Genomic DNA, 144,179 nt, shown 5'->3' with positions numbered 1-144,179 from the left:
ATAGACTCGGAACGGTACCAAATTTGGTATGAATATACTACCATATAAGGGCCACTCCCTTGCCAAATTTCATAGAAAAATATGAATGGGAAGTCGGTTAACAAAACCGTTGAAATCGCAAGAAGTTCTAAGGCTAAGCTGCCTTTGAGCTTCCGGTTTGCCGTTTTCCAAACATTTGGCCAAGAAATGACTCAAAGATGATTCATTCCAGTAGGTAATGTCTAAAATATGTCCAAGGTACATTTCATAGGTGATTTACACCAAGAAATTTTGGATAACAAGTCCCAAATCATTGCTAGTTCAAATCTGTCCAAATGTAAGGTATTCCTTCACCAGACCAGATTCTAGTTTTGATCATAAATCACTCAATTCAACTCGGAATTTAGCGTGGTTGGTGGCGTTGGAAAATAGACTCATAAGACTACATTTTCTCAGAAGAAACCATTTTCAAAATCTGTCCATAACCAGCTTTTCGTGAGCATTAAGTTGCAGCTCATGAGCTGCCTTCCAGGAAGTAACGAAACAGGACAGTGGATTTCAAATGAATGGTTTGGCTAGCTCAAGTGGAACCAGGACATGAATTTTACACCAACGGAAAGATAGGATTGTCTAGTTTCCAGTACCACAAACGGCACTCGATTCTGATATCGGAGCAATGAGTTATGGCTGAAACAAGAAGACTGCCTGGGCAGTGACGGGATTAAAATTCCAGTTTTTTAACCTTTCGAAAGTCTAACATTTGAGTGACCAAATCAAGTTATTTTTCAATGAAACTTTTTACACAACCAATATAACATGTAAACAACATAGACAAGCCATTAGAACTTCAAAATTTTGCACAAAAGTGGTCGGACAAGGCAGGGGTAAAATGGTCACTTTTGGCCATTGCACCATCTTGGAGTTTCTAACAATAACCCAACATTATACCACTAATTTAAGCACTAAACCAACATAATTATCATCATCAACCACCAAATCAGTCCATCAACCAAAGTGAGAGTTCATAGAACCCACACAACCAAATTTCCATCATAGACAACCTACCCATAAGCATGCAAGGATTTATAAATGCTATATTACTTCCATAAGCCAAGAATTGAGAGATTGATCATCACCTACTTGTGTGATGAATCAAAGGCAGAATTTCAGCCCTCTCCTTGTCCAAGAAAACCGTGGATTGCAGCTCTCCTTTGTAGCTTAATGTGATCTCCAAGTGCTAAGCTATGTGTGTGTAAAATTTGAAGCGAATTAGAGGAGATTTGAGTGAGATTTTGGTGATAAAAATTAAAGAACTCTTGGGTGTTCTTCCTTGTGGGTTGCACACTGGAAATGAAGCTGAAAGAAGGAGTTTTTGCTGCTAATAAAGCTTCTCAAGGAAGCTTAAATGTATGGTGCAAAATGAAGCAAAAGTCAACTCTCCAATAGTGCGCGTATGCGCGGGTTTCGTGCTCGATTCCTCTCGAGTTTATTTCGCTAGTGCACTAAACCTCCAATATACTTATATTCATATAAATATTATTCACTCTTAATTATCCCAAAATAATGGTGTAAAGTCCCTCAATTAATCGCGCGCGTGAAAACGCGTATTTTCAATTCAAGCGCGATAAAGTGAAACCTCCAAGAATTTCTTATAACGATATTACTAATAACTATCATTTGAATATTTAAACATAAAATTACCTATTTTGAGGACCATTATACAAGTCTCCAAATTTTCAAACTTATTGTACTCTCAATCGGTTAAAATTTCCAAACGCGTTTTCACTTTTTCACTAAACGAGCCTCCAAAAAAAATTAATTTTTGAAACAAGTCACTTTAAAAATATAATAAAGCTATAATTCCATATATTTAAGTCTAATAAAGTTGAAAAATAATATTCGGGGCAAATATCCAAATAAATAATTAATTGAGCCAAAATTGGGGTTTAAAATAAGAATTTTACGAGTCCTCACACAAGGGTCATCTAATGGCTCAAAAAATCATCAAGAAAAATGCAGCTCCAATCTCCTCCCTTAGTGCTAGTTTTTCGGGGGATTTTGTAGCTATAAAAAGTCCTAAACGCAACCTTGAAGCGAGAGGAAGAGTAGAGGCACGGCAGAGCAGGAAAGAAAAGAAAGGAAAAGAGAGAAAACTGAGAGGAAAAAGAAAGAAAGAAAAAGGGCAGAAATAGTGAGTCAGGGTTGATTGTTGGGGGGTTTTGGTGGCCATCTTTCGATCTATGTAGAGCCCCTTTAGAGAAGATATTAGTTTCTAGGTATTCTATGATGCTTGAAGAGGAAATTTCGTGTTGAAAATTTCTGGAAAAAACGGTTTTAACATCATCAAATTTGGACTTGAACTTGCTGTGTTGGTGGCCTTGAACCTGTGCATAATCTGTCAACTTTATCTCCTATCATTTGAAGGCAATTTCTTTGAGATTTTCCTCATTCATCTCACTTCACAGAGCACCCAAGGTAATTTATTTCATCTCTTACCTTCCTAAGGGTCGAAATCCGCACCAGATTTGTCAAACCTTTTTCTGCATTTGTCAGTTTTTCTTCTTCTCTGCTGTTTTCTTCTTTGCTTTTCTTACTGTAGCATATGGGTTAGATTTCTGCCATTTCAGACCTATGTTGAAACTTGCATTTTGGGTGACAAGATTTATTTTTAAGTTTTGGGCTACATGATCTTGTTTCGGTCCGAATTTTTTATGTTTGTTGGTAATGTATTTGGTTGATAATGAAACCCAGCATGTTGCAGAGGAAGCTACGAACAAGAAGCATGCAAACCTTTAAAAATTACATTTTGACTCCCCAACTTTTGCTTAATTCTACTATGGCCCAAATTTTGGGAAGATTTAACCAATTTTGCCTTTTTTTTTTACTTTATTCCTCTTTCCATGTTTTTAGTGGTTCATTGGGTGGATTAATGCTGGAATTTAGGATATAATTAAGGTTAAATTTTTTTAGTTGATTTTTTGGCTTGTTGGGTTTTGTAAGAATAATTTAGATTTTGGGTTAATGTTATTTGATTGGGTTTGGTAAATGGGTTTTAGCTATTTCTGATAGAGTTTTGACCTGGACTTGGTAGGTTAAATCCCATTTATTTGGTTGGGTTTTGTTTGCTGAAAAATGAGGGCCAGTCCACCTGTGACCTCTGGGTTTTGTGTCGGGTTTAGGGAGCTTCTGGCCGAAATAAAATGCAAAAATGGCTCAAGTGGCCTGTTAGGTTAGGAATACCAGAAACGAATTTGCAGTATGGTCCCTTTACTTTTAATTAATTTCACTATAGCCCTAAAAACTTTTAATTTCTTTCACTTTGGTTCCTAATTTAATTACAAATAGATCCCTAAACTTTATTTTTCTTTCATTTTGATCCCTAAATTTTGTAATAATTACAATTTGACCGCTAAAAATTTCTTAATTTTTACAATTAGGTCCCTACAGATTTGATTTCTTAAATAGAAGTTGTTTTTCCTCTTTAATTATGAATTATATTCCATTTGAAAGCTTCAATTGATTGATTTCTTGCTTATTTCCGTTTTTTTATGATTTATTTGTTAATTAAATTGATGCCTTGATGATTTTTGTTAATTTTGGAGTTAAATAGGGCAAATTCAATTCCCTATTATTTACTACTTCAAAGGAGGTATCTTTTTGTTTTATTTTAAATGCTCTTATGTGCTCTTATATGTTTTTATGTATGAATTTGCTTGTTTTGAGTGATTTTCTTTTAGTTATTCGTTTTATTCGTTAAGTTTCATATATTTAATTTAATTTTGATGATTATTTGAGAGGCAATCAAATGCCAAATTGTAATAGTTAGGTTATTGTTTTATTTCATTCTTTCCCCCCTTAGATTATAGTTAGGGTCCCGAATGTAATAGTTAGGTCTCTATTTGCTTTTATTTGCTTGGGTGTTTACATGTTTACTCGTTTTCTTAGGGTCTTTGCATCTAGATATCATGCTCATGTATTATGTGCTTTATCTGATTTATGTGTTTATTTGCTTTTGTTATGTTTATATGATTTATTTGATTATAATAAATACATGACGTCACCACTCTAGTCCAACGCTAGTTGTAACCCTTTTTCCTTATTACATCACCACACTAGTCCAACGCTAGTTGTGACCCTTTTTTCCAATTTCTCACTAGTCCAACGCTAGTAAGAACTTATAGACATTGACTAATCCAACGCTAGACCCTTATGGACCGTCCATGCGTTAGATCATGTTTGTGTGATCAATCACTACATTTCATGCATATTTTCTACTTTTTAGGATCCTTACCATTTTGCATGATATTTCCTCTATATGTATATCCCTACCCCTATGTACGAAACATGACATTTAGACTCGCATTTCATTTAAGAAAAATTAGACATCTGTTAATTCATTTGCTTGACTAGGATAGGGGAGTTACCCCTCAAATATGAGATATGGACGAGTATGGCTTTTTAGCCTTAGCACGCTCGTATCTCCTTTATAAAAGGAAAAATTGAGTCGCGAATCTTAGTACCCCCCGTACCCGTTATGTTGCATTCCTTTTTTTAGGTCACGTATACTTATATATTATAATTTTTTCTTTTCTTTGACTCTCACTCTTTCCATATTCGTGACCTCTTCTAAGAGTTACTTTTGGGCATCATAAATAATGTGATTTGCACCAACTAAATTTCGAAGAGACATATTGACCTTTCCGATAGCCATTAGGTCTAGGTTTGCATTCATATAGTAATATCCAAGTGTAATAAGTTTTTAGGTTAAATTAAGTAAATTTTTTGACTAAATCACGCAATTAGTATTGGTTAGATTGAAAGAATGTCTTGGATTTTATTCTTGACTTTCCTTTCTTCAACCGTGACTCCCGAACCTTTGTCTCTTAATTTTCGAAAATTTGGAGTCATTTAAAAAGGGTTTTCTCTATTTTTTTATTTAAAATTCATTTTTAGGTGACTTGGTACACCTTAACTCGATACCAAGTGGCGACTCCTATTATTTATTAAAAATCCTTTTTAAACTATTATTTTGGGGTAAAATCGTCGCACTTTTAAATCCCATTTTAGACCCTTTTTCCTTTATTTATTCTCTATAACTCAAAAACTCATTTTTACTCAAAATTAATCAAAAATTCATTTTTATAAACTCGTAATTTTATTTTTCATAAAAAATAGGACGTGATACTTACTCCCTAAATTTGTTTCAGTCCTACTTTCATATGAAGGTTAGTAGGCACGTTCCAGGCTGGTTCTACTTCGCTTATTAGAGTGGGTGAAGCATCAGACTCGTGAACTGTTCACTGGTGCTCCTTCCTCTATCAGGGGTTGGAATGTTTGGTTCTTCTATGTGAAGAATATAGGCTTTCCTCCGCTGACTTGGAGGGAGGAGACCCAAGTCTTCGATGCCTTTCCCTCGCCCTTTTCGAGTCCGAGTTGAGCCACTTACTCAGTTCGGACATCAAGTTAAATGTGAAAGAATTCTCTTCTGCCCAACTCTTGGCTGCTGGCCTGATCCGAGCAGATCCTTCTGATCCTTCCAACGAGACTCAAACTCTTTCGCCAGCCGAGTTGGAAACTTGTACTCATTTTTCTACATTGTTCAAATTTTTGTTAGGCGTTCGTTAGTTATTGTCTTACTGACTTTTGCTATTTTGTAATGAAAAGATTTTTTCAAATGCTTTCTTTGAGAAGGGCCTCCAGCTCGGCTCCTACGCCTCCGCCTGTTACGGCTCCTGCCAACTCGACTCCTTTACCTTCCCCCGCTTCCATTCCATCTATCCCCGCCGAGGAGAAAGGAAAAAGGAAACGGAAGAAATCGACAACCAAGAAGGCCCGAACTGAGGCGAGCCCCTCTCCTATTCGGGAGAATGTTCTAGTCTCTGACGCCATACAGTTCGGACACTATGGCCTCAATACTGCCGAAGAGCAAGCACGAACAGAGACTCCTCGTCATAAGTGGCAACATCTGAGCACGGTCCCGTACGACCCCTAGACCAGGCTGATCACGCATTTTCATCCCATACACTTCTATCCGACGTGGGGGCTGTCTATCAACAATCAAGCTCAGTATCTGCAAGTAGCTTGAGAGCTGCTCCAAGGTGCCATTCTTCCCCGCGACTATGACTTCATCAAGGTGGCACCCAATTCTGATTTGCTGCAATACTACTACCTGGGGACTACTCAGGTCGGCTTTAACTCCCTGTTCGGTTCGTCCTTTGCGTTTAGCGGGAATGGGTCCCTTCTCACGTTTCTTTCTTTTTATCTTTTCATTGGTTAAGTGAACGTGGCCAGTGCCGAACTGGCGAGAAGGTTTGAGAACATAACTGAAGTGCTGTCCCAGAACAGGGAGACCAAGAACAAACTGACGCCCCAACTCGACACCGCTTCCTCGGTGATAGAGGCTTTGAAAAAGCAGCTATCCTAAGTTCATATAAACTTTGAGCTTGGGATTCAAAAGAAGTCCTCTCTCTCCACTCAGTTGGAGGCCGAACAGAAGAAATCTACCGAACTGGCAGATCAATATGCGGCAACCCAAGAAGAAGGTCGAAGTTGGGCATTAGAGACTTCCTGAAGTCCGACAACTTCATGGCCGATCTAGCTATCTTGAACACCCCAGTCCTCCAGCATGGCTATGCCTAAGCGCTGAACGAAGTGTAGGCATTAAACCTTCTTGGATTCGACATTGAAAAATTTTCCAATTATAACCCCAAAGCGGTAGAGCAGCTCGATCGCCTCGTGGAAGGGTACTCTCACAGACGCAAGCTCGCCGATCTGGTTATCGACCCTTCTCTGCCCGTGACCACTCCAAAGGAAGAGTAGGAAGGCGAAGGGAAGAGTCGAACTGGAGATGAGTAGAATAGAGACAGTTCGATTAGGTTGTAGGGTAGGGTGTAGAGCTGAATAGGGTCAGTTCATGCTTTGTACATTTCCTCTTTTGTAACTTGAATCCGATTGAATGAAATTTTCCTTTGCAATACTCAATCAATTTTGATATCACATTTTATTCAATCTGAGCTAGCTCTGAGCAAATAAGAATAGATCTGAAAGAGTCTATTCGAACTTCCATTGGAAACGATCAGGATCATATGGGTGAATAAACAAAGTAAATGGGATCCTATAATAACCGAATAGAGGGATAATCATGACCTTCTAACGGAACATTTTTAAATTCGAATTATGCCACATGCGTGGGACTTCGACTCCATCGAGGTGGGCTAGCTTGCAATACCTTGCTCGGTTTGCCTCCTTTACAATATAGGGGTCTTCCCAATTCGAATCCAGTTTGTTCGTGCCCATGACCCAACTCACTGAGTTTTTCCTCGAAACCAGATCTCCTGACTTGAAATAAAGATGCCTCACCTTGGCATTATAGTGTCGAGCGATCTATCTTTTATACTTGGCCATCCTGATGGCTGCATCCTCCCTCCTGTACTCGAGCAGGTCTAGGTTAAACCTGAACTCATCATTATTGTTTCAAGTTATGAAGTTCTGCACCCTACTCGACAGTAAACTGATCTCCGTCAGAATCACCGCTTCTGCTCCATAAGTTAAAGGCGAATGGAGTTTCTTGAGTGGCAGTTCGGGTGTGGTCCGGTAAACCCATAGTATGCTGGCAGTTCATTTAACCACCCTGTTCGAGCAAATTCAATTCGAGTCTTCAAATCATGCAAAATAGTTCTGTTGACTTTCTCTACCTGTCCGTTGGCCTAAGAGTGTCCTACCAAGGTGAAGTGCTACTGAATTCCGAACTCCTTACACCAATCTCGGAAAGGGTTTTCAGTGAACTGTCGACCATTGTCCAAGACCAGAACTCAGGGTATACCGAATCTGCATACTGTGTCCAGAAGAATTTTCGTACTGACCTCCCGTTGATAGTATTAAGCGGTTCAACTTCTACCCACTTCGTGAAGTAGTCTATAGTTATCACCAAGTGTTCGTATCCTCCCGGAGCTAGCGGGAATGGGCTTAGCAGGTCGATCCCCCATTAGACAAATGACCATGGGTTTTGTAGAGGAATCATCTCTTGAATTGGGGAGTGATGAACTGGCACATGGAATTGACAGACCCTACATTTTTTCGCCAATTCGACCGAATCCCTGAAGATGGTGAGCCAATAATAACCCATCAGCATTCCCTTTTTTGCTAGTACCCTTGGTCCCATGTGATTTCCACAAATGCCTTCTTGTATTTTTCGTAGGATAAACTTCCCTTCTTTGGGTGTCACACACTTCAACCATGAATTTAGGTATGACTTTCTATACAACACTCCGTTTACCAGCACATATCTTTGTAACTTAAGCAAGAGTTTGCGAGCCTCTCCTCTGTTCGAGGAGAGTTCTCTCCTGAATAAGTACTTCACGATGGGGTTCATCACCTGAATCACAGCTGACTCCAGCTGTTCGTACGTTCTCTTCCTTACGATTTCTACCAGAACTTCATTATTCAAAGGCCCGAATAAGGTAGAGGCTAGTTTGGACAGGGCATCAGCACTCTTGTTTCGATTTCTTCGTATCTGTTCAATATTCAACTTGCCCAAATAGACTTTTTATCTCGCGCACCCTATTAGCGTATTTCTGCATTGGTTCTTTCTTGGCCTCATAGATCCCCAAAACTTGATTTACTACCAACTGTGAGTCGCTGTAGACTCTCAGCGACTCGGCCCCCATCTTTCGAGCAACCTCCATTCCTGTGATCAGTGTTTCATACTCGGATTCGTTATTAGTCGCTCGGAAGTCAAATCTCAGGGCGTATGCCAACTTATCCCCTGTGGGGCTGATGAGAAGCAACCCAGCTCTGCACCTTTCTTTGCTAGACGCTCCATCGACGTATAACGTCTACACCGAGAGGGCCTGTTCGTTTTTTTCTCCAGTTTGTTCGGCTTCTTCGATCGCGCCTTTCTGGAATCCAAGCCAACCCCTTCTGCTATGAAATCGGCTAGTGTCTGGGCTTTCATAGCTGTCCGGGGTTAGAAATCGGGATCGTATTTGGACATTTCCACTTGACCATCCTTCCCGATGCATCGGGTTTTGGTAGAATCCGTTTAAGTGGCTAGTCGGTTACCACCACTATAGGATGAGTCTGGAAGTATGACTTGAGCTTTTGAACTGTGTGGATAAGCGTCAGGACATATTTCTCTACCGATGAGTATCAGACTTCAGCTCCCTACAGAGCCCTGCTGACGTAGTACATTGGCTTTTGGACTCTTTCTTCCTCCCTAATAAGTACTGCACTAATTGCCTCCTCTCTCATGGCAAGTAAACGAACAGAGTCTTGCCCTGTTTGGGAGAGGTTAATATCAGCAATTTGGTGACATGTGCCTTCAGTTCATCAAATGCCTTCTGACACTTCATGGTCCACTCGAAATTTAATCCTTTCTTCAGAGCTTGAAAGAAGGGAGACCCCTGAATTGCCAATTTTGACAAGAACCTATCCAAGACTGTCATCTTCCCGACTAGTCGCTACACCTTCTTGATACTCTTTAGAGGTTCCATATCTATAATGGCTCTTACCTTATCAGGGTTGGCTCTTATCCTATTTTTGAATATCATGTATTCTAGGAATTTGCCCGACCTGATCCCGATGGTATACTTCCTAGGGTTCAGGCTCATTCGCGATTTTCAGAGTATATTGAAGATCTCCCCAAGGTCCGAGATGAACTGCTCCTGGGTCCTGCTTTTGATTAATATGTCGTCTACATAGACCTTCATATTGCGGCGTATTTGGTCTTGGAACAGCCTGTTAACCAGCCTCTGGTACATTGCTCTTGCGTTTTTTAGCCTGAAAGGCATGGTGACGTAGCAGTACGTTCCATATTCAATGATGAACAAAGTCTTTTCCTGATCTTTCTCAGCCATAGCTATCTGGTGATATCTCTTGAAAGCATCCAGGAAGCAAAAGACTTCATACCCCTGTAGTCGAATCTACGAGTAAGTCTATTCAGGACAAAGGGTAACAGTTTTTTGGGCAAACTCTGTTCAGGTCGGTGAAGTCTAAATACATTCTTCAGGCCTTATCATCCCCTTTGACCAATACGGGATTGGCCAGCCAGATCGGATAGTAAATCTCTTTCACGAACTTAGCTTCCAACAGTTTGTTCACCTCTTGTTTAACGATTTCAATTCGTTCCGGAGTAAAATTTCTTTTTTTCTATTTTATCGGTCGAATGTTTGGATCCTCGTGTAGTCTATAAACAGCCAATTTGGATGAAATCCCAAGCATATCTTCCATACTCCATGCAAAGATTTTGGCATACTCTATTAATAAGGATTCCAATGTCTTCCTGTTCAGTTCACTTAAGCATAAACTGACTCTTATCACTCAATCTGGATGTTCTTTGCTAATGGGGATCTCCAGCAATTCTTCGTCTGTCCCCAACTTTTCTTTCTTCTTCGCTGGCTCTAAAGGTTCTAAACAAGCTGTTCGGGCCACCAACTTTTCCTTTTTTTTAAGAGTTGCAATGTAGCAGACCCAAGCCACTTCAGGATCTCCTAACACCTCGGCCACTCCCTCTGATGTGAGAAACTTCATGCTCAGGTGCAAGATTGAACAGACAGCTCGGAGTGCGTTCAAAGTAGATCGCCCCAAGATCATATTATACGACGACGGCTCCTTTACCACCACAAAATTTACGGGGACAGTTCGACATCTCGGTGATGTTCCTACCATGACCATGAGAATTATCATTCCCTCAAGCTTGATCGGCGAGCCCGCAAGCCCGATCAAAGGAGTTCAGATTGGAGTGAGCTGCTTATCTTCTAACTGTAGTTCCTTGAATGTCCTATAGTACAGCACATCAATGGCACTTCCATTGTCTATGTATATATTCTTCACCTTATAATTGCAAGTTATCACCTCTATTACAATAGCCTCATGATTATTAGAGGTAAGGGGCATCGCATATTCCGATCCATGTACTATTTTCTCATATATTTTCAACCGCTTACTCGGGTTATCCCTATTGGGAAGAGGACGATTGCTCTGTCGAGCTGCGTGACTGTCCTCTCCAACGGGTCCTCCAGCTATGGTGTCGATTATCCTTGCTCTCCAACGGATCCTCCCACTATGGTGTTGATTGTCCCTGCTAAGTTCTGTACTTCAGGTTCGGGAGTTTGGTCCCTATTGCCTCGAAGCCGGTCTCGCAGGTAGTTCTTGCCCTCCCGTTTATATTCTCTCCTCCTCTGTTCAGCTTGGCTATTACGGATAAACTGCCTCAAGTGTCCCTGCCTTATCAATTCATCAATATTTTTCTTCAGATTTCGACAATCCTCTGTATCATGCCCCACATCTCTATGATACGCACAATACAAATTTTGGTCCCTTCTATTTTTATTGCTGGATAATTTTCTGAGAGGTCGTGAAAGGCCTTCGGCCTCCATGATGGCGAGGATCTGATCTCTTAGTGTAGTGAGAGGAGTCCACCCCCTATCTCCTTCGAGAGCTCTGTCCCTTGACAACTAGTCGAATATGTTTCTTCGCGACTGGCCGCCTCGTGTATCAATCGGGTCCACATTCTTTTTCCTCCTCTCGTCTCTTTGCTTCTCCTGTTCACTCTTTAGGCGGTTAGCCTCTTCAATATTAGCTCTCTCGTGAGCTTGATCTAGCATTTTCCGAACAGTCTTAGGAGGCTTTTCCACGAACTCTGTATACAACTTCTGTACACGTAATTCGTTAATGAAGGTGGCCATAACTACCTTGTCATCCCGGTCCCGAACCTGAAGGACTCGTTGTTGAACTGTACCATGTACTCCCACAACGACTCTTCAGGTTTTTGATGAACTGCCATCAAATGAGCAGTGTTCTTGGAAAATACCCAGGAGGAGATGAATTGAGTTGCGAACAAACGGGCAATCTGACCAAAAGATCGTATCGATCTAGGGGGCAACCCTTGAAACCACTGGCGCGCCTTTTCTTCCAGGAACATTGGGAAAGTTTTGCACCAAGCTGCATCCAACTATCTGTAGGTGCCTGTGAGTCAAGAAGGCAAACAGGTGATCCTCCGGTTCCGTGGTTGCATCATAAGGTCTCATACTTGGTATCTTGAACTTAGTGGGCAAGGGGTAATTTTCGATGTCAGGTATAAAAGGAGAGAAAGAGTACCGGTCCTCCTCCGAATCTAGCAATAGATCCAGTTCATCCCGTATAGGATACTTTTCACGCTTCGGAGAGTATTCCCTCCGAGGGACCCCCTGAAAAGACCCGAAGTGGTCTGTTCGGAAGTTCTTACGAGAAGATCCAAGGGTTTCCATCTGGTCATGAGAAGGTTCTCTTCGTACTCGTTTCCGTCGGGGGGCAGGGACTCCCTGTCCCAGACTCCGACAACTCTTCTTCACCCTTCTTCCCGGTTTTAGTTTCCTGATCATGGCGGTCTTCAACCTTATCCCTCAGATAGTTCACGATCGCTTCGAAGGTGGGCAAATTCTCCGCCACTATTTCCACCAACTGTTCATTTGGGATCCGAGAGAGCTCCGTCCCCTCCTCACCTTGAGTTGGCCCATGGTGAGGATTTTGTGGACCACTTTGCTCGTTTCCCCTAGACTTCTCGGTGTTCTTCTGAGATTGGATTTTTGGCATGGTTTGCAAAGAAAAACAAGCGGTTCCCACAAACGGCGCCAGTTGATGTGTATGCCGAGATTACGATCGGAACATAGCACATATGTGTGTTTCTGAATTGACCTGCAACAAGCCGAGCAGCGGGACTAGCTCCCCGTTGTGACTCCAAAGATCAAGTCAGTTGAGAAGTAAGAGAGAATAGAGAAAGTAATTGTATGGTGTAGTGTTGTGTGTACTTTGTTAGGTTCCCTCCATTCCTTATTTATAGAGCTGCTAGGGATAGCCTTTATGGAGTCCAAAGTTATCCTTCTACCCACAGTAGTTATCCCATTAGAATATGAGTTCTACTGGGTCACTAGAAGCGGAGTCCCTCTTGGACTCTAACCCTGGCCTTATCCCGAAGAGTGGGGAGCTCCGCATCTGTTTGGCCAATGATCGAGTAGGCTCGTATATTGTACCTAGCTGGCCTGGAAGAATTGACACGTGTCAATGGTCAGTTGGCTCCTCTACACCAAGCATTGACAAAATAGAAAACTTTTTTTTTTCAAGGAACAAAATAGAAAACTACTGCCCAAAGGACCAAAACTACAATAATGTTTCCACTCTTCCGTAACGCTCCAGTAAAGAATAACCTGGGTGGCTGGTGGTTTACTCGTTTGCTGTTTGCACGACTTCGCTCCAACTACTCTCCGCGTGAGCAAAGGCCTGCACTTTCTTCACCCTCTTTTCCTATCCCGTTGTGCCAGCCTGCCTGCTCTTTTTTGGAATAAAAATCAACCCTCAGATCAGCACTTCCTCCTTCAATCTCAATCTTCCACCTTCATTTTACTGTACTCCGGTCGAAATCCGTTCTGGGTTTTGGCATTTTCATCCTTTCTGGTATATTCACGGATCTGTTCTTTCCCCATTCACTTCTTCACTCGTGACTTCAATATTCATCAAAATAAAGGTTTTTTTGTGGGGAAAAGTCAACTCCTTTTTAGTTGGCATTCTGATGATTGCAGGCGCAAGTTCTCAATGTGCACTGGTGAATTCAGTTAGATCACCAACTACTATACGAGTTCTTGCTGGTAAGAATTTATTTTGTGGGTTGACCCAAGGAAACATTTTTATTCGGGGAATTTAGACTCTAATATAGGTTAGTGCTGTTGGTACGAAATTTTTTTGTGGGTTGATCCCGGGAACCCTTTTAGTTTGCATATTTTGGCCGTTTAACTTAGATTACTTTGTGGGTTGATACCGGGAGCATTTTGGTTTGGAAATTTTAGCTCTAATATAGGTTAGAGCTGTTGTTGTTGGGAAATTAATTATGTGGAATTTTTTGTTATAATAGAGTTTAAAGCTGTTGCTGGTGGGAAACTATTTTGTGGGTTAATTTAGGCTAGAGCTGTTGCTGTTGGGAACTTATTTTCTGGGTCATTCAAAAGTATTGTTTTAGTTTGGAAATTTACCCTTTTTATTATTCTTTTTGGGAATTTTAGCTGCAATATTGGGAAAGATGATTGGAAGGAAAAATATGGGGCGAGTTTCGCCACTACTTTTAGTACTATTGGCATTGGGATTTGGTTTTGCAACATATAACTTGGTGACAATGGTAATGCACAATAGAGGGCTTAGTTCAGGGAAATTTTGGGTAACAAATGAGGCTTCAGAATGGTATGATCCCGTGATTAATATGCCTGATGAGGTGAAGGGGTTAGGAAGTTCGAATGTGAAGTTTCATGTTGCTTTAACTGCAACTGATGCGCCTTACAGTAAATGGCAATGTCGTATTATGTATTATTGGTATAAGAAGATGAAGGATATGCCTGGATCCGATATGGGAGGTTTTACTCGGGTTTTGCATTCAGGCATGCCTGATAATTTGATGGAGGAGATTCCTACTTTTCTTGTTGATCCTCTTCCGGAAGGGCTTGATCGGGTGAGAAATGTTTTTTTATTTAATGTAGTTCTTCTTTTTCCTATTAAATGTGGAAACTTGATCACCGGATTGTGGGATGCTGAATATGTTGTGTTGTTCATTGCTTGGTTGTTGCATCTTTGGTGACTGCATTATTCTTTTTGTCTTTTAAAAGATAGAATATGCTCGTTGTGAAGTGCTAAAAATAATCTCATCTGAGATTTGAGTTTCATAAGTAATGGTTGTTTTCTACTAAATGAAGAGACGATACTGCATTTATAAGATACTGTAATTTAAGAAGAATGATACTCAATTTAGTTTCTGGATAACCATTGTAAACCAATGATGTCAAAATATTTAACTGCCAATCTATGCATAGATAAGTAAGTCAAGTGCCACGGCTACATTGATTGATTGTTTCATCTGTTGCCCGCTTTTTCTATTTTTTCTTTTTTTATTTATTGTCAAAGATAAGAAACTTTTGGCTTATGAATGCATATATGTATCTCTGCATGTATATGGTCATCAACAGAACCAGAACCCTTTGGTTTGGAGGGAGCAGTGTCTCTGTGCCTCAGACACTGCATTATGGTTCGCACGTGATTAAAATTTATATTGTGAATGCATTTGCATTTTTAACAGTCTATGAGTAAAAGAATTTTGAACTCAACATTCAGGACAAAAACTATGATAATTTCTCTGTAGTTATAACTAGTAGATAATTTCCTAAATATCCTTGTCTTTTTTATGTTAAATCAGGGTTACATTGTGTTGAATAGACCATGGGCTTTCGTGCAATGGCTAGAGAAAGCAATTATTGAAGAAGAGTAAGCTGCTATACTAGATCATTCAGAGCCTTGTGTGCTTGTTATATTCTGTTCTGAGTCCTAGCCCATGCTTGTCTGGTGCAGATATATTCTAATGGCAGAACCTGATCACATATTTGCAAATCCTTTGCCAAATTTGGCCCATGGTGGCCATCCTGCTGCATTCCCTTTCTTCTACATCAAACCAGCAGATAATGAGAAAATCATTAGGAAGTATTATCCACAGGAAAAGGGTCCTGTGACTAATGTTGATCCGATTGGAAATTCTCCTGTGATAATTAATAAGGTTTGATCTGTCTTTACACTGTATATTATGAAGATTCAATTTTCTGCTGAAAATGATGTGCTAGCAACTTATGCATTTACGTGCTCAGGAACTCCTAGATAGACTACGTATATCTTGGATGTTTCAATGCAACCACTTTCTTGGTTTCGCTACTCTATTCATAAAAGAACCTGACACATCATGGTTTCAAAAAAGATGGATGCTTGACAACCCATTAAGCTTTTTAAGTCGATCAATTTTGGTGACTAGAAGTGTTAAGAGTATGTGATAACGCATACAAGCAAGCACTGAGCCTTATGTGGGAGTTAAATACAGCTGGAGTAGAGTTAAAAATTTAAGTTTAGTTAAAGTTTTGGAAGATGAATCTACTATGCTAATAACCCTTCTTTCTTTTGCTTGACCAATTTGCTAATCCTTTGGGATTTTGGCTCTACACTGGGTTTTTTTATCATAGTAATTCTGGCAGACATTTTTTGACACCTCATGGTAGACTCCTTTTTGTTTTTCTCATCACACTATGTGACCATTTTTGGTCAACAAACTCAAACTGTGATCTTGTTTTTCTTTTCTTGGGAGACATCAACTGAATTCCATTTTTGTTTTACGAGATTTTAAGACTCTTTATCTCATTTTTTCTTAACTTACTTTAGTATTAATGTGTAGCATGAATTTATTACACCTCATGGCAGATATATCTCTTTCGCCTCACTGCGGTTTTTTTATTCTCTTTTGCCCTGTCATCACACTAAATACATAAGATGGACTCAGACTTCAATCTAGTGTTTATTTTCTTAAATTTTTGTACAGTTCAATTCTCGGTTATATCTTTTCTTTTATGGGATCTGATGACTCTTTTTCTTAATTTTGTATTAAGTATGGTATAAATTTATTGCCCCTCATTAATTGTAGTCAGTGGAGATGTCTTGAATCCTTTTCTTCCCCCATTTTGTTGGCATTAATTGTGGTACTTAATAAAATGATGATCATTTGACTTTTCATAGGTGTAAAAATTTTTGATAAGATAATGTTTAGATAGAGATGTTGTGTTTACATTTTACAGAAATTTTCTTGTCTAGTCAAAAAATTCATTTTTAATTTGATCTGGGTGGATTTCAGTGGAAGTGGGTTGATTAGTGGCTCTCAATTTTTTTTCCTAGTTTTTGGGATGGGAGGTGCTTAGCATGTTGACTTTATCTGTGATGAAAATGTTTGTGCTAGTGACAAAATTGTAAGTTTGTGATAGCATTAACTGCACATATGCTAATTATTACTTGTTATATTGAGAAGATTCAGACAAAGTGAAGCATTTTTTTTTACCACATTTAGTTACGGTATCCTAAGTGTTTTGAGACTAAATTCAGACCGGATTTCTTTATGACATGTTTTGAGATTAAATTCAGACCAGATTTCTTTATGACATGCCCCCATGGTTTATATTGCAATACGAGTGGTGTCTTGCATCCTCTTGGTTTCTACCACTGACTCTGTAGTAAGAAAAAGCTAACATGCCATAGCTTGATATATTGATCTTGTGGAAGCAACGGATGAAATAATGTATCATCATATCTAATTTCATACTATGTTTTTGAGCTGAAAAGCTTATATTGCCTCGTTTGGATAGGCTTTTTCCAAGCCTTAACTAATATCTTGTGACAGTTACTTCTGGAGAAAATTGCTCCTACTTGGATGAATATGTCTTTGCGGATGAAAGATGACCCAGAGACTGATAAAGCTTTTGGCTGGGTTTTAGAAATGTAAGTTGTGCCTAGGGAGTTGTAGAATTTGTTATACGCAATTGCTGAGTGGTTATTAATTATCTGGTTGCTAGTATGGCTTTTAAAATGTTTGCCTTTATTTTCTTTAGGTATGCCTATGCAGTAGCGTCTGCTTTACATGATGTGCGACACATTCTGCGTAAAGACTTTATGTTGCAGGTCCAAAAACCTTTTAGAGATGCTATACTATCTATTTCTCCTTACTTGTCTTAACATGTGACTAAAACACTCACAGCCTCCATGGGATTTGGAAGTTGGCAAGAAGTTCATAATACATTATACATATGGATGTGATTATAACATGAAGGTAAATTGCAGTCTGTTTGTGCAGTACCTCGTTATTCTTGAAGTTGTATCAGCTTGAAAGTCATAGTCTCTAGAGTTCATCGTGCTTCTCTCTCCATTTGTGTTACCCAAAGAATCTAAATTTGTATGATTTACTGACTTGTTGTTTGTCGTAAAACAGGGAGAACTGACATATGGAAAGATTGGGGAATGGAGATTTGACAAGAGGTCTTATCTTCGTGGTCCACCACCTAGAAATCTTCCTTTACCCCCACCTGGGGTTCCTGATAGTGTGGTATGTACAACTTCTGACACCAGTTTATTGTAGGCCAACAATGATTTTAAGTAGCTCCTCTGAAATCAATAGGAATTTAATTATGTGTCCTTTTTGGTCTCTATTCAACATATGCTGTGATGAAGAAAGCGGAAGGGCACCTTTTTATTGCTGCTTTGCTACGTATAAGGTTACTTAAAAAGTTATGAACCCATATGAGTTCCTTAAATTGCTCTCAATGTCATTATCTCTGTAAATGTGCTCCTTCTATTCCTCCATTTCTTCAGATATTCTCTTACTCTTTTCCTCTCTTTCATTCTGAACTCTTCATGCTCCTTGTAAACTGAATGGAGATGTAGCCAAAGATTGAGTCAATTGATCTGCCAAACTTGAGGTTCATGAAACCCATCCGGAAATCAGACTGAATGATTAGACTTCAATATGCAGCTAAAATTTCTTGAATTCCTGTACATGCTGGTTAAGAGAGTAAATATTGATTCCACTATTGAAGCTTATATTATACCTACTTGGATATCAAATTAGGTGAAATTACAAGAAGATGCCTAGGGGCCCCTTCATAGAACTTATAAGTACCTCTCCAACAAAAGCACAGAATAAAAACACAAAGACCAATTTTTTATGCTCTCTCTCTCTCTCTCTCACGTGTGTACATGTTTGTGTACACTTAGGTATCGAGCGGCAAAATAAATTAAAAAATACAAGTATTTTTGCTGCAAAGTTAGATGCTCTCCATAGCCATTCAAGAGTTCATGCACTGATGAGCAAATTGATTAATTTGCACCTCATCATTTTTTTGTATTTCTACAGGTAAGACTTGTGAAAATGGTGAATGAAGCAACTGACAATATTCCAGGATGGGATGTGGAGTAGATATTTGACAGACTGTTGTAGAAGGCTTAAACAGTCTCTTGTATACAGTCAAGATCCACACGAAGTAGAGTGCCACACTGTCGGCTGTCCTCAAGACTCCTACTGAGGACAAACAAGAAGAGGTGAACAGGAAAGAATACACTATAAGGAGAAAAATGTAACGATGTCTCATTTAAGATCCTTTTATAATTCTTCTTCAACTTTTTTGGACTGGATTTTAATTCCAAGGCCAGGAAACCACATTTTCTAGTAAAAATGTTGTGATTTGTCCTTTACTAATTTGAAAGCCCCGGATCCTCCATGCTACCACAGGAACTAGGAGTAGATTTGATTCTTCTGAAGAAGGAATTATGCTGGGCCAGTGTGTTTGAGATTTTCTTGAACATGGCATGTAAGATAAAGCTTGAAACTTATAATTGGACAGATGAAAGAATTGCAGGAACTGAGGACTAGATTGTGCTTTCCCGCGGGCCGGGGGGGGGGGGGGCATGCAAGAAGGAAGTTTGAGCTTGATGGAAATGGCTAAAATTTCGTCTGCTTTAGATGTGTTTGGACAGCCAATTATTTGGCCAAATATATTTGCTGACATCACCATTACAATTTTCAATACACCTTTTTATCTTCTCAATTACTTTTTTATCTCACATACATCATATCACAAAAAGTGCTACAGTAAAAATATTTCAAATAACTTACAATCCAAACACACCAAAATCAAATAAAAAGTTATTTTATGTCTCAATCCTTACATCTCTTACTACTGGCGGAGTAACAGCCAGTTTTGTTATGTTGGGTGATATCATTATTGCCGAATCCAACGCCTATATTGCATTTGCAGGTAAAAGAGTAATTGAACAAACATTGAATACAACAGTACCTGTTATGTTGGGTGATATCATTATTGCCGAATCCAACGCCTATATTGCATTTGCAGGTAAAAGAGTAATTGAACAAACATTGAATACAACAGTACCTGAAGGTTCACAAGCCGCTGAATATTTATTCCAGAAGGGTTTATTCGATCTAATCGTATCGCGTAATCTTTTAAAAAGCGTTCTTAGTGAGTTATTTCAATTCCATGCTTTTGGCATACATAAAATAAAGCGTGAAAGTTGTAATTGGACAGATGAATGTTAGAAAATTGCAGCTAACCTCAGAAAATTTTAGAATGAGGCATAATAAAACATAGCACGCATAAATATAAATTTGATTATTGGAAAGAGAGTAAAGTTTATACAATTGGAAACACTGAAAACAAAAAAAAAAAAAAGTAAAGGGTAAAAAATGCCTTAATGGTAGATAACTTTTTACTCTCCTCAAACTAATAGTATTACTATTAATTTGATTAAAGCAAGTCAAATCCCATTTAACTGAATGACAGAACAAAAGGTCCATCAAGCATAAAAGCTTCTCTTGTACTCGAGGAAGGTGAAACTGAGGCTTAATAGTAGTGATCATTTCATTGATGATGGTTTTTTTTTTTCTTTTTTTTTTGGGGATTTTGCAGTATAATATTTGCTCTAAGCTATAAAGATGCAGTTGTAACAAACCCAAATTTGATTTGGTCATGATGACTTTTGTATATAATTCAGTGGCCCAAATTGTAATAGCCAGAAATTATTAATCAGAGCAACTCTAATTACTTTTTTTGACATATTGTGAATACTTTTAGCACATACACAGAACTTGGTATATAAATATTGCTGTATTTACATTATAACCAGCCAATAATTCTATGCTTGATTAATGGTGGTTTTGACTTGAAGGCTTGGATTTTCTTGTTGTAAGAGATGGCCTCATTTTCACAATTTGGTCCTCGTGAACGCCCATTCTTTTGGCAGAAAATCCAGCCTCAAAGAAGCTCTTTACTGCATCTTTCATGTATTGTTTCCCTTCCTTAACAGTCATTTCTTTCCCAATCTGTTGTGGGTAAGTTGCCAAAATGTCTTCTCCTTTGAGGACTGCGGCAAGTTGCACTAGCTCTTGCTGAAATTCAGTAAGCTTGGCATCTTCTTTCGCCTCCCCTTGCCTTATCCTTACCGGAGTTGGAAGTTGTTCTGCACAAAAGCCTCCACGATTTAGTGGGTTTTTTTCTTTTTTGAGAAATATTACTGGAGCACTTTCTTGATAAAAGGTGCATGGGATTGGGCAAGTATGGTTGGTTTTGATATGTGGGATATGGGTTCGATTACTGTTTAGTGTATGCTTTACAGATACAGTTGTTTTTATATATTAAGTTAGTATTCACGAATAAAGTCCATGAGTAGCAACAAAATTATATAAATATACACCATAGTAAAAAGTACAACAACCCAATCCAACAAATCTATGAAAATCCCAATCGTTGGCCCTTCATCAGTGATCTGATAATCGAATCGGACCAACTGGTTTGATCGGTTGAACTGCGAACCAATCATGACTCCAGTCCGATTCTATATTTAACTCAAGAAGTCAAATAAATCGGCCAAACCTAATCAAAATTGGTAAAAAAAGGCCTTTGAACTGATCTTCATTAAATATTTCTTTTATATTTTTATATATTAATTTAATCTAAGTAATTTAATATTAAAATAATTATAAAATAATTGAACCGAAGTTAAATTAGTCGAACCAACTGAATCGTAAACTGAAAGCTCATTCGATTCAGTTGCCGGTCTAAACTTCAAAACATTGCCCTTAATTAATGGTGCAGTAGGACTCCATACGACCCAGAAAGGTGTATGTATATACCATTTTGTTTGGAACATATTTTATGAATTCATTTATCTGAATGGAATCAAGTATACATCAAAAAGATAAAATAACTCAAAGGAATCAAGCAATTATTCGCTGAAAGTTTAAAAATTGAGGCAACTAACCTGGGCAATCAGTTCTAGGTTCTTTCCTGGTTTGGAGAATGGATTCAAAGGTGCCAGCCCACTCATCCCTCTTAGTTAGAAAAGATGGCAGGTTGAATGTCTTCTTGACTGTTGCTGAAATGGAAGAGTGCTCATATTCTGATGTCTTATATGGTGAACCTTTGGGACTATGGACGACTGCATCATCACAAATATCCCAATCAACATCTCCTGTGTAAACAAAATCATTTGTCTACTCCTAGTGGATTACCCACCTTTAGTAGTTTTTTTTTTTCTTTTGAAATTCGTATATCAAATTTTATACTTTCTGATTTAGTTGTGAGTTTCCTTTTTTTTAATTTTTTGTTTTTAGTCGTGAGTTTTTTTGGCTACAATGCATATTTGGTCATATGCATTGGATAATCCTTTATTTATTCTAGATTTGGTAAAATGCATCAAGATAAGCATTTTCTTATCACAATGAATGAAAACAATTTGAATAAGATGATGAATAATTGACAAGTACCATCAGAGTATTTGTACACATGATGTATACATGCAATGGCAAGAAAAAAACTCTTACCACTTTCTTTTTGATGAAAAATTAATATTTTATACTTCAGATCCTTTCTGTGATAATTGATTTTAAAAAAATGTCAAACTGTCGTGCTATGAAGGTTTTATTGTTCACCACAATATTAAAATCCTCATTAATGAGGGCATATTGACATTGTTCTGCAATAACGTTTAGGTGTCTAATAAGAACTAAGAACTTGTTTTTTTAAAAAAAAAAAAAAATCCGAACTCATTAATTTGCTGCAAAAATTCAAATGCTATATTCAACATTGACAACTAGAGTATTTCCATCTATCTTGAAAAATCTATGTCTAATAACAAAGTCAGTGAGATGTCCCAAACCAAGCTTAATTTTTATATAATCCATAAATAATTTTCTCTCCGTTAATCTATTCACTAAATTGAAGTATAATACAAATTTTTATTTTATTTTTGTGAGTTAAACATAAAGAAAATCTTTAAAAATATAAATCAACATATCTTTTTCTTTCCCCCAATGATTTTTTTTCATTTTTCACTTTTAAAATGATAACTTTGCGTTCCTTACAAAATCAAGTCAGTAAAATTTGATCCAAACCTAAGTTTTCAACCACTTCAACCACTTGCCCAATCCCATTAGATGTAAAAGTTTAGATCTCATTTGTAGTTAAATAAATGACCCGATCTCTGCTCATTTTTTCCTTAAAAAAAGTAGAATTTTACCTTGAACCATATTCATTTTTTCCTAAAAAAAAGTAAGATATGGCTCAATTCATATTATTTTTTGCCACTAAAATGTGGGATATGAGTTTTCTGTACATAAAAACTAATGGCATATGGGTAACATGATGCTTTCAAACTAAAAAGTGATCGACCCCTTATTTTTTTCAAAAAAATTTTACATTTTCCATGAACAGATTTTTCAATCACTTCTTCACTTCACATCAAAGAGTTACAGTATATTTTTCTACAAAAATTCAAGCAAATGGTAATCCAAATGGACTCTTAATTTGGGACCAAATTTTGCTAATTTGAATTTGTAAGGAACATAAAGTTAATATTTTAAATGTGAAGAACGAAAAAATTCATTTAGCAAAAATGTAAATAACATTTTGAATTATTTTTTCACAAAATATCCTCACCGTTTGCCCTCACATTCGAGCAAATGAATTTTAATCACAATTGAAGAAGATGTGGGTTGGATGATTTTGAGGGAAGAAGTGTAAGTGAGAGATACCGAATTAGGGTCCTCTCATTTAGACTAGGAAAAAGAAAATTGATCAGAATCTTTAAAGTCATAAAATACTACTCAAAGCAAAAAAATGGAGGAGATGATGAAATTGAAAGTGAACATACCAGTGCCCTTTTCAATCCATGGTGACGCCATAATTGTGGGGACCCTAACGCCCAATCTATCAAACTTGAAAAAGAAAGGATCGGGCCCCACAATCCCATCAGGACTAGGGACCCCACTGACAGGGGTAGCCACATGATCAAAAAACCCACCATGCTCATCATACGTAATAATCAACAGAGTTCGGTTCCACTGCGGGCTGGCTCTCAGCGTCTCGTACACCCCCTTAACGAACATCTGTCCCTGATAAACATCATGTGATGGATGATCATCATTGGCCGGCTCCAACTTAGAGTCCATGTACCGCTGCTCCACCACAACATAGTTCGGCAGCTTTCCATTTTTGGCGTCATTTTTGAAGGATAAATCATAAGGGTGGAAATTACCTAAGTATTTGATTTTTCTCAGGTTACGATAAAATAAGGTGGCCGGAATATTTTGGAAGTAGATTCCGAAGGACAATCCGGCGTCGCTTAGGTTGTCGAAGATTGTCCGCTGTGGATAACCTTTGGCTAGTAGGGCGGCTATGTTTGACGTGGCACCATGAGAAGTTGCCGAGTGGACATATAACCGGTTTGGCTGGGTTGATGCCGGCACCGACGCAAACCACCGGTCAAAAACGGCAAATTCGGAGACTAAACTTTTATAAACTCCGACCTGATAGGGGAACCAAAAAAAAGAAAAGATAAATAATAATTAAGAAATAAAAAATCATAAGTTAAAAATATGTAATAATTACATTAATAAAATAGGTTAATCAATTATGTGTTCTTAGAGTACATGAAAAATGTAAGTATTATGTTAGGTGATAAATTATTTTTTGCGAGAAAGTAGGCAATTTTTGGGATGGGTTTGGAATGTTCAAAGTGATCCACCATTTTTTTTTCAGTGCAATTATGGTGTGCTCTAAAGTCACAAAATAAGAAAACCAAAAAACTTCGTAAATTTCTGCTTTTACCTTGCACCATAAAATTGCATGCACCCTTAAGGCACATAATAGAAAAACCTAGTAAACACGATTGAATTGCATAGTAACTGATATTTGTCCTTTAAATACAGCTCAAATTTTTTTTTCTTTTACTTTTTCACTTTTGCTCACGTCATTCCCTCCCCTAATTGTTATAGACAGAATTTGAATTCTGAACCTTGCAGCAAAGAAGTCTCTAACAGCTTTCCCTCTCCCCTAGACAATAATTGGTAATATATTGTCTCCTAAATATAATTTAGCTATAACAGCATTTACTACACAACTCAGTTGGCCACTTGGGCTCAAGTCAAGGGGTCGAATTTTCTGGAGAATGACAGAAGGTTATTTAGCTCCATTCGAATCTTCCAATAGATTAACTTCTTTTCCAATAGGTCCATTCCCCTCCCCTTTTCATAGCATAGAATCAATTGTAATACTACACAATGGTTGTAACTTCTTTTGAACCAACCAAAACAAAAGAAAAAACATTTACTACACAACCGTGAAGTCCAGACTTTTGACTCGTGATCCTTTTCTCCTTATAAGGCTCAGGATCTACATGAACCTCATAAAGCTAAAGCTACTCCGTACATGAGTAGTGGACCCATATTGCACTGGTAAACTGAAATCACAAACTGAAATTATCAGAATGTGACTCAATAATTTGTAGATGACATAATCTTTCTATTGCTTTTTAAAATTTTTCCCAGGTAAGCAGCCTGGCAAGTTCATTCCATACTTCTTGTTTCAGGTATGGATTAAATCCCAAATTCCCATTCTAAGCCACGACTTTTGGCATAAAATCAATCTCATCTTGCAACAAGTTCAATTGAACTTGTCGGGCTGTGAATCCCTTTTTTTTCCTCATTTCATGTAAGGTTTACTAGGAATTTTCATTTTCTCAAGAAATGGATTTCTTATTCACATTTTTCCTGAACTTTGAGAATTTTCTGTAAAATATTTTAATCTGCACGAGCTCTTTTTATTAGCCAAATTAGACAGTACATAAATATACAGCTAGCAAAGAATTTTTATACATTAATTTAAACATCAAAATGGAAAGTTTGGGTTATGTTAAGAAATCTTCAATCAATAAGTGTTGAATTAAAAGAAATAGATAACTAAATTAAAAAACTTTGATGACCTCATGCTCTTAGGGTGTTTACTTAACGTTTGTTATGTCTAACACGTAAAATGTGGAGTGTTAGAATGAAACCAGAAAGCTGACGCATTCACTCTGTTTTGGATAGGGTATATTGTGCTTATGTCACATGAATATATTCCTATACCGGTAACATTGAGAGTTAATAAACGGCTATAAAATATTGATAGTGTTCTAATATAAATCAATCCCTTAATCTCATTTAACATCATCTGTAAAATTTTAGATGTAGCCATCGAAGTGAACAGCCTCCCAATTTCTTTAAAATCGTTTGTAATGTTGTGGTTTCATAAAGTGTCTGTCATGCAACTATTGTCTTATAGATGAATTCTCTTGTATATAAAGACTAATCTTATGTACTTTTTGGTAGCATATGTCACATTGAACTGCTAAGGAGAAGTCAGTATTTTGTGTTTAGAGTACCTTTATATGGTGTCTGAAACATGCTATAAAGATTTTCTCATGAATGGAACTCTATAAGAACAATATATAAATCAAAGAAATAATCGAAGGTATTTTCTATTTGGTAGTCTAATGAGTTGCCATAAATACACCACAAAATAGGGTCGACCCATTACTAACCTTTGATTCATAGAAGGAAACTTGCTTTTTTGTTGAAAGAGTAATTACGGTTCAAATTCTTAGGTTTACTCCTAGACGACCAAATAGTAGAATCCTTAATCTATTAAGTTCATGTACACGAAGCAACTTCAAACTTTTGATATGCCTAATCGATGAATACAAATTTTTGTATTGTGAATTATTAAAATAAATGTGATTTGATTGTCAATTCATACTATTATACCCCTATAGAGTATAATCTATAGTAAGAGATATTATGATGAGAGAGAGTGAGAGATAGTATAATGAAAGAGGGAATGTGGCATATGGATTACACTGTATTAAATGTAATCCATTGCGGATATCCTAAGTTGTACAAGTATACTCCACCTACGCTTTATTGCAAAACTTAGAATAAAATTCTTTGAATCACATAAACAAATATGGGTCTTTTCGCCGTCAAGTTCAGGATTCGAATCGTGTATGTGATTGAGGATAGATTGGAGAAAGGGTGTGGAGAGAGATGAGATGTTAATACATTATATATATGGTTCTTACAAGTGGAAAGACATAAGCATTGATCGAAGTTGATACCATGTAGGCATTATTCTATACCAGGAACTTAAATTACATAAAAATTTGGGTTAACCTAGTTGCAATATAATGATATCCAATGGCTCACACTTGAGTAAATCCGACCTTCAAAAATCTAATGATCCAAATTATGCCACATCATCTCACCAAGTGATGTGACACAATCTGGACCATTAGATTTATGAAAACCAGGTCTATCCAAGTTTTGGCCCTTAATAAAAGAATTAATTTTTATGAGGTACTAATCTTCAAATCATTAAAAGCAAAAAATCTTTTTTGTAAAGAACTAGTCTATCAAATTTCTTTTAATGAAATTAATATTCTATTTAATTGATAGATTTATATTTGTGTCTTTATCGAAGATATTATTCTTGGTAGGACCATACAACAGACTATATGTCTTCAGCAGTTTTGAGTTGTAATTGTCTTCACACTAGAGGTCGACCCATTTTATTAAATCTACCCTCTATAAATATCCCAGAGAATCATCACAACCGAAGACACAAAAATAAATAAAAAACAGGTGTTTGTGACTTTATTTTAGGAATTTATTTTTCCATACTTCAGTATCCTATCTAGCACTCACAATTACATATTTAGCTATCAAAAAAAAAGTGGATTCAATAATTCACAATTCATAATAATTGAGTAGATATAAGCAAACTTGTGTAGGTTGCTATTTTTTAGAGTTTTTGTAGAAAAAAATACGGTAACATTTTGATATATATGAAGTAAAAAGGTAATCAAGAAATGTGTTTGCGGAAAAAAGTGTTTAAAAAAATATGTTTACTGAAAACATAAAAAAAAATTTTAGTGGAAAATAGCTCTGGAGGACAATAACGTAGACATCGAAAGCATTTTTTTAATTTGAAAGAAAAAGACTGAAAAGCCAACATACCATGTCTGGTACGAAGCCATTCATGACACTCTGAGTCATGTTGGGATCCATAGAACGAGCTTGCTGGGCGAAGCCATCCATGGGCGGAGGATTGGCGGAGGTGTCGTTGGAGCCGAAAATCTGTTCACGGATGGCCTGGAAAGAGTGGCCGGGGTCAGGGTCTACAAAGTGGGATTGATTACCGAAGGAAATGCGAGGAGAGTTTGGATCAGTTGTCGAGATTGGATTCGATTCTGAGCCATCCACTCCATTGATTTCTCGATTCAGCTTCTTCATCCACCCTAACATATGGTCGAATGATCTGTTCTCCATTACTAGCACCACCACCGTCTTTATTGGACTGGTGGCCGTGGCCACACAATATAGGTGGTGGTAGTTTGATAACATGACAATCATAATCAGAATCCTAGCCATATTGGCCTTGGCTGTTGTCGCGGTGGCGTTCATTGATGATATTTCCACTTTTCGGATAATAACATTGGAAACAAAAAAGAGTAACTATAAATTGTGGGCTTTTGTTTTCTACTGTTTTTGGAGTGAATTTGTGTGTGTGTGTGTGTGTTTGTGGGGTTGGGGGTGGGGAGGAGGGAGAGTGAGGTAGCAGAATTCCGTGGAGATGAGCGAGTCTTTATATGCAACTTTGTGTGATGGGAGCTAGGCTAGCTTGCAAAGCCGCAGGTTTCGGTACTTCCACGTTTTGTTGAGTTGTTTGTCACCTTAGTACACTTGACAAAATCTTAGCAAATGGCACAAAAAATAAGGAGATTTATAATTCTATTGAATATCATATTTTAAGTCAAATTTAAGGGATTTAATGTTAAACGGTGAAATAGGTGTTTTTGACGAATTATTTAAGGACTAATTTTTTTCTATATTATTAGTGCGTACACTAACGGATCTAAACGTATGGCATCTCATCTTAACTTGAATTGGAACACCAAATTTTGTACATGTGACATACATTTAGATTCATTAGCATATCTATTGATAGTGCATAAAAAAATTGAGAAAATAATTTCTTAAAGAAATCAAGAGAATTTTCCGAATATATTTATGATTATTATCTATAAAACAAACAACTTGGCGAAACAGGATGATCCGGCAATTCTGTTCAAATAGATCTTGGTCAGAGTTGGTTAATCGTACAAGCTGATCTGAAAGAATGACACATGAATAAATTAAATGGAAACAATAAGTAGAAAAGTTAAAGAGTACAAAATAAATTATGAGTTTTATGTTTTAATGACAGATTAAAATACATTCCTCTGGAAAAGAGCACATGAGCCTCCATGCATGTGATGTGCGTTTGGACCAAAATTATTTCGAGTTCATACCTTGTACATGGATACATTAAAAAGGATTTGTAATTGGTGAAATAAGGTTATAACTGGTTGCAGAAATATTTCAAAGAACGTCTTTATAGCTCATAAAGGTATTTAACCTACGATTAAAACCCAATCAATTCAATATAGGCATAATTTTCAAATTTTAATCAATCCCCATGACTTCAAGATTCTTGAGCGGAAACTGTTATCAATGAATTTTATCTTTCTAAGAGTCTGTTTGGGAGTACGGTGCTTTTGCTGGAAAAGCACTTTTGGGGAATAAAAATACTTTTAAGCTATTTGGTAAAAATTATTTCATAAATTTAAGAGTTGTGCACCTTATCCAACAAAATAAACATTTGTCCAAATATGCATCTAAATGACACATTTAAGCATTTAATAAATATTTTTATTAAAAATTTTATTAGGTGAAATACTTTTAATAAGTCCCTACAACCCAAACGAACGCTAAATGTGAACGAAAAATGCGTCATTTCCATAGAAGGAACATTGTTATTATATATTATCGTCAAAATGAGGATTTAAATCGATAGTTTGGTCAGGTTTTAGTTCACTGTATTTATACTGAGTTTGTCTATTTGGTGGGCACAGGGCACGCAATAAGAAGTTCGCCATGTGTTATTTTTTTCCCTCGAAAATATAGATATCTTTCACAAAAGTATTACAATTCAGGCATTTAATGGTAATTCTAAAGCATTAATAGTAAATCTACTATCCTTTTGTAATGTGTTCATCGTATGCTCTTCTGCATCCAATTGGAAAATAAAAACATTGTATAAATCAACATTAAAATAACGTTACTGTTGTCGTATTGAAATATTATTAGGGGTAAAAATGACTCTAATCAAATCGAACACCCTAGTATTCATACTTGTTTAATTATTTTAACGAATTTGAAATTTTGTTTAAGATTGATTGATTTATTTTATCGAACTGAGTTTGAATAATCTTTTTATCGAATTTGAAAATTATTGAATATAAAATGCTGTTTAGGATTAGCTTAACTAGTGGCAAACCAAGGTCGAGTGCGCTCTAATCAAACTAAACTCAATTTGAATATTGAGTAGTTTGATTCAACTTTCAGTCCTAAATATTATTCCACTCTTTTCCTTACTTAAATGTTTGAAGTATGATCTTTAATTACTCAAAAATTAATGAAGAAAGGTAAGGGTCCTTTGAAAACTATAACTATCCCAAAAAAGAAAAAGACAGAATGCCCCATCATGTCGACCTAAAAATAGCAGGTAGATAGAATTTACTAGTACGTTAATAGGTATCTTCTTTCGGAAAATGGAATGGGGCCAGAACACAGATATAACAGGTAAGAACCCTACTACAGGGCAAAAAAAAAAAAAAAAAAAAAAATATATATATATATATATATATGTTTGCTACGCAAAGTAGTTATACACTTTTAGTAATTCTGGTAAAAGATAGTACCAAGATCCAAATACAAATTTACAATATTATCAAATGACTTCTTAACCAAAAATTTTCGCTCTTTTTCATGATTATTTTCAGGTCTTTTTATCAAAGTTTTCCAGTCGTGCCATTTTTTAGAATATGCTTGTAAAGTAAACAAGTAAATTGGAGAACACTTTTGGAGCTTTCAGAAACATATTTGAGAAAAACTTCGCTATATAAAAAGAGCTGAATTGTAAAAATAAAATAAAATAAAATCCTACCATATGAAATTTGATTTCTTTCAAGAGACTTCATAAATTCTTTTTATCCGTTTAAAATTCACAATCTTCCAATTTCTTCTAATATTTTTTTTTATTTTTTTTACTTTCTAAATGTTGTTAAATGACCAACCAACTATTTTCCAAAAAAAGAAAAGAAAGAAAGAAAGAAAATAAAATAAAGTAAAGAAGCTCAGCATCCTTCAGTAGGGTTCATACTACTTTCGGTTGTAGAAGAATATGCTACGCAACACTCATCGTAATTGGGCTGGCATCCACAACCTATTCAAGACATACAAAGACGTCCACGAATGGACCTCAATGAAAAGAAATAGGAGACTCCTTTCAAGGCATGATGAACTTGATAGCCATATAATCGATAAAGACGTTTAAAGTATGACTTCTGGCAATTATTATTATTGTTATTTGTATAGATCCGAATAGCAAAAGACTCCACTATTTAGAAGAGATGAGATTGAGGTCCACCCCTTTTAATTCCGACCATGTGTCATTTCGGATGAAACTTGGGGTGTTGGCTTGAAAAAGCATGTAATGAAAGTTTTTCTAGAATTCTACATCCAATGATGAATGGTGTTTGTGCAAACTACAGCCCACTATATGCTGAAAAGGGTTTATTTTCAACTCTACTAGTGTGACTGTAAAGTTCCATAACATGGTATAGGGGGAGCATCGACCCAATCGGAAAAGGCAACGAGCTGTATTGCACACGCGATTACTTATGTATCACGAAGGAAAATTCTGCATTAAATGATATATAACTTATACGATAGTTACAAACTGAAAATTAACAAACACCTTTACTTGTAAGACTTCTCATATATATATTTATTATCTAGTTATATAATATTTTTACAATCACATTTTATAGGTGAATTCGTGTAATAAAATCTTTACAGATGGTAGGCATTAAAAGAGATAAATATGGGTCCAACCAAAATACTGCAATCTTCAAGCTTATTGATCACTTAATCATTTGCTACAACTTTAAGTTTGTTTTGAAATTCACAACAAAGATGAAAGGTTAGGATCTAGTGCTCAGTTGGTTGGACCAATAGCGCTTAACTGGAAGATGCCAATAATATATGTACATAAACGCGACCCCACACGCACACATATATATATATATATATATAAACACACATCGGCGAATTTCTGTAAATATTACGAAAATAAGAGATCGTGCCAAAATTGGTTTTGTAGGGAAAGTGGGGATGTTTCGGGGCTGATTAAATTTGCGGTGTAGAGATAAATTTAATTTGTTTTCGAATTTTTTAAACTAACAATCCAAAGCATAGCAGAAATTAAAAAAAAAAAAAAAAAGGGACCCCGCAATATCCATTGTTGGATGCGGCTACTCTTGAGCTACTATTGAGCACATGGACGGTGCAAAGCTTTATCATGGACAATGCAAAGCTTTATTAAAAAAAAAATTTCAATCGCGGCATCCAATAATGGATGCGGCTATATTTGAGCACCGTTGATCAACTTGTGATCAATAGTGCAACGCCTTTTAAAATTTTTTTTTCAAATGCCGCATCCATTGTTTTAAACGATTTAGGGTTTATAAATTAGGGTTCAAGTTTTATGAATTAGGATTTCAACTTTATGAATTAGTATTTAAGATTTATTAATTTGGATTTAGGGTTTATAAATTAGGATTTTGACTTTATAAATTAGAGTTTAAGATTTATAAATTTGGATTTAGGGTTTATAAATTAGGGTTCAAGTCTCTATAAATTAGGGTTTTTGATTGATAAATTTGGATTAAGAGTTTTTAAATTACAATTTAGGGTTTATACATTAGGGTTCAAGTTTTATGAATTAGGATTTCAGCTTTATAAATTAGTATTTAAAATTTATTAATTTGGATTTAGGGTTTATAAATTAGGATTTAGACTTTATAAATTAGATTTAAGATTTATAAATTTGGATTTAGGGTTTATAAATTAGGGTTTTCAATTCATCAATTTGGATTAAAGGTTTATAAATTACGATTAGGGTTTATAAATTAAGGTTCAAGTTTTATGAATTAGGATTTCAGCTTTATAAATTAGTATTTAAAATTTATGAATTTGGATTTAGGATTTATAAATTAGAGTTTAAGATTTATAACTTGGATTTAGGGTTTATAAATTAGGGTTTAGGTTTTATAAAGTAGGATTTACGATTTATAAATTTAGAATTAGGCTCTGGGGTTTAGTTATTTTACTTCAGGGTTTCATAAAAAAAAAAAAAAATTGGTCTTAAAGGTCTTAGCCGCATGCACTATGGCATACGGCTATGTAGAAAAGTATCGCCGCAGGCACTTTATGCAAAAGTGCATGCGGCGTAGCATATTAAAAAAAATGAGAACAAAATTTTTCTTCTCAATTGCAAAAGAAAAATGGAGAAATTGATTTTTTCAATAGTCGATAATGACATTTGCGGTGACCCTTCAATTATCAAACATTCCCATACAACACCACTTCTCGGACTTTTTCTCTCAATTGCATTATTTGTGGAAATTCGCCACACACATCCATACAATAAAATCCCCTACCTTTTTGCACTCGATCTACCACTTTTCATTTTGCTCATCTAGTTCTTTTACCTAGTTTGGATGAGTCAATGATTGCTCAATTTTTTCGGTTAATTTGGAGAGGATAGCCATTTGGTTCCCTTCAATTGGTCAAATCAACTGATCTAGTAAAAGTTTATAAACGCTGCTTATAATGTGAATCATAGGTGTGTATATATGTCTCTACTTCAATAAAATGGGGGATTGAGGCCCAAACCTATTCAGCATAGATATTAACCCTCCATTTTTAAATTTCACATCTAAAACCTAAGGGTGCACATAGGCAAGTACTTGCCAACACTTCAAATATGCAAATCACCAATTTTATGACCCTAACTTATTCATAATACTACCAGGTACTTAGAGAGTTTCAATTTTGCAATATGCATGGATAGGTGTTTGATATGGAACTTGTGACGATCTGAAAATTATTTTTATTTTATCTTATTTTTTTGAGTACATTTCTTTACTTTACTTTATTTCCTTAATTTCTCATATATTTTTATAAGAGACTCAAGATTTTAATCATTTTTCTGCTATAAGTTAGTGCATGATAAGTTCGTAGTGCATTACCCCTAGTGAGGCCTGTGTGATAAATTTTTGAAGATTAAGAGGAGTTTTGTGCAAAGGGATATTATTTTATAAGGTGCTAAAGGATAATTGGGGGTTGGCAAGATATTTTAGCATTTGGGAGAGAATAGGATGAGGATTAACCGTAGAAAGTCAAGTGTCACAAAAGCTATAGAGCTTTGACTTGGACTTAAACTATTCTTAGCCTTTAATAAACATAAAATTTGACCAAGCAAACCTTTTATTCTTCTTCTTCTTGGCCGGCCATATTGAGAGAAAAAAAAAAGAGAGGAAACTTCATCTTCAACCTCTAAATCTAGCTTGAATCCTTGAGTTTTTACCATAAACTTGCAATCTACTCCATAAAAGTTGACCTTTAGGAAGGATTAAGGGCTTTAGTGAAAAGATTTTGGGGAAAGAAACTTTTGGCTTCCATTTCTTCTTAGCGTTTCAAGGTAACTATATCAAGAATCCATCTTCTCTTTTATTACTTACATATATGAGTTGATTTAAAGCTTGATTTTGGTAGTTTACATGGAAAATTTCATGGTTTAAGTGGTGGTTCAAAAATTTCAGTTTTAAGTGAGAAATTTCAGCCTTGACATGATGGTTTGAGTTTGGCTATGATCTAGTAGCTTTGTCATGTGAATTTTCTAGTTTTTATATGTTATTTTGGCTTGATTATAGGAAATTTCAACTTGTAGTTGAAAATTTCAGCTTAGGGTTTCAAATTTCAGCTTTGTTGTGGTTGATTTTGAGCTAGATAAATTGGCTATTTGGATGGTTTTGCAGCCTTAAATAAGTGTATTTTATAGCCTATAACTTGTGGTTGTAATAGAGGTTGGATTGAAATGAATATAGGTGTTGAGTTTGGATGGAAAAATTAAGAAAATAAGGGGAAGTGCTGCTGAAATTTTATTTACTTCCTTTCTTGTGAAATAAGTGATTTAGAGAGGTGATTTTGGGTTGGTTTGGACTTAGGTTACATGTGATTGCTTGAGTTCACTCTGATGGTGGTGTATAAGCTGAAATTTTGACAGAATCATCTGTAAAGCAAGAGAAAAAGTAATGATTCTTCTATCATGCTCTTTAGTTTCGTTTGCCCAAATTTAGACTCAAGGTTGGCTGTTTCTTCTAATAATGGTGTGTATGTCTTACGTATGTCTTGCTAAACTTCATAAGTCATATATGTATATATATATATATATATATATATATATATATATATATATATAATTTTCCTCTTTTGGTTTCTTTCACCTTTTGAATCAAATTGTTTTCTTTTCATATTAATAATTTACTTGAATTATAGCCTAGATTGCACTTGGATATTCTTCGATTGGCACTTTCAAGTTGTCTTTGAATGTTATGTTTTAAGAGGCCAAGTCTTGTTCCAAACACTAGTTAAGACTTTTGTATGTTGAACTTGAGTAAAAACTGTGAATTTTGGAAGGTGAAAACCTCATGATTGTGCTTGTTTCATTGCTGAAATTTCTGGTAGGCAAGGCAGCAGTATACCCTTTATCTTTTAGCCTTAAAGTCCTTTGGTTTGGTGGTCTTTTGGACTCAATCTTACTCATTTTACTTGCTAAAACTTTGAACTACAATGTTGTGTTGAATTGGAGTAAATATCATAATTTAAGGAGGTGAACTACCTTGATTTCTTCACTGTTTTGCTATTGAAAATTTCCGGCAATGAAATGAAATGTGGAAATCTTTGGCTGCTCACGTTTTTGGGTCCAAATACTTTCCTTTCATTTCAAAACTATACTTGAATCATTGCCCTAGTATGTACTTGAATTTTCCTTGAATGGCACTTCCAAATTTATCTTTGAACCCTTGTGTTTTGAGAGGCCAACTTGGATAGGTGTATGGCCCATGGTTGAGTCTAAAATGTGAACTTTGTTCACCTAAGTTTTGGATAGTTGGACCATAAATATCTTTTACCTTGGTTGCTCTTAGGGTTTGGCGGTATTCGAGAGCCATCCAGAGATGAATGTTATCGCTGCTCTGCTTTGAACTGGTGAGTGTTTCAATTGCATGTTCCATACTACTTGTGGTTCAAAAATGACTTGTTACTTGAACTGGCTTATTACTGCTTAGACAAGTGTGTACTTTATCGCACTTAACCTAACTTAATCGAGTTCTTGATATATTGTTTACAAGTGTATTGATGTGAATGTGCATGACTTGATATCTGCCTGGGATCCTAAACCCCTATTGGTTTGTTGGTCGAATCGAGTTAGCACGGGCTTGGTCAAGAAAATTGGCGAACCATAGATACTGATCACTATTTACTGTTTCTCCTCTGTTTACTGCCTAATCCATTAGATGCGTCCTTTGAAATCGGTATATTCGAATATTACCACCTCTGTTATCTTGGTGTTTGAATCCGGTAAGGGGTTGATCAGTGGACGGAGATTGGAGATAAGCGGTGTTCTACTGGACTTGTTACTATATTTCAAATGTTGACAGAGTGTCAACGGATTTGGAAAATATTACTGCGAAACTGGCTGCAAGTGAAACACTGTACGGGACTAAGTGCTACGCTTGAAATCTAGCAGGAGCACCATATCAGCTGTATCAATGTTTGAATCTTGGGTGCTCTGTCGATATTTTGGCAGGAGCCACCATATCAACTATATCAATGTTTGAATCCTGGGTGCTCTGTCTAGAGTCTGGCGGAAGCCACCGTATCAGTACCGTATCCTTTCTTGCTGGTGTTAAATTACTTATTTGAATGTTTGAACTGTTAATGACTCTACTTGTAATTGTTTACTATTTTCGTTCTAAGATATTGAGATATGTAAAAGATATTTTGCCAATTTGACTGCATGTTTTCTTGGAACCTCGTTGGGCTTTTAACTCATCTCTTTATTTGATTTCCTTAATAGGGTGCGATATGAGAGAGACAAGAATAGTACTAGTTGTATTAGGTATTTTAAATTGGTATTTGGCCGGTACTGTATTATAGTACTAGTTATTCAAATTCTTATCTTTTAGCTTGTACTTTGGCTGGTATATTCGGATGATTTGTAACATGTTCATGTTATTTGAAGAATTATAGTGCTATTGGTTTGGCATCCAAAGAATAGTGAGCTTGAAATTTGTAGCCCTCATTTTAAGTAATTACCATCCTATTTATATTTGGTAAGGTGATTGTTTATTTGTATTTTGATTCATTTCATTGTGCACCTAAGTATGAATGTTTTGTGAAGTTGGATAGATGTAATATTTCTTGGGGAATTTTATGCTTACTTTGCAGTTAATGTTATTTCTGAAGTTAATGTGAGTGAATGAGTTCTGACGAGAGTCGGGCAGGCGGTCCGCTAACCTTTGGGGTACGTCCTAGGGGAAGGTATGACTATCATAGAGCCCTCCCAAAAAAAAGAATAAAAAAAAAAAGAATTGTTTGATATGGAATATCAGACTTGGATTTTGGGCCTAGCAACATTCACTCAATAAAGGTGTTTATAAAACCATTTAGAGGTCACATTAGTTTTTTTATTACCACAACTGAGAGTATCATTTCCCTTAATCTAATATCTAATATACAAGCATATAAGTTAAAACTAATGTTGGGGAAGGAATGGGTTGAGTAGTTCGGAAGGAAGGAATGTAAGTGAGAGGTCTCGAATTCGAACTCTCCTACTTACAAAAAGAAAATGTAAAAAAAAAAAGAGTTAAAACTAATATCAATATAGTATAAAATCTGCAAAAATATACTAAATGACCTGTAGTTTCATTTTCATAATTTATAAACATATTCGTATTATTCACGCACAATTTTTCATCTATATTTTTAGCTAAACTTTTAATCGTACTTGTGAATAGAAATTCATAGAATGGGCACATATATGATATATCACATTATTCACGTAACATATGATAGACACTTTCTATCCAAGGATATCATACCTTGTACAACAAAAGAAAGGAAAATACTGAGTAGTTGATTACTTCAAAGACTGTCAAGCTTTGGAGTATAAGAATATCATTTTATTTTATTAGGAGATGCGTTTTGAAGTGCAATCTGTAAATAAGAGGATAAAAGCTCAAACGGCATTGTTAGAATAATTCCAACAATTAGTTAGCTATTTTAATTCTGTTATGCCTACGTGTAAAAATAGGCCAATTGTAACAGATTTTGGATATGAGAATAAACTACTACAATTTTCTCTCTCTTCTTTCTTCTTCTTTTCTTTCTATTTTCTTATTCGATTCTTACTTTCGCATCCTCCTAATTCTTTCTTTATTGAATTTTAGTCCGAGGGCCTGACATCTGGTATCAGAGCAGTCGATCCTCGGCTGCAAATGATACTTGACATGGAAAATACTAGATCCCGTTCCTTAGAAGATCATATCAAGAAACAAGAAAGTCATTTCCAAGAAGTGGTCGAATCCATAGCCACTATCTAGAATTCTTGCCAGAATCACTTACAACATAAGTTTTACAAAGAAATAGAGCAGAACAACGCAAGACTGGAGGCTATGGTTGGAAGTTTAGACCAGAGGTGAGCAAAAGTTCAACACATTACTAAAGACGATGATGAAGGAGAGAGGCGCTCAAGAACAGAAATCTGGAGCATCCAAACCTTTTCTGCCAACTCCATCTACGTATTTGAAACTGGTGACTCGGAATGAAGTTCTAGGTGCACAATTTGAGTCCAAGGGTAAGAATTTTGTCCCCACTTTACCCAAATTGGAACTACCCGTGTTCTTTAATGGTAACCCTAGAGAGTGGCTATGCAAATTTCAAAAATACTTTTTGAATTATCAAGTTCCTGAGAATCAGAAGATAGACTTGGTGGAAATGGTCTTGGAAGGAAAAGCTGATAATTGGTTCCAAGCGGTGAAGTTAGAGAAACCCAAGCTATCATGGCTGGAATTTAGTGAGTTGCTGTGTGATAGGTTTCTTGGAAAGGGATCAAGAGATGTGGTAGAGCAGTTTAACAAACTGTAGCAAAAAGGGATAGTAGAAGAGTATAAAGAAAGATTTGAAGAATTGAAGACACTTATGCTAATCAAGAATCCTAAACTGTATGAACTTTACTTTGTTTGAAGTTTCATTAGTGGTCTAAAAGAAGAGATCAAGCCAATTGTGAAAATGGTTAAAACATAGACCTTGACTAAAGCTTTTGAGGTTGCTGAGCTGCAAGAGTGCTCTTTAGAAATCCAGTCTAGACATTCAAGAAACAATGGGAGAACTATCCTCGATTCCATATTTGGAATGTACAAGAATTCTGCCCATGGACAGAATCATACTAGCTTCTATAAGGTACCGACAACAGCCCCAAATAACCAGAGAAAAGAAACAATATCCAAGGAGTTCCACAAGATTTCAGCTGAGGAAATGCAATACAGATGTCAACATAACCTGTGCTATAGATCTGGAGATAAGTTTGGGGTTGGCCATCAATGTAAACTTGGAAATTTGAATTGTTTAGAACTTGAAGAGGAAGATGAAGTAGAATTTGAGGATGCTATGGGGGAACAGAATGAACGTACAGGATAGGTGGGAGAATTGGCTGAAGTATCCCTAAATGCTTTATCTGGTGCCTTGAAGAAGAAGTCTATCCTACTCCTAGGCAACTTTGGAGGACTACCAATTAAAATCCTAGTTCATATAGGGAGTTCAGATAACTTTATTCATGTTGAACTTGCCAAATTCCTACATCTACCCTATCAAAATGTTCACCCTTTTTACTATGACATTAGCAAATAGTATGGAAATCACTAGTGGAGCAATTTGTCCAAGAGTGTCTTGGATGATTCAAGATTATCTATTCCAATTCGATTTGAAGGTAATGGATCTAGGAGGATGGGACATTATTTTAGGGGTAGATTGAATGTGCCATTGTAGCCCGATTACATTTGATTTCCATGCACTTAACATCATCCTTGGTAGTCAAGGTGACTTATTACATCTCCAAGGTTTTATCAACCAACTAGTGATGGAATTAGTGAGAGGAAAAGATCTTAGGACCTTCATACAGGAAAAACAAGGAGGATGTTCTATTCTTTATTTGGAATTGGTGAACAAGAAGGAGGAAAATGGACTAGAACAAGTAGAGCAGGTGCTACAACAGTTCTCTAAGATGCTTGAAACCCCCAAGGGACTACCTCCAGAAAGGAAATTAGATAATCAAATCAACCTCAAGCCCGGTGTTGAACCGTTCAAACTGAAACCCTACAGGTGCCCTTACTCTCTCAAAACATAAATTGAAAAGCGGGTAGATGAAATGCTCTCCAATGGCATCATTACATACAGTAGTAGTCATTTTGCTTCCCCTGTTCTGTTAGTCAAGAAGAAAAACAATTCTTAGAGGTTGTGTGTAGATTATAGAAAGTTAAATGATTTAACTATTGAGGATAGATTTCTTATTCCAAACATAGATGACCTCTTGAATGAATTGCATGATACCGCCTATATGTCCAAATTAGATCTTAGAGCTGGCTATCACCAACTGAGAGTTAAAGCAGTAGATGTCCCTAAAACAACTTTTCAGACACACCATGTTCACTTTGAATTTCTAGTAATGCCATTTGGCTTGACGAATGCACCAACTATTTTTCAAGCCCTAATGAACAGCATATTTCAATCATATTTGAGGAAATTTATATTGGTTTTCTTCGATGATATCTTGATTTACACCCCCTCTTTGGAGTTGTACATACAACACCTGAGCATTGTGCTAGGGATTTTGGTTGATAACCTACTCTACTGCAAAAAGTCTAAATGTTCATTTGCACAAACTTTAGTAGAATGCTTGGCGCATGTAATTTTTGAGGCTGGAGTAAGTATGGATGCATCCAAAGTGGAGTGCATGTTATCTTGGCCTATTCCTAGAACAATTAAGGAACTAACGGGTTTTTTGGGGTTGACTAGCTAATACAGAAGATTTATCAAGGGATATGGAGTAATCTATAAGCCATTAACATAACTATTAAAGGAAGATGGATTCACCTAGAACCAAAATGCTTAGTTGGCTTTTGAAGATTTAAAGAAAGCTATGACAACTGTACTAGTACTCAACATGTCAAATTTTGAAATTCCCTTTGTTATTGAAACTGATGCATATGGAGTTAGAATTGGGGTAGTCCTAATGCAGAATAGCCATCCTATAGTCTTTATTAGCAAGGCTTTATCTAGTCAGAAACTAGGAATGTCTGTATATGAAAAGGAGTTGTTTGCTTTGGCATTAGTAGTATCCAAATGGAAGCACTACCTAGTTGGCCATCATTTTATCATTAGAACAGATCATTAGGCACTCAAATATCTTTTGGAATAGAGGCTCACACAACCATTGCAGCACAAATGGCTTATTCAGCCACTAGGATTAGACTATGAGATACAATATAAGAAAGGTACTGAAAATGGTGTGGCTGATGCACGATCAAGAAGGAGAATAGAGAGTACCAGTAGGGACCTAGATGCTACAGGTAACCATCTCAATGCCATTGCTTCAGTACAACCAGCTTTGGGTACAGGAGTTACTTGAGAGCTATGAAAGGGATACATTGGCTCAAAATCTCATTCCCCAACTCTTACTAGACCCAAATTCTTACCTAGATTACCAGTTGGAGAATGGTTTATTGAAATTCAAAGGGAAACGGTATGTGAGAACTACCACAGGTATTAGAGATAAACTCATCACGGTATTACATGCCTCTACTGTTAGGGGACATTCGGGTCAGCGAGGATGCTTAAAAAGAGTGCAATCACTATTCCATTGGCCTGGTATGAAGAAGGATGTCCTGCAGGTTTGTGAGATCCTGTGATATGTGCTAAAGGAATAAACATGAGAATGTCCCTTACCCAACATTACTACAACCCATTCCATTTCCTCAGCAAGCATGGTCCCATATAACCATGGATTTTATTGAACAATTACCTCCATCACATGGTTTTGATACAGTATTAGTAGTAATGGATCGTTTCACCAAATTCAATCATTTCCTAAAGCTCACTCACCCTTACTCTGTTCAACAAGTGGCCCTGGTTTTCCTTGATACCGTGTATAAACTCCATGGTTTATCTGAGTCTATAATCTCGGATAGAGATAGGGTGTTCATCAGTAGATTCTGGCAGGAGTTGTTTACATTGATGGGAACAAATCTCCACTACACTTCTTCTTACCATCCTCAATCTGATGGTCAAAGTGAGAGGGTAAATAACTGTCTGGAAACCTACCTTAGATGTATGTGCAATGAGTACCCAACAGATTGGAGTACATGGTTATCTATAGCTGAATTCTAGTACAATACCAACTTCCACACCAGCTTACAACTCTCTCCCTTTGAGGCATTATATGTTTACAAGTCAGCTCATATTCCCCTAGGCCCTTTCCCGCTGCTACTGATATGGCACAGGAAAGACTTCAAGTCATGTCTAGCATCAGAGAACATTTGGGTAAGGCTCGGAATCGTGTAAAACACTATGCTGATAAACACAATACAGAAAGAACTTTCCAAGTAAGAGATTGGGTTTTCCTCAAGTTGCTACCATATAGGTAGCAAACAGTAGCTATCAGGAAGAGCCTCAAGCTGTCTACTAAATATTTTGGGCCTTTCCAAATCATTGAGAAAATCTGCTAAAATTCACTCAGTGCTCCATGTTTCGTTGCTGAAAAAGAAGATTGGGGACAATGGAAATGTTGAACCAACTTTACCAGAAGTGGATGCATCGGATCAATGTCCAATCAAACCTGAGAAGGTTCTTAAGTGAAGAGCTTGTAGAGCTATATGTTAGCTTCAAAATGGCACAGAATCACTTCAATCTGATAATTGTAGCTTAAGATATAGCTGAAATACCAACATGTGTCAAAGCTATCAAACTTTTCCTCTTGTATTCTTGATTGCATTTCATCTCTTGAACATTTTGCACTTCATATTCTCTTTAAAATCACTTCAACTCATCAACAATCATTCAAATATCTTCTCAATTCACTCCATTTGATGATTGAATCATTAAACCTATAAAAACATGAAGTTTTCACCATTAAAATCCATAGAAATGCAATTTTTTACACTTAAACCATAAAATGCATAACTTCACTAGAAACTTAGTTAATTAGGTATAAAAGTAAAAAAAAAAACCAAAACTAAATAATAAAACATACCTAAAATACTCAAAATACACACTTATCAAAGCTATCCTACAAAATTCTCAGCCAATTATCCAATACCTTGTCAAATGGAATTGTCTGCATGAATCAGAGTCTTCCTGGGAAGACAAAAGCTATATTGAAAAGCAGTTCCCAGAATTCCAAGCTTGAGGACAAGCTTGGTTTTATGGGGAGGAGCATGTCAAGTTTTGGAGTATAAGAATGTCATTTTATTCATTAGGAGATGCGTTTTGAAATGTTATATGCAAATAAAAGGATAAAAGTTTAAACGGCGTTGTTAGAATAATTCTAACAGTGAGTTAGCTATTTTCTTGTTGTTATGCCTACGTGTATAAATAGGCTAATTGTAACAGATTTTGGATATGAGAATAAACTACCGAAATTCTCTCTTTTCTTCTTTCTTCTTTTCTTTTTGCTTTCTCCTCTGATTCTTACTTTTCTTCCTCCTAATTCTTTCTTTATTGAATTTTAGTTCGAGGGCCTGACAAAGACACGACAAAGCCAAAGGCTCTCTTAAGAAATCAAATCCAAAAGCTCACAATCATTGAACTTCCTGTCAAAAAATAAAAAATGGAAAATTAGAAAAAAGGCGTGCTATGTGAATATTTAAATAAAGAAAGTATTAATTTTACAAAAATATTAGCATGAATCATGAAAATGTTCCAATGTATGTCTTTCTGCCATTACCGTAAATAGTAAAAAACTTAGCTCTTTTGATTAAATTGCTCACCTGGTGCCCCCTGTCAATAATTCATCGTTGACACTCTCAAGTCTAATAACTTTCCTAATTATAACTTCGTTGGAAACTAGGGTGCATTCATCAGTATCTTAGCAGTCTTAGATTCGATTGGTGATTGGAAATCTTTAGGCTTCAAGAAGCTTGCAACTTTTACAAGAATTTTAAAAAGGAAAAAAAATTACTATAGCACTTCTTGGATAATTACTCATGTAACAAAAGATATGATTGGGGAAAGTGTTTTGAAAATTGTTGCGTGTCAAACTAGCAAATATAAAAGTTCCTACTTTGAAATTATAATTCTGAGTACAATGAGGAGTAGGATCGTATACTCAGGAATTGAGTGATTTATTTTCTTATAAAATGACGGTAAATAAAATGGAGGATTGTAAAAAATTTACCTATATACTCACTTAAAAAAAGACAATCAGACAAAATAAATAAAACCAAATTAACAAAAACAAATATCCAGTCCAATGATTAATCTCCATTTTGGTTTATTTAACTAATCCTTGATGCAAAGATCAATATCATTTACTTATAAGTAAACTGGTCATGATTGTCAATAAACTCTGACAACCTGCCTTTTCTTATGATAATCATAACAAGTTCTGTATTTATTTCATTTACCAATTAAACAACTCTAAATAGTCTCTTAGGATTTAATTTATTGATAGCATTAATTACTAGAAAGTTTATTAGTACTAACCAACAAACTCACAAGTTCGATTCATTTAGAATAGATTATATATTCCTGTGATATACATTTGAAAGTTTCATTTACAATCAAATTCTATCACTTGTCAAAAACACTAAAACTACCAAATAATTACGGATTTTATATTTTAGACGACAGTAGATTATTCAAATAACTAAATAGTGATCAATTATTTAATTGAACAAAATAATCATCTCAAGAATGAATAGAGAATATATAAATATTTATAAATAAATGAAACAAATAAACCAAATTAGTTCTCACAATATTCGATGAACCAAAACTTTGATTATCCTTTGAATAGAACAAAAATTTAGCCACTCATGGTAAAATTACAGCTAAAAGTAATATTAGGTTTTATTGTTGAAGAGGAAATGAGAGAAAAAAAATAAAAGAAAATTTGTTTTGATGAATGAAAGAAGAGAAACAAAAGCCAAGGCCAAAGAATAATTCGTTGCTCTGGCCTTTTTCATTTTTTCTTAATTGTAGGTGTGAAGAAACATATCATCAAAATCTAATGTATTAGCACTCCCGTACTTCCTACCACAAAAAGGATAAGAATCCCTTTTGGAATATAATACTAACAAGTGCTAGACCTGATAAAAAGGAAACTAAATAAATTATTCCTAAAACAAATAATCAGGTCAACTCCAAAAAGGAAATCAAATTCCTTTCTAAATATTGAGCCCGGCCCACTTCAAATCCTGCAACATTCGGACTTTATAGCACGTTAAGACATGGTCACACATTGTATAGTGTAGTCTTCTAGAAATTTCCCCTTTAATGTACTTTTTGCTCCCTTTTAACCACAAATTTCTAGAAACAATATCAAACATCAAATATGAGTAGAATCTGGTAATTAACACCATATCTTGGCCAAAATTAAAGAAGGATTATTCATAAATAAAATGCACAATTAACTCTATAACAAATTCCCCCCACACCAAGGCAATGTTTCCCCTCAAGTGTTTATTAATCCCAAAATCACAATCAATATGACAAATACTTCATAGCACAATATATGAACACGAGTATTATATTTTCTCAATAATCTCATTAAAATCAGGAAGCAAAAGGTTCAATATCCCTCACTAGAATTTTAGTGTATGCACTCAACACTCAAAAGATTTAAGGGAATATTTAAGACTCAAATAAATACAATGCAATGCAATTATTATAAGTTTATAAATATATCACATCTCCACCACTAAATATGAACTTAATGCAAAATTCCAAGGGTCTTGACCTCTGTTTTCAAACTCGGACCGGACCGGCCGGTCGAACCGGGAATCGGCTAGGTAGCCGGTCCGAGTCACATTTAAAAACCGGAAATTTAAGACCCGGTCAAAGCCGGTCAAAAACCGGGTTTGACCGGGAAAAAACCGGTTTTTCCGGTTCAACAGTAATTTTTTTAAAAAAAAATTCAAACTTTTTAATATTATGTTTTGGCCCCCTAAATTGTTAAAACTTATTGATATACCTCAAATATTTGATACTTTATAAATATTGTCCTAAAATTTGATGTTATTTTTCAATTAAATTCATAATTTTAATTCTAAACTTGTTAATATTTATTAAATAATATAAATTGCTACTTGATTGTTCTAATTTCTTTGTATTTTCTTGTTAAATATATTTGAAACATCAAATATATATGAATATACCTTTATTAATATCAATATATTATTAGATATTATATATATAATATTTTAATTTTTAAATAATTTTTATTTATGACGTCATCCGGTTCGACCCCTATCGACCCCCGGTCGAACCCATTGACCCCTGACCCCTGACCTCGGCCGAGTCGCTATCCGGTCCGGTTCTGAAAACATAGGTCTTGACAAAGGTTGTAACTGGGCTTGGATAAAGGGTCGGATAAAAGGAAATTTTAGGCCAACATATCAAAGGAAATACTAACAGTTCATTGCATGATTTCAAACGCCATCTTCACTCACATGTGTAGCTTCAAGTTTAAGGCATGTCAATAACTTTCTCAAGCTCAGTAAGTGTAAACATAACAAAAATCATTGCCCAACTACCATAACATAACGCATATTTACAAAAGCACTACATAACATTTTTTGTGCTTTTTGTGTTTTTGTTTTCATTTTCTTCTCTTCATTTTTTTCATTTTTTAATTTTTTTCAAATAAAGCCTAGACAACATTGAAACGCAAACACTTGTTAGCTCCAATCATAACCTTGCAATAATACTTTGAGTTTTCATACAATGAGTTTAAGATATCCCTTCAATACAAGGCCTAAACAAGAAGATACAAACAAAAAAACTTAAGCTAACAATTATGGAATTAAACAACAGGTCAAGATTCAAACATGGTTAATTAAGAGAAAATAAAATCAGGATAGGCATTTAGAAAGTCAAAAGATTTAAACCTAATTGTCCTTATCTTTTCAATGTATCAAATTCAAATATGGTCTCAGCATGCATAACAAAACAAGTTCTAGAATAACATATCTATGTGTGATAACCACTTAACAAAGAAGATAGAGCAAATATAAATGAAGTGCTCATTAGGTTCAAAAATTCGCAAATTGGTTAAAGATGTGTCAAATCTTGGACATCTATCATTTAAATCAAATGCAGAAAAATAAAATACTCATGCTAACAAATTACACTAATCATACTTGCATTTTGACTGTATTTATAAAAAATGAAAATTTAAAAATTTCACATAAATATCCCCTCCCCCACACTAAAATCAGACATTGTCCTCAATGGATGAAGATAAAGGACAAAAAGGAAAAAAGAATAAGAGGACTTCCCTAATTAGAGAACTAAGCATATCATGGGGGAATATAGGAGGTTGAAAATCAATGTGAACAAAGCATGTAGTGAGGTTCAATTCTAGATAGCGGAGGTGATGAAGTGTGATCACAACAATGGGAAGATGTCACCGGTGATAATGGTGAAGTCACAATGTTTGAGGGTGGTAGGGAAAAGAAACAAAGAAGAAAAATTAAATTAGGGTAAAAGAAATAAAAGAAATAAGAACATGGTATAAGGTGTGGGCACATCCTATAAATTATGTTTTCTTACAATAGATTTGTGATGTAAGGCATGGTCACACTGTATAAGTAAGAGCTTTTTGTCCATCCAAAATTTAAAATCACGAATTCACACTAAGCATAGAGCATGGGCATGTCTTATAAGATAAAAGTGTTAGATTCTTGAATAAAGGATTATGTCCCATATTGGTCCAAGAGATGGAGAAAAAATGATTAATATGTAACTAAGGGCTAGAGACCTAATACCTTAAGTTTTTGGGTCAGAGTTGAATTCTTGACCTACATATTGGACTCTTTGATGGACTCTCCCGAGAGCTACTCATAGGCAAATGGATTATTATCAGAGTTGGACTGGTGAAAAATTCTCTTTTTAGTGGTGGATTGAAATGTTAAGGGGTTCGGCTGGTATTGGATCAGATGCATCATGGAGTTGGCGAGGAATTCAAGGAATTCGATTGGTTCGGAATCTAGTTTGGATGTTGAAAAAGTCCATGATTGGAAGAAAATGTGACCTTAAGTGTTAAAGTGGATTTGCATTGAGTATTAAGGTGGACTAGTAAAAGAGTTTGTAAATTTGGATTCAATGTGAGGGGTTACTCATGAAAGGAAAAATTTGTTAGGTTCATGAGTAAAGAATTATATCCCACATTGGTCAGAGAGAAGATGGAAAAAGAGTGGTTAATAATATAAGTAAGGGTCCGAGACCTAATAGCTTAAACTTTTGGGTCAAAATTGGGTTCCTGACTTATATATTGGACTCTTTGATGGACTATCTCAGGTTTTTTGCTCCCTAACAAAAAGACTTCTATCCAAGAAATTGCCTCTAATTAAAATGAAAGCTTTACAGAGCACTCGTAGCCCACAACAAAATGTCTTATGCCAAAAGGAAATTAACAAAAAACTTAATTTACACATAAAACATGAAATAGAAATACAAAATGACTAAAAATTAAAACTCGTAGATTGCCTCCCAAGTAATGTCTTTAACGTCTTTGACTAGATATTGTCATGTGCTTAATCAGGATGCAACTCAAATTTCTTTGTAACTCTTGGCATTTCTTTGGATCCAAACTACTATGGAGTGCAACTTTCAACACATCTTCATCATTGAATTCAAACTTTTGCTGCATGAAAGGATCAACGACATCTATAACAACAATGGAATATGCCTCGCTAGGATATTTTATGGCATCATGGATATTGAATTTTGGTCAATGTTACTAAATAAACATCAATTTTTGTTCTAGATATCATAAAAATGGTCTGGCTAACAAAATTGTGGATGAAACAGAAGAATTATCATCCATATCTAACACACAGAAATCTATAGGAAAAATTGATTTATCAACTTGAACTAAAATATCCTTCTAAACTCCATCAGGATATGCATTAGACTTATCAGCAAATTGAAATATTATATCTGTTTATTTTAAATGTTCTAGATTCAGAGAATTATAAATAGAACGGGGCATAATATTTATGGAAGCACCCAAATCCAACACTGCTTTCTTAATCCTAACATTTCATATTTTGCAAGGAACAGTGAACATACTTGGATCTTTCAGTTTAGAACATAACTTTTTCTGTAGTAGTGAAACATTTTCCTCCATCTGCACTTTCTCATTTCTCTTCAATTTTTTCTTAGTGGTGCACAATTCTTTAAGAAATTTCAGGTATTGGAATATTTGCTTAATTGCATCCAATGGAGGAATATTTACCTTGACTTTGCAAAAAGTTTCCAAATTTTCTTGCTCCAATTCCTTTTTCTTAGATTTTGCAAATCGATTAGGATATAGAGGAGGAGGTGCCACTACTACTGGGGGTTCATCCACTACAAGAAATTTGGCCTTTTGTGACAACAAAATGTTGTCACTAAAAATCAAAAAGTCGTCATTATACGAGTACAGTGACGACTTTTTCCATTGTCACATGGTTGTCACTGATTCTATGTCACAAATAGATCCATGTGACAACCCTTTGAAAGTCATCACAAAATCTTGTTATTCAATGACGAGGACAAAGTTGTCACTAATTGTTATCATTCTATGACGACTTTTCTTGTCACTGTTTCACATGTTTTTTTGTCATAAATGTAGCAAAAGTCGTCACAAATTTGTAGTGTACAATGACGACTTGGGCTCGTCACTACCAGTCCTAGTATTCAGTGACAAGAATAGTCGTCACTTAATGAACTTCCATGTTAGTGACAACCTTCACTGAGCTTTGTCTTAAAGAGCTGCAATTGATCATTAGAGAAAAGGACATCAATAGTACATTTGTATTTCATATTAACTCTTCCTACACAGACCCATTTACACCGACTTTCGCCACATCGACCAATGTAAGATACAAAACACAAAATCTGCTATAAGTCCAATATATTACATAAAAATGAATCAGAACGTTGGAAGTTCTAATACTACAACTTGTCTCTTATATTGCATCTCCTGTAACAGGAAGCAGGAATTTTACGGCAAGGATCCATCAAAGTAGTTGACAGTTTCTCTCATACAATCTCATACTTTCCATCTGCAGTACCACGACAAGAATTAGAATAACCTCATTGATGGTGCATTTACTAGTCAATTTAAGTAAATTGTAAGGCTCGAAGACAACCAATGAGACAGTTGATAAGAAAGCACAAGTGCTTGTGAGTAGAAGAGATAAACAAATTAAAGATCATAAACGTAACAATAAGTAAATAAAAAGGAAAGAGTTGCAAACCAATTAACTACCCAACTCCTCTTGAGCTTGTAGATTAATTGAGACAAGCTACTTCAAGTTGATGAATTATAATCACTCTTGTGTACAAAGGAAGGTTCACCTCCTCCTTGCCCCGAACTCCACTCGGTCAAGCCAGGACGTTTTACTATCCCTCAGGACAACCCTCACAGAGCTACACTCATGAAAGATTCACTCACAAATGAAAAGCTTACAATGAACCTCACACCACTAAGACTACAAATCTAGCTTTGGAGACTATTTTCTAGCTAAAATATCTCTTGAGATCTTGTAAACAAAGTGTGCAAAAGTTATCTGAAGTATCTGACCAACCACTATTTATATAGGACCAAGAAAGTGCCTCATTAAAGCATCCAACGGATAGAAAGTAACTGAATAGTCAACTAGCCGTTGGGGACGTCGGACGTCCGACAGATTAATCACCGTCCGATCCCATCGTCCGAAAATCAGACAAGTTGTCGTTCGGACGTCCGATGGTATTTTATCGTCCGAGCTTCTGTGTCCGAACGTCGTCCAGAGATTTATCAAATCTTCGTGGAATTTTTAAGACGTCCGATGAGATTGATGTGCGTCCGAAGCATGCGTCCGATCCTTCAGGACGTCCGATACTTCCTTACGAGCGTCCGACAGAGTTTCCTTCTTGATGTTCTTCATCCTTTCGGACGTCCGATCCTGACTATTTGAGCATCCGACAGCTTCAGCATACTTAGTCCCCTTTCAATTGCACTTGTTCATGGAATCAAACAACTTCAAAACTGAAAGTATATCTTGAAGAAATATTAGTATCATCCATTTGTTTTGTAAACATCAAAAGATAGGGATCAAGATCAACATTCTCCCCCTTTTTGATGATGACAAAACAATGGATGGAAGGAAGGAAAAAGATTGAGCATATGAGCATAGACTCCCCCTCACTCATTGCAACCAAACTTATAATTTCAGAATAACTCCCCCTAACACATAGCATCCATTTCTCCCCCTTTTTGTCATCATACAAATTCAGTAGTATTCAAAAATATCAGCGAAAACACAGATCAAAGTATCGAAAATATTAAAAAAAAATATTGTGAACAAGAATCACTGCAATGATTAACAAAATCTCCTATTTGTTAAAGTTAGCATCATGTCTAACTATCCACATGCATTTCATGCCTCTTCTCATATTCTTTCTCACATAACAATCACTTTTCATGTGGCCTTTTTGACAACAAAAATTACACATAACCAAAGACTTATCTACATGAACAGGTTTAATAAATCTTGTCTTCTCCTATGGATAGCAAATTCGTTGGAATTAGAATTCAACCTATTCTTTTGAAAACAGACTTGTTTCTTGTGTTTAAGCAACTCATTTAGACCATCCATTCTTCTTTTCAAATCACCTTGTTCCTTTTTGAACAAATCACAAAGTTTTGTTTTTCTATCAAGTTCAAAATGTAAAGCAGTCTCACTCTTTTTGAAGTAATCATTTTCAGCTTTCAACTTTTTATTTTGTTGAAAAAGATTTGCATTATCTCGAAGCAAAAAACCAATTTTCTGTTTTAACCCCTTGTTTCTCGCATAGGACTGTTTCAAACTATCATGCAATTTTATAATGAAAGATTCAATATTATCATCAGTTTCTTCATCACTTTCAACTTGAGAGTTATAAGATGTTACCTCATCATCTCCAATGGCCATTAGTGCCATTTGGGCCAACTCTTCTTTTTCTCCTTTTGAATTGCATTCATCCCATGTAATTTTGCAATCTCCTCTTGAACTTCTCTTGTTGAAGATCTTCTTGAAACATTTGATGTGAGGAGTTATATCATTGTCCGCTTCCATGTTTTCATTACCCATGAAGGATGGGTTATCCCCCACTTGAGATGCTTTAAAAGCTATGCCTCTCTTATACATTCTTGCATTTTCTTCCTCTTGCACTTTGAATTTCAGCTTTAATTCATAAGAGATTAGGGAATTCACAAGAGATTCAATGGACATAGAATTTAAATCCTTTGCCTCTTCTATAGCATTTATTTTGTTTTCCCATTCTTTTGGCAAGGCATTCAAAATCTTTCTATTTTTCTCACCCAAAGAATATTCTTTTCCAAGCAATTTAAGATCTTGAATAATGTCACAAAATCTAGTACACATCTTATCAACATTTTCAAGAGGATGCATTTTGAAAAATTCATATTGAGAGACAAACAAAGATTTCTTTTGTTCTTTCATATCTTGGTTACCTTCATGAAATTCACACAATTTATCCCAAATATCTTTAGCTGATTTACAACCTTTAATCCTACTAGATTCATTTACATCTAATGCATTGTACAATATATACATGGCGTTGGCATTCAAAGAAAGGTATCTCTTGTCTTTTTCATTCAATTCTTGTCTAATCTTTAATCTACTCAAATTAGTGGTAGAGTCAACTATTCTAGCTTCATAAGGACCATCTTCTACCACATACCATAATTCAATATAAACGGATTGTAAGAAAATCATCATTCTTTGTTTTCACATGCTAAAATGAGAACCATTAAACATAGGTGGTCTATCAATAGATTGCCCTTCTAAAAAAGAAACATTTATGGTTGCCATGATCTTTACTCTAAGCGGTTAAGCTTAATCTCTAGGAGACCAAGCTCTGATACCAATTGTAAGGCCCGAAGACAACCAATGAGACAGTTGATAAGAAAGCACAAGTGCTTGTGAGTAGAAGAGATAAACAAATTAAAGATCATAAACGTAACAATAAGTAAATAAAAAGGAAAGAGTTGCAAACCAATTAACTACCCAACTCCTCTTGAGCTTGTAGATTAATTGAGACAAGCTACTTCAAATTGATGAATTATAATCACTCTTGTGTACAAAGGAAGGTTCACCTCCTCCTTGCCCCGAACTCCACTCGATCAAGCCAGGACGTTTTACTATCCCTCAGGACAACCCTCACAGAGCTACACTCATGAAAGATTCACTCACAAATGAAAAGCTTACAATGAACCTCACACCACTAAGACTACAAATCTAGCTTTGGAGACTATTTTCTAGCTAAAATATCTCTTGAGATCTTGTAAACAAAGTGTGCAAAAGTTATCTGAAGTATCTGACCAACCACTATTTATATAGGACCAAGAAAGTGCCTCATTAAAGCATCAAACGGATAGAAAGTAGCTGAATAGTCAACTAGCCGTTGGGGACGTCAGACGTCCGACAGATTAATCACCGTCCGATCCCATCGTCCGAAAATCAGCCAAGTTGTCGTTCGGACGTCCGATGGTATTTTATCGTCCGAGCTTCTGTGTCCGAACGTCGTCCAGATAGATTATCAAATCTTCGTGGAATTTTTAGGACGTCCGATGAGATTGATGTGCGTCCGAAGCATGCGTCCGATCCTTCAGGACGTCCGATGCTTCCTTACGAGCGTCCGACAGAGTTTCCTTCTTGATGTTCTTCATCCTTTCGGACGTCCGATCCTGACTATTTGAGCGTCCGACAGCTTCAGCATACTTAGTCCCCTTTCAATTGCACTTGTTCATGGAATCAAACAATTTCAAAACTGAAAGTATATCTTGAAGAAATATTAGTATCATCCATTTGTTTTGTAAACATCAAAAGATAGGGATCAAGATCAACATAAATCTATTTCTTGCAAGCTGAAAGGGCTGGTAGCAAATTCCAAAAACTACAGTAATTCAGTTAGTAGCACCAAATTATCAATTTCTGGCCATACTAGTGTAGTTCCATGCTTTGAGAAGGTGATTACACATTTTGATATTGTCTACTCCATATCTTAGTACTTAAAAAGGGTCTAAAAATTCTTTGTAACTTCATAAACAGTTACATCCAATACAACGAAGCCACCAAAGAAAATTGCGCTACTGACAATTTTATTGACAAATAAGAAAAGGCTTTCAAGAGAGCCCGTTAATTATCTAGACAGCATGAAAGCACTGAACAAACATATAACTGATACTCGGATGAACGAAAATTAAATCAGAAGTTATGCTTTGAGATAGAACTCGCCATTTACAGCATGAACATATCCCACTTGAACAGTTAAACAGCATATAGGCGTACAACTTGATCTATCTTCGCACGACAAACAGGGCAACCCCATTTTTTTGCTTTAATTTCACTTAGACAAGACATGCAGCCAGTCATATGTCCACAAGGTATACATGCTCCTTCAATAGGCGCATCCAAGCATATCACGCAAGAGGAAGAAGCACCTATATCTGTTCTTTCCTCTAGTTTAGCATCTACCCTCTCCACAGGAGGTGAAGAGAAATCAAGAGGACTAGTGTCAATTGATGGATAATGAATTGGGCCATCATCTACAGCTGAATCTGCAACAGGTGGAGCTGATGGAATAGAGGCTGGCACAGAGTTCTGTACCGTTGATTGGACACCAAAGGAGTCACTCTATATCTGCCTGTGATGAATCACAACTCCATTAGCACTGGTTTCTTGGTGTTTATGTCCAAGCTTTTCTTCCTTCTGCAGAGGAGCTGTCCCAGAAATGAAGCTTCTGCAATTAGCCATGATGCATTCAGAATTAGTCCTACTTGTGGATACATCTGCTCCAGATACTAGGTGAGGACCCAGATGTGGATGCATAGCAGACTGTAGGAAGGCATCAATTGCCATAGCTAATTGCACATTTTCCGGAGGGGCAGTTGCTGGAGCAACATTAACTTGATATTGAAGGAAATGCTGGATGAATAACCTGAAATTTCAATTTCCAATCCACTGGACAAAGGCAAGAAGCTAAGAACTATTAAAAAGAAAGTCACTTTCTGCATACAATGCAAAAGCATTAATGTGCAGTTGATGGGTAGAATTTATCTATTGGTCGGAAATGAAGATCAGAATTGGAACAAGTTTCTAATTAGATTATGTGTTTGTTAACAGTAACTAATTGACTTTTTCATAATCAACAAGGGAAAAAGCAGAAGCCATCTAGAAAAAGCTCACATTTAATAATGAAAAACAATATATTAAAGTATAGTTTAAAAAAAGTTACCTAACAAGTAATGAAAAATCAGAAGAACAGAGGTATAAATGCCCCTAATTGTCTCGAGTCTAGTGTAAAGCAGCTGCAACAAAGGCAATGTTGGTTCTTAGAGACACGTCAATGAATCAAAACAAAAACCAAAGAAATCATTCAAGAAACTAGTATAGAACCTACAAGTATACTTGGAAATAGTGCAATGAGACCGTATGAATTAAAACATATAGCAAAGACAATAGTCAGTCCAGCAACCTGCACCAAAAGCAGAGACAATAGCCAGTTCATCAAAAGTAACCATTAACAAATAAAAACTTTAGAAGCAGCCATTCACGGTTTGAAGACATAATTTTGATACTTACCACAGGAAAAGAAGCAGAGATGAGAGCAATATATCACTTCAGCTCAGCTGTTCTGCACACTTTAACATCAACTGTGGCAGATTTTCACCCAACATCGTGCGTTGCTATTCTGGGGATGCATTTGCAAGCGCAGATGCCAGAGTAGTAGTTGGCATTGGCTGACCAATGGTACCTTCTTGGGGAAGCGTCCCACCCATGTCATATGGAGAAAGAATGCCTCCTGCTACACCAGGCATTCGTACATCAGGAACACTGCGGCCAGGTGGATACCTAAACATCCATCCCCTTGGTAGCATCTGCTGCTGCAGTCTGAGCAGATTCTTCATTATCAAATTGAACAAAACCATAACCCTTAGATTGGCCATTGCCGTCAGTAGCTATCTTGCATGAAAGAATGTTGCCAAAGGTTGAAAATGTATCATGCAAAGCTTTGTTGTCAATTGACTTGTCCAGATTCTTGATTAAGATATTTGCAGTCCCACTCTTACGGATGCTAGGGTCTCGATGAGAGTACATGATCCTGATCGACTTGCCATTGATAGGAGCTAAGTTTAACACATCCATTGCCCTTGTGGCATCCTGAGGATTGCTATAGCTGACGTAGCCATAGCAGAGTGAGCGGCGAATGCTGAGGTCCCTACAGACCTTAACCGAAACCACTTGTCCCACCTGGTTGAACAGATCGTACAATTGGGAGTCCGCCACGTTGACGTCCAGGTCACCCACATAAAGCGAGGTTGACAAAAACTGATTCCCTCCACCAATGGGAGCCGCTGCCGCTGCCACAGTAGCACCACTAGCCGGAGCCGCCACTCTATTTGGCCCAGTTGTCACTCCCGCACTCTGCACCTGAATCTGCGCCATTTTTGCCTTTTCTCAAAAATAAAACTTATTTAATTTCCCTCACCTGAAGCCGCTGCTGTCGTCACAATGCAAACCTAAATTGCAAAAAATAAGGTGTCTGGTAGAGTTAATGAGATTAGTTACCACAAACGGGGTTCAATTTTAAAAGTTAGGATGTCATAGTAGAATTAAAAAATTTATTTACAACATGTGGCTCATATTGAAAAAATTAGGGTGACATAGTAGAATCAGTGAAAGTGTGTTAGAAACAAACACTTTGAACAGTGACAACTAGTTGTTGTCATTAATTCTGAGCAGGCAACCATGTTGTGATGACATTTTAAGTTGTCACTATAGGACCTATTTCAAGTGACAACCTATTTACCAGTCGTCACAATGGTGATCTCCCGCCACACCGGCTAGTTGCGCACCATCCATATTGTGATGACTTATCCGATGTTGTCACTGTTGACGAGTGTACCCACAGTCAACTATGACGACATCAAAAGTCGCCACGGAATCTTCTCAATTGTGACTAGTTTCTCTGTTGTCACTGAGAATGTTGTCACAAAAGGCCAAATTTCTTGTAGTGATCTATGCCCTTTTCACTGTTGCGAAGCTTGAGGTTGGGGCACCATTCCTTTTTTTTTTTCAATTTCTTTCTTAATTGCTTACTCGAATACTCTCTTGCTATGCTCATACAATTCTTTGTCACTTCTCAATGTAATAGCACTAGCATTTTGTTTCGGATTAACAATAGTCTATAAAGGTAGTTTTCTCAAAACTTGAGACTCTAATCGATTCACTGTAGATGCCAGTTGGCTTATTTGATTCTCTAGATTTTGAAATTGTTCCATGTTAGTAGCTAATGATTTAACAATATTTTCAAGGGACATACCTTGTTTAGAAGATGTTTGCTGCTATTGAATTGGTGGCCTAGGTTGATATTGCTATTGTTGAAAATCTGATAGCCTTGCTGCATAACTAAAATTCAAATGATTCTTCTACCTTGAATTGTAGGTGTTTGAATAAGGATCATAGCACCTTTGATGTGGGCTTGAAAATTCTCTAAATGCACTTGTGTATTCCTTAGAATCATCTTGGAGTATGGGGCACATATTAGTTGGATGACTCGAAACAAAGCAAATTCCATATGTTTTAGCTTGTTGTACTTGCCCTATCACCAACTTTTCCACAACAGATCTCAGAGAATCTAATGTTTGTTCAATTGAAGAAGCACTTATCTCATTTACTTTCTAGAGATGAAATTCTGTCTATCACCAAATTGTTGAGCATTGGCTGTCATACTTGAAATCGCTCTTCTTGTTTTTGTGGACGTTTTATTTGCTAACGCTCATCCACTAGTAGCATCAATTATTTTTCTATTTGTTGATGCTAATCCCTCGTAAAAGTACTAGATAAGAAACTGGTTTGGATTTGATGATGAGAAGAAATTGCACATAATTGTTTCAATCTTTCCCAATATCATGCAAGGTCTCTCCATTGAATCGTCTAATTCCACATATATCTTTCCTAATATTTTTTGCAGCTCGGGAGGTGGGGAAAATTTCTCAAGAAACTACGCATGTATTTTAGTCTAAGTGGTGATTGGTCCAGAAGGCAAATAATAAAGCCACTCCTTAGCTTTATCAGCAAAAGGAAAATGGAAAAGCTCTTAATTTAATTTGTTCTTTAGTGATACCTTGAGGCTTCATACTCAAACACGTGCATGAAATTCTTTGAGGTGGTTGTAAGGATCTTCACTTGGAAACCCATGAAAAGAAGGAAGTAAATGAATAGGACTAGATTTTAATTCAAATGGTACATCTAGAGAAAGATATGTTATGCAAAGAGGTTGTTGATTTAAATCTGGTGCAACTAATTCTCCCAAAGTTTTCTCGTTCGCCATGATTTCAATCTCTTCTTTAGATTCACTAGAAGTATTGATCAAGTCAGTTGCTAGTTTCAATCCATGAGAAGAAGATGATTGACTTGCGTATTGCTTAGATTCTTTTCTCAATCTGTGAGTTGTCTTCTTTATATCAAGATTGTATTACAACTCACATATACGAGATCAATGAGGAATAAACTAGCAACCAAATAAAAAGAAAATAAATCAATAAAAGCACCTATTCCCGACAACGGTACCAAAATTTGTTGGATGTGAAACCATTAAATACAAAAATTCCTATTCTGAAAATATAATTCTGAGTATAGCGATGAGTAGAGTCACATTTTCAAGGATTGGGTGATTTATTTTCTTATAAAATGAATTATTTTCTTGCAAAAAATTTACCTATGCAATTCACTTAAATAAACACAATCACGCAAAACTAAATAAAACTAAATCAACAAACGACAAATCTCTAGTCAAAGGATTAATCTTCACTTTGATTCATTTAACTGATTCTTGATGCAAAAATAAAATTTATTTACTTATAAATAAATTAGTTATGGTAGTCAACAAACTCTGACAACTGCCTCTCCTTACTGCCTAGATAACTACAACAAGTTCTATGATTGTTTTCCTTACCAATTGAACAATTCTAAACAAGCAGTTAGGAATTTATTTATTGACAGCATTAATTATTAGAAGGACTACCAATTTTAACCAGCAAACTCACAACCTTGATCCATTCAGTTTAGATTATATATTCCCATGATATATATATATATATATATATATATATATATATATATATATATTCGAAAGTCTTATTTACAACCAAATTATATCACTTGTCATAAACACTAAAACTACCAAACAATTACGGATTTAATATTTTAAATGACAGTAGACTATTCCACCAAATAAATACTGATCACTTATTTAATCGAATAAAATAAACATCTCAATAATGAACAAAGAATATATAAATATTTATACATATATGAAACAAATTAACCAAATTGGATCTCACAGTATTCGATGAACTAAAGTTTTGATTATCCTTCAATTAGAACAAGAATTTAGCCACTCCTCGTAATGGAATTGCAGCCAAAAGTAGTATTAAGTTTTATTGTTAAAGAGAAAATGAGAGAAAAGGAATAAAAGAAAAATTGTTTTGGTGAATGAACCAAGAAGAACAAATGCCAAGGCCACCATTGCTGGGCACTGGACACCAGCTCCTACGGAGGCTTACTGAGACCAACCGAATTACCCATGAGGGACAGACAATTTGGTGGAAGGCAAGGGTTGAACCCCTGACCTCCCACCCCACCAGCAGAGGCGGTGGCCACTGAGCTATAGCTCAGGCTTGCTCTGGCCTTCTTCGCTTTCTCTAAATTGTATGTAATGGAACATATCATCAACCTAATGCATTAGCACTCATGTACTTCCTACCACAAAAAGGATAAGAATTCTTTTTGGAATATAATATAATAAAATTCTTTCCAGAAGACTTTCGTGAAAACAGCCATCAAATTTGCTTGCTTCTCCTAGTAGGTTTTAAGCTTTTGAGTCCTATAAGAAGTTTCTGAGTTGATATCAATTTGCTTGCTTCTCCTAGTAGGTTTGAAGCTTTTGAGTCCTATAAGAAGTTTTTGAGTTGCTATCAAAAAATCGAACCCGAGGGTTTAAGTGTAAAAATCTGGTGAAGATGCTAGGGTTTAGTGCACCTTCCCCTGTCTCGACCAACGCCGGTCCTTGCGCTCCACGCGCCATCGTTGCTCTTCTCCTCTTCGTTCGAATAACAAATACCAGCTCTCCTTCCAACCTGGAGTATCTGTATTCGTCGACGACGTCGTTAAGGTCCAGTAGTTGTTCTTCAGTTAAAGCCATGGTTGAAGCTGGGGCTCTTTCAGCGCCCACGACACCCACGCGTGGGAGGAAGCACGCTTTGATTTCGTTAACAGATAAAACGGATGTGACTGTTCTTGGCAGTGGACTTCAGGAACTCGGGTACACAATTATTTCAACTGGAGGAACAGCATCTGCTTTGGAAAGTGATGGTCTATCTGTGACTAAAGTGGAAGATCTCACTGGTTTTCCTGAAATGCTTGATGGTCGTGTAAAAACTCTGCATCCTAGCATACATGGGGGTATCCTTGCTAGGAGAGATTTGGAGCATCACATGGGAGCCCTTGACAAGCACAAGATTGGTACAATTGAGGTAGTGGTGGTCAATTTATATCCATTTTATGAAAAAGTTTCCTCTTCAAGTGGAATATCTTTTGAAGATGCAATTGAGAATATTGATATTGGTGGCCCAACCATGATAGAAGCTGCCGCAAAGAATCACAAGGATGTTTTGGTGGTGGTTGATCCAGAAGACTACCCTGCACTTCTAGAGTTTCTTCGCGGAAAGCAAGACAACCAACAGTTTAGGAGAAAACTGGCTCAGAAGGCTTTCCAGCATATTGCCTCTTACGAGACTGCAGTTTCAGAGTGGTTGTGGAAGCAAACATCAGAAGATAAGTTTCCTCCCAATATGACTGTGTCTCTCTCACTCAAAAGTCGACTTCGGTATGGTGAAAATCCTCACCAGAAGGCTGCATTTTATGTTGACAAGTCTCTCGCTGAGGTTAATGGTGGTGGTATTGCAACTGCTATTCAACACCATGGAAAGGAGATGTCATATAATAACTATTTAGATGCAGATGCAGCGTGGAATTGCGTGTGTGAATTTAATAGACCTACTTGTGTCATTGTGAAACACACAAATCCTTGTGGAGTTGCTTCACGTGATGATATTGTTGAAGCATATAGACTGGCGGTGAAAGCAGATCCAGTGAGTGCTTTTGGTGGTATTGTAGCCTTTAATGTGGAAGTTGATGAGGTGCTGGCTAAGGACATTCGAGAATTTAGAAGCCCAACTGACAATGAAACTCGAATGTTTTATGAGATTGTTGTTGCACCCAAGTATACGAAAAAGGGGCTAGAGGTTCTTCGTGGAAAATCTAAGACTTTGAGAATACTTGAGGCAAGTAAAAATAGTAAAGGAAAACTCTCGCTCAGACAAGTTGGTGGGGGTTGGTTAGCTCAGGATTCAGATGACTTAGTTCCTGAAGATATCGAATTCAAATCAGTCGCTGATAAGGCTCCACAAGAAAGTGAGCTTTCTGATGCACGGTTTGCATGGCTCTGTGTGAAGCATGTCAAGAGTAATGCCATTGTCATTGCAAAGGACAATTGCATGTTAGGTATGGGAAGTGGGCAACCAAACAGGTTGGAAAGTTTCAGGATAGCTTTAAGAAAAGCTGGGGATGAAGTCAAGGGAGCTGCTTTGGCTAGTGATGCTTTCTTTCCATTTGCCTGGAACGATGCTGTTGAAGAAGCATGTCAAAGTGGGATAAGCGTCATTGCCGAGCCTGGAGGTAGCATCAGAGATGTCGATGCTATCGATTGCTGTAAGAAATATGGAGTATCCCTGCTTTTCACCAATGTGAGGCACTTTAGGCATTAAAAAAGGAATTTTGAGTTTTAGAAGTGTTGCATGCCTTGATGAGCAATTTCCAAGCTCGCAGCCAAGATTAAGGCCTGAAAGCTTTGGTAGTTAACCAAGTAGATGATATATCGACAATCTTGAATCCTCTTATATTTAATTTGACTGGTTTTCAAAATGCATTATGAGCTAATTCTGTGTACATCTAGGAGCCAGAGTGCCTTTCCCAATGTAACCTCTATATTTCTAATATTGAACTTTAGGAATTGCTTAATTTGACTTGTTTAATATATTGCTCAAAAAAAAAAAAAATTCGAATGCTGTTCGAACGAACTACCAGTGCCACAATTTGTGTGGAAGGATGCTGAACTCATTTTGAAGCTGTCACCTAATATTGTGGTTTAAAGACCAAAAACGTCGTAAAAAAAGGTTTCTGGATTGGCAAAAACTCTATACAACCAATCCAGATGGTCAAGTGATGGAATTCCGTGTCTAGTGTACCAGCCGCTTCTGAGTTAGTATGGGACGCTACTTTGCAATTACCTGCTTAGTACAAGGTTAAACATTTCTAATGGCAGCGCTTGAGAGGCAAATATTGTTGGGTAGGTCCGTGGATTAGCTGTTTTTGGGGTGTTTTTGAAAAACTTTGCTGTAGCAGAGTTTTTAGAGTGTATTTTGAAATATTTTTAGAAAGTATTTTGAAATATTTTTTATTGGCACTTTATTATGAGATATTTGGTAAAATTTTAAAAAAATTTAAACTAATTTTTAGATTATCTTTTAGAGTATTTTGTTGTAACTTTTATTGTATTTGAAAAACTAGTTTTTAAAAAACACTCCAAAAACAGGAGATCCAAACACAGGTAATCAGAAGGTCCTTTGATTTTGGTGAGCTGGAGAAATCTTGTCCATCTGTTTCCTGAGTGCAGAGTTGCACAGTTAACTTGGAAGATAGCATCTGTAAGTGGGATTATCTTATCCTGCACTTCAAATTTTTGTCGTGCCAGACCAATTTGTTACTCTTAGGAAGAAAATTTGTTTATGGCATCAAGTATCTTCAGTTGTTCTGTGTAATGGGAGCTGTGGAAAGGTTAAAAAGCTGGAACCCTAAAAAATGTTGAAGATAAGGAAGTGCGAGTTGTTCATCAAGCACATGAAGAATAGGTTGAATCTCATGACATTATAAGATTTCACTGAAAATAAAAGGAAAGAGGAAGAGGAAAGGAGGAGACAAGAAAGAAGTGTGGGATACTATTGTCCACTATAGGGGTCAAGTGGCACATAAAACTGCTATTAACGCAAAGTGTTAAACACTTCATACCATAGAGGTGTACTGGAATTAATAAAAAAGATAAGAGGGATGCCAATGTTTCCCCTCCAGAGAAATTCAGTCGTGTCATTAAACTAGCTACCGAGTCTTTGGACTCTTATATACAGTCTTTGGACCCCACTAGCTACCGAGGGTCAAAGCATCACTATTACTCTAAGCACACTTCTTTTTCCAAGAAAAATAAGCTAAGATTTTCGTTTGATCTGGGGAGAGTCCGTCTTTTCAGAAGGAAGCATTAGCCATAGCCACCAGCTCTACACCTGTTAAAGAGTCCAAAGACAGAAGTAGGAAGTCATAAGCATTGTGACCAAGTAACACTAAACCGTGACCATTTCAGCAACAATTATTTTATCTGTCATTGGTTCAGAAAGGCAAAATTCACATGAAAGTATAAACTTCAAGATAAAAGCTTTTTCTGAAGGTGGCAAATGGCACTGCAGGTTGAGGGTCATGGAAGAATATCTTGGCAATCTTCTACATGAAATGATGCACTACTATCTCAAGATAGAACCTATCCTTCCTGGCTCAATAAATGCTTTACAAAAATATTTTACTACACCCTGTAATGTTGTAAAATAAACTTACATCATCTTCTTCTCCATGAGGAAAAACAATCTAGAAATGAACTTCATCTACAAAGTAAATCTTTCTGTCTGTAAGTATGGGATAACTAATGAGTATGTATCTTCATGTTTGTGTCACTGAATTTAATTGGAAACTTTTTGAGTTGGCCACTTTTGTTCGTCTCACTTCTACAAGCAGCCATTCTTATACGTCTTGATTAAAACATCTATTAAAAATCAATAATTTTTTGTGCAATTTTATATTCGTCGACTTGTAATTGAATAGTCAAATCAGGTGAACTCAGCTTGGTCTCATAATATGATGTTCAACCAACTCATAAAACCAAGAAATCGTTATGTATCATCCTTCACGTTACCAAGTCAAAAACATATGACAACCTTCAACAGGCAAAACAGTGCCAAATCACGTGGTGGAATAAATCTTGAGGGCACTAAGATAAAATATGTCATCAAAAATCAACTTCTAATGCAAATTAGGAAAACGAGATTCAAAATCCAGGAAAATCCTAGAGAGGATATATAAGTCAAAAGAACCTGGAAAATCACACAGTAAATCCTTCCTATTTCAACTGGTCATAATCACAGTTACAACTATATCAGACATACACGATGTAATGAATGTACAGCCTTCAAATTGCTAAACCATATAAAGTTACAGATTTCAAATATCTTTACAACCAATTTAAACCACTTATATCAACTTAACACCCCATTGATTCCTTAAATTTTGCACATCAACACATCTTAACATTGGCAATTGGTCGGTCACACTTAATAAAATATCTTAAAATATTTTAGACTCAATATATAAGAAAAGAAGCTCGTATAAACACAAAATCAAGTAAAACACATTAAAATCTTCTAGAAGGAGTTGACTACTTCACTTGATATCAACATATTTTAAGATTTGCAATTTGATCCATACTACTCAATCTAGCATCTTAAATTCTTCTAAACTCAAAATATACAAAGGAAAGATCAGCTGCAGCAAAGATCAAGTAAAACACACTTATGAAGATCTTTATTATTTTACAATACCAGTCAGTGGTGTGCTAATCAGCGGATCTTAGACAATTTGGTGTTTGAGTGTCAAAATATTACCAACTCAAAAACAACGTTTGCATAAAATTGAACTGATAGCCACTCTCTAAAAGCAACTGATGCTAGCAAGATGAGATTGATTGAGAAAACCACAACACTTACCTTCAGACTTTGTCCAGGTTCCAGCCTTTCCATTTCATATTTCTTAACCATCCTTTTGAAAACAAAGACAAATCTCTCATCAAATCTTTCTGCAAGTTCCATCCTCTCAATTTCAAATCATCTAGCCATCCAAAATTAACAGTTAACTGTCCTGCTTGGAGCTTCAAAAGGTGCTGTCTGTAAGGTATCAGTACACTCCTAAGACCTGCAATTTATACCAGTAATATGTTAGACAAGGAAAAAGAGAAGAAATCAACAGAATAAAATGCTGAATCACAGCTAAATCCAAAAGTTCCTTATGTGATACCTGAAATGCACATTGTCCTATAAAGGTTAGCAATGCACGGATCTCCCCTATTACTCATGTTAGGCTTCTCCACACACTCGAGGAATGCTAAATCTGCCTTCAGAAGCTCAGCTTGGTTGTGAGTGTCGTATCCAATGTCATGACAGTAGCAGCAAAAATCTAACCAATCAATCGGCCGTTTATCCCAAATAGGTGACCCTCCATTTTTCCCACTTGACCAATTTGGTCCACAATAATGCCCATAGCGTGGAAAAAGCTGAGAAAGAATAGCTCTTATACCTGTATGCCACGGGACTTTGGAAACATATGGTCTGAAGCGTATAGCTGAATATTGGTTTAAGGATTTAGCACCATAGTTTGGTTTTGCATGCTTTTTCAACTCCTTATTGACGGTAGTTGGCATTTGAATTTTCTGTTTGCTATTGATAGTCCAAGGGATAAGTGAAAGTAGAGACCAACCAAAGAACTTTATATCAAAAGAAGCCATTTGTTTGTTAGGCTTCACACCTACACCACTTGAAAGGACAGTTGATGCCATATTTTCACTAGATTGGGAGTTGAACCAGGGGATATTCATATTGCTCAGAAATCCAAAATTCATTGTTGAGTAGTTGTATCAGCCCCCATTGCAATCAAATGATGCAAATTGATAACCCCTGTTGCAGTCCCATTGCTGAGTTTAGAACATAACCAAATTGAAGTTTAGCGAAGTTTATCGGGAACTCAAAAGCACAAGCATTTTAGGCATTTGAAACAGATTAACAACATACATGACAACATTGAGCTCTAACAATAACTCAAAAGTGAAAAGAAGTCACCACAAGTGTTAAAATTTCATCTAAAACGTAGGGGAAATTTTTGTGAAAGGTACTGTCTTGAAGAGAGGGCACAGTTTTTTCTGTTTATGTTAAAAGGGTAGTTGTACTGATTCTTTTATGAAATGTACCAACAAGTTTACACCAAAATGTGTACATTTTGTAGAAAATTCAGTACAATTACCCATTTTGTAGTTTATACTGTGTACTGATTAAAATCAAGCCTGGATATCATCTTAAAAATGTCCTGTTTCAGAAATTTCCCTAAAACAAACAATATACTATCCTCTGCCATCCCCCTTCCATTTGTAGTACAGTTCTTACCTATTATTGGTAGAGATCATTTTCAACGAATGATCATGAATAAGCACAGTTGATAAATAGCACTCCTAAGTAGGGTTGGCTTCATAAAATTGAAAATGCAAGCACGAAAACTAACTTCTACTGGTACTAAATATCATTCAGAAAAGGGCACTAGGTGGACAAGTTAATAAAAAAGAAGCATTTTTCGTCTATTTATCGCTAAGGCATCAATCATGCATCATTTAAGTACATTCTACAGACCAAATTGTGCATTTTGTACATGAATCAGTACAGTCATCCGTTAATGTTACCCTTTCAATCCCCCAACAATAAATAGGTAAAAATTGCGCCCTCTTTTTTTTTTTTTTTAAAAACCCACATGAATTAATATGTCCATCCTAATAAACTCAAGCATATAGCCGTAAACGTAACCTTCAATTTCAGAAAAACCCCAATTCAAACCAAAAGGGAAAAAAAATCCCCACTAAGATACAGTATAAAGGCATTGCTCCCCTCTTCCTTAACCCCTTATGGGTAGGACTCTTAAGAACCGCCTAATATTTCTCAAGAAGCACAAAAACCCAGAAACAAGACCAGACCGAACAAAACAATAAACAAATAAACTAACGACCGAAGAATAAAGAAAACAAAAGTAGAGAACTAAAATTATTAGCCGCTAACAGAACCAATGTAAAGCTTACAAGTAAGAGAACTGGGAGCGTTTCCGTCTTCTTCATTTTCGATCAATAACAATAATTCTAATAAAAACCCAGAAATGGGATACAAAAAAGAAGTGAAAAGAAAAAAGAAAAGCAGAGAGATATTGAAATCGTTAACCTTTCAAGAACAGAAGTAAAGCTTAGAAGTAATAGAATTGAGGGTTTTTTCCACCAATCTCCAACTCTGATCAATCTTTCTTCAACTCTGCAAACATGGCCTCCCCGTTTTCTTGGGGCAGTCCTGTCACCAGTTGAAGAGAGAGGGGAGAACTGGGTAGAGCTGCTTCGCCTTTGGTCCTCTTGTTTTTGTGCCGTAGGGGTTATGGCCGTTTGAGGTCGGTGCTTTTGGTAAAAAATGCTTTTAAGTGTTAAAAGTAATTTTAAAATATTTGATGAACATAGGAGTAGAATTTTTGGTATTAAAAATACTTTTAACAAAAGTTCAAGTTTGATGCTTTTTAAAGTAGTTTTGGTGATTTAAAAAATAAAACATCAAATTTAATCAATTTATTCTATATTATAAATTAAATAAAAAAATAAATACTTTAAAATTTTTCAAATTACACATTATCCATTACAATAAATACTCATTGAATTATGTTTTCAAAACCTTTTGACTTAAAAAAAAACTATGTCTCCAAATAATATATTTAAAAGCATTTAAACACTTAATAAATAGTTTATTATTAAAGGCTCTGCTAAGAAGTACTTTTCAATAAGTTATCGCAATCCAAACGTTGGGATTTGAAAGAATTTGGGGGAAAAGTAGAAAAGAGAGAGAAGGGAAGGGGGGGGGGGGAAGGAAAGAGCTAAAACCATGGAAAATGAATTTAGGAAGTTTTTGTATTTGTATAAATTCATTTTTTTTAATTTTTGGTTAAGTTAAAAGACGATAAAGTCCTTATTCATTGGATCATTGTGTTGTTAAGTGGTATTCAAATTGAATTTCACAACTTATGGGAAATTTCGTCTTTACATGATTAACAAACAAATTTCTACCAAACGAAGGAAAGGGCTAAAATTATGGACAGTGAATTTAGGGGTTTAGTTTTGTGTTTGTATAATTCATTTTGGAATTGGTAATGGCATTCCACTTTTTATTAATGACATTCTTACTATCATTTTTATCATATGATTTTCATTTATTAGAGTCTATACTATATGACAAAACAGAAAGCGAAAGTGATATTCAAAAAATGGAGTGCCATTAACATTTCCCTTCTTTTCTTGTATTTTTGGTTAAGCTAAAAAGATGGTAAAGCCCTTATTCAATGGATCACTGTGTTGTTTAGGCCCCGTTTGAGGTTGCAATATTTTTTGGAAAAAAGCATTTTTAGATGTTAAAAGTACTTTTAAGACATTTGGTATAAAATTAAGAGTAGAGTTTTTGGTGTTAAAAGCACTTTTAGTAAAAGGCCAAATTTGGAGTTTTTAAAGTAGCTTTTGTGATTTAAAAAATAAAATATTACATTTAATCATTTTATCCTATATTATAAAATAAATAAAGAGATAAATACATTTAAAAAATTTTAAATCACATATTATTTAATACAATAAGTACTTATTAACTATGTATCCAAACAATATACCTAAAAGTTCTTAAGCACTTATTAGTACTTTTATTAAAGAACTATTGAGAAAGTACTGAGATAAGTTATCACAATCCCAAACGGACCTTAAGTAGTATATGAAACAGAATGTTACTACTTATGGGTACTTTTCCCTCTAATAATTGACAAACAAATTTCTACCCAAAGAAAAGGAACAAGAAAAATTTATCTACCATTTTGTTTTAATTAATGGAAATACGATTGCTCGGTAGAGTCTAAAAAATTACAAGTATTTCATCATAATGCACGGAAAATTTTTCTCTTTTGAATGATATTCATAATGTCTTGAAAACTTAAATAAAACTATAGGTTTCTTGACGTTGGCAGACTGAAATTGCCACAGTTACATGTTTTAGGATTATGATTAATCAAAAATCGTTTCTGTGCATAAAGATTTAGGAATATGAAATACTTGAAAAAATTTAGTCCCAAAAAAAAAAAACAATAGAAGGAGGGAAGTGTTATTTGCATTCCATTTTTTATTTTTTGCACTCCCACCATTTCTTTTATCATATAGTCTAATAAATAAAAACTATATGATTAAAATGAGAGTAGGAGTTTGATTAAAAAAATTAGAGTACAAATAACATTTTCCAAAAATAATTCTCCTACCAAAAAAATTCTAACGGAATAAAATAGCTGCAAGTATCAACATTTTCATTGTTCGAAATGATTTGAGGCGAAAACAATAATACGTAAAAGAGATTTGCTTTGTTGTTTTTAAAATCAAGTCAGGTACCATACAAAGAATAAAGTTATAGAGGAAATAAAGATCATAAACAATTGCATTGAACAACTTGGCCATAAATTTGACTAAACTTAAGTGGTAGAGAAAGTTTTTGCAAAGAACAAGCATAACGCATAGAGGTATGATAAAGGCAATGATAGGAAAGCAATATCAAGAATAAAGTAGCTGGAATTGCCACTTAATATGGTTTCTTTTAGATCCATATAGGTGTATGGTTTCTTTTAGATCCATATAGGTGTCTCTTGCACCCGTATGACCTGATGGTAGTTTAGTACCCGTCGATTCCCAGTGATCTTGTTGGATCACCTCCTTAGTATAGGTTAGAGTAGGAGTAGGTGTAGATGGTGACAATAGACAAAAAAAAAAAAAAAAACCTATAGGATATTGCTAATGCACAAAAAGACTCCTATAGGATATTGTTAAGACTCCTATAGGCTAATCTTGAGGGATGTAGAAAGGGCTAGAATTTATGCATAAGAGACTTTAAGTACTAGAGTTGTTTAAGACATTCTAAAGGTCAAGAATTGTATAGCTAGGTTGGCAGAAAACTTCAGAATTCTCTAGGCTTGATGACTTGCCTATAAATAAACTAAACTTCTTTTGTGTATAGCCAATTCGAGATCCAAGTTTCTAAGTTGCAATACAAGACTTCCAAGTTCTCTAACACTTTCCTTCTTTGAAATTAAAGATTTGCAGTTCCCAAAATTCACAAAAACCAATTATGCAACTGTAATGGCCCTTGTTTGCAATAGCTGAAACTATAATGGCCTTGTTCACAAAATATGGATATACAAAGAATGGAGTGTTTTTCTATTCGATCAGCGTATGAAGTAGCTATTGGGTTTTTGAAAAGATACAAAGAAACTTCAAAATGTTCAACCCAAGAGGAAGAAAGTTCGAGCTGAGAGGAAGGAAGTACTTTCTGGAGGCAGGAATGAAATTTGCAAGTTCCTCCTAAAGTTTTGATATTTTATTTGGCGAATGTGTTGGAATAAATATTAAATATTTATTGTAAGCTTTGTGGATGGTATGGGGTTAGGGAAGAAGATGATCAGCATGTTTTCTTTGCTCAAGAATTTTGGAATCACCTGGAATATGGGATGGATTAAGCAAGTTCGGGAATCTATTTTAAAGAATTTTAAGGGGATTTTAAAGGAGAATGATTCTCAATGGCTAGCATTATTTGCTATTGTTGTTTGGATGATATAATATTCCTGTAATAATAACTTGATATTTGAGAATAAAGTGATGAAAGCAAAAGAGGTTGCAGATTTTGCTTATTCTTATTTCTTGGAATTCACTCGATTACAAGAAGAGGCTAGTAGGGATCAGATGCCGAATAGATTGATTAGAGCATAGGTAAAGCCACATGACGAAGGTTGAAACTGTTGATGGGTCAAGAAAGGTGGGGAGTTGGTGTAGTAGTGTGTGATGAGAAAAGGGAAGTTTTGGCTGCCATATCAGAGAGGTTTAGCAATGTTGTTGATGCAGATTTTGGCAATAATTATGGCTTTACCATGGGATTCTGATAGGCATTGATGTGTTTGACTTTAGAATGATTCTTATGGATGAATGGAGTTGTCACACGGTTGCTTTAGTGGAACAAGCTCGATTGCTATTTTTTTTTGTTGACAAAGGAATTCACAGCCGCTATCCGAGAGTTCGCATTGGGTAAACCCCGCCCCATGCAAGTTTGATTGCTATTGCATCAACATCGACATGTAGGATACTACATGTGTGTAGAATAGAAAATGCTGATGTACATGTTCTTGATCATTTTGGGCTTAGCTTGAAATCTAGACTTGTTTGGTGGGATAATTTTCCAAACTGTCTTTTATGTATTGTTATTGATGAAATGTTTCTGTGATGTAAATGTTTATGTTGATTCATTGGAATGAAAGTTAGTTTTTGTTTCGAAGAAAAAAAACCTAAATGCTAAATACCAGTGCAAACTAAACATATTGGTATATAGTATAACGATATATTTGTTTGCTTTTAGAGTTTTTGAACCATCTAAACACTTCCATTTTTTGCTTTCGTTATTGTATTTTATTACGGTGGACAAATCAAGTTGGTATATTGTGAATTAGATGTCGTCACATGTCCTCTATTAGAGTTTTTGAACCATCTAAATACTTCCATTATCTCTATTGTGTTATGTCAAATGCTTATCTTTTAGGCTTAGTTTGGGAGTTTAGGATAGAAAAGAGAACAAAGGAAAACTTAAGTTATGAGAGAAGAGAAGAGAAGAGATTGTTATGTTATTTGGGAGTTTTGAGAATTAGTAGAATGATTTTAGATATGAAAGTCATTAAATATTTGTTCAAAACCTTTTTAAGGATAAAATAGGTATTTTAAAAAAATTTCACAAGTTTCCTCCAACTTTCTCTCCAATTTGGGAGGAAAAATTTTGTCTACTATTTATCCTCCCATTTCCTTTGTTTTCTTTCTTACTAAAAACTCACAAACAAAAGAAAATCAAACTTTCTCTTCTTTTCCTTTTTTTTTCTGTCCAAATCCTCAACTCCCAAATGAAGCCTAAGAGTTTTCGAAACATCTAAACGCTTCCATCCCTACTGAATAGCCCAAAAATCCCTTCCTCGTTGAACGAAAAATTTTTTTATAATAAACACCAAAATTTGCCCTCCCAAAGCCTAATGTCAATGCTACTACCATATTGAGAATTTTGTAGAGATTGTAATCCATTGTTCTTTCTTTAATTTATGTTCTCTGGTATTTTTTTGTTATTATTCTTGTCTATTAATTTTCGCAAGCTTGGAATTTGTTGCATGAACAAATACTACAATGGTCTATTAATTAAGACTAGTAATAATTCACGTACTTTGTACGTGATTACATTAACCAAAATATAACATCTCTTAGATATAATTTCTTTTCTGAAATTTGATTCTTACTTCACAATAAAATATTATTTTTAATTTCTTTAATCATTGTCATTACAAAGACTATAACTTTTTGATCTATTAGTTTTTGAATTTATCTTGAGTTTCTTTTTTTAATTTATTTTGAGCTTTTTGGTAAATTATGGATTCAACTTTGATAAACAATTCTTAATACAGTCAAGTTTCACCGAAATTGTTGTATACTCGCAATATTTTTACTATTAAAAATCACAACTATTGTATTTTTTTAATGTAGTACAAAAAATGTTGTTAAATAGGAAATATATGTACCCATGTCAAGTGTGAGCCTAGCAAATAGCATTTATAATTATTAGTCAAGTAAAGACTTAAACCATAAAATAAATGTTTGGAAGAGTATCAGGGTAAATGAATTGGCTTGTTAGATTTTGTCATTCTAATTGTTTTCACCACACTTGCACCTCCCTTTAGCCCTTGGCAAGTTACTAGCCAAGGTTTAGATGTGCCTTTTTTTTATTTGAAAATAAAACCCTTGATTAAATGAAATTTTAACAAATAAAAAAAAATTTGTATCACCATTTTGAATGTTATTTGCCATAACATTCTGAATCTTATTTTTTTTCTTGGTATGAGGAACGAAATGCAATTACACAATTAGAATGAATTAATTATTTAAGAACAAAATACATGATCCATGCTCATATCCAACTTCAGATGAACATTTAATTATTCTACATTATATCTTTCCGATTGAAATTTTCAATTTTTTATGAATTTGAATTGAATAATGTATGGTGCATTGTTGAATTTGGATTATTTACATTTTCTCTAAGTGTTATTGACGTTAATAAAGAATGTAAATGATTTATACTGCTCGATCATCTTAGATTGGCTATTCATTTGTCAATTGAAATTCAACTAATAGAAATAGTTTGATTCTTTTATTTTTGAGTAATGCTATTTGCACTTCCCATATGTTATTTGCACTTTCACTATCCCATTTTTATTTTGATGAGACCATACTTTCCCTTCCCTAAATTCTTCTTCTTGCCTATGAGTTAACTTTACTAGATTTTTTCTTACATTCTAAAACCAATTAATTATTCTATTACACATTAAATGGTTAATTTAAAATTGTCAATAATATGTATTATGTATTTTTCTACAAAACTTCACAAAATTATATGATGCCAAAGATCAATCTAGCAATTTAAGACGAACAGATTTCAAACTTCAAGCCAAAAAAATAAAAATAAATAAATAAAAATTCCAAGCTTCAAAGATGACCAAAAACTGAGGATAACTATAATGTCTCATAAATAGGATACTAATACTTCAAAAAGTCTACTAAAAATAGCTCATATAGCCACCATAAAGGGAGTGAAACTTTTTAGTATATTTCAACAAAAGTATAACAACATCTAGTATCCAAATAATGCAATGGAACCTTGATTGTGCTCATCAAAATCTGCAAAATTGAAATTAAAATAAGAATATGAAAAATAAATTAAAAGTAGTTATGTAGATTTAGAAAAAGAGAAGTAAAAGTTAAATTTTTTTAACCTTTTGGACACTTACAACAATTGTGCCTAACTTCCTTGCATGTGAACACAAGATAGAGTAGGAGATGAAATTAGAGAAGGGATAATATAGTCTCATCAAAATGAAAATGAGATAATGGAAGTGCAAATAACATTACCCTTATTTTTTCTTTTGTTTTGTCATTTCTTCATATTGATAAAAAAACACATAATTATGCATCTGTCTCATATATTCATAACAAGATTCTCCGAATAAATATGGACTCTTTTCTTTTTATATCTTTCTCTTTTGCTCTAAAAACATCTATTTTTTTGATACTGATATATATATAAGCAACAAATCGGGAGAGTGGTACACTCACCAGTTCAAACAAATATAACTTCAAAAGTTTCCTCCCAAAGGATGGCTTTGGTCACCGTCACGTTCTAATAACAACCAAGGTAAAACAATTATGCTTTCCCCATCCACGAACCCAGGAAACGGAATGCACAAATGAGACTCGACTACAAGTCGTAGGCCGAGTCAAGTTAACTACTAGGGCAAAGAAATAACAATGTGACTTTGGAGTAAAAAATAGCGCTTGGCCTTAAAATCATGAACAACCTTAAAACCTTTCGCTCAAGTCGCGAGTACATCCGACTAGCCCTCGAGTGAAAATTTGAGCAGCACGCCTTTTGTATTTACTTATTTTCCAGTCATTTATGGCTTCTTTATTTTTCTCAATTCAGCCCCAAAAATCATACACAAATAATCTTACCACAATAGCCTTTCACTAGACTCAATGTCATTCAATTACAAAACAATGCTAGCAAGGCAACCGGAACTAATGTTGAAGATAAATAACAAAATAACAGATTTGACATCTCTTGGCGTTTCGGTCACAACCGAAGCTACGCTTATCGGATTGGGGTACAATTTATATCGTTCGAAGCTAAGTCAGAGAAATACATTTCTTATGAAGACATCGACATCCAATTCATGCATTTTCAATATCAAAAGGTGACATCTCAGAGGAAAACAAAAAACTGTCCGCAAAACAATACATTTGGCAGTCAAGGGTATTTTTGTCATTTTACATCCTACAGTACTCTGATTGAGCTAAAATTTTGTAGGAAGCTAGTTAACACCATTTTCTACAACTTTTATGTTTTGACCTAAGCCTAATTCGGCCTCTAACATGAACAAATTAAACAGGTCAGAACAGGGCAGTGTCAACCTTGAAGCTGAAAATTTTCTTTAGGCAAGTCCATCTAGCACATAATACACTAATTTATCACATAACAAAACTATCAAACCATGGTCAATCATTAATTATCACATGAGGGCAGAAAATTCACCATAAAAACTGAAATTTATCATAACACTATTTCAATCCATGAAATTTCTCGCAAAATTACATATTTAACAACTCTAATCCATTTACGATTATTAAGAGCAAAGAGGGATTTCTAGAGAAGTTACCTTGGAACCTTAAGAAAGATGGTAGTTTAGGGTTTCTTCCTCCAAAATCACTCCGCCAAAAGCTCTAAACCTTCTTAGTGAGTAACTTTTATGGAGTAGTTTGCAATTTTAACGATTGAAACTCAAGATTTGAGGAAGAAATTGAAGATGTAAGATGAAGTTTTCTCTCTTTTTTCCTCTCCCTATTTTCGGCCAAGAAGACAAGAAAGTGAAGGAAATTTTGGTCAAATTTTGAGTTTTAGTAAAGGTAAGAAACTTGGGTCAAAATTGGGTAGATTTTCGACAAGTGTCGCTGTAGGATCAAAACTCAATTTTTTCTTTTTTTTTTTCCTTTTTCTTTGGTCAAACATTGTGGCTGGTTTAAGAGATATTTTAGAGTTAATTAGCTGAAATAAAAGCAAGGATATTAAGGTAATAAAGTAGTGTTCAAGTGGTGTACTCACTTGATAACAAACGGTATACGTCGGTTCACACCATTTTTCCTTATCTCGTGCGTACTAGGGTTTTCACTTATAATTCACTAACTTATTATTATTACTTCTAATCACATACTTTTTCTTATCTAAAACTTACTCTTAACTACTAAATTTAGTACACACACGTCCACAATTAATCATACTACCAAAATACGCGAAAACCCCAATTTACCCGAACTATAAAACTAAGGGTAAAACTCTTAAATCTCTTATTCATTACAACTATTGAGGGAGTAAATGAGTAGTAAAACTATCATAAGGTAATTGAGTCAAAATAAAAGGGAATTTTAGTCAAATTTTTATATTTAGTAGAAGTAAGAAGGTCTTGATCAAAAGCCACTATCCATTGGTTTCGCGACAAATGGCGCACTAGGGTTTGTTCTCATCTTTTTGGTTACCAATGGTTAATTTACCTAATTAACCTCTAATGATTTTCGAGCACCTTGTAAAAATAATATTCTCTAATACAACGTCACCTAATCGTCAAAATTTTATCGCACTAGCAGGTCGCGCATCCAATATACACTACTAACGTCACATAGACTAACTTGTACCGGAAAAATGTCTTAACAACTGAATTCCCTTATAAAAATCTCTCAAAAAATAATATAATAAAGAAAGGGATAGAAATTGTATGCAAGAAAATAAAATAGTGACAAAAAAGTAAAGAAATTTTTGGGTTCTCACACTCTCTCTCCCTTAAAGAAATTTTGTCCTCGAAATTTTCGTACCACCAGGATCTATCCAAATCTTAATTAAACAGTGAAATATGGGAATCATATCTTCTACATCCGTAAACGAGTCAAGGACACGATGTTGCTCTAGGGAATACACCCAAGCCGGTACTTTCGATTCAGTTCCTTCCCTTTCGACTGTCGAATGTTAGTCTTGGTTGGTTGATGGGTCCATTTCCCTTCTCACAATCGAATTGGGCAGTCAGCAATCCGATGATCGGCGCTCTCACAGCGCAAGCATTTTCCCTCTTTCTTCCAGCAATTGTTCCCAGTGTGACTTGGCCCCCCGCAAAATTTGCAGGGACCACGAGATGTAGAAGACGAGCCTCCCCGTGAGGCACCACTTTGTTCTCGCCCAACCTGACCACCTCTGGTCTGGGCTCCCCTTGACTCCCTGGAAAGTTTTACTCCTCCAGTTCTCCTTCCAAACTTAGGAGGGGTACTTTCATTCTCTTGTCCCGAAATACTTCCAGGCCATCCCCGTTTCTTCGCTTGGAAGGTTCTAACTTGAAATCTCGCATTTTCAACTCGTAGGGCTTTTTCTACAGCATCACTAAATGTATTGATTTGGGCTACGGCTAAATTCTTTTGAATCTCAACGTTCAACCCCTGAATAAATCACCGTATCCTCCTCTGCTCAGGCACAATAAGTTCGGGAGCGAACTTAGACAATCTAGTAAAGTGGTTCTCGTATTCTGCCACGATTTGAGCTCCCTCACGAACCCTAATGAACTCATCCTCCTTTTGCTTTTGAACTAGAAGAGAAAAATATTTGGCATTGAATTCTCTCATGAAATTGACCCAAGTCCTTGGTGTTTGCTCTCTCTCCCACTTCATCCTGATCACATTCCACCAAGAACGGACTGCTCCCTCCAACTAGAAGACAGCAAATGTTACCTGTCTCTCTTCAGTATAATGCAGAACAACGAAAATGTCAATCATCTTCTCCAACCACTTCTCGGTCACATCCGGGTCTGGTCCTCAAATAAATTGTGGTGGAAAGAACTTTTGAAATCGTTCGAGGGCCCTATCCTGACCCTCTACATGGTTTCCCAGGTTTCCAGGTTGAGGAATAGGGTTTTGGCCCTGACGCTCCACTACATGGGCCAACAGATCGGTCATACGCTGAATAGCGGCAGCTACCTGAACATTAGGGTCAACCCCCGGTCCATGATTCTGTTCAGGGACCGGTTCACGGTTACCCTCTTCATTCACAGGTTGCCTAGATCCGCACCCACGGCCTCGTCCACTACGAGTACCCTCCATTCGATTTAACCAATTTAAGGTCGAAGCACGAAGGTAATATGAAAGAGAGATAAATGCATGGACAAGTTACAACAATACACACAAGTCAAAAATCAAATAGTTAACACAGTTTTAACATATATATCACACAGTAACAGTCAGATACAAATAAAAGTAATCCCATGAAAGTAGAGGGTCATTCAAAAATACAATATACAAATTAGGTCAGAAGTACAAAAGCATCTGAGCTGTCCTAACTGCCCCTCACATGGAATAAAACTTGGCTTACAAGAGGTCTAACCTAGTTCCCAATCGAGTTAACGAACACTCCGTCATGGGTAGAACTAAATGCGTCTCCCTCTCTAGGAGCACCGTCCGTAACCAACAAGAATAATGCAGTTTATATCGTGGATAGGGTTAATCATACTTAATGATATCTTAACACATCACACGAAGTTCTGTAGAATCAAAGTTCTAGCTCGCCCAAGTTATTTCTAACCTAGGCTCTCATCTTTAGTATTCGGGTACAAGAATCCAAAATAAGATAATCCACAACTTAAACTGGCCAGTCCCAAGAGTAAATCATCTACATCTGAGATTTCTACTTGACGTACATATCTATTATCTTCAAGTACCATGATAAAGGTTTGAAACCTATAACATTTCACGATCCATAGCTTATGCTCAAAAGAGCACTTAGTCATTTACACTTATTCACCACTTGGCCCAAACTCACTTCGCGCAGAGACCATGCGAAGCAGCTCTGATACCATCTGTGATTGTCCCACATTCCCCTAAGGTGAATCAAAGGATCGACGGACCGCCTGCCCAACTCTCGCCAGGACTACGGATCAAATCATTCATAAATCTTATCAAATGGTCCAAAGAACTTTGGGAAAATGAATCATTGGAAAGCGCGAAGGACCGCAGCCACGTCAAAATCCGACCAAATTTTTGTTCGTCGTTCAAACTTCACACTCGCTCGATTTTCCCAATGGATATAAGAAAGTTCACATAACCATAGAAACCCCAACCCCTCACTTATCTTGTAGATATTGTGGGAAGACCAATCATACTGCGAATAATTGTTGGCAAAAGGCACGAAAATATTTATGGTGTGATAGTGCTGAGAACCAGCTTGCAACTTGCCCCCGTAGATCACATCTAAGCCTTGAACAAGCCAATGTAGGAGAGACTAGACCAAGTGTGTCAGCTAGAGTGTACGCCTTGGACCAACAGGCAGTACCTGAACCATCGGAGGTAGTAGAAGGTACGATTCGTGTTTTCTATTGTTTAGCAAAATTTTGGCTATGGTGAGACCTGAGAGTTAGAAACGGACATGCAAGGAAAATATCCAGAGTTATTTATGACTACATGTATGAATTTCGAGGTCGAAATTCTTTTAAGGAGGAGAGAGTGTGACGACTAGAAAATTCGCTTCTATTTTCTTAAAATGCCTTCTTATTTTGATTAAATTACTTTATAACATATTTACTACTTATTTACTCTCTCAATAGTTGGAATAAAGAATAGAATGAAGAGTTTCCCGTTTACTTTCATCGTTAGGGTAAACTAGGGTTTTTACGTCTTTCGGTAGTGTGATTACTCGATATGGAGTGTGTACTAAATTTGGTAATTAAGAGTGAGTTTTAGATTAGAAAAAGTGTATGATTAGAAGTAATAATAATAAATTAGTGAATTATAAGTGAAAACACTAGTACGTGCGAATTAAGGAAAAACGGTGTAAACCGAAGTGTACCGTGTGAGGACCCGAAAAATTTCTTAGTTTTATCGAATATTAATGGTTTAATTAAGTATTTATCCACCTGTTTTCCCCAAATAATTTATTACGACCATTTTAAATCCATTCGTATGGAATAATCTCTTCATTATGCTTTTAAAACGTCCCGTTAACAACTTCAATTTTTGGAGGATTGTTTAAGTGAGAAATAATGAACACGAGTGTTTCAAGGTGATATTATATTCGAGAGTATGATTATCCTGGGAAAATTAAGAACGGACAATAGCAGATTAAGAAAAGTTAATCGAGAATTAAAGGTGAATAAGTTCTAAGTGAGCATATACTACTCACGCGTGGATAGTTTTCCAAAAGACGCATGGATACAAATTTATTGGAGATTTGAGGAGTTAATACTCGACTCATGTGAGGACTCGTAAAACTCCTATTAAAACCCTATTTTGAGCTTATTTAATTATTTACTTGTTCATTTATTCCGAGTATTATTTTCTAGACCTATTGAACCTAATTACGTGGAAATATAGTTTCGTTATATTTTTAAAATGACTTGTTTCAAGAATTAATTTTCGGGAGCGCGTTTAGTGGGAACAGTGAATAGTGCTTAGAAATTTTACCCGATTGAGAGTACAATAAGCTCGGAAAATTGGAGACATGTACAATGGTCTTAAAATAGGTAATTTTAGGTTTAAGTACTCAAGTGATAGTTAGTGGTACGATCGTTGTAAGAATTTCTTGAAAGTTTCATTATATCGCGCCTAAATTGGAAATACGCGTTTTCACGCGTGCACTTAATTGAGGAACTTTAGACCATTATTTTGGGACAATTAAGAGTGAATAATATTTATATGAATATAAGTGTATTAGAGGTTTAGTGCACTAGTGAAACAAATGCGAGAGAAAATCGAGCCCAAACGCGCCCTACGCGCACTATTGAGAGTTGACTTTGGGGAGATTTTTGCACCACACATTGTATCTTCTTTAGGAAGCTAAAATTGGACCAAACACTCGCTCTCCTAGTCTCTCTCTTGGCCGAACCATCAGCTGGAAATACAACACAAAGTTGCCATTTTTCATCTTCAATTCTTGCACCAAACCTTCATGGATTCACGCCAAAATTGAAGACCACCTAGCTTGTCACTTGGAGAGTTCATCTAGCTAACAAAAGGAGGAGTTTTCCACGGTTTTCTTGGGGCTTCTAAGGACCGAAAATTCTGCCTTGGTCTTCAACTAAAGTAGGTAACGATCCAACACTCTAATCTTGGTTTATAGAGGTTGTTTAACACCTTTAACCTCTTGTATTCATATGGGTTGTTGTTGTTGTTTGAAAATTTGGAAGGTGGGCTCTATGAACTCCCATCCTTGTCTTGATGGCTGATGTGATGATTGATGATGAATTTAATGTTGGTTTAGTGCTCAAAATGGTAGATTAAGGGTGTATTATTAGTATAAACTTCAAGAAGAGCAAGGGGTGAAAAGTTCCAATTCTGCCCCTGCTTTGAACGTATCTATTTCTGCGGAATTTTGAGGTTGTAATGACTCATATATGATGTTTATATGTTGTATAGTTGGTGTATAAAATTTCAATGAAAAATATTGAGGTTTGGTTGGTCAAATAAATCGATTTCACAAAGCTAGTAAATCTGGAACTGTTTCCGTAATGCTCTGACCAGTTTTCGTGTTTCGGCCATAACTTTGTGCTCCGATGTCAACATCGAGTGCCGTCAGTGGCATTTGAAACTAGACATTCCCACCTTTCCGACGGTATAAAATGCACATTCTGTTTCCATGTGTCTGAGCCGAACCGACCATTTAAAGTCGGCTGTTCTGTTTCTCTGTTTTCCTGGAGCGAAATGCTGAGGCTGCAACTTGTGGCTCGAATTCGAGCTAGTTGTGTGCCGAAATTCAAAATTATTTCTTCTGTGAAATTATAACTCTATGAATGTATTTTCCAACTCCATAAACCATGTCCAATTCCGAGTTAATTTGAGTGATTTATGATCAAAATACGGAACCTACCCTGCTCTTGAAAACCCTCACTTTTGGACAGATTTGATGCAAGGCTTGGTGTAGACTTGCTAATTGAATTTTTGGGTGTTAAACACTTACCAAATGTACCATGAATGTTCCTTAGGCTTTGCCTACACTAATGAACTATGTTTGGAGGATTTTCCTTGACCAAATGTTTGGAATGGAAAACAAAAGGCTCAAGGCAGTTTTGTCTTAGGATTTTCGAAACTTTGGTTGTTTGAGTGACTACCTTCCCGAAGGTATTTTTTCATGAAATTTGATAGGGAGATACTCTTTATATAGCAGTATTATACTGCAAAATTTTGTAGCAATCCAAGTCCATTTCGATACCTAACTAAAGTGCCAAAGTTGGAAGCTCAAATCTGGAAATTTGTTCACCAGTTTTGAATTTTTCCTTAACTTTGAGCTACCGTATCTCGGTGCTCGAAACTCTGATTCTTGATCCACTTTTTCTGTTAAAAACATTACTTGCAAATCTAATTGAGTTACAGATTTCAGAGGCTAGCTCGTAACGTATGAATTTTGCCGAATTTTCAAATTTAGCGAAAAACCAACCCCAACACAACCTTAAGTACCCTGAAACAGTAACTTTGAGCCCATTTTTGAATGTCTTCCATTTAGATTCATGGAAAAGTGTCTTCTAAGAACTTTTATTACTTTCAAAGAGGTTTTGAACGGTACCAAGTTTTCCAATTTTTGACATGTAGAATGTGAGATACGATTTTTCAAAATATCGTATCAAAACTGAAAATTTTCCGAATTCCAAAGGAAGGGAGTTTTCAAGCACTCCTTATTCCTTCGATATTACTTGAACATTTTATACTTGATTTTCCGAAATGAAAACTCGATCGCTCTTGTACTTTAAGAAACTCTAATTGAACCTCGATTTACGAATAACTGAGGTTCGTTTTCATGAAATTTCCTTAGATTGTACTGACATACAATCTTCCTTGATAATTGGGGCACATGAATGATAATACATTATATTTTGCTCAGGTGCACTCGAGGACCTTCAAGAGGATCCTACAGTGAACACTTGAACTTCCAGAAAATATTTTCTTCTTGATTTGCTCGGTGAGTGTCAAGTGTACGACTACTTGAACTCTATGGACTTGATTCATGCTTGGCTTACCTGATTAAATGCTTAACCTACTTGGTTTTGAAAAATGAAGTCGAGTGTGTACTTTATCGTACTCGTTCTCATTTGAAATAAATGACTCATGCTTAACATGGTTTGCCTGGTTTACATGACCTAAAATACATGCTTAAACCTGTCGAATGCTTTATTACATGACATGGTATGCTATGACTGCATACGTCGTTGGAGTGAATCTCCTCGACACTTACATGATACATGGGGGACGCTCAAACTCATAGGCTGACCTTGGAACTCGAGCCGGCATGGGTTTGGTCGGGAACCTTGGTGAGCCATGAGAATCACATGATAAGCTTGATCTATTTGAGAGATCTTGCTTGGCATACTCGTGGAGTATAGCCTTATAAATGTCGTGCGGGCCCGAAATGGTGTAGGGTGGACGGATGAGAAGTAAGTGGTGATCTGCGGTTTGGAAATATCAACCCGGTTGACGGAGAGTCATCGCAGAAATATATACGAATGAACTGGCAAAACAAGTGGAACTTAACTCCTGAGAGTTACTATATCCTTGAATTGTTTCTGCTTACTTTCACTGGCTTTATTAATTACTTGTAATTATCTCTTGGACTGTTATTTGGGACTGTTATGTGGACTACGTGTTTGCATGTGTGTTCTTGGACTCACGAGCGTTTTGCTCACCCTGTAGATTTGTTTTCCTTAACAGGATTGGACTTGGAGAAATGTTGGAGAAACCCCTCTTGGCGTACTCTTGTTTTAGGGTTTCCGTTGCACTTTGGGGCTAGACTTGTGATTGATTTATATTTTGAATATTGATGTATTTCGAGATCCCGATGTAATGATTGGGCAGAGGTTGAATATTGATAAGCTTGAATGCTTACGCACTGATTGTATTTATGATATTTAATCATAACGTCTAGTATTGTATTAAGCTTGGACGGAAATTGCTTGAGTCCTGACGAGAGTTGGGCAGGCGTCCCGCGGATACCCTTTGATTCGCCTTAGGGAGAAGTGGGGGCGTCACAGTTGGTATCAGAGTTTAGGCTTTAGATCTCTGTAGTGTATCCTAGACTTAAACGTTTAGGATGCCGGACTGTGGAATTGAATTGAAAGTTAAGTGACTGCTTGTGAAAATGAACATTAGAACCTAGGTTCGAATTAGTGGATGACAAGGAGTCTTGATATGGTGTGATACATGTGGGATAGTATGAAGTGATCAAATCTTGTTTATTTAGTGTATCTGGACCTACCTGACCTTTTACTCTTAAGTGTAAACTATAGAAGGTAATGGTGATATTAAATTGTCTCGGGAGCGCCTTCCGGTGGTCCACTATCGAGAGAGAGTGACCTAAGAGAGCATTGGAGAAATGGTCCAATTTGCTGGACTAGGACTTCATGTGAATTTCAAAGGACTTGCTCGAGCCCAAATAGTGGGGTGTTAATAGTGGTCGATCATTGGAAGTGGCTATCCGAGGAAACTAGAGTGATTCGAATGGATGATCGAGAACTGAGGACAATTGTGGATGCCTAGACTATTAGAATTCCTGAAATGGAAATTGAAATACTTAAGGAGCGAGGGAGACAAAGGCTCCTAGTGAGAAGGTTCAAAAGCTAAGAACTAACTTGTTAGGGTAGTGCCCGAAATTAAAGACAGGATGGATGAGTCGGTGGCTGGGTATGTTACCTTGGTTGAATGAGTGGAGAATGACAAGATATTCGATAAGGGACATGAGATCTAAAACTCCTAGTGCTGGAAATGAAATTGATCCTACGGACGTAGTGAAGACTTTTGGATTCCGCCAATCACTAATTTAGTGATTTAAACTATTTTAATAGTTTTTGCCAAAGATAGACAGGGTGACGCTCGCTTAAAGGCCGTTGTATTTTGTATCTTGTTGCAATATGTTTCCTACCTTTTGAGGCAATTAAACATTTCTCATGACATGTTTGACCTTACTGCTTTATGATTTCAAATCCATGATTGGGGTTATACTATTTGCGATTATATCAGCGTCTTCCCTTTTATTCTCATATTTGTTTAGCGTGATCAAAGTCTCACTTTTCAAACTTTGTTTAGGTGCATTCATTTCATGCTATGTTTATATGACTGTTAAAGTTATGAATGGCCAAATAAGTAAAAAGGGACCGAGGGCGAGGGGTTAGGCCACAACAAGCTCCAGGGGATAATTAGGGAACGATTGCTGGATTGAACCGAAACCCTAGAAATGAAGGAAAACATCTACATAGCTCCCACTATTGACCATATGTGAGGACCCGAAAATTTTCTTATTTTTATAGAATATTACTGGAATATTTAAATGATTATTCACTCATTTTCTCCGAATTATTTATTTCGACCATTTTAAATCCATTTATATGGAACGATGCCTCTTTATATTTTTAAAGCGTTTTGTTGGAAAATTCGCTTTTCAAAAATTTGTTTCGTCCGGAACGACGGGTGCACGTTTTTCTAGGCTATACTTGAATCGGGAGTGTATTAATATTGGAGAATTAAGAACGATCGATAATAGATTAAGAAAGGTTAATTGAGGAATTAATACTCAATTCACGTGAGGACTCGTAAAAGTATTATTTTTAAACCCCTAATTTTGGCTCAATTAATTATCTATTTGGATTTTTGCCCCGAATATTATTTTCTACCCTTATTAGACCTAAGTACATGGTTTTATAGCTTCGTTATATTTTTAAAGTATCTCGTTTCAAAAATTATTTTCTTAGAAGCTTGTTTAGTGAAAAAGTGAAAACGTGTCTGAAAACTTTAGCCAATTGGGAGTACAATAAACTCGGAAAATTGGAGACATATACAATGGTCTTAAAATGGGTAAATTTAGGTTTAAGTACTCAAGTGATAGTTGGTGGTACGATCGTTACAAGAATTTCTCGAAGGTTTAATTTTATCGCGCCTAAATTGGAAATACGTGTTTTCACGCGCGCGCTTAATTGAGGGACTTTGGACCATTATTTTGGGACAATTAAGAATGAATAATATTTATATGAATGTAAGTGCCTTAGAGGTTTAGTGCACTAGTGCAACAAACTTAAGAGAAATCGAGCACAAAACGCGCGCGTATGCGCACTATTTGCAATTGACTTTTGCGCACCTAAACTATTAGACGTTAACCGTTCTTTGTACGCCAAAGGGTCAGACCAAACATTTCATTTCTCCAAGCTTCCATGGCCGGCTAGCAGACAGCAAAGGAACAACCGAAAACTCTCCAACATTTCCTCTACAAAACTCACTCAAATTACCACCAAATCTTCTCAAATTTTAGCACTACTTAGCCTAAGCCTTGGAGTTCATATCTAGCTAAAAAGGGGAGGCTTTTCACGGCTCACTTAGGAGCAAGGAGGGACTGAATTTCTGACTTGAACATCAACTAGAGTAAGTCATGATCAAGCCTTCTAACTTCAATTTTTGGAAGTTCTAGTATATCTTTTAGCTCTTAATTTCTTATGGGTTGTTGTTGTTGTTGAAAAAATGGAAGGTGGGCTCTATGAACTCCCATCTCTGTCTTGATGGCTGATATGGTGATTGATGCTGTTTATAGTGTTGGTTTAGTGTTTGAAATGGTGTATTAATGGAGTATAATTAGTAGAAACCTCAAGAAACTCATGGGATAGAAAAATTCCGATTCTGCCCCTGCCTTGTTCGGTTATTTTAAGGCCAAATTTTGATGATCTAATGGCTTGAATATGATGTTTATATGTTGTATTAGTTGTGTAAAAATTTTCATTGGAAAATATTGAGGTTTGGTTGGGCAAATGAATTTCTTTGTGAAGCTAGTCAAGCTGGAAAACTGTTTTCGTGTAGCTTTGTCCAGCGATAGTGTTTTGGCCGTAACTTTGTCCTCTGATGTCGAAATCAAGTGCCGTTGGTGGTATTTAAAACTAGACATCCACATATTTCCAACGGTATAAAATGCACGTTTTGGTTCCATGTGTGTGAGCCAAACCAATCGTTTTAAGAAGGCTGCCTGTTTCTCTGTTCTACTGGAATGATTTGATGATGCTGTAACTTTAGGCTTAATTTTGAGCCAGTTGCATGCTGAATCTTAAATCGATTTCTTCTGTGAAATTATAGCCCTATGAATTTATTTTCTAACAGTATCAACCATGCTCAAATCCAAGTTAAATTGAGTGAGTTATGATCAAAATACGGTGACTGCCTTGTTCTTGAAAACCTTAGATTTGGACAGATTAGATGTGAGACTTGTTGTGGTCTTACTAAATGAATTTCTTGGTGCTAAATACCTACCAAATGTACCATGTATGCTCCTTAGACTTTTCTTACACAAATGAACCATGTTTGGAGGTTTTCCTTAGCCGAATGTTTGGAAACGGGGAGAAAGGGAGCTAAAGGCAGTTTTGCCTTAGTAATTTCAAAACTTTGGTTGATTGGTTAACCACCTTCCCGAAGGTATTTTTCCACGAAATTTGATAGAGAGATACCCTTCATGTAGGAGTACTACACTGCAAAATTTGGTACCAATCCAAGTCCGTTTCGACACTTAACTAAAGGTCCAAAATCGGAAACCCAAATCTGGAAATCGTTCAACAGTCTTGAATTTTCCCTAACTTTGAGCCACCATATCTTGGTGCTCGAAACTCCGAGTCTCGATCCGCTTGTTCTGTCCTAAACCTTACTTGCACCTCTAATTGAGTTATAAATTTCAAGGGCTGATTTGCAACGAGTGAATTCTGCCGAATTTCCAAAGTTAGCGAAAAACCAACCCCGACTCAATCCTGGGTGATCTGGAACAGCAACTGTAAGCTCATTTTTGAATACCTTCCACTTAGATTCGTGGAAAAGTGTCTTCTAAGAACTTTTTGTACTTTCCGAGAGGTTTCTAACGGTATAAGGTTTTCCAATTTTAGACTTGTATCGAGTGAGATACGATTTTTCAAAGATCCATAACAAAACTGAAATTTTCCAACTTTCAAGGAAATAGAGTTTTCCAAGAACTCTTTATTCTTTCGACATTATGCAAACGTTTTAACCTCGATTTCCAAGATAAAAATCCAAATGCTCCTGTACTTTATGAAACGCCACTCGAACCTCGATTTACAAGTAATTAAGGTTCCTTTTCACGAAATTCCCCAGATTGTTATAGTGCACGAATTATTTCTCGATAATTGGGTTGTGTGAATAATAATTCACTATTATTTGCTCAGGCGCACACGAGAACTTTCAAGAGGATCCTACGGTGGACGCTTGAACTTTCCTTAACCCTACTTGCACTTAATACTCGGTGAGTGTCAAGTGTTTGACTACTTGAACTCTATGGACTTGATTACATGCTTAGCCTACTTGGTTTTGAAAATGGAGTCGAGTGTATACTTTATCGCACTCGTTCTCATTTGAAACAAATGACTCATGCTTAACATGATTTGCCTGGTTTACATGACCTGGAATACATGCTTAAACCTGTCAAATGCTTGAATACATGACATGGTATGCTATGATTGCATACGTCGTTGGAGTGAATCTCCTCGACACTTACATGATACATGGGGAACGCCCAAACTCATAGGCCGACCTTGGAACTCGAGCCTGCATGGGCTTGGTTGGGAACCTCGGTGAGCCATGAGATTCACATGATAAGCTTGATCTATTGGAGAGATCTTGCTTGGCATACTCGTGGAGTATAGCCTTTTAAATGTCGTGCGGGCGCGAAGCGGTGTATGGTGGACAGATGAGAAGTAAGTGGAGATCTACGGTTTGGAAATATCAACCCGGTTGACGGAGAGTCATCGCGGGAAGATATACGAATGAACTGGCAAAACAAGTGAAATTTAGCTCCTGAGAGCTACCATATCTTTGAACTGTTTCTGTTTACATTTTTGTTGGCATTATTAATTACTTGCAAGCTATCACTTGAATTGTTACTTGGGCTTGTTACCTGAACTATGTGCTTGCATGTGTGTTCTTGGCCTCACGAGCGTTTTGCTCACCCTGTAGATTTGTTTTCTTTAACAGGACTGGAATGGAGTAAACGCGGAGAAATCTCCTTTTGGATATATTTTGTTTTAGGGTTTCAAGTGTATTTTGGCTTGACCCCTTTATGATTGTACTTTTGGAAGTTTAATGTATCATTCGGATATATGTGATGTATATTTTGGAATTTAAGTTGTATTATGAACACCCGACGTGCGGGTTGGATAATGGATGGATATTGTTAAGCATGAACGCTTCGGCACTATATGTATTTGTACTAATTTGATTGTGGTATCTAGTATCGCTTTAAGCTTGAACGTTTATTGCTTGAGTCCTGGCGAGAGTTAGGCAGGCGTCCCGCGGATATCCTTTTGTTCGCCTTAGGGAGAAGTGGGGGCGTCACACCATACGACTGATATCCTAGAACGGTTGGTTGAGTACCAAAGCTCTGGACTAATAAGCCAACCTAAGAACCAGGAGAGGTGTGAAAATGAAATGATTCTTGAAGGTCGTCTATCTAGGTTTCACAGGGGACCTAACCTTGAAACAGTAAGATTGATTTGAAAGGATACAATAAGGCACTAATGGGACTACGAGATTTTGATGTCTTTTCGAACAACTTCATAGACAAGTATCGAAGATTGAAGTAAGACATGAAAAACTTTATATCAAGGAATAGAGTCCCCGTATCTGGTTGTAATTGGAATTAATGGTAGTGATTTTATGGAGACTTAAGAACTCATCCATGTTCGGCAGAGAATAGCTAAGATTTATATTTCGGGGTGACCTATAAACAAAAGAATAAAAGAGTAATCTGGCTCGAACTTCCATTATGCATAGCTACTCTTTTGATCCTTTGATTTGCCTGGTAGGTTAGCATTTGACTTAAGCCAACTAGTAAAATGACAACTTTGGAAGAAATGCGTAAGGAATTGGACCTTCTTTGAAATGAGGTAGAATTTCAAAAGAAATTGGCTGACTACTGGGAAGGACGGTGGAAACCAGAATATGCAGAGAAAATTGAATTACTACGCTAGAATGTAGAATTAGAGAAGAAATGCAAAGAAAATCCTCGAACTGGCCAAGTCGCCACTTCTCATGCAAATTGTGGATACTGCAGCAAGGTTAACCACGTTGAGGCCGAGTGCTGGATGAAGCAAGGAAAGTGTCTGGGGTGCGGTAGTACCAAGCATAAGATTTCGGATTGCCCTAGAGCTTTTAAAAAGAGGAAGTACTCAATAGCCAACTAGATCCACCGCAAAGCGATCAAGTGCCAGATGGGAGTAATTAGTACTAATGGCTATGAACGGGGTCCTAGTAGTGAAGGTTTCACATATTGAGATGGTTTGACTTCACTCAAGGAATAGAGGTTGTAGTTTTACCCTAGACTAGGCTAGCACCTTTGGGGGTTGTGATCTTTTGAAAAAGAGAAAAGTCTTTTGTTGTTTTGTATCCTGGCAACTTGACATGTTTTGCTACAATCCTGTCGTTTCTCCTTTTCCTTTTGAGAGGATTTGATAAACCTCTTCCAATTGGATGTAATTATTATGATTTTTATGACTCATGAAAATTTACTTCGCTTTTAATTGTTTTTATGACTTACACGTATATTTAAATCCTGCCCCACACCCTTAGAATTATTATAAGACACGAATGGTATTGGATGTGATCGAGATTTTGCTTGAGAATATAGACCACCTGAGGTCTTGATAGTGACTAGAGATTGGGACCGAAGTGAGGACTTAGCGTTGAAATGGGATTCAATGTTTGAAATGCCAATTTGAGATATTAAAATCGGTGGATTTGAGTTAGTGAAAGGAAATAATTAATGGATTCAATGTGCCTAACGATTAAGGACTAGATATCGTATTTGGAATGAAGGCTAGAAGCTATGCATTTATAGATTATGGAGTCTGGAGCGATGTGACCATTAAGAACAACTACCCTTTTGTCTTACATGGATAAGAATTCGATAATTTGTAAGGAGCCGTGATCCTATTTAAGTTGGATTTAAAGTAAAGATATTACCCATTTGGGAACCCTAGGAACTAATGTGGTTAATACCGCTTTCAAATTAAGACATGGACACTCTAAAATTTTCGGTACACCCTTCGAGTTGACAGATGCACTAGAAGCATTTATGGACCCAAGGTATCGGAGTTAAACCGTATTTGGACAAATCGGTGGAGGCATTTATTGATGATATATCGATATACTCTAGTGTTTGAGAAGGTCATGAAAGACACTTGATGGTAGTTTTACGAATCTCGAGAGAACGCCAACTTTTGTTAAGTTCAATAACTGTGAGTTCGATTGGAAGAAATAGCCTTTCTAGGTTATATAGTATCTAAGGAAGGAATTATTATTGACTCAGCTAAAATGAAAGATTGTATAAGAGGAAACAACCAGAAAAACATATTGAAATTTGGAATTCTCGGAGTTAGCCGAATACTACCTTTGGTTTATCAAGGATTTTTGTAAGAGTGCAAGACTTGGCAAACCATTTGAGGTTCTATATGTAAGGGAAAATCTTGAGATGAAGAATGTTAATCGGTGTACATATGTAGGAGGTAATTTTGTGATTTACACAGATGATTCAAAGGATGGTTTAGAATGTATATTAATAAAACATGATAAGGTGATTGTATATGCCTCTAGGAAGTTAAAATATTACGAGAGGAAGTAGCTAACTCCTGATTGGGAGTAAATAACTACAATATTTGCCTTAAAGAAGTGAAGATATTGCCTATATGAGGTAGACATGAGGCCGATTAAGTTGCTCTATGACTTGGAAGTTAAAATGCCTATTGAAGAAAAAAATCAAGATTTGATTGCTAGTCGAATGAATGGAAATTGTCAAGTGTAAGTTGGAAAAACGTAAGTTGGTGATCGATCAGATAGGCTTAACCATGAAGGGAATGATATTTTCTCAGTTGTGAATTTCGAGGACGAAATTTTGTTAAGGAGGGGAGGATATGAGGACCCGAAAAATTTCTTATTTTTATCGAATATTAATGGTTTAATTAAGTATTTATCCACCTGTTTTCCCCAAATAATTTATTACGACCATTTTAAATCCATTCGTATGGAATAATGTCTTCATTATGCTTTTAAAACGTCCCGTTAACAACTTCAATTTTCGGAGGATTGTTTAAGTGAGAAATAATGAACACGAGTGTTTCAAGGTGATATTATATTCGAGAGTATGATTATCCTGGGAAAATTAAGAACGGACAATAGCAGATTAAGAAAAGTTAATCGAGAATTAAAGGTGAATAAGTTCTAAGTGAGCATATACTACTCACGCGTGGATAGTTTTCCAAAAGACGCATGGATACAAATTTATTGGAGATTTGAGGAGTTAATACTCGACTCATGTGAGGACTCGTAAAACTCCTATTAAAACCCTATTTTGAGTTTATTTAATTATTTACTTGTTCATTTATTCCGAGTATTATTTTCTAGACCTATTGAACCTAATTACGTGGAAATATAGTTTCGTTATATTTTTAAAGTGACTTGTTTCGAGAATTAATTTTCGGGAGCGCGTTTAGTGAGAACAGTGAATAGTGCTTGAAAATTTTACCCAATTGAGAGTACAATAAGCTCGAAAAATTGGAGACATGTACAATGGTCTTAAAATAGGTAATTTTAGGTTTAAGTACTCAAGTGATAGTTAGTGGTACGATCGTTATAAGAATTTCTTGAAGGTTTCATTATATCGCGCCTAAATTGGAAATACGCGTTTTCACGCGTGCACTTAATTGAGGAACTTTAGACCATTATTTTGGGACAATTAAGAGTGAATAATATTTATATGAATATAAGTGCATTAGAGGTTTAGTGCACTAGTGAAACAAATGCGAGAGAAAATCGAGCCCAAACGCGCCCTACGCGCACTATTGAGAGTTGACTTTGGGGAGATTTTTGCACCACACATTGTATCTTCTTTAGGAAGCTAAAATTGGACCAAACACTCGCTCTCCTAGTCTCTCTCTTGGCCGAACCATCAGCTGGAAATACAACACAAAGTTGCCATTTTTCATCTTCAATTCTTGCACCAAACCTTCATGGATTCACGCCAAAATTGAAGACCACCTAGCTTGTCACTTGGAGAGTTCATCTAGCTAACAAAAGGAGGAGTTTTCCACGGTTTTCTTGGGGCTTCTAAGGACCGAAAATTCTGCCTTGGTCTTCAACTAAAGTAGGTAACGATCCAACACTCTAATCTTGGTTTATAGAGGTTGTTTAACACCTTTAAGCTCTTGTATTCATATGGGTTGTTATTGTTGTTGGAAAATTTGGAAGGTGGGCTCTATGAACTCCCACCCTTGTCTTGATGGCTGATGTGATGATTGATGATGAATTTAATGTTGGTTTAGTGCTCAAAATGGTAGATTAAGGGTGTATTATTAGTATAAACTTCAAGAAGAGCAAGGGGTGAAAAGTTCCAATTCTGCCCCTACTTTGAACGTATCTATTTCTGCGGAATTTTGAGGTTGTAATGACTCATATATGATGTTTATATGTTGTATAGTTGGTGTATAAAATTTCATTGAAAAATATTGAGGTTTGGTTGGTCAAATAAATCGATTTCACAAAGCTAGTAAATCAGGAACTGTTTCCGTAATGCTCTGACCAGTTTTCATGTTTCGGCCATAACTTTGTGCTCCGATGTCAACATCGAGTGCCGTCAGTGGCATTTGAAACTAGACATTCCCACCTTTTCGACGGTATAAAATGGACATTCTGGTTCCATGTGTTTGAGCCGAACCGACCATTTAAAGTCGGCTATTCTGTTTCTCTGTTTTCCTGGAGCGAAATGTTGAGGCTGCAACTTGTGGCTCGAATTTGAGCTAGTTGTGTGCCGAAATTCAAAATGATTTCTTCTGTGAAATTATAACTCTATGAATTTATTTTCCAACGCCATAAACCATGTCCAATTTCGAGTTAAATTGAGTGATTTATGATCAAAATACGGAACCTACCCAACTCTTGAAAACCCTCACTTTTGGACAGATTTGATGCAAGGCTTGGTGTAGACTTGCTAATTGAATTTTTGGGTGTTAAACACTTACCAAATGTACCATGAATGTTCCTTAGGCTTTGCCTACACTAATGAACTATGTTTGGAGGATTTTCCTTGACCAAATGTTTGGAATGGAAAACAAAAGGCTCAAGGCAGTTTTGTCTTAGGATTTTCGAAACTTTGGTTGTTTGAGTGACTACCTTCCCGAAGGTATTTTTTCATGAAATTTGATAGGGAGATACTCTTTATATAGGAGTATTATACTGCCAAATTTTGTACCAATCCAAGTCCATTTAGATACCTAACTAAAGTGCCAAAGTTGGAAGCTCAAATCTGGAAATTTGTTCACCAGTTTTGAATTTTTCCCTAATTTTGAGCTACCGTATCTCGGTGTTCGAAACTCCGATTCTTGATCCACTTTTTCTGTTAAAAACATTTCTTGTAACTCTAATTGAGTTACAGATTTCAGAGGCTAGCTCGTAACGTGTGAATTTTGCCGAATTTTCAAAGTTAGCGAAAAACCAACCCCAACACAACCTTAAGTACCCTGAAACAGTAACTTTGAGCCCATTTTTGAATGTCTTCCATTTAGATTCATGGAAAAGTGTCTTCTAAGAACTTTTAGTACTTTCAAAGAGGTTTCCAACGGTACCAAGTTTTCCAATTTTTGACATGTAGAATGTGAGATACGATTTTTCAAAATATCGTATCAAAACTGAAAATTTTCCGAATTCCAAAGGAAGGGAGTTTTCAAGCACTCCTTATTCCTTCGATATTACTTGAACATTTTATACTTGATTTTCCGAAATGAAAACTCGATCGCTCTTGTACTTTAAGAAACTCTAATTGAACCTCGATTTACGAGTAACTGAGGTTCGTTTTCATGAAATTTCCTTAGATTGTACTAACATACAATCTTCCTTGATAAATGGGGCACATGAATGATAATACATTATATTTTGCTCAGGTGCACTCGAGGACCTTCAAGAGGATCCTACAGTGAACACTTGAACTTCCAGAAAATATTTTCTTCTTGATTTGCTCGGTGAGTGTCAAGTGTATGACTACTTGAACTCTATGGACTTGATTCATGCTTGGGTTACCTGATTAAATGCTTAGCCTACTTGGTTTAAAAAAATGGAGTCGAGTGTGTACTTTATCGCACTCGTTCTCATTTGAAACAAATGACTCATGCTTAACATGGTTTGCCTGGTTTACATGACCTAAAATACATGCTTAAACCTGTCGAATGCTTTATTACATGACATGTGCTATGACTGCATACGTCGTTGGAGTGAATCTCCTCGACACTTACATGATACATGGGGGAAGCTCAAACTCATAGGCCGACCTTGGAACTCGAGCCGGCATGGGCTTGGTCGGGAATCTTGGTGAGCCATGAGAATCACATGATAAGCTTGATCTATTTGAGAGATCTTGCTTGGCATACTCGTGGAGTATAGCCTTATAAATGTCGTGCGGGCTCGAAGTGGTGTAGGGTGGACGGATGAGAAGTAAGTGGTGATCTGCGGTTTGGAAATATCAACCTGGTTGACGGAGAGTCATCGCGGGAAGATATACGAATGAACTGGCAAAGCAAGTGGAACTTAGCTCCTGAGAGCTACTATATCCTTGAATTGTTTCTGCTTACTTTCACTGGCTTTATTAATTACTTTTAATTATCTTTTGGACTGTTATTTGGGACTGTTATGTGGACTACGTGTTTGCATGTGTGTTCTTGGACTCACGAGCGTTTTGCTCACCCTGTAGATTTGTTTTCCTTAACAGGATTGGACTTGGAGAAATGTTGGAGAAACCCCTCTTGGCGTACTCTTGTTTTAGGGTTTCCGTTGCACTTTGGGGCTAGACTTGTGATTGATGTATATTTTGAATATTGATGTATTTCGAGGTCCCAATGTAATGATTGGGCAGAGGTTGAATATTGATAAGCTTGAATGCTTACGCACTGATTGTATTTATGATATTTAATCGTAACGTCTAGTATTGTATTAAGCTTGGACGGAAATTGCTTGAGTCCTGGCGAGAGTTGGGCAGGCGTCCCGCGGATATCCTTTGGTTCGCCTTAGGGAGAAGTGGGGGCGTCACACACCGTTTGTTACCGAGTGAGTACATCATTTGACCATTACTTTATTACCTTAATCTTCTCACTTTATTTCAGCTAATTAACCCTACAAATATCTCTTAAATCAGCCACAATATTTGACCAAAAGAAATGAGTGAAAAGTCTAGAAAAAAAAAAAAACAAGTGTCATGATACCTATGGAAGTTGGACTTTGACCAACTTGTTTTAACTTTCCTAAAACAATAATTTGACCCAATTTTCTTCATTTCTTTCCTTGCTTGGCCGAATGCTTGAGGAAGAGAGAAGAGAGGAAAGACTTCATCTTGTACCATCCTTTCTTACTTCAATCTTGAACTCCAACCACAAATCTTGCAAACCACTCCATATAAGTTGCTCTTCAGGGAAGATTAAAGCTTTGTGTGGCAAAGTTTTAGAAGGAAAGGGTGTAGATTTCTCTTGCAAGCATCTTGGTGAGGTATTATGGCTGTCTTTTCTATTTCTCTCCCTTAATCTTGTTTAAGTTTGGCTAGCAACTCAAACTCTAGGCTAAGGATGGTTATTTAAGTAGTTTGATGGATGTGGTGGATTTTTGAGCTAGGGTTTAAGTTGTTTAGTTGTATTTCTTGTTTTTTATAGAGCATATGATGTTTATAAGCTTGGATAGGGAGTTGGGATGTGACACCCCCACCTCACCCTAAGGCGAACCAAAGGGTTCGGCGGACCGCCTGCCCAACTCTTGCCGGGACTATAGATCCGGAACAAACGTAAACCCTACCAAACGCTCAAAAGAACGTCGAGAAGAAAGCATTCACCGTCCGAAAATCCAAACAAGCATAACAACTTTCTACAACCCTAGAACAGAACATTTCCAAACCAAAAGAACTCATGAACATGGTTAAACACTTTTGTATACACATGTTTGCAAATTTACAATTCAAAAGGAAAACGTTGGACCAAGATACATTTAAGGTTTTCCATGCATCGAGGAGCTACACAAAAGAAGATTAAAACTAGCTCAACTCATGCTTCAAAATATCAGAGTCTCCAAAAGGTGGTTTCCTGTAAGGAAAACAAGGATAACGGAACGGGGTGAGCTAAAAACTCAATGAGGTACCAACAGTATAAACAGTAGAATCAGTAGAATTCATGAGAAAGCACTTTGGAGGCACATATTCACATCAAATACGAGAAATGAATGAATGTCATAATGTAAAGGATACAGGTGACTCTCAATAGCCAAATCCCCGTTGCTATATTTGATCCAGTCTCGTTGACCCTCCGTCAACGTTCAATAAAGAAACCAGTCCAGTAGAACACCACTTTAACGCCAAAACCCCGTTCACCAAACATACCCCTTACCGGGCCCGAATGCCAAACAGGAACAGGAATGGTAATACTCGAGTATACTGGAATCAAGAGTCTCAATACCCAAAGATTTCCCAGGAACAGGTACCCATGGATTGTCAATTATCTCGACCAAGCCCTTACTGGCTCGATTTAATTAACTCCCCATGAGGTTGAGCTCAAGTTTAACAGGACGATCGTTGGACACACTTCCAAACGATCTCATAACAAGTGCAAGTAACAAGTTCAAGTACATAACAAGTACAAGTAATAGATTCCAGTTCGTTCAGTACAGGCAAGAGAACGAGTGTGATAAAATACACCCCCGTCTCATACAAGATAAACAGTCAGGAAAGATATTCAAATAGCAAGTTGCAAGTACAGAAAACCAGTTTAGCAATAACTCAGGGGAGTGGTGCACTCACCAGTTCAAATAAGGATAACTTCAAAAGTTTCCTTCCCAAGTGTGGCTTTAATCGTCGGCACCTCCTAGAACAATCTAGGCAAACACTTAAGACTCGACTCCAAGACCTAGTATGGAATTCGCAAGTGAGACTCGGTTACGAGCCATATGCCTAGTCAAAAGAACCATTAATGCAACGCAAAGAGGTGACCTCGGAGTGAAAAGGTAACAATTAGTCTTAAAGGCATGAATAACCTCAAAACCCTACCTACAATGACTGACCAAATCCAAATTTGAAGTAGATAATGAAAGTAAGATAAATAATAGGAAAATAGGATTTTCCAGTTTGCATAACCCTATAAGAAAAAATCATATCTCAAGTTTTGTAAGTCCAAAATTGATAAAATTTATACCGTTGGAAAATACATTCAAAGGGCTATAACTTTCCAGAAAACACCATTGTAAGATTCAAAACACAAGGCAGTCAAATTCGAGCCTTAAGTTGTTGCTTCGACCAGTGAAAGACAGAACAGGTACAATATTTCAGTTAACTTTGAAAAATCACCATAAATTTCAAAAACAGAAACAGGGCCTGAAATTTACACGATTTATATCCCTATGAATCTAGTTTGAAACGCAACAAACGGAACTCAATTCTGACATTCCTATATCAAGATATAACAAATTTCCCGAGACTGTGCAGAAGCTCCGCGAAAATGTTGACAGCATTTCCCTTGTCTTTCTTTACTTTCCAACCAAACCTCAACATCCACAAATCACAAGCTATCAAACACCTTTAATTAGAGCCACCATAAGGCTCGCATACGAGTCATAAACCAAATCCACATATCACTAGAGTAAAATCATATGGAACATATAAGTGCAAAATCAAACTCGGACATATGCAGAAACGAAGTTTGGGTTAGAAAACAAAAGGCAAATTTGCTGTTGCTTAGCAGAATTAACACAACTGAAGCTATCCTTGTTGGATTGTGGTGTAATTTACACCGTTTCGAAGCTAAGAGAAAGGGCTACAATGTTGAAGAAGGCCAATCAGTCCAGTTTGCAATGTATCTAGGTCAAATTTACCAAAACAACCCCAGATTTTCCAATTCAAAGTTTACTGTGGCAGTCCCGATTCATTCAGTCATATCTCAGCATATACAACTCCAATTCAAGTGATTCCAAAGCCATTTGAAAGCTAAGGTACAAGGCTATAAGTCTTAAGAAGACATCAACAACCAAATCAGTAGTATTCCTGGTCAAAACAACCAATTACAGAAGCTGATTCTCAGTCTCGGGTAATTACAGGGCAGCAGGGGTAATTCAGTCTTTTCACAGGCTACGTTGCTCCGATTGAGGTGAAATTTTGTAGGCAACTATAAAATATCATTTTCTACAACTTTCAGGTTTTAACCCAAGGCTAATTCGGCCTCTAACTAGGTGTAACAGTGCCGGGAAGAATAGTGAGAAATTGGAACCCTAACCTGGAAATTTCGGTTCAAAGCAGAAATTTTCCGCAAATAGCTACAATTTACACACTAAGGCTTCATTCTAAACCATTCCCAACCATCATCCATGGCCACACAATAGTAATCATATGAAAACAGAAAAATCACAAATAAATATAAAACTTCACCAATTCAACCAAAAGTCACAAAATAACACCTAAAATTATCTCTTTAACTCACATAAGGTACGAATGGAACATTATTAGGATCAAAGGGAAGGCTCCTTGGTCACATACCTTGCAAATCCAAGAAAAAACTCAATTTAGCACCTTAGTCTTCCAAACCACTTCACAACTAACCTTAATACCACTAAACTAAGAGGTTTTATGGAGTAATTTGAAGATTAACCGGTTGGAATGAGAGATTGAGCAAGATTGGAGCATGAAATTTGAGAGCTTTTTCCTTTCTTTTCTCTTGAAGACATTCGGCCATAAGGATGAAGAAAATGATGAATTGTTGGTCAATTTTGGTTAATTGGTAAAGGTAAGTAAAATGGTCAAAGTCAAGAATAAACCACAAGATGACACTTGTCACCCTTATTTAATGCAACTCTATCCTTTTGTCTCTCCAATGATAATCCATCTATGTAACTTCTAATTATCTCTTCACACTTGATAAATTATACCCGGTATACACAACTTAACCTAATCGGCCTAATTTTATCAAACTTACCGCACTAGTGGGTCCCACATCCGGTATACACTCTTAAAACCTCATGAACGAATTTATACTAGAAAAATGATTTTAAAAACCCTATTTGCTCATACCATTTATCTGGAAAATAGAAAAGGTATAAAAGGCGTGCAATTAAATAAAATAAAGCCTAGAAAATCGGAAAATTTACGGGTTCTCACATGGGATAGTGGTTCAAGACATGAATGAGAATTTTAAACCTTGAATTCATCAAATTTTCAGCTTTAAGATTGAAACTGTTCTGCTTCTGACCTGTTTAATTTGTCCATATTAGAGGCCGAATCAGGCTTATGTCAAAACAAGAAAGTTGTAGGAAATGGTGTTATATAGCTGCCTGTAAAATTCAGTTCAATCGGATCACTGTAGCATGTGATATGACAAAAATACCCTTGACTGCCAAATGTACTGTTTTGCGGACAGTTTTGAGATTTCACATTTTTTGTTTTGTTTTTCACTTTGATCCATATCAAATCAGCATTTGGTAAAAACATAGAAATTTTAGCCGTATGTTTCAGCTTTTCAACGCATCTGAAAATGCCTCAATCGGAATTTTGTAGTTTGAGTTATTGTCATTCAAATCCAGTGCTGACAACCAGACTGATATTAAAATTCTGGTTCTGTAATATGCAAATTTGACCTGGATCAAATGTGAACTGGGTTGACTTGTCTTCATGAAAGTTGTAACCCTTTGTCTTAACTTAGAAACGGCATAAAGTGTATCCCAATTTGATAAACGTAGCTCCAGTTGTAACCAAAATGCTATAAGATGTCAAATCTGTTGTTTAACCTTTTGTCTTCAAAACTGATTTCCGATTGTATTATTAGACTTGTGTTATAATTGGATGATTTTGGAGCCTAATTGAAGGGCTATGATGGTAACATTGCTTGTGTGTGACTTTGGGGCTAATCTGAGAAACATAATGAAGCTATATATAGCTGAAAAATAGGTAAATACAAAGGGCATGCTGCCCAAATTTTCATTCGAGGACTAGACGTGTGCACTTGTAGTTTGAGCAAAGAGTTGGGGTTGAATTGAGCTTGAATTGTCTAGGTTATTCAAGTCTTCTTTCATGAAGGTATGTAAGCTAGAATTCGGCTGAAACTTGTACCCTTGGAAAAATGAAAGTAACGACTAATAGAAATACGTTTTCCTCGTCTCTTCGACTCAAATGGTGATTTCAAAGTTTAATCGCTTCAAAGTTTCAAAGTTTTAAGAGCGAGCATGAGTTTTACGAATATTCTCCAAATGAGTTTCAATCATTTGATTCTCGTTAAACGAAACGTTTAAGTTTCGAATTTTAGTGATTTCAAAGCTCTTAAACGATGTTTTATCGCAGATTTGGACTCCCAACAAGGAGTAATACCTGAACGTGATCCGTAGAAGCACTATATCTTTGGTGAGTGCTTCCAAATATCTGATTGAACTTGACACTTGTTTTCAATACTTGACCAATGTGATCGAATGATATTTGATTGGTATGGTCGGGTAAGGGTGTACTTTATCGCACTTGCCCTAATGTGATATGTACTTGTTTATTGTTGCAATTGATTTGATATACTTGTGCTTGACTTGTAAGTGCTGAGCGGCAGTATGTACCACACTCAATCCGAGTGGGAGGTGCCTCTCATTCCCGTCTCCGTACTTTAATCTTGATTCAGTCGATTGGAGATGTTATCTCATCGACCTCTTGGGGACCCCAAACCCCACTGGCTAGTTAATCGAGTCGAGCCGGCAAGGGTTTGGTCGATTAGATAACGAACCATGGGTATCTAGTGTTGTCGAGTGGAGTGTTATCTTCTCGACTAATCGGTATGTTCGAGTATTACCACCAGTGTTTATCGAGGATTTTGGGCCCAGAGGGGGTTTGGATGGTGGACGGAGATTGTAGCTAAGTGGTGCTCTACTGGACTAGTTACTTTGCTTGAAAGTTGACGGAGTGTCAACTACTACTTGATCAAGCTCTGGTGAAGCAATGGGAACTTGGCTCCTGAGAGCCATCCGTATCCTTATATTTTGAAATGATTATTGCTTATTGGATTATTGTTTCTTTTGAAAAAAAAAATACTTTACGCTCGCTCATTTTGAGATTTGCTACTTAAAGTGTTATTGCTCATTTTCTTGACTTGTTATGCTCGCTATTTTCCTATTCTGATACTTTCACTTCTAAATAATGGTCAACTTGTTATTTGGAACCTCACTGGATTTTTAACTCATTCCACGCCATTTGTTTTCCTTACAGGGGATACGGGCGAGGCGTAAGATTTGTACAGACTAGCGTAGTCTAGTTTTTCTGAATTTTGTAATTGTACTCGCATTAGTCGCTCGATTAAGCTTGAATGTATTTAGAACTCCAATCTTTTGATGTATTTGGGGTTGTATGGATGTTTGAGACAGAAATGAATGTAATTGTACTTTCCAAAGTTGGTAACTGTTATTTCCTTTATTATTGAGGTTGTACCCTAATTGAGTTGGAGTGAGTGAGTGAGTCCTAGCGAGAATTAGGCAGACGGTCCGCTAAACCCTGGGGTACGCCCTAGGGGGAGGTGGGGTCGTTTCAGATATATATATATATATTTCAATCTCAAAATTGTGGCTAATGCAATTGGTCACACTATTTCAAGTAAAAAATTACTTTAGATAAGAATCTTTGACGCACATAAGAATTGGAAATGGAGTGCAAGATTCGCTAAATAGTATTAATAGGTAGTTTTCATTTTAATTACCTACATTATTGGGATTTAATCATTTGGAATGTTTCATACTTTTAATTACTACCACAATTAAAATAAAATTGTGGCTAATGCAATTGGTCACACTACTTTGATTAAGAAATTGCTTCAGACAAGAAACTTTGACGCACATAAGAATTGGAAATGGAGTGTGAGAGTCACTAACTTGTTTTAATAGGTGGTTTTCATTTTAATTACCAACATTATTGAGATTAATCATTCGGAATGTTTCATATTTTTAATTACTATCACAATTAAAATGCAATAAATCTAATTGAAAGAACTAAGAGGCATGGAGGGTAACATAGGCACAACAAAAACTAAGATTAAAAAGTGCTTACACAATGTCAAGACTCATCATACTTTTAATATAGTAATGAATAGAAAGATAATAGATAGATAAGACAAAAAGACATGGGAATTGGGTTGAAAAATTGGGTGGCTATTTAGCAAAATATGAACTTCAAAACACTAGGTACATAAGGCCTTATGGTAAAGAACTGTAAGTTTTTCTATGATAGTTGGAATATAAGTTGTAGGGCCTCCAAAAGACAAGATTGAAGATTCTGTCCATACGACCTTAAATCGGTATCTGGGTTAATGAGTTCTATAAAGGGCAAAAAAATGTGTCCAGCGTGCCGAGGAATTGAAGAAATTAAAGATTATCATTTCAAACCCTTTTGTCAATGCTGAGTGAGTGTAAAATTTGGCACAAGCTAAATGGGATATCTTGCAGCCTCTGGTGGTGTTGGCCAACTTCATTGTATCATTGGTTAAGGGCACTTGATCCTATTCCTTTTATTGCAGACCTCTTGCATTACTTCATGGACAGATCATTGGAATTGGAGTGCACAAAATTTCACTGGTTCTCGATTTTGATTCCTTTCCGTCATTAAAACTCAAACCCAGCTACATATTCCGTTCACTTAGTGTTGTATTGATTCAAGAGGAGAGTTGGAAACGCCTTCTTCCGGTCGGTTTTTTTGAGATCAAAACAGGCATAGTAACAAGGAAGAGAGACTGCACTGCTAGATTGTTCCACTATATCTTTGAGAAAGTAATGGCCCTCTGTTGAACTTTCAGGCTTCCAAAACATGGAACCCAAATGATGAATTAAAAGGAGGCTCGGTCAATTCGAGATGTTCTCCAGTATGTGCACATACGGAAGTATAATTTCATCGAATAACCATCAAATGCTCAAATAGCAATTTAACTACATTCAACTGTTATGAGAAGCTGGTCCTAATAATAGCACCGTGGCAATTGATTTAGAAGATAATTCTCCTTGTTTCTTTGCTGTTTCTAGTAAAGTCAACTGAATTTCTTTCCCCGTTCGATTAGAGTAGGGGAAAAAGGGACTTCATAGGACAGTATCTTCAATATTACCATTACCATAGAAAAGAGCAAAAGAAATTAGATGTAGAGCATTCAGTTTAAAGAGATTTACAACCAAAATACACAAATATCAATAAGAGTTCTATTAAAAGGTCATCAAAAGCGTAACACTAAATTTCTTTCCAAAAGCACCTCACCTAAAGATATACACGAGAATGATAGATATCGTTTATTGCACAGAACATAGACCACAATTGTAGGTTAAACAAAAATGATGAACCAAAATACCTAATAATTAATTAACTTGCCAACACTAAATGCCGATTATACTCTCAGCATCAACCAAAACAAGAAAAAGGAATAAAGAGAGACAGGAGAAATTTTATGGTACAAAGGATATACAAATGATAAGACGTCAACTACCTACAGCGACATTGTGAACAGCACTTCTAGTCAGTGCCATCGGGGAGAAGTTGCTTTGTACACTAAATCATGTGCTGCTGTTCCATAGTTTAAATCCAGGTTATGCAGTTGTTCCATCAGCTGGGAGCGCCTTTCCTTGAAAAAATCGAGACGTGTCGTCAACTCTACCAAAGTGGAAGATGCTGTTGAGGGATTTCTACTATAATCAATCACCTGAAGCCAAATTGACAATTTGAGGTCAGATCAAGTTAAATATTATCAGAAGAGATGACATGAATAATGATTAGCACAAAACAGTAAGTAAACAGACAATACGAATTATCACCAAACTTCTTCTACGAGTGCTCAATCAAATTTGGGAGTCATTCAATCTTATGAATAAATATCCACCCGAGATCCCTAATAGTACAATTGGTCCAACATAGCACAATAGTTCTAGATATTCTTGTTTGAAAGGTATGTAGTAGGATCTGACTGAATGCTTGAAGCTATGTTTTGAAACCAAAAGCCTCAGGTGCAATATTACGAGATACACAACAAATAATTCTTCAGGTTACCTAGTAAAGCACTGTCATAATCTCTAAGACAATGCTGTAAGATTCAAAAACAATCTTAGATAGCTTTAGAGCAATGTTAAGGTCGACAAACTAGGATTACACAGCACGAGAAATCAGAAATCTCATTTGTGATAATGTCAATTCTTGGGGTTTGGCCACAGCACAACTAACAGAGACGCATGAAGTATCACTAAAATCTAATTTGACCCAACCTTGTGAACCTTAAGGCCCAAGTCCAATTTCAAGGTTTAAGCCATTACTGGTCTCAATTACAAATGTGTTGCATCTCTACCACTTGGGAGGAGTTTTCCAAGAATTTATGACGGAAATCTGCAGAGAATTTAATGGAAATATATATGGAGATGCAAAATTGATATAACTTTTGTTCTTTATTGCTAAACAATTCATAATCACAAATATAGATGGCAAAAGGAAAGAAATTTACAAAAAGTTGTTAGGCCACAGTTTCGCAGGGAGCCCAAAACCCTTTTTGGGAAAAAAAAAATCAAGAAAAGAACAAAGATTTAAGCATGAAAAATTTTGACACTTGCTGGATGATTATAGATGGTGACACTAATCAGTCTGCTGGGATAGTAATACAAACCACTTCTATACATATTTGCATTGCAGGACAAGAACAATAAGTGCCGCACATTTTTTCCTCAGAAACTCTTACCTCTCCTGCCCTTGAAGTAGATGGTATGGCCACAGAATCAACAGCACCAAACTCATCCACAGATAAACTTGTGGATGCTTCAGTACTCTTGGAATCACTCAAGCTTGTTGAGTCTATAAACTGCTTCCTAGAAGGCTGCCTGCTGCTACTGCCAGATGTTAATACTTGCCCTTTAATATTCCTCAGATCTGAACCCAGTAATTCCTGCAACAGATTACAAAAGTTAGCCAAGGTAGAAAGAAGGGAAGGACAGGAGAGTGATGAAAAAGTATTAATTCAGGTCCAGAAATTAAGGATTTATTCTTTCACATCAAGAAAACATTAATAAAAAGAATAGATTTTGTGCTTAATCCATCCAAACAATAGAAGCTATTCAAGTACCACTTACCGTGTTATCTTAATTACAACATGATACACATTGTATTACCAGGAAAAGTGCATTACAACCATGGCACATAGGAAATGCTTCAATAAGCATGTCATAACAGACCTAAGAAGACACAGGACAGATGGTTCAAAATGAGTGAGTAACATAATCTGTAATTTCAAATGGTGGAAAACTTTGGACAACTGTATCAAATAAGAAGGGGATTTCTGCAAATGTACAAAATATTTTGAAAATGGACAACTCTTTCAAAATACAGACACGTTTCCTTTTTTTTTTTTTTGATATACAAAAGTAGCAGGAATTAGCAGAAGATTTTTCACAATTTGCATAAAAAGATATGCGTCCCTGAATGCGTTGAACATACCGCATAAACATAAATCTACTTTGTCAACAAAGCACACTATGAGTCTGTTTATCCATGAGTTACAAGGCCACAGCTACTAATGGCGACATTAGGCAATTAATCCATGGAAATAGATAAAGAAAAAGCATTATGTGGTAACAACTGATAATTACTACAAATCACAGCAAAAGTTCAACTAACTTTTTGAAACAAATATCTGACCACCAACATAACCTATTATAAGAGCCAAATACGCACCAGGAGTCCCACAAAATCAAAGCAAATAACCCTCAAACATCCCGAATTAAGATTAGGGAGGAGAAGAATCACAAATCATTTATATAATGACATATTACTTGCAAAAAGGGGAAGGAAGGAAGTAAAGAAAGACATCTTGAAGGACATAAAGGAAGGACAACAAGAAACTTTATGTAAATGGATGATCCATACATCTTACTCAGGAAAAAAAAAAAGAAGAATAGATGGACGACAAAGTAATCATAAGGAGGATAAGAATGGTAAGACAGGTTAATACACTTATAAGTGAAAAGAGAAGATTCAAGATCATCCTCAACACAAGCCAGTGAGAATAAAACTTAGAAATTGGTGGGAAGGGATCTACCTTAGAAACAGAAAATAAAATATCTTGGAGTTGAACTTAATACAAACAAGATGCAGTAAAGAACAAAAAAATGCTCACCTCATTTCTTTGTTTCCTTTCATGGTTACAGAAAGCTAGTGTTGCATCAAAATCTTGCTGGTAATATTTTCTGCAGAAGGCAAAAGAACCAGTAAGAACAAGGGAACAGTATCTACTCTGTTCAGTTTTGTCCAATACCACATTCTCCAGCATATCATGAAGAAATATATTGTTTGCGTAAACAAGAGAGATAAAATTCAATCTTCAGTGCAGATCCTTGCTGCAAAATCTGAGAAGGTACTTTTGGAAAAATAAAACAAGCAACAAGCAACCAATTCCATATCATGGTAAAGATTCTCTGCAACTGACACTCATGTCACCAAAGGTAAGCAACCCTATTCACGATATCATAAAACCACTTGTTTACATGGATGGCTTGACAAAACTTCGCTTATTTTCAGTGGTTAAATTTAATGGAATGCAAATTTGGTACAAGTTGAAACACCTAAAGTCAGTCAACGGAAACATAAGTTTTGAGTGAACTTCATAACTTTATTGGTTTCGTAAAAGAATCTGCATTACTCCCAGAAATTAAATGAAACTACATATACAGCCCTTTGTACAGAACACTGGGAGTTGAGAACTGACTGTTGAGAAACATGATTTGGAGCATGCTGATAACGATCACTTGCATCAGACAGGGAGCCATAGTGATGTTGACGTTGCTGATTAAGTTGATGGTGAAGTTCAGCAACTTTCTGTTTCAATCTGGCCACATCGGCTTCAGCAAGAGCTATTTCCTCAAGCTCTGCCCTTGTCTTCATGCAAATGTAAAAGCCCTTCCTTTAATAACCTTTAGTAAAAAGAACAATTACTTAATGATTTCAAAAGGTAAACACAAACCTTGGAATCCATGCCACGAGAACCAGAAATCTGCCCCGAAGACATGCTCAATCCTACTTCTAGAGCAGCCCTCAAATCTCTCTCAGCTTGCAACTGTTCTTGTAATCTTGCGACCTAAAAAGGATCAACATATTATGACACTAGTTAAAGGATGCAGCGAAGGAAAAGAGAAAAGTGAAGCGCACTCTTCTTTGAAAGAAAGCACAGTTTATAGAAATATTTTATTTTCATTTTATATTATATATTTGTGCTGTCGTAAGATGTAAGAATCATATAGAGGAACATCATACATTTATATTAGCATAAAGAATTAACACGTTAATATGTTGGAATTTAAGGACAATTAATTAGACGTAACTCGTCAAGCTTTTTAAAAGTTTTGCAACCAATGCAACAACTTCAGGACATATCCTTTTAGCAAACCAAGTTTTAATAAGCTAAGCAGAGAAAAGCATAGCTAGCTGCAGCATTTGATTTCGTGTCAACAAACTTTCAGTAAATCAAATATCAAAAATTCACCCTAGCAATTGAATTGTAAGGTTGGGAGAGGTTAATAGAGACAGAAAGAGAAGAGAAGGAAAAAAAATATCTACACTACTTTTTCAGTATGGCAAAATAGTTACATGTCTTTAGCTCAAAATGGCAAGCAAACTTGGAACCTTAATGGAGTCTACAGGGTCTAGAAGAAACATAAATGAATACCATTGAGGATAATCCTAGTGCATATTGTCCTTTTTATATGCTTTCCTAGATATCATACAGACTGATGTATCGATACATGAATACAGTAGTGGCTTTTGTAGTCACCAAAAATTTAGCAATTATTTAATAATTGGCACACACTTCATTTAAGGGTAATAGAAAGTGAATTATTCCAAAAAAATTGTGCTGCTTTTCTGTTGTGTGCTTTTGCAGCTTATTATAATTTGTTTGATAAGGGATTGGGTGATGGGGGGAACCAGGAGTCCAGGTCACAAAGGTAACTATAATATAAATGATTGTTTTCCCTATTGTGTGATTTTGCAGCTTATTATCATATTTCATTTGGTAAGGGAGTAGGTGATGGGAGAACCAGGAAGCCAGGTCATAAAGGGTAAATATAGTACATCTTGTTCAAGTGCCAGCCGACGCTCATGTAAAGCTTGCTTCCTTCTCTCCAAGCTTGCCTGTAATATTGCATTTCCTCTTGCCTAACATGAAGAAAATCCTCATCCCCTTAGCAAAACATCAAGGTCACATAATTCTAGCATGAAAAGACAAGCTTGAATTTCAATACCTCTTTTGCAATTCGATGCCGCAAGTCATTTTTTGTGATTTCAAGTCTTTGTATAGCAAGCCTACAAAAAAGGCATCAAAATTATTCATCACACCAAATATAAAATGGAAACTACCAGATTTATTACATAAGTAGTATTTCATCAAGGATGATTAGCAGGCTCCACAGAAATCTCTAGTTGGTCATCTAACTTTTCAAAAATTGAAAAAGAACAAGGAACAGTAAATATATTTTCTACAAGAAATGGTAATACCAACCATGAATATTTGATTAGATACATTTTCAAGAATAGAGGAACATTAGACAAACAGGGGGTGAAAAAAATAAAACATTAGACTATTGTTCCTCAGTGGGTTGCTATAGGTAAAGAAAAAATGGTATGCATGAACTTCTTATGCCAACTTCTGCTTCTGTTATTGCAGATGAATAAGAGGGTTCAATTTTTTTGAACTCCCTAAGCAGAAAAGTTCCATGAAAAAAAATAAATAAAAAGTTCGTCCATTTTAGGCTCCAACAGAATACTCAAGTCAAGCAAGTTTTCAGCACTACAAGAGGGTCAAATACATTTTTTCTTAATTTAGCTGCAGATATTATCTTAACCTGACGAGTCTTCAGAACTTTATAATTCAAGGCTCACTTAGGTGCGACAGTCCTGGTTCTTTGTCCCTCAGTGTGGGGATCCGGTTGCGTTGGGAATTAATTGTCAGATACATGGTGAAATGATGAAAGAGGAATTAAGCAAAGGCTAAGATAGAGTAAATTATTAAGACCAATTCAGGAGTCTGGTTGGTATCTTTTTTGTTAATTACCTTGGCCCTACTTCCATAGTCCAAATCATTTTTCAGGAATGAAAGCCATAAAGGTGATGGCATTGATGGCCAAAAAAAAAATGTTGACATCCTATTTGTAAGTCAAAAACATATTACAAGTTGTATACACATAATCCTGCTTTAAGCAGCCAAGGTTCAGCATTTTAAAAATATGGAGGGCTCCCAACCTGAAGCACTAACCAAACAAGCAGATGAGAACATGGAGCACCCTACAACAAAGATATGAAAATAGGAAAGCTTTCCTTTTCACAGAAAACTGGTGCAAATATGACAAGTGAAATAAGTTCTAAGAGATATCAACATTCTTCCATATTTAATAGCAGAAATCTCTCGAGAAAGAGCATAAATGGTATAATTTACATATGTATGTAGCTGACTTTATTACCCTCATAGTCATAGGTGAAGTAGGCTATCCGTGCGAGCATTAATTAGATAACCATATTTCATTATAGGGACAGATAAATAGCAAGCCCATAGAGTCATCACAATAATTATAAGCTCAACACCAGTACATAATAGCAGTAAGCTTAAGAGAATCTTACTCCTCCTCTCCAGAGGAATCAAATGACTCCACCGAAGGTGTTTTTCTAGCCTGTACAGAAGGAAACATCAAATTGTCAAACTCCGAAATTCTAGATGCACATATAACGGATAAGAAGAAGCAATAAACTGTCAACCAATAATGCAGTATGCACAACAGAGCAGTGAAAAACCTTGTTATCTAGCCCTACATATGCACATTGCATATTTTGTTATTCTAATAAAAAGGACTGAGTACAAGAATACATAATTTTTCCAGCCTAAGCGAACTGGGGAGTACTATTGTACTGAAAAGAAAGCTTGTTTTCAGGTAGGGAAGAAACAAAAATAAAACTTTGTAACCAAAACTCACACACACATTTTGTGCAGAAGATCCAATAAAGCTCATCAAAACATAAAAAATTAGAAAGAGAAGACAACTTACATTGTTTCTTCCCCAAAAGGTTGACTTCTTAACATTCGCACTGGATGCACTGAGTTTGCCCGTTGCTTTTTCGCCAGATGATTCAGGGCCAGAGATGGATTGAGGTATCTCATGATCCATTGATGACAATATCTCCCCCATAGACCGCTGGGGCTCGCTACCAGTTAATTGTCCAGAAGCACTCATCTCTCCTAAATTTGTCTTCTTTTGTACGTCTACTTGGTCATTAAATGGGATGTTGGAATCTCGACGTGTCTGAGAATCTACACATAAATTTGATTCTGTTCCTAAAGCATGATTGCCCTTCGGGGATCCAAAATCTGAATCATCAGCTCCACAAGCCTGATTTAACAACTAAATGCACACATAAGTACCATATAGCAACCTTCATAAACATCAACATAACAAGAGAAGGATCTAATTATATGACCATGTGGAGACCCATGAGCAATAATGAAGAACTGCTCAAAATTATTTTAGGCTACATATACAAAGCATAAAGGTTAGGGCACAGAAAACCTGATGAAACTAAGCTAAGATTGCCCTATTAGTTTAGATCGGTGCATACAAGCCCATTTGGTGCATTAATGTTCTACTTCACAGCTCCCACTGTATTTTGTACATGTTAATGGTGTAAATTCAACTCTTGTGGCCATGTTTGCACTTATGTCAGAAAAATCTAACTAGAGTACCACTACTGGCTAAGAAAATGCAATAGCAAGAGGAGTAGCTAATATGCCTAGGATAAAATAAGCTCCATATCTGCCAAAATAACTATTAGATTTGCACATTCTTCACATCACCAGGTGCAAGACTGTTCAACTTTTTTGCCCAAGTGAAAGTTGCAACAAAAGGTAAACGTCAAATTATTGATTCGTTGACAAGACAAACAAGAGGAAGTATCAATTATAAAAAGTATAGTAGATGCATTTACTTGGAGAGAGAGAGAGCACCTTATAGTCATAAAGATCACTGGCAACAGAACCACTACTTTCACTTAGCTTCCCACTAAGCACACGATCATGATCATCATCAGTTTCTGCATCAACTTCATTTTGAGCATCATGATAACCATTATCTTTTGTATTGAGAGTTTCTTCATCAGTTGAATCCTCACTCCCGCTGTTTTCAATTTGAGAATCAGCTGAAATTGAGCATCTTTGTAGAGTATCATCCTGATAGAAAGATAAAACAATGCCAGTAAGAGCATGTTAAAATGACATTGCTAACTTCTGCAATTGTGACGAAAATAAAATCTTTCATGTGATGCCAGCCAAAAGTGGCTATTAGATTCTAAAAAAGTCACAAAAGAAAAGGGAAAAGAGAATGTAAAGACAGAGTACAAAAACTAACATTTGGGAATCTCATTTTCTCCATTTTTTCACCCAATTATTTGATTACATTTCAGTTATCAATAATTAATCTCCTATGGCACTCAAAGATAGTGCAAAAGGCTCCTACCACCATGACACTATTAGTCTAGGAAGGCTTAAGAATCAATAAACCTTATCTTCTGTACACAAAACTTATTACGCATTTGAAACCCATATACAGCAGTAGAGCAAACTTGCCATTTGAATGATAACTTACCATTTAAGGTAATTGGTAATAACAATAGTTGGAGTATAATGTTTTTATAATTTTGATTGCAAAGCAAATACAAGTATGCATAGACTGGTATTCTTTAGGCTAACACTTAATTATTTGAAACTCGGGTAATGACATATTTTATATAGACAAGGTAATAAGAGTTGATTACTTGAACATTATCCAATCAATATCTCATCGTTCTACAAATCTTTCTATTCTTCAGCTATATGTATATTTATCACTATGATTACCAAATAAAACCAAGAGATACAAATTCATTTGTTCATGGATGTAAATAAATGGCTTGCTAGTCCTTGTACACGATTCCAGTTATCCTTATTGTATAATTGATACAGTCCAACATAGTATTCTAGTGGGTTTAGTAAACTGCTTTGGTTGATAGTTAGAACCATGTGTTCACAATCAATGATGGTATAATCTTCACGACTATGCTAATTGTCTTGTTTTTGTTTGATGCGATGTACCAAGGTTTCCTCCAATTTTTGCTTCTTGTACAATGGACAAATTTACATGCAACATTTTCATTGAGCTTTAAATTTGCTTACCATATAAGCAGTTTATTCATGGTTTTAGCACTCCAGCTTGGGCACCGTTTTTGCAGATCTGGTTTATCATCCTAATTCCCATTTACTGGAAATTCTTAATTTCCCCAGTACATTGATTTCATGAAGTGGCTTTTGACTAAGTCTTCTAGTTAAACATGTAAAAGCAATATGATCTTTTTTTCTTTTTCTTTTACCCTCCCCACACCCTTCCCATCCCCAACTGCCAGCCATAAGATTTGAACCTTAAACTTGGCAGCGGAGAAGACTCTAAGAGCCCTCTCATGGCCACTGGACCACATAAAAGCATATAATCATTCTAATTTCTCCATACGATGTCTCCCTTGTGCCTGTTCCTCAATGTACAACCGACTCATTTACCTGTTTTAGTTCCTTATATTCCAATCCATATTTTTTTTCTTTTGATTGTTTTTTTTTTCCCAAATCCAAGTACATGGAAGAAAATATAACAAGTAAAGGGTGGGGTGGAACTCAAGGAGATCTCAAATATATCACCCATTCATTCTAAGCTGAACTGTGGCAAAAGAATTCTCACCCAAAAAATAGCATTTGACCTGAGCATATGTACCCATACATGAGGTGAACCTAAACTATTGGAATTATTACCACCAAAAAAAAAAAACTCATGGTTTTGCAGTTTCATATATTACGAGATAGTTTGCTAAATCAGATCACGTAGAATGATAACTGTAGAAACAAAACACATATATAATGGCACAAAAGATCCCTCACACTAGCAACCAAAAGAGTATTTCAAGCAGTGGTTTCTCTCCTTTCTTTTGTGCCTTGGACTCCAAAAAAAAAAAAAATGATCTTGCAACTAAGAAGAGTTGACGAGACTAATTTGGCTTAAAATCACTGTCGAGGCTTAAATCTATCAAGTCACAAAGAGTACCCAACAAAAAAGTAATAAGTTCTTGTCTTGTGCAATTTTACAATCTAAGCTAGAGAAGAGGTCAACATAACAATTAGGAGAAAACATAAAGGACATAGGATGGAGACCTTAGAATTCATTTAAATACACAGAGAATTATACAAGGCCTTTCCCAAGAACTATGAGGCACAGGAAAGTGAATTTAGTTCTAGGGTTGGTTTGAAAAAGAACTTTGAAAGCAAACTAGTATGTAGGTAAAAGTGGACAAACAATTTTCAGCCTAAGAAAATATTTCTTTCAGGGAAGGTTGACGAGACTCCAAAGAAAACTGCAGCTACGCATGCACTCAGACAACTAAAATCCACCAATCTCGATATGAGATTAAAAATTGAAAGAGACACTTACATCAAAGATATTGTCATACTCCTCCAAGAGTGTTGTGATGATAGCTTGTGCATTATTAGCTGCATTAGCAGCAGCAAGCAGCTGAGCAGAATTATCTCCATTAATATCAAAATCGTCCTCCAATTCACATTCACCAGCCAGAAGAGGTCGCAAGAGCAATGGTGCCATACAAGCAGCAACAGCAGATGGTGTCATCCGATTTTCAGAAGCATGGGAGGAAATTGTGTGCATCATCTTTAGTATTCTGTAAAAGGACAGGAAGATTTGATTTTGAGATAGCATGGATAGAACTTTTAAGTTGGCATTGAAGAGGCAGAAAATAATGTCTTTTGTGGCAATAAAGATGCAGCATGTCCAATGCACAAACACAAAATATTGCTGTAGGTAAACATAACACTAACTTGCTCTTTTAAGTGTTAAAATCTGACCTTGTTGCATTTTCTTATGTTAGTAGATAGAAGTAAAGGAAATTATAGCAATGATGTTCAATTACTCCACACCTTTCCCGAGATACATGGATAGAACCCAAAATGACATATATAGTGATGCTTGAAACATGCAAGAAAAAGCCATTCCTCAGCAAATGTGCTTGCTAATTATCATGACACCACGGTACAAATAAATAGCTAAATAAATAAGTTGTCATGGATTAATATCAAGCTCCAGTTTCTGTCAATGATGCTTGGCTCATATTGAACATCTGTTTCTTAATTGTCCATCAAAGCTTCAAATTTCTTATGAGCCAACTATGCACTCACTCACAAATTGAAAGGGAATCTGGGGATCATAAGAATCATTCATTTGACTGATCCAACAGTTGGGAATGATTCAAGTAAAAGCAATTCTGGTTCTAACAGGCTAGACTTCTTAAACTCTACATGGCGTGTAAAAGGACGACATCAATTATAATGGCTCTTTTTCCCCTTCTTCCTACTAGACTTTTGGGCTGAATATTGTTATTTTGTGTTAAGCAAGCTTTCTGATTTGAAGAGATTAAGAGTGACTTAATATGCTAGCAGATATTTCTATCATGGCAGTGGTGCGAATGAAATTCTTAGATCAAAACATGCCCCAGATTTATATAGATGGCTTCAACAACAATAAAACTTAATTGGGAGCCAAGTTTGCACTCGACCTTTTTGGGCTAATTTGTAAAGCACTTTTGGGCCGCATATATTCAGTTGTCATGTTGCTAGCACGGATCCAGGTACAACACTAAGCAGCTAGTACCTACCAAGACACGACATTTATTTATCCAAACATAAACTTCTGGTACACAGATTATCGTTTTCAACATTATCTTCCTAAACGTAGTATATTCATTTCATACAGATCATTATAAGTTTCATATTCTCCAATCCTGGATGTAGTCACTTATATGTTAATGTGACCCCATCTAGAGTGAATCGAGAATGTAAAATTGAACTTTAATAAGCTCATTCTTTTCATATTCTCCAATCCTGGATGTAATCACTAATATGTTAATGTGACCCTATCTAGAGTGAATCAAGAATGTAAAATTGAACTTTAATAAGCTCATTCTTTTCATTTGTCATGGAAATCCAAAATGCAAATGCAAGAATTAGGTGATTCTAGAATTTTTACAGCTTATATTACCCATCCTTGTTATTTTCTTTATTATGCTTGTAATGTACTTAAGTTTCACTCCAGTTCCATTTTAGCATTATTATTATGTTCAACAAAAAATTGCATTATTTAAGAGTGTTTGAGCAATTCAAGTAACAAGTGACATTTATCAACACTATAGCTAGCATATTCGCTATTCTCAACTTAGGCCCTGTTTGATAACCCAATTCAGCACTTAAATTTAATGGATCCAGATTTTAACATATTCAGACTGTTTGATAACCAAAATTGAACATCCGAATTGATTAAGTGACACTGAATTCCCTAGGCAAAACTTGCTTCCAAAATTAAGTGATAAGCTATTTACTTATCACTAAATGTGATATGCACTCAAATGTATTAGATTTAATACTTAACAATTCAATAACTTAATGGATTCAGACTTTAGATTTCAGATTTCAAACTTCAGTTTTCAGAATTTAGTTTTATCAAACGCACCCTATAGTCATTAAGTTTACTTCATTATACTATTATGTTGGCTTAGCCTTGAACCCAATTCTGCAGTGTAGTTTTTGATATGTAAAATCTTCTCCTCCTCCACCAATTTCTTATGTATTTGTACTTTTAATAGTCTCTTCAATTCTGCTATCCTTCATTTTCCATGCAGATGACTAATAGAAGTCTACGCCCAGAGGAAGTACAAAAAATAAGATGAAACCTGCTTTGAGATTATTTCCATAGCCCATAAGAGTGATCAGGTGAGAGGCCGCAGAAATGTCTTAAAACTGGGGCTTAAACAAAATGAAGACTCCATAAGGAATAGAAACTTTCAGTTGCAGCTGAGCCAAATTCAAGAATCAAAAACTGAGATTGGAACTTCAATATGTAGCTAAGCAGAGTTCAAAAATCAAAAAGCTGAAATTAAAACTATCAGTCATAGCTGAGCCAAATTCAAGAATTAAAACTGAGATTTCAGCGAGGTAAAGCCTGTACTTTTTTTGCTACAGCTTTTTAAAGCTGCTTAAAGAATAGTGATGATTGGAAAAGCTGTCTAAAAAATGGAAGTTCGATGTTGAAAGGAGAAAATAGAGTAAAGACTGCCTTTAAGAAATCAGCTTTCTTCCAGCATAAAATAAGCTAAAACTAGATTAAAAAGAATAAACACCGCAAAAAAACTTTCAGCTTTAGAAAACTATAATCATCGGAAGCAACAAGAATGGGCCCAAAAGCAGCAAAGACCACTCAAAAACCGAAATGGCCACTCAAAAATTGAAATGGTCCTAACAATTCACTTTAAGTTGTTTACACTCGATTGGATATGAACTATTTCTGCTTCTTTCCTGATAAGAAAAGGAGAGAGAGAGAGACTCAAAACATGGCTAGCACTAGTGGGGTAAGGAGCATCCCAAGATATGCAGCTATGGACTCCGTTTGTTGCTTGGCAGGGCATTTTGATTGACAATAATAACCTTGAATTACAAGTGAAGATCATAAGGTTGCAGGTTATAAGAGTCCACCACCTTTTATTCCACTAAAGCAAGGCACTCTTTGAGTGTGGTTTTCTTTCTCATTGAAGTCAAACAAGTCTTTGCTCATCTGATAAAAGATGGTAGTCTTGCAGAATACCTCAAACAAATTTCAAGTAAGAGTACAAGAAAATTAGTACTTTTTCCCCGGTGGTGTTGAAGGGCAGCTTGTACCTGTTAGGAGAATATTAGTATTCTTATAGATAATAAATTAGTAAGGGTATTCTTGTAAATAGCCGGTTAGGTTTGTACTCCTATAAATACTAGTTGGTCACTCATAATACGTGACTAGATGTTTTCCTCCCAAGATACCTGTTAACATGGTATCAGAGCAAAAGTCCTAGGGTTAGGGTTAAATATCTAGCAAAAGTCTTGACGCGATACTGTTCATCGCGCGTACTGTTCATCGCGCACTGTTCATCATCGCGCGTACTGTTCATCGCGAATTTTGATTGCTGTTTTGTTTGAAGTGCTATTCGCTATGGTTGAAAGTTTTGCTAATGGGGTTACCACTGATCAAGTTGAATCAAGTTCTTCAGCACATGGGTCCCAGAAAACTGTTACTATATCCGAGGAAGATTATGTTAAATTCTTACAGTACCAAGCTACAAATCACGCATCTCTTCCCTCTGCTTCTTTAGCACAAAAAGGTAATGACTCATGGATTATTGACTCCGGGGCTACTGATCATATGTCAGGTACCTCTAAAATTTTTTCTAATTTTCAAGAGTCTACTCCCTTTCCTCATGTTACTTTAGCTGATGGATCTACCACTAAAGTTAAAGGACTAGGCACTGTAGAAATTAATCCATCACTTCCTCTGTCTTCTGTTCTTTACGTACCCAATTTGCCATTTAATCTAATGTCTGTTAGTAAGCTCACTAAATTTCTACAGTGTACAGTTACTTTTTCTCCTGATTCTGTTGTCATTCAGGATTTGAAGACAAAGAGGACGATTGGTGGAGGGCATGAGCATAATGGTCTTTATTTTCTCAACTTCAATGGTCCGATAGCATGTCCTGCTACTGTTTCTCCTCTTGAAATTCACTGTCGTTTAGGTCATCCGTCTTTACAAAATTTGAAAAAGTTGGTTCCTACTTTGAATCAATTATCTTCGTTAGAATGTGAGTCTTGTCAGTTAGGAAAGCATCATCGTGTTTCTTTTGCTCCTAGAGTCAATAAACGGGTTTCTGAACCCTTTTTGTTAGTTCATTCTGATGTTTGGGGTCCTAGTCGAGTCACTTCAAAGTTAGGTTTTAAATATTTTGTAGTCTTTGTTGATGATTTTTCCAGAGTTACATGGCTTTATTTAATGAAAGATCGTTCAGAATTATATTCCATTTTTTGTGCATTTGTTACAGAAATAAAGAATCAATTTGGTGTGCCTGTACGTATACTTCGCAGTGATAATGCGAAAGAATATTTTTCCACTCCTTTTAATACCTTTATGACTAAGTCTGGTATTATTCATCAGTCCTCTTGTCCTCACACTCCACAACAGAATGGAGTTGCTGAAAGAAAAATTGGGCATTTAATCGAAATTGCTCGAACACTGTTGTTGCACATGAATGTACCCAAACAATTTTGGAGTGATGCAGTTCTAACTACATGTTATTTAATTAATCGCATGCCATCTAATATTCTTGGAGGTCAATTACCTCACTCCATTTCAGCCAAACATCTAGAAGAATGATCCAGTTGTACCACAACACAAAATCAGAATGTTAAATAGAAGAAAACAACCAAGAAGCTCCATCATCATTATTTCTTGTAAGCAGGCATTCTTCAAAGCTAGCGCATCTCTACAAATATACACATCCAGTTCAAATACAAAAGAATTACCTCTGCAATAATCGCCTGTTAGGCTCAGGAAATGTCTCCAAAATTGCAGAGCGCAAAGCATTTACCCGTGCCTCCTTCCGATCAATTTCTGTTTACAGTAACAAGAAGGAAAGAGTTACAAGATAAAAGAAGCAGAACTGTAAACATCAAAATGAATGTAAAACTACCAAAGAATTCCTAGAGAGAAGATTTACAAACATAGAAGGATGGAGACATGCATCTTATACACATTATCATAGATTAAAATGATTCTCATATGTTAAGTTCTAAAAACAAAAAAATGTTTGTCTTCTATACTGAGGTGTAGTGTAGCGATAGATATTTCATTGTATGGGAAATCTGAAGTGAACAGTACAAAAAGTCCTGATAGAAACAAATAACCTAGGAACAGAAGGGAGATACAAGTGGTTACAATTACAACATATCAATCCAAGAGTATCTGAATAACAAACATGCTAAATCTGCCAAAATACATTTGCAGAATTACCACAAAAGGACAAACAGATACACGATTACCATGTGTATGCTTTATTTCAAACAATCTACAGACTTGTTGGCTCACATGAGTGTGTGTGTGTGTGTGTGCAAAAAAGACGTTGAATTCATTTTTCCCCACTATAGCAGGCATATTCTTAATTGAGAGAAAGAGAAAAGGAACTTACTGTAGGCCTCCAACAAAGCAGTGCAGCAGGAAGCAGGAACAGGAGATGAAGGCAGCTCCCGAAGAACATGCTGCAAAAGACACAAGTCCAGAAAGTTCTGACTTGAAAAGGAGTCAAGACAAGGAGCAACAAAGTTATAAATAACTTATAGATAAGAACCTTAACACAATCACCAATAACATGAGCATCCTCATCAGGGCCAAATTCACTCTTTCCTGCAGAGAATCAAAGAAATTCAATTACATCAGAATTGGAATATGTCCTTGAGAATACAAAAAGAACTACAGAAGCCTTGTTCAAACAAAAAAGACAGTATTAAGGTCCTCATTCCATCAAAAGGCACAAGTTGATTGTTTAAGGAAAAGTTCCCCACGTATCAATAGGTTCATGACATTTTTGGCAACTATCAAAATGCCTAAGACAATATGAGACATCATAAATTCCCATTGCAAATTTCATTCTTTTTTCTCCAACCAGTTACCCATGTGTGGATCAACATACACGAGCAATGCAACTGTTTTCCAAAAGATAAGAAACAAAGGTAAACTAAAAAATACAAAGAACTAATAGGCCCACAAGAGGAAATATTGGCAGAAACTCGAATCATTGAGGCAGAGACAACAACAAGAGGTTACCTCTTCCCAATCTGCAAATGACCTTTAATAAGATCTCCTATACCTGAATGGACCTTCCAAGCATGAAAGATTTAGTGGATTACTTTTCTCCAAACTGTCATTGCTGCCTCTACTGATAATCCTTCATCTTATTGCCAGCACGTATATCACCCACTCCAATTTTATGAGGTTAGTTAAAAGTAGTTTCATTTAAAAGCCATGAATTCCTGTTATTCGTACTGATAGGTCCTCCATGGGTCCATTATCATTCAAATCTTATTTGGAACCTACCAAATCTATTCCTTTCAAACAGCCACAAGTTCAGCATAAAACCATATTTCTACTTCGCAATTACCAGATCTTCTGTTTGAGTGCTTTCTGGTTCTAAATACCATAAATGCATTCTTTGAAAGAGAAAAAAAGTTCCCTACCCCACTACATGATTCTTATACCAGTTATCTAGAACAAGATGATCGCATTGTCAGTTGCCTGCTCTGATGTATGGTTAGACATGCTAAGAACAGCCTCCCAGTATCCCATCTTCATAAAAAAGAACACCTTACAAAGATGCCTTTACGAATTTAAACCTCCTGATGCAATTTTGTTCATACCAGGAGTCTTTGTAGACCTCCTTACCACCTTTAGCTCTGAGACCTTCAGTCCAAAAGGATGTCATACACCATCTGCACGACTGCCTCCAGAACTTTATTTTCTCGTAGAGGTCGATCAAAAGGAGTTCCCATTTAAGAATAGGAATCAAAACCTTAAGCAAAGGAGCTTGTTCTGCATACTTTTGGGTGCAAAAAAAGTAGAATGACAAGTCATTTTCATCTATCCTTTAATGCTGGAGGACATTCTAACTGTACTGAAGTCCATTTCATGCTTCACTTTATAATTGACGAAGGGTGCCTTTTCAGACATCTGATTGACCAAAAGAAAGGAACTATAAGGTTGCCCTTGTGCAACTGTTAGTTTGTTTTTCTCTTCATCCATATATACTTCTTTTATCCCAAATAAAAATCTCTCCCAGAGAAGCTACAAGAAGAGGTGATTCCAAACCAAGGCATTATGAAAGTAGGGGCAGATGATTACACATAAATCTCCATTTACAATCACATAAGTTGGCAATCAAGTAATAACCTTCAGATTGCATTTGAATGCCAGGCAACTTAGTAAAGGAATGGGCATCAATTTCCCTTGCCCATCATTGCTTTGTTTGGTGTGCCAAGTTCAGAAAAATGTTGCTCTGTCATCTTGAGGCAGCCACCATTCTGGATTGAACCAGGAAAAGGAATGAACCAAACTGTCCAGAACCATGGCACAGAAGGAAGCTGGGCAGTTAACCTTGAGTAGGGGTTCCAGTCGAGGTTCTTGAAAATTTGGAATAAAAACAGTTTGAACCGTGAAATTAAAAAACAAAAAAAAAATCCCATTTGGTTGCAGTGCATCAGCTAGTTACTAGCCGTTGCCCGATGCCCCATGCTGTGCAACTATGAGCATTACAATAACAACGGCACCTAAATCGGGAGCAATAGCTAATACTATAAAAGCCACCAGTTCCTTTTTTTTTTGCCTCAAATTTTGCCTACAAATAGGCCTTATGTCACCATTTCTTCCACACCAAACTTTATTCTCTCTCTTACCCTCTAATTCTCTCAATCTCTTCACCTACTCTATTTCTTCCTCTTCTATTATTTTTACTTTATGTTTCTTCTACTACACTCATTGACTTGCATAATTCATTCAATACCTGCAAATTCAGAATATTTGTTTATTTATTAATCCATCACCCATAAATTGACAAGTTTCGTATTTTTCTTTTGCTTGTTTGCTAATAATAATAATAACATGAAAGTTTCTTTTTTTTTTCCTTCTAAATTCATTGTCCTCAACGTCTCCTTATCCTAAGTTCATTCTCATACTATTCTATCAATTCTATAAGCACAAGGCAACTGGAACCAGAACCCGACTGGCAGGTTCTAAAATTGTAACCGTAATTGTTCCAACAAAGTTTGATTCCAGTTCTACCTTTCAAAGGAGTCAGAACTGGAGGTTCCAGAGCCATAACCAGGAGCTCTGGAATCATGACCCTACCTAATGTCATCTATTTACCAAGTCAAAAGAGACTGAAATTAAGAGTAAAGAAATCAAAACAATTAGAGGGTCTTTAGAGAATGATATATGGTGGGGTAAGAAATGGCAAAATAAGGCATATTTATAGGCAAAATTGAAAAATCAAATAAAAAAAGGAAGCAATGGCTGCTAAAGTAATAGTCACTGCTCCCACTTTAAGTGCTGTTGCTTTTGCAACAGTCATAGTATCATACCTAGCCATTGCCCACAACCCATCTTTTCTTTTTTCCTTTTTTTTCTTTTTAATTTCACGGTCCAAAGAGTTCCATTTTTCTTCAAGAACCTTAACTGGAATCTCTACTCAACGTCAAATACAAGGTTCTGGTTCTCTGCACAGTTTTGGTTCCAGTTCGGATACCAGATGGCTAAGTTCTGATCTGGTTCCCCATTCTAACCAGCACCTGGCCACCCCTAGTTGCAAGGGTATTCATTCTAATTTTAGTGCATCGATATGGACAAAAGGAAGGAAAAAAAGGGATAGATGTGTTGTCTTTTCCCATGTAGGTTGTAGATGTACCCAAACACTGGTATGTACTGTTTGACTCCTTTAATTCCTATCTCATGCCCGGACAGAAGATTTCCATTCTTCACTGCCGTTCCAGGTTCAAAAAACATGTCTTCAGGATCGTAACCACAACCTATCTGTAATCTTACTCACCATTCTTTCTTACAAATGCTAGATGGAAACTCCGCAAACTTTGAACCACAAGCCTGTTCCTGAACCCATAACATGAAACCTTCCATTCCACACTTAGATTACAATCATCAATAGAACCATATAAAGGACAGAAACCGTAGGAATGTAAATGACTAAACATCATTAGACAACTCCACAGAAGGCCAAAACCAATGCAAATATTATGAAAATAGCAGTTGCGATTATGGCAAAGTCTATTAGGTACTTAATTGCTGACAGGAAAAGTATCGATTTAAATTAATAATCAAAAACAGAAAAAGTAACAACCTTGTTCATACTCGTGAACCCTCCGATCTACTTCCTCGACATCAGCTGATTGTCGCAAAATTCCTTCTACTTTAGTTCCTGCAACAAAATAGGCCACAACCAGAACAGATTACTTTACGGAACTCATTCTCTTGTTTATTTCTTTTACTGAGAATGGTTGCTAAGATTTCATGTTGAAGATGATGGACTACAATACATCTGAAATTCTGAACAAGTTATCCCACCTCAAATTTATCTCATCTTCTATCAGTAACAATCATACACTAAAACCTAGTTATGTTACAGTAACAATAATTCCTGAGTGATAAATTAAGTGCCACACACAAATGCCTAACCCCTTGCCATGTTAGCAAGTCATGGTCACTGTATAAAGTAATCTAGCAAGTGGCAGCAATGCAACACTCTCATTGACTTCTTTTCTTAGCAATATAAATTCAAACAAGCTGAACTGAATGGCAGACTTGCATCATGCAAATGGGTTATCAACTGCATGCATCATCCTCCATTTTATTCTACTAACATCCATGCATTGAGGAAGTAGATAATCTTTCATCCTCTCCAAATAGGAGCCTTTCTCCTTTATTAAACTAAAAGACTTTAGTATTCAATGCAAAAAACCAGCCGTTTGTTTTTCTTACTTCCTTTTGTCTCTTGGGGAAATTCACCAAGAAGGGGGTTGGATTTTGACAAATATTTGCAAATACAACATTTTGCTTTAAATAGTTTTTAGCAGAAAATCAATTCAAATTAGAAGCAAAAATTTTCAATAGAACTTTCTTCAAACAATCCCAGAAAATCTACAGCAATGGTGAATAAGCAATTTCCTCTTTTGCTAGACTCATTATGATTGGGGCATGTGTTTATCACCATTCATTAAATCCTAAGAATTTTTCTCTAAATCATCTTTTAGCAATAAACATTTTTTTGCTACAGTAGTAATCATTGCTTGATTAATTGTTTAACCAAATTTCTGCAAAAAATAATACATTGCATTTGCAGGACTTATGGTTCAATTATCCATGTGCAATCACCTGGCAATGGATTCATCTTTGTCTTCCAAGAGAAGCTATCATACTTAAACTTTTTACACAAAAATAATATGGATTATATATCCTACTAGTCATCCTGGAAAGCCGCTGGTTTGTAGCATTTAGCCTTTTGCTATATAAGACTTGCAAAAACCAGCTCAAACTTTGAAAACTTCCTGTTTCACAAAAATTGACCCTAAATTAAAGTCCTAACTAAGGTGCAAATAAACCCTCCAAAAAACTAAACTATCAACTTAAATATTACTAAATCTTAAATTGTCAAAAACTCTTAACTAAAAGTCCATAATACTACACTAACCATGCTATAGCAACCCATTAGCAGTTAACCAAACATTCTCCTGCACCACATCGTTTGAAGAACTAAAGCATTTGACATCATCTTAACTTCAGGTCTTTCAAAAGAATTTGATCAAAGCTACAAAAATTGATGCCCAAAACAAAATTGAAAAACTTACCATACTTCTCAAGAAATCGAACAGCTTTCTCAAGAAAGGATGGACCACCATCTATATCTTCAAGAGCCAGTAAAATGGGACGCCCAACGACCAAAGATTTAACAGGACGCTTATCCCTCCCTGTATTAGTATGAAATTCAGTGAAATCATTAAGAAAAAAAGTTGTTTGTGAACTTTCTTGGTAAAATGGGTCCTAAAATGTACATCTGAGACATCGAATGGAGAGAGAGAGAGAGAGATATGAAATTAGTCTGTTGAAACATATAGGCTTACACTGATGGAAAGAACCATCAATTGTATCATTAGCATCACTCCGGAAAATTCCATTATGTCCCATCACAAGTGCTGCACTGGGTGCTTGAGCAAGAGCTTGTTCAAGGGCTGTCTTCCACTCATACAAATCTTCAGATGACTCTGCCTATAAATTTAGAAGCAAATAGGTGACTATGATCCCTTTTAGTAGACATTTGAAAACAAGAAGTACATGTTAACATTCTAGAGAACTCAAAAACAAAAGGAAGCCCTTCAGCACCTTCAGAGTGAAAGCTCGCCCATCACGTCCATCAGGAAACAATACAGTTAAAAGCTTTTTATCTTCTCTAACAACAACACTGCACAACAAGAAGCAGGTCACTCTTTCTAGTTTACACTTGTTAGTGTAAGCTCAGCATTGAACCAGTTAAAAGGTTACAAGAAGAAGATCAAGAATGTAAGTGCGACAGCAGAAGTCCGTATGTGAAAAGCTGCAATGGAATGTAAAGTATATTTACATACCTTCCTGAATTATTCAAGTCGATACCCCCCAATGTCAAGTTCACTTCACCACCTCGTTGTGGAAGTGCAGTCTGTACGGAAGGAAAATAATGAGTATCCGTCAGATGAAAGGAATTTCAACAGAGGTCATCTCTTAATGTGGTCTGGGCAAAATATCATTGTACAGGTTTGTGCTTTACTTTGTATTGTGGTTTTGTAGATTCAAATGAATCAGATGAGGAATGTCTTCCCCCAACTCTCAGTCTGCACATGGCTTCAAGATGCAGGTTATCCTAAACCAAATTTTCAAAACAAAAATGGATTGCAAAGACAAAAGATGATAAGGCGCCACCCCATTGAAGAAGCTTGCAACCAAACCAAGTGTCATTCCCACTAGGTTTCAGTTTACTCACTGTCGTCCTAGTTCAGGAGAAATTGACTATTAAAAAGGATAGGTTCATAAACCTAACATCCAGCATTTCTTATCCCAGTCCTCCCCAATGATTTTGGAGAGGGCATAGAGTTGGTGAAGTTGACTTTCTTATTCCCACTAACATATATTACTTTTGTTTAGTCAAATAACGCTCTCCAAAAGTTACCCAGGCCCACCAGATGGCTGCTAGACAGCTCTAACATCTATAAATTCAGTATACAGAAGATAGCGAGCATCCAAAGCATATTCCTCAGAGGACATTGGATTGACGAAGCAAATCTTATTAATGAAGCACAAAAAAGAAACGCCAAAAGAGTAGCACTATAGCGTAAGAAAAATAGCAGCAACAAAGTGTAAAGATAAAAGTTCATTAACGAAAAAAACATGGTGGCACTCGAAGCCCAACCTATAATTCAGAACTGCTTAAAATCTATCAAATTGAGCACAAACAGAATAGAATGTTTCTTGTTCTTCTTTTTCCCACTTTTTGGGTTACATAAAGCATTTGCACAAGCCTAATAAAATTTTTTGTGCTTAAAAATTCACAAAACAGGTCCAAACTGTTAAAAACGTTAATGTTACTCTGACTAGAGTTACGAGAACTAACATCCTCAGAAGCCAAAAAACAATGTTGTAACACATACAACATATTAAGCCTTTTCTTGAGGTAACTCTTATCTAGCACTTGGTTAAACCAAGAAAAGAATTAAGTTGATGCAAAACAGCACCAGATGTGAAATCAATTTTAGTCCTAGATTTCATTTTTCCACTTTATCTTACCCCTTTCCTTTGTCTTTAAATTTGTATAGATTTTTGCCCGCCATTGATATAGGACTATGATTACACTTCAGTTGAGCCCTCTCATTTTTTCACCAATTCATGTTTCAGTTTTGCTTCTCTTCAACTTTGTAATGCATGAGTTCCTTTCGAATTCAGGTGTGATGAAACTATTTTTCCAAGCGCATTTTGCCCACCATATTGCATGATGTCAGCATGTCTTTGCATTAGAAGTTCTCATTTATATACAGAAGACAAAACCCAGTCTAATCATAATTCTAACATTCAAACGAAAGCATGTGGATAGCCAGACGCATCTAACTACCATCCAACTCTCTAAAAGGAATATTTGGTTTTCAAAAAACCATGAAGTCCACATTGTTGACAAGCTTTTGATCAAGAAATTCTCCACTTGCTGAAAGTTGGTGGTTATTTCATCAGATATTCCACATCACCATTAATTTCTACCAGTTAAGTCTCCCAAAGTTTTACTTCGCGTTGAATCAGATGAAATATACTAAAAAGTACAATCCTGAGGGAATTGATTTCATACTTTTTTCAGTTGCCTACCTTGTTTACGTCCAGAACTGTATAGAAACAAACATTTCTTATTTCAAAAATCAACCTCTGTAAAAATTTGGATATAACCAGCTCATGCTCTGAGTAACAGACGTCAACTATAGAATTTTTCTTATCTTTGATCAAAAAGAGATTGTTCCTTTCACCAATGATTAGATTAGCAGATTTATATTTTCTTGAAAATCAAACAATTACGAAGATGTGATTTAGCTACTTCAATTTATCAGTCCACCCTCCCCTCAACTGACCAAACTTAGCTCAGTACCCTCTCTTTACAAAACTACTTAGACTAGACTTCTTTTTGGCATCCCATATCAACTAAATAATAATTCTCTCACCTTTTCTTTCTATTCCATCTTCACCAAGGAGTTTTCATAAAAATCTGCAACTAACTGAATCAAAATCCTCATCATAATCCCACACTAGTTCTGCTGATCTCAACCAGCTTACAAGAAAATTGTCACTTTTTGCAGAATATGAGCACCAAAATGTCTCAACATGCCACGCTGATCTCATCAACTTCTAGCAGCCCAGCAACAACTAAAACTATTAGTTTAGAAAATGCCTATTGAATCCAACCATTCAGTTCTCAATTTTGTATTGATTCCCATCGCTTCTTGATCACAGCTTAGTTCCTTACAGCAGTTGATTATGAGACACGCAAGGGAATTGGGTAATTATAGTTTACATAAAAGAAATTAAAAATCCAATAATAGGACACAACAAAAAAACACAAAAAAAAACATAAACAAAAGAGAACTCAAAGAAAAAAATAATGAGATGGGATACTAACTGGATCATTCTTGAAAAAGACCAAGGAAGTTCGTGTAAGGATAAACCATCGCTTCTTCCAAGACTTCCAACCTAAACCTGAAACAAGCTCAAAAACCACAAACCTTCAGTACAAGAATTAAGAATTTACATATCAATGTTCAGCAATGACACCTATTTCAGGACCAAATTACAATAGCTTACCTATATGCATATTTTTTTTTTCCATAGGACATGACTCGACTATCCATCACCCTCAACAACCAAATCACAGCCCCTGACCCTACTTAACCATCTCAAGCATCTCCAAGAACATCTATACGACAGAGAAGTGTCACCGCACAAGCATTTTCAGGTTAAAACCTTTAGTAATGAGTCCCATCATGTATTCCTAACCCACCTATGTAGGCCCAATACCCATAGCCTGCTGATAACCTCAAAACCCAAGCAACATTGAAGCAAAGCTCCTTGTACAGCCCCAAAATCTTGGAAATTTGGAATTTAGTCACTTGCACTGTTATTACTAAAGGATGACAGTTGAGGCACAACATCTTGAGGAACAGGTTCTATGATTACTTAATGTGTTACCTAGAACACTAACTGTTAACATCACAACCAGGTCCCTTTGCCTTTCTCTTATATTCTATTTAAATCTTGGATACAAACTATTTATACTTCATCTGCAGCTGTCAAAGCATTTGATAATCCAATACGCATGAGTAAAATATTGTACAGGTTGCACATGAAATTTGCTATCAATTGACAGCTAGAGATGCCCAAAACTTTAAAACATAGCATACTAACCTTTTGAGGATATGAACAGCGGCCCGCTCTTGAAAACCTGCAGTTTTCCACAACTATCAGCTAAGAACATGATACCGCTATATTTAGCTCAGAGAAAAACCTAGAAAACTTCACCTTGTTCATTAAAACAAGGCCTAATTAGTTATTTATGCAGAGCCAACACAACCTAACAAAGACTCAATGAGATCAAAACTTGAAGTCTAAAACGTTTAATCTACGAATCTTTTATAATTCGGCTGTGCATATATTTTCCTTTGTTTATTCAATGATTATCAGGGAAACTAGTTCCCTCTCCTTTGTCTTTTCTCTAATGGTTGGTCAGTGCACAGGACAAATACTTGCTTTAATATTAGCAAAACTTCTCTGTTTACTGCAGATAGAAATTGGAAAAAACTTCCCAGTGAGACAAAGCTATCCTTTGAAATAAAAAACCAAAAAGAAGACGAAGGTCCTGTCAGTAGAGGACAACACAGGATGATACCAATATCTCTTTTGAGCCACATTGTCTAGGGCAATAAAATCTAGCACAATTGTATATTGGACCATGAGAGAGTTCAACATCACTACTTTTGGGCAGTTGTACTGGTTTTTTATTTTTATTTTTTCTTTCTATATCATACAACATAAACTCTAAATCTCACAATATAGCAGTACAAACTTCTCCAATTGAAGAGAATAACTTCAGGCTTCTTCAGGAACCATTTTCAACATTCATGGTAGATGTTCAATCCCTCGCGGTCCTAATTAAGTTTCCTTTGATTTTTTTTCCAAATCAAATTCATTGTAAGAGAAATTCCTTCAGTTCTGTTTGTTGCACACGTGAGTTTCTAAATCAAGCTCCTGACATGGTTTTCAGATAGCAATTTCAGGTTGCAGCTCCATTAGGTTACAAATGGAGTGTATTATATCAAAATATTTTCCACAGCAAATTATTTGAAGAAAAATTATATGCCAAACAAGTTTACTTGGGACAAGTCTGGATCCATTTCCCCATTTATCATTATAATGTCCATGCACCTAATGGCAACATTAATAGCAAAAGTGCAATAGAAAATAAAAGTAGGTGATGTATCAATAGCCATAAACAAGAAAAATATGTGAAGAATCAATTTTGAGCATATTAATTTAGTGCTAGCCAACATCAATGTGGCCAGAGTTACTAGAAGTAAAATTATCCAAGAAACAACTATTGCCCGTGAGTTCTTTACACATCAACCACAGGACAGAATATTAGATGATGCATTTCTTTGTTTCTTTACGTCCAGCATGCTGAACATAAATTCGCTAATCAAATGTTTACGTCACAGGTATGGGACAATCAAAATGGTCATTTGATTTCTGGAAATAAGGAATCCAGTAACAAAGTTAACATTTTCCCAATTCAATTGTGTATTCATTTCTCCGATTATATACATTAATAAGCCTTAAATTATTAGAATCCAAACTTAATCCAACACAACATAAACTAGGCTCAGACTGTGTTTTACTAGTGGAATGCATTTCCTGGTCGACACTAACCAATTTCCTGATTTTTCATGGTCTAAGATGAATTAAAAAACTTATCTTTACTAACTCATTTTTCAATTTTAAATCCTGCCCACTCATTTCCAGACAGATAATCCCAACTTCCCACATTGCCAATAAACAAGAGCATTTGCATTGGAGAGTTTTCAAAATTCACGCATTATAATTACCTCAATATCGAACAAATGATACAACATCGAAGTAAAATCCACATATTACATCAATTTCAAATTGGACTACCAACACAAACGCCCAATCAATATTCAAAAAGTCAAAACTTTTCTCCCAAATTTCAAAATGCAAGACTACACATTGACTTTTTCTGACTTCAATCAAACTCTTCTTTTTCTCTAATCACGGAATTCCTAAAACTCCACGAATCCAAGAGAAATCCAAACAAAAAAAAAACTAAAATTAAAAAGTACAGCTTTCCAGCAAAAATTACTCAAATTGAAACGAAAAATTACCGTATTTGAAGTACCGATTCGAGGTCGCTCAAATGCGGCAAGCGAAGCAGACATTTTACTCTTCCTCTTCTTCTACTTCTTCAGAGCTCAATCAAATCCAAAGAATAAAACAAAATTCATGAAAAAACATAAACTAAACAACCTCTCACATTTCAACTCCCAACTGGGCTTCGATCGGGAAGAGATCTGCAGAAATGTCTCCCCCTTTCTCCTTCAAAAATTCCTCTTTTTTCCTATTATGGTATTTTTATTTTTTTTCCTTTCTTTTGGTTTTAACAAATGAGTCTATCCTAGATGAAGAAAGAATGAGGAAAAAGCAGCAGCAGTAGAGTAGAAACCACCCAACCACTCTTTTTTCTGTTTTCTAAAATTTCTTAAATAATAAATGAATAAATAAATAGTAGTACAAAAGTGGGGAATGGTGTAGTTGTAGCAGTAGTGGTGGAGTATAACAGTACTAGTGCGTGTTGTGCGTGGTTTTTTGGTATGGATTAGGTGGAGTGTAAGGCAATACTTCAATGGTAGTTATTGTGGCCTTGAAAAAGCAACATGTGTTTAACTTTTGGGAATTATTTTTAAAAAAAAAAAGAAATACTAAAAATACTCAATTCAAATGGACCCATAATTTTTAATTGTTATATACATTTTTTTATTTATGTTGGTGTATTTTGAATAAATGGAATATTTTGTTCGTCTACACATAGTCGGATACTAAAATATTACTATTGGATACTAAGCTAACGGATTTGTTTCGATTAAGTGTTGGTTGAAATTTTCTCATTTTCTTTTCCGGTATCATTCACTGTATTGTATGATGCGTTTGAGATAAAAAATATTAAAAGGTAATAAAAATAAACGGTTTGTTTAGGGAAAGTAAATAAATACGAAAGAGGGTAGACAAGATTAAATAGGGAAAATATATAAAAACAAGAGATGATAATAATTGTTAGTATGTATATATATATATTATATATAGTAGATTAGGCAAATAGTATGTGTGTTAACGAGTGCGCTCAGGAAATTCGTTTAGAAAAACCCAAAAATAAAAAAGTTAGTTAAAAAATATGTGCAAATAATAATAATGAAATTTCAAATAAATAATTATTATTCAAATGGACTTGTTGAAATTATACTTTGAGTAAACTAGACACTTTGTTCATGTAACCAGTGTGTTTGAATGATTGTTTGAAAATTTATTTTTATTCAGTTACTGTAATACTTTTTATAATATGATATAATGTAAGTTTAAAAAGTTGTAAAAAAAATTTTAAAAAAATTGGTGCAAAAATGAAATTATAGAATTTTAAGCAAAAAAAGCTTACCCAAACGAGCAAGACGGATGCAATTGAAAAATGGTTGGGTGGTTTTTTATGGATTGATATTTTCTACATTAACAATGCATATATTGTAAGTTTCAAATGAATGACAACTATATAAATTTTGAATTTAAACTCTAATTTTTATATATGTATTATAAATCCAATGGTAATATTATATATGGACAATAAATCCAATGGTAATACTATATATGTTGTCCATATATATAACATTTAGTCGTTTTTATTATGGGGTGTAAGTGGTTTGGAGGATTAGGAGAATGACTAGTGGAGGAATATAATTGTTCATGTCTTTGCTTTTCACCAACTTTTGGCCGTGACTGACTCTGTGTATCTGACTTTTGCATTATTTATCTGCATTTTTGTTTATTTATTCCTTTCCTTTGCGGTGAGTAACAGGAGCAGAAAGAGACATAAACAAATAAGGAAAGAAACATCAATATCATGGTGCGTGGGTGTGTGTGTGTGTGTTTTGTGGGGTTTTGATGTGCCTAATTAATTATCAGATTCTGTTGGCTTTGGAGCATTTACCAATTATTAATTAATTAGGATAGTTGGTACTTGGTATAGTTCTTCAGAGAGAGATGAGAGATGATCTGAGAATTTTAATTTTAATTTTAATTTTTTTTTATGTGGTGAGTTGAGAAAGTTTGGGTCTTCCATGGGAAGCTTGAGGTCGAGGGGAATACGTCCAAGAAAGAATGGGACATATCCAGCTCTGATGTTGAAAAATGAGAAGTGAGGTCCTTTTTGTATATGTCTTGTATTCCTTTGTCTTTTTCGGTTCTTCCTATCCCACAATATTTATTCCAGAAATAATAGAAATTGATGATTAAATTTAATTAATTTAAAAAATCTTGCAATGCATTCTCCATTTGTTTTTACCAGTATTCTGTTTGGATTTTTCAGTTCTTATGGCCAATTTGTTTGTCAAGGAACTTTAGAAGCAAAATTTTCATTTATGCTAGAAATTCTACCCTTCTTTTTCGTAATTTATTTTTCATTCATCCTTTTTTTTCATTTTCTTTTCATGTACACTACCGTTTTTCATGAATTACTCCTGAAAAAAAAGGGTTAAATGCAAAATACACCCTCAAACTATTTTTGGATTGTAACTTACCCATTAAACTATGAATTGTAGCAATACAATACCTTCATATATTGATTTTTAATTTTCAATTAAAAATTAATCAAGAAAAGATTTTGATGACAATCTTGCCCCAGTATAAGTAATCGAAATATCTAAAGTCTCTCTCTCTCTCTCTCTCTCTCTCTCTCTCTCTCTCTCTCTCTCTCTCTCTCTCTCTCTCCGCCCAATGTCTCTCCATAAGAGTCCACTTCTCTCCAATTCCTTCTTTTTCACTGATTTTTTATTCTCAAGCACACACCAAAATTTTCCTCTCCCTAATTCTTGCTTAACTCACAAACTAGTCATGAGCCTTTTCAAACTCTCCTGAGTTTAGATATAAACAAACCCTGAAATTCTCCACGCTTCATTCTTGGTAATCCCACAATCAGTCATAATTTTATGGGTTAATTACACTTTGTCCCTCTGAACTTGGGCCCTTGTAACACTTTGCCCCCTAAATTCCAAATATATGCACTTTACCCCTTACAGTCAACTTTTTTACAAGGCTAAAATGAATTTATATTTTTTATTATCAAAATATCCCTAACTAATTTTCAAGCACACATAATAATTGTACTATAATAATTACTGATTTCTTTAATAGTTGCTAAATGCATCTAAACACAATTACACTATACATTTCAATCTTTTAGCACTAAAATGAATTAGATAATTCACAGAAAGGAAGTCTAAGCTACTCAATGTATTTATCTCAATACCGATAGCAATATTTATTTTTAATGAAATAAAACTAATTAGTGCATTTGGAATGAAAATTATTTGCTTATATTTTTTATTGTAGCACTTTTAATGTGTTTTATATGAGATAAAAACATGATTAAAAATAAAAATCTATTGAAAAATGTATTTAGAAAATTTTCAGTTTTTAAAAAATATAGTATTCAAACAAAATACAAAGTAAGATATGAATGTGGTATAAAATTACCAAATAGCATCTGATTGACTCATGAAAATCTCGGAAAAGCTGCAAGATAAATGAAAATTATCAAAACCAATTTGTTTACATTTAAAGGAAGAAAGATAAGGGATGGAAATCTTGTGCAAATGTTTTAGGATTTTTTTAATTCTTTTTTTCTTCATGATACAATTTTTAAATTCTTTTGTATTACACCATCTTTTATTTTTAAAATTTTTTAAATCATGTAACTATGTGATTTTACTAGTAAGATGTTTCATATTTCAATTAAAAGTATAGCATTTTTCTAGAACTATTATGTAAGGGCATTAATGTTATCTTCTTAAAATTTTGAATGGAGAATTCATCATTAATTTTTAACTAGTCAATGAAGGGGGCAAAGTATATATATTTAAAGTTCAGGGGAGCAAAGTGTTGTAAAGGGTTAAGTTCGAGGAGGGTGAACTGTAATTAACCCTAATTTTATTTAAACTTTGAATCACCTTCTTCTTTCTACCCTAACCTCTAAGACAATGCTAATCTACCATCTTGATTAAATCCACTCAAGATGAATTATAATAGGATTTGTATTCGTATTTTTAGTTTTGGTTCCAATTTTGTAGGGTTTATATTGGTTGGTTAATTTGGTATTCTAGTTTGATATAGTGTTTGCTCATTATGACCTCGGTGTGGGCGAGTTGTAGTCTATGGTTGGTAATAAGGGACCTAAAGTTGACATTGTGGTGGAAACTAGTTTTGGATTGTTAAACAAGAGACTAAACATGCTCATCATTTTACAAAAGTAAAGAGGCAGATTGTGGAAGAATGTTAAACTAATGGAGAAGACGAGAAGACTAATACTTTTATGCCAATTTTTAAAATGTTTTTGTGGTAATGATATTACTGTGATGGTCTTCAGCTCTTTGCAAGAGTAGTGGTGGTTGTGGTGCTAGAAGGTTAAAATTAAATTTGAGAACATATATTTTGCATGGTTGTTGATGTCTTTTCACTTATGTTCAGCCCACCAAATTCACAATAATTGTTTAGTGTGCAAAGAAGTTTATAAATGAAGATAGTAAAATACTACAATTCATAGTTTGTTGTGCAAGTTATAAATCAATAATAATTTAATGGTGTATTTTGCAATTAATCCAAAAAAAAAAAAAAAAAAGCGGCCTGGCTAATTTGACAGTTATACCATTCAACCCATAACTGACCCCTAATTCTTGCTGGATTTCTACTCAAGTGTATACCCTGTCAAATCTGTTTAACCCATCGGTTCAAGCTGACTATGATCGAGTTTCAGATGATCTAGGAATTTTTTATTTTTGTACCAAAATACATTAGAGACTTTGCCAAGTCTTCACTTATTGGCCAAATATCCCATTAAATATATTTGTTTCCTTTCTTATTGTACAATAAATAAAGACAATAAATCACCTTAACTTTCACACTATAATTGTTATCGATTCATCATGCTATTTCAAACTATAATTGTTATCATCATGATATAATAGTTGAGTATTTAAAGAACTATTTTATTTTTAGACAAAAGTAAAATAACAAAACAAGTAATGCTATTTTCTTATAAGCATGTTGCTCTATTAAACAAAATAATTTTATTTTACCTTTGGCTACATGATCTATGTTCATAAAAGCATGATAAAATGAAATTAAGTTTTCAATTAATGCTTATATAGTAATAATCTATTTTGCTAAATATAATGGCACGTATCTAAAAAGCACTTTATTTATAAATTTTAGATATTTTGAGATAAGTAATATAGTTCAATCACTTACACATTGGTTGAACGGGTGACCATCTACTTGGAACTTTTACCAGGTTCCTTATAAATTATAAGGCCAGCGTAAATAACTATGCATGAATCTAATACCTTTATCCAGAAAATAAACTTCATAGTAAGTGTATGAACTATACTAGATGTAACAAAGAAGTACAAACGATGGTAAGTAGGCATTTAAAGACACAAAATATTAATTTTCATTGAAAAACTTTTGTTGTTTCTCTACATATCTTATACTAAGTTTAGCTAAGAAGATGAATAAACTATAGGGTTAATTACATTTACCTCCCCTGAGGTTTAACCAAATTACATTTCAAACCCCCAGGTTTAGTCATATTACAGTTTCCCCTTGTTAGTAACAGCATCTAATTCCCACAAACACAAAAAATGAAATGGCAAAAATACCCTTTTTGCAAAAGATTTTATTTTGCCTACCTAAAACACTTGATTTAATACTATTTCCAAATTAAATAAAAGAGTTGTTTTTTTAAGCATTACTTCCTAAAATCATCCACCAATTAACAAGCGATTGGGTAAGGAAACAAAAAAAAAAGGAAGTCTAGAAGATGGAGCACTCCTTTAAAACTTATCCTCAACATCGCCGCTTCGGTTTGCAGCAGCACAAAAAAACAAAGCAAAGAAAAAAGAAACAAAAAAAATGCATCAGAATACTTGTTCTTAAGCCACATTCCCTACCATTGCCTTTGTTTTCATATGCTACAACTACTAGATCTATTTTTTTTTTTGCTTGATATACTTTCTTTTTTAATGGTCACTTTGTTAATTTGGATGGCATTTTTTTTTGTGAGAATTCAAGGAAGAGGAGATGGAAGAACAAATATGATAATCAATAGAAGACATTGAGCAGATGGCATGAGGATGAGGAAGAGCAGATCTTTTTTTTTTTTTTTGCTTGATATACTTTCTTTTTTAATGATCACTTTGTCAATTTGGATGACATTTTTTTTGTGAGAATTGAAGGAAGAGGAGATGGAAGAACAAATATGATAATCAATAGAAGATATTGAGCAAATAGCATGAGGAAGAGGAAATTTTTTATCTTGGGAGGTTTGGGTGTTTGATGGGCTAAATTTAATTTTTTCTTCTCAAAGTTTTCTGTTGTTTTATCCATGGCCAATTAGAAGTGTTGGCGGATAGGGATGAGCAGGCAAAGGATATCAATGGGGATCTGGGGCAATTTGGGACTTTCATTAAAAATTTTGGCTGACAGCAGTAAAACTCTTGCAGTCAACGTTAGATCAATGACGGCAAGGGGCTAGGTGTTATACAATTCTTAGAATGGTGGAGCTTTCCGTAATATGTCCAAACTTGGAGGTCTGATTTGTAGTTTGGTCAAACCTCAAGGAAGGTCAACGTAATTAACCCTAAACTATAAGGAAAAAATTTTTGATAGTCTAATCATTCAAACAGAATTTTTCTACAAAGGGTCTTAAGTGGTAGAGCCATTCTCCTTTTCCTCCTACTATTAACAAAAGTCCTAAGTACCTTTCAACTATATTTCCGTCGATTATTTAGATGGAATGAGTATTGGGTCCAATGAAAAAAGGATTTGGGCATGAAATAAGAGTTGGCTCAATGCAAGTGACGAAACTCGAAGAAAAAAAAAAATTTAAATCAAAGAAGCTTATGATGTGCAACTTTGCTCAATTTTAAAGTAAATTGTTTTAAGAGTAAATCTTATATACACTGACAGTGTATGCATTATCACCGTTTGATTTATGACATATGTGAAAAATTTCAAATTCAAATTTTGTATAATTGTCATTTATCCAACGCTGACAGTATATACACTGTCAATGTAGGAAAGATTAATCCTTGTTTTAATGCTTATACCGTGAGGAGGTTTATTAGAGGGTAGAGACAAGGATCTTATCGTATAATATAGATGATACAACTCCCATACATTTTCCATTCTTCAGTGGTAGATCAGAGAAGCAAGTTATGGATTTCTAAATGTTCAAGATAATCAAGACAATTGGATTAAGGATAGCAATAAAGAGTGTACTATTTTCTTAAACTCTTGTCGACTAACTACATCTTACATTTTTAAGATTTGCTCTATAACATAACTACCAATATCACAAAGGTGATGAATATCTTTCTTTTAAAATTGTTCCAAATGGACGAAGTTAAACCGGAAACGTTTCAACTTGATAAAGATGCCGGGGTATGATACGGATCGATGCTTTTAACAAAGTTACCCTTCTTGGGTAGGGTTTCCATTCATAAGATATTGCTGGTGCCCTAAATGTTCTTAAAGCCAAGAAGGCTAATCATATTTCTTTTGCAAATTTCAACGTTTAAACTTGATAAAGATGTTGAGATATTATAGCAATAGATATTTTTAATGCAATTAGATTTCTTGGTACAGGTTCATTCTTATTCTCAAGAAGGATAATCACATATCTTTTGCAGATTTCAAGTCAATTTGTTTGTTCTCCTTTGTGGTCAAGATCTTCACAAACATTTTTTGCAAATCGTTTGAAAAACATTTTAATGTCAATTATCTCATCAGACGTGATAGGTTTTGGCAAGGGACAAGAAATAACCTGTGTTTTCAGGCTCGGACCGGACCGGCCGGTCGAACCGGGAACCGGCCAGGCATCCGGTCCGAGTTAGTTAAGAAACTCGGGTATTAAAAACTCGGTCAAACCCGGTCATAAACCGGGTTTGACCGGTGAACCGGATAAGTTGATCAACCCCGGCTTTTTTTTTTTTTTTTTTTAAACCTTTTTCGGCCATTTTTTTTCAGTCAAAATTTTTGACTGACCGACGAAATTAAAAAAACTCTTGGCTGGGGTCAGCTCCTCTGCTTCTGTTTCCGTCGTCTTCTTTCTTTCTTCTCAGATCCAATAACCCTAAATCTAAAAGCCTTCACCGTTGTCAATTGAGATTTTCCAATTAATGGACATGTGTGTCTGTTAATTGGAAAGCGCCTGTGAAGGAAAGCGTCTGAAATTTATGCATTTTACTTCAGTCGGCAGTCGCTACTCAGGGGCAAATTTCGTGCGGCTTGTTGAGGAAGAGAGACCACCTTTAGTGGCAGCTGGTGAATTAGTTCAGTTGAGGGCCTTGAGGCAAAGACACACAGTTTCTGGTTTGAGGTGGGTACTCCTTGTTCATCGACTGCCGACCCAGATTCCATTTTTTTCTTTTTCACTTTTCATAAATCTATTTCCTTTTATTTTGGTGTAAAAGTTTGTTGTTAACCTTTTTATCCTCTGCATGTATTACTTCGTTACTTGATTGTGGTTATTTTGTGAAAATTGTTGAGCTTAATTTAAATATTTAATGCTTATTTGAGAACTAAATTCAATGTTTGATTATTTACCCAGTATTCTGGCCGTTCATGATATTTAGTTTAAAAGCACTTTACTCTGATCTGACTTGAAACTCAAAGAAAAGCACTTCAGGAATGATTCATGCTCATTTGTCTAAGTTACTCTGCTGTAGCAAAAATGGGCAAGTAGAAAGTGCCTTAATCTTATATTCATCTGATGGTTTTCCCTTCAGAAGGCCTTCAAGTAGTTGTCCAGGGTCGTAGAAGAACTGCACCTTCACAACCTTGGAGTTCTCATTCAATTGTTCCAGGACCATAATTTGAGAACAAGTCCAATTATTAGGATAGTATTAGTTGGATGAAGAAAAAAAGAGAGCAAAACTGGAAGTTGGATATATGGTATTAGCACAGGTACCTCAAAAATGCCCATCCCAAAAAATTCAACCATTTCTCTAGTTGGGGAATTTCCTTTAAAAGGACCTTCCATGAAACCCCAATGCCTGAACTTGTATACTATCACCGGCAACCCTGAATATACGTGAAGGATCTCCAAAGCGAATCCACATGGAAATGTAGTCTTGAAAACCTTGAGAGCTGATAGTTTCTTTAGCTGGATCATAAGCCCGGAATTCCTCGGGCAAGGCAGTTTGCAATAGCACATTGTAGCCTCCCCCTAGTTTTCCATTTTCTTCTATGGTTAGAGGTTTACTCCCTGAAAATTCATCAGTTGCAAAACTACGAGTCTTACTAAAAGTGTTTTTTTATAAACTCTTGCAATTCCAATTGGGTCTGTGCACTTGAGATTAGAGGTTCAAATGTTCGATTTGGTAGGTAAATATATGTATTTTTTTCACTATGAATCAAATTGGAAATCTTCTGGTTGAAGTTTCATAGTAAGATGGGATCTCAAGGGTAACATTATGAGCTTAGCTTTTCTGAGATGTTGACAGGCACTTCTTTGTTCAGTTATGCTAGAAATCACGTCCACGCACAGATTTTTGTTATGTGGGTTCCAGAAACTGCATTATTCGTGCTTGCCACTTTTGAATTGGGGACAGATTTATGTAATAGTGATACGTTGAGCTGGATCTGGGCAACAAACTTTTTTTTTCCGTCTTTCACATGGGGGTCCAAGTGATAATTGATACCTTAAAACAATCTTGGATGTGGGATTTAGTCACATAGAGAGGAAAAATTTTGTTACACTTCTACTGCCGAGGACTTTATGCATGGCCACTTTGTTCATCCCAAGTATTCTGTTTTACATTATCATCAATTAATGATGGTCCTACTTTCATGATATCCCTCTTCTGACCAGAGTTTTCCTTTCGTTGATAACTGTTTTAGTATTATATGTACCTTTTTCACTATGTGTTAGTAGTATTTATAGTATTATATGTGGTGATTGAAGAAGAATTTCCTAGAACTAGCGAGAATGAAGCCTCTCAATCACGTAAGTTTAAATTTGCTAACTTTATTTAAGTTTCTTTTTAATTTGTGTCTATTTTTGAATATTTTTATTTATGAGTATTTAAATGATTTTTAGATAAGAAAGACAAATATTGTGCAACTTGATGATGAGGATGATCTTGATGATATCGACTTCGAAAGTTATGAAATTGGAGATAAGGATGACGAAGATGAAGATGAAGAATGGCTTAGATAGTTCTTTGGAACATGTTTTATTTAGATTGATATTTATCAAGCATTTGAACATGAACTTGTTACCTTATTTGGATGGCTATTTGTTAAGGATTAATCATGTATGGGATTTCTATTTTATAAATTTTGTGAGTTTGGATGAATTTGGTGAATTGTTTGATGAATTGGATATAAATTTAGATGATTGGGTTCATTGGTTATATTTTGTAAATTTGATTTGCAGGTGTATATATATATATATATATATATATATATATATATATATGACGTATATATGACGTCATCCGAGTCGACCCCCTATCGACCCCGGTCGAACCCATTGACCCCTGACCCCTGATCTCGACCGAGTCGAGTCCCGGTCCGAGTCTGAAAACATAGGAAATAACAAATGACATGTTGATGATCTGAAAATTGGGACATTCGTAGAATAAGGTGACAAGTGGTGTTTAATGTTTTATTTTGCATGTGTTTGTGTGAATTTTTGGAATTGTTTTGGTGTGCTTTTAAGTATATTAGTTTGAATATACCAAGGTTTAATTAGTTTTGCATGTAACTATTTGAGTAAAGAAAATGACAATTCTACTGATTTAGTTGTTTGAATCCTATGTCCTATATGTGCCAAGGAAGCCATGCCTCTTTTTAATGAAGATTTGGAGCTATTGAACACGTTGAAACAGTGGAAACAATAAAAAATTGAAGTGTAAATGAAGAAGGAAGAGAACAAAAAAATACGAAAGAATAAGTAAAAAAGCATGCAACCTGTGTCGATTCAAGAAGAAGCCAGTACCAACTTCACTCTGACTACAACCGGAAGAAATAGGTATTATCATGCTAGTTCAATTGTAGCACACCACCAGTTGGATAGCTAGTTTATAAGTCAGAGGCGATGCTATAATTAATAGTTATGGTAACGATATTGGAGCAACCTATTGTTATAGGTTTCTATTAATTTTAACGACACATTGGGATTTTTAGTGTCTTTTTTAATGTTGTATTAGAATGATTAATATTAGTGTTAGCAAGTTTTTTAATAAAATTGATAACTATATCTCATAAACAATAACTTTTAGTCACAAATAGAAATTTATGTTTCGAGTAATCAAATTTACTTATTATTTGACAAAATTTATTTTTCTGTAAATTAAACTTACTAAAAATAAAAGAAAAATTTTCAGCTTTAAGTAAAAAGTCACTTATTTCCTTACATTATGAAGCATACTGGGCTTATTACTTTCCTCAATTATCTTCCTCCTATTTCACTCTAACAATTATCTTGACTAATTTTTTCTAATGAATTTACATTTTTCCCCTAATGTTATTTTTTGTTGCAGTTTCTTCTCTTAATTAACGGTCAGCACTAACGGTTTAATAAATGACATTAATGACCTCAAATAATAATTAGTATAAAAATAATTAAAAAAAAAAGATCTTGAATTTTTTCCCAGGAGAATATTCAAAAAAATGAGATCCATTGCTGAACAAAAAATCAAATGCACACATATAATCTATTGTATAATTTAAATGAGATTCATTTTATATACAAAACAATCATAAAATAATTAGCACACTATAATATCATCTTATATTAACAACAAAATTTTTCTACCAAAATTCTCAAATATCTATAACATGTGTATGAGGGATATTTTATCATATTGTAGCTCACATCTACTCATTGATGTTAATTTGAGAAGGAATATTTTTTATAGTAGAATTATTTTGAATTTAATTAACAAGTTGAGATTTTTTAAAGAAATAAAAGTGAAATATTTTGGAACTTAGTTTTCAATTTTCTCAAAATTTTAAAAAATGCTCTATTTTAGCAATTGTTGTTATTGACACTTCATTGTCCAAACCAAGGTAAGATGAGTATTATTAACAATAATTGAGGTAAAATTAGTATTATTAACAATAATTGAATTTCCATTAGCATTGCTTTATCCAAATATATATATTTAGCCTAATTAACAAAATAAATGATAGCTACTTAATAAAAGGAAATATATGCTCAATTAATCGTGTTCAAACTGTAAATTTTGGTAATGGATAATTGGCATATGCTAAATAATATTTTCATTTGCCTAAAATCAATATGCGCTGTATATCGACCAAGGATAAATTACTGATTATTTAAACAAATTATATCTAAACTCATGATGTGATACGTATTACATTTTCCACCTTTATACTCATGCCATTGCCAATTTTTTCTATTTATTGTTTAAAGGTGCAAAATTCTTTTGATTATATAAGTGAAAAAGCAAAAAATCTTTTATAAAATAATTTCGATTTATTTACAAAATATTATTACTTTTAGGGGAAACTATATATTGTAGGAATGGTTTAATAATTTTCTAGTAAATATAACCACTACATCAAAATGGCAAAAAGACTTGATTTTATTGTGCTTTAATTAGGAGTACTTTTACCAGTAATAATGGGAATAATGAGATTCGTGCAAATTTCAAAACAACAATTAATGTACACATGATTATGGTCAATTAACAATTAACCTTTTAGGTCAATTAGGCTAATATAATAAATGTATGCCATAAAGCATTAAGTTTTAGTCATCTGTGAGACAACAATTTTGGCCGTTTAATACCATTCATCCATAAAAATTTAAGATTATTATAAATTGAAATTTTTAGCAGTTTACGTATCATTTATCCATGAAAACTTAAGGCTATTCCCATAAATCTCGCTAATTCTGGCTATGTAAGCTTCACAAGAATAATGTTAAGTTTCTACAATAAATTAATAGTATAGTTACTAAAATCTGGGACAAATAAAATACAAAATATAAAATGTGCCTATATTACATATGATTAAAAGTCAACACAAAAAATATGAATTTGATAAAAATGGATACAAATCCATACATAAA

The 144,179-nt window shown here is 35.6% G+C and overlaps 7 protein-coding genes and 2 long non-coding RNA genes across 15 annotated transcripts; 4 read left to right on the top strand and 5 right to left on the bottom strand.

Moving 5' to 3' along the window:
• The first annotated feature begins 13,330 nt into the window (after window positions 1-13,330).
• Window positions 13,331-19,045, top strand: LOC113702155 (hydroxyproline O-arabinosyltransferase NOD3-like). The gene is made up of 8 exons (XM_072054487.1): window positions 13,331-14,449; window positions 15,188-15,255; window positions 15,340-15,541; window positions 17,198-17,295; window positions 17,406-17,475; window positions 17,552-17,623; window positions 17,783-17,896; window positions 18,704-19,045. The coding sequence occupies exons 1-8, from the start codon at window positions 14,027-14,029 to the stop codon at window positions 18,764-18,766; spliced, it is 1,110 nt and encodes a 369-aa protein (XP_071910588.1). The 5' UTR covers window positions 13,331-14,026; the 3' UTR covers window positions 18,767-19,045.
• A 1,260-nt stretch (window positions 19,046-20,305) lies between these two features.
• On the bottom strand, window positions 20,306-28,356 carry LOC113702146 (non-specific phospholipase C2-like). Its single transcript, XM_027223175.2, has 4 exons — window positions 27,695-28,356; window positions 23,515-24,169; window positions 21,625-21,801; window positions 20,306-20,823 (listed from the first exon to the last, which is right to left on the bottom strand). The coding sequence occupies exons 1-4, from the start codon at window positions 28,139-28,141 to the stop codon at window positions 20,510-20,512; spliced, it is 1,593 nt and encodes a 530-aa protein (XP_027078976.2). The 5' UTR covers window positions 28,142-28,356; the 3' UTR covers window positions 20,306-20,509.
• A 5,785-nt stretch (window positions 28,357-34,141) lies between these two features.
• LOC140021436 (uncharacterized) lies at window positions 34,142-37,024 on the top strand. The gene is made up of 3 exons (XR_011825168.1): window positions 34,142-34,325; window positions 35,833-35,893; window positions 36,765-37,024. It is a non-coding gene; the product is annotated as an uncharacterized lncRNA (long non-coding RNA).
• A 17,209-nt stretch (window positions 37,025-54,233) lies between these two features.
• Window positions 54,234-55,814, bottom strand: LOC113693299 (putative E3 ubiquitin-protein ligase XBAT35). The gene is made up of 4 exons (XM_072070502.1): window positions 55,716-55,814; window positions 55,405-55,471; window positions 54,655-54,902; window positions 54,234-54,597 (listed from the first exon to the last, which is right to left on the bottom strand). Exons 1-4 carry the CDS (start codon window positions 55,812-55,814, stop codon window positions 54,265-54,267), a joined length of 747 nt encoding a protein of 248 aa, XP_071926603.1. The 3' UTR covers window positions 54,234-54,264.
• Window positions 55,815-55,848: 34 nt separating this feature from the next.
• On the bottom strand, window positions 55,849-56,442 carry LOC140016756 (polyadenylate-binding protein 2-like). The gene has a single exon (XM_072070496.1). It carries the CDS (start codon window positions 56,440-56,442, stop codon window positions 55,849-55,851), a length of 594 nt encoding a protein of 197 aa, XP_071926597.1.
• A 3,188-nt stretch (window positions 56,443-59,630) lies between these two features.
• LOC113702141 (uncharacterized) lies at window positions 59,631-62,079 on the top strand. Its single transcript, XM_027223162.2, has one exon. It carries the CDS (start codon window positions 60,021-60,023, stop codon window positions 61,824-61,826), a length of 1,806 nt encoding a protein of 601 aa, XP_027078963.2. The 5' UTR covers window positions 59,631-60,020; the 3' UTR covers window positions 61,827-62,079.
• A 1,019-nt stretch (window positions 62,080-63,098) lies between these two features.
• LOC113702134 (uncharacterized) lies at window positions 63,099-67,399 on the bottom strand. 4 transcript variants are annotated; one of them, XM_072054440.1, is made up of 4 exons: window positions 67,185-67,399; window positions 65,230-65,902; window positions 64,923-65,127; window positions 63,099-63,395 (listed from the first exon to the last, which is right to left on the bottom strand). In XM_072054440.1, the coding sequence occupies exons 2-3, from the start codon at window positions 65,828-65,830 to the stop codon at window positions 64,925-64,927; spliced, it is 804 nt and encodes a 267-aa protein (XP_071910541.1). In that variant the 5' UTR covers window positions 65,831-65,902; window positions 67,185-67,399; the 3' UTR covers window positions 63,099-63,395; window positions 64,923-64,924. The 4 variants fall into 4 exon arrangements, with proteins under 4 accessions (XP_071910541.1, XP_071910549.1, XP_071910555.1 ...); XM_072054448.1 differs by having other exon boundaries at window positions 65,230-65,885; XM_072054454.1 differs by lacking the exon at window positions 67,185-67,399 and adding an exon at window positions 67,049-67,179.
• A 36,470-nt stretch (window positions 67,400-103,869) lies between these two features.
• Window positions 103,870-131,637, bottom strand: LOC113702106 (rho GTPase-activating protein 7-like). 4 transcript variants are annotated; one of them, XM_027223102.2, is made up of 23 exons: window positions 131,143-131,637; window positions 129,152-129,188; window positions 128,370-128,446; window positions 125,988-126,080; window positions 125,809-125,879; window positions 125,567-125,645; window positions 125,308-125,452; window positions 125,035-125,154; window positions 123,531-123,608; window positions 119,979-120,034; window positions 119,820-119,889; window positions 119,158-119,245; window positions 114,203-114,446; window positions 111,703-111,924; window positions 110,750-111,103; window positions 110,328-110,377; window positions 108,956-109,016; window positions 108,786-108,869; window positions 107,680-107,793; window positions 107,425-107,594; window positions 106,837-106,906; window positions 105,406-105,609; window positions 103,870-104,385 (listed from the first exon to the last, which is right to left on the bottom strand). In XM_027223102.2, exons 1-23 carry the CDS (start codon window positions 131,194-131,196, stop codon window positions 104,203-104,205), a joined length of 2,724 nt encoding a protein of 907 aa, XP_027078903.1. In that variant the 5' UTR covers window positions 131,197-131,637; the 3' UTR covers window positions 103,870-104,202. The 4 variants fall into 4 exon arrangements, with proteins under 4 accessions (XP_027078903.1, XP_027078911.1, XP_027078921.1 ...); XM_027223110.2 differs by having other exon boundaries at window positions 110,750-111,091; window positions 131,143-131,636; XM_027223120.2 differs by lacking the exon at window positions 125,988-126,080 and having other exon boundaries at window positions 131,143-131,636.
• Window positions 131,638-139,062: 7,425 nt separating this feature from the next.
• On the top strand, window positions 139,063-141,435 carry LOC113702101 (uncharacterized). Its single transcript, XR_011816692.1, has 2 exons — window positions 139,063-139,454; window positions 141,177-141,435. It is a non-coding gene; the product is annotated as an uncharacterized lncRNA (long non-coding RNA).
• The last annotated feature ends 2,744 nt before the right edge of the window (window positions 141,436-144,179 follow it).

This window comes from Coffea arabica, chromosome 1e (assembly GCF_036785885.1).
Source record: "Coffea arabica cultivar ET-39 chromosome 1e, Coffea Arabica ET-39 HiFi, whole genome shotgun sequence".
NCBI classification, from domain to species: domain Eukaryota; kingdom Viridiplantae; phylum Streptophyta; class Magnoliopsida; order Gentianales; family Rubiaceae; genus Coffea; species Coffea arabica.
Note: the sequence above shows the minus strand (reverse complement) of the source record. Positions and strands in the feature narration are given on the sequence as shown.

Bases quoted from the DNA above. Each gene is read 5' to 3' on its own strand.
- LOC113702141 (XM_027223162.2), top strand. From the start codon at position 60,021: ATGCTAGGGTTTAGTGCACCTTCCCCTGTCTCGACCAACGCCGGTCCT.
- LOC140016756 (XM_072070496.1), bottom strand. From the start codon at position 56,442: ATGGCGCAGATTCAGGTGCAGAGTGCGGGAGTGACAACTGGGCCAAAT.
- LOC113693299 (XM_072070502.1), bottom strand. From the start codon at position 55,814: ATGCCTGGTGTAGCAGGAGGCATTCTTTCTCCATATGACATGGGTGGG. The intron at 54,903-55,404 runs GTATACTTGTAG...TTCAATATCAAG, and splicing joins TCTCATTGCACTATTTCCAA to TTAATGTTGCTCCAGCAACT. The intron at 54,598-54,654 runs GTGATTCATCAC...TCAACGGTACAG, and splicing joins AAACCAGTGCTAATGGAGTT to AACTCTGTGCCAGCCTCTAT.
- LOC113702146 (XM_027223175.2), bottom strand. From the start codon at position 28,141: ATGAACGCCACCGCGACAACAGCCAAGGCCAATATGGCTAGGATTCTG. The intron at 21,802-23,514 runs GTATGTTCACTT...GTGATGATGCAG, and splicing joins ATGGATTGAAAAGGGCACTG to TCGTCCATAGTCCCAAAGGT. The intron at 20,824-21,624 runs GTTAGTTGCCTC...GCTTTTGTGCAG, and splicing joins ACCTAGAACTGATTGCCCAG to AACAACTTCCAACTCCGGTA.
- LOC113702134 (XM_072054440.1), bottom strand. From the start codon at position 65,830: ATGAATTTTGGATTTCTGAGCAATATGAATATCCCCTGGTTCAACTCC. The intron at 65,128-65,229 runs GTATCACATAAG...TATAAATTGCAG, and splicing joins TAGGACAATGTGCATTTCAG to GTCTTAGGAGTGTACTGATA.
- LOC113702106 (XM_027223102.2), bottom strand. From the start codon at position 131,196: ATGTCTGCTTCGCTTGCCGCATTTGAGCGACCTCGAATCGGTACTTCA. The intron at 129,189-131,142 runs GTAATTTTTCGT...GGAAAACTGCAG, and splicing joins GAATCGGTACTTCAAATACG to GTTTTCAAGAGCGGGCCGCT. The intron at 110,378-110,749 runs GTAAGTTGTCTT...CCTTCTGTACAG, and splicing joins CCTTTTGGGGAAGAAACAAT to GCTAGAAAAACACCTTCGGT.
- LOC113702155 (XM_072054487.1), top strand. From the start codon at position 14,027: ATGATTGGAAGGAAAAATATGGGGCGAGTTTCGCCACTACTTTTAGTA. The intron at 14,450-15,187 runs GTGAGAAATGTT...ATGTTAAATCAG, and splicing joins TTCCGGAAGGGCTTGATCGG to GGTTACATTGTGTTGAATAG. The intron at 15,542-17,197 runs GTTTGATCTGTC...ATCTTGTGACAG, and splicing joins CTCCTGTGATAATTAATAAG to TTACTTCTGGAGAAAATTGC.